This window comes from Callorhinus ursinus, unplaced genomic scaffold, assembly GCF_003265705.2.
Source record: "Callorhinus ursinus isolate GAN/ISIS: 27379988/994484 unplaced genomic scaffold, GSC_fseal_2.0 scaffold13, whole genome shotgun sequence".
Lineage (NCBI taxonomy): Eukaryota > Metazoa > Chordata > Mammalia > Carnivora > Otariidae > Callorhinus > Callorhinus ursinus.
Genome location: NW_027397075.1, coordinates 29,873,646 through 30,012,427, shown reverse-complemented (window position 1 = coordinate 30,012,427; position 138,782 = coordinate 29,873,646). Strand labels below are relative to the sequence as shown.

Sequence of the window (138,782 nt, the reverse complement as noted above, 5' to 3'; positions counted from 1 at the left end):
ATAGCACATACCCTCCCCAATGTCTATCACCCAACGTGCAGGTGTTTTCAATACCACCTCCCGTGTCAAGGCTACGGGGCGGGGGAGCAGCCTCTGGGAGGGGGAAAGGCAAGCACGAGCCACATTCTAAGTCCAAGGAGGGAGGGGAGGAGCCTCTGACTGCACCGGGTCCAGCTCCCAGGCAACCCGCGGTCACCTCTTGTGGATGAGCTCCCCCAGCCCCCACCCCTCGTGACCATTCTTACCGTCTCCCCAGCCCCCCACCCCCATTCCGTGAAGGGCCCTGAGCCGTCAGCAGGGGTTTCACGGCCGCGCGGCCTCCGGCCATTGGAGGCAGATTCCGCAGCCACAGCTCCCGCACACGCAAGAGAAATCACTGATTCAGACGATGATTCCCAAAAGCAGTGACACGTTTTTCTACAAGAGCCTCTGATCTGAATTGCTGATTTACAAGCCGGAGGTCGGATCATTCAGGGTGTTCCTTTGTGTCACGTGATTTAATAAAGCTGGCACATTAGCAGACTCATCAGATACACACACACAACTTTCTATTTGGATAACGTAGTCATTTCAGTGTTCAGTAAGGACAGGCTTGGTCCGCTAGTATTTAAGACTTGCTGGGTGAACTTTTTTTTCTTTTTTTTTTTTTACTTTTTTTCTTAAAGATTTTATTTATTTGAGAGAGAAAGAGCACGAGCAGGGGGAGTGGCAGAGGGAGAAGTATACTCCCCGTTGAGCAAGGAGCTGATGCCGGACTCGATCTCAGGACCCCAGGATCATGTGAGTTCAAGCCCCATATTGGGGGGGTGTAGAGATTAAAATCTTAAAAAAAAAAAAAAGAACTGGAAATAAAATACCACAAGGGTTAGTCTTTCTCACTTTTGCCCTCCTGGATTCTATTCTTAACCGGCTGTTTGACCTTAGGCAAGTCACTTAACTTCTCTGTTCCAGCATTGTCTCATAGAACTTTCTATGTTAGTCATGTTCTATATCTGCAACATTCAATATGGTGGTCACTAGCCCAATGAGCTACTAGGTATTTGAAATGTGGCCACCGCAACCGAGGAACTGAATTTTAATTTTAATGAATTTCAATTTAAGTAGCCACATGTGGCTAGTGGCTATCTTACTGAACAGTGTAGGTTTGTTTCATCATCTGATGGAGGAGGAGGTCATGAGTATATGCAGCACCCAGCTAGCAAGGACGGGCACTCCATGCCTGCTCCGCTCACCCCTGCCCCGTGCTGCTGCAAGGAAGCCGACCTCATCAAAGGCAGTCAGGTAGGGGGACCAGAGTACATTTTTAAGGGCAGGTTTGGAGAAAGGACACCCATAAGGACCTTATGAAGTGGATGAAATAAAAGCTAGCACTCAGGATATTTCCCATATGTGGATTTGAATGATCACATTTTTTTAAAGAGTTTTATTTTTAAAGATTTTATTTGACAGAGCACGAGCAGGGAGAGCAGGAGAAGCAGACTCCCTGCTGAGCAGTGAGCCTGATGCAGGGCTCGATCCCAGGACCCTGAGATCATGACCTGAGCCGAATGATCACATTTTTGATGCTTTCTAACTGCTCAGAAGAGCCTTGGAAATCCTTAGAAGTGCTTTGGGATGGGTGCAGAGCCTTGCACATGGGATCTGAGCAATAGACTTCTCTCCCACTCTGCACTTGGCCGCTTTTCAGGTTGGGTTTCTTCTGCTACAGAGTTTGAAACTCACTTAGATCTCCTAGAAGCACACCTTGGAAATACTGTCTGTGCATGTGAACCACAAACAGCCTGGCACCAGCAGATAGGATGCAGCTCAGTTAAACTAGTGCACAAGCCCATAAAACTGTAGTGTCCCAGGCTGAGTTCTGAAAATCCAAATATTTCATGGTTCTCTGGAGCTCAAATCTTTAAAGTCACAGATTCCTGCACTTTTCACTCATCCAGATTTAATAACATTGAAGCCTCATCTTTTTTTTTATTCGAATACAATTGACTATGTTCTATAGAACGACACAAATTAAAGATCAAATGTGGACGTATTTCAGAGACTTGACTTGAAAAACCAAAGACTGCTCTAAGTGCATTAGTGAGGCATAAACACCACTCAGCAGTGATCGTGAGAGAAGAAAAATAGGAAAGAACAAAGACATTCCAAGACAGTCTTCAAAGACACCCCCAACTTCTCTGGCGTGCTGTAAAAGCCTGCTTAGACTCTGTAGTCCTCCACGGGCGAAGGAGGAGGGGCGGGGGGTTCTGCAGGGCCGGCCACGCTAGCAGGGACTTGCTCCAAATCCAGAGTGGAGGGCATCTCCCTGGCTTCATCACTTTTCTTGGTAAATCTCTCTTCTCTAGGAGGAAAGGCACAGTGAATGTTTTTTAAATACACATAGGATTCTTTAAAAAAAAGAGAAAAGAAAAAAAGAAACCCTCAGATCCCAGCACCTAAAGAGAACCACTCAACATGTTGAAGGACATCCTTTCTGACTCCTCCTCCCAGGCTTACAGACCTATCAGCTGGCAAAAGGGAGATGGACTCTGCTCATGCTTCAATTGTCAGCTCTTCTCAGAGCTCAGCTGTCTCCGTGGGTCCAGCCCTACCAGTCCGCGCCCTGTAATTTCAGCTGAGCGCAGGCGCTCTCTCTCTCTCTCTCTCAAGATTTCATTTGCATTTCAGCTATTCTCTGGTCAGCCTTTTTTTTTTTTTTTAAATATTTTATTTCCTTATTTGGGGTTTGGAGGGGCAGAGGGCGAAGAGAGGGAGAATCCGAAGCAGACTCCCCGCTGAGCACAGAGCCCAATGCCGGGCTTGATCTCATGACCCTGAGATCATGACCTGAGCCGAAACTAGGAGTCACACGCTCAACCGACTGAGCCATCCAGGCACCCCCTGGCCAGTTCAGCCTTAAGTTCACTTTGCCTCTCCTTTCTGCCTAACTTACCCCTGTGCCCCCCCAACCCTGCAGACTATCCTACCCTTCTCTGGGGTCTACCAGGGTGTTCCCATCCCCCTCAGGACTGGGCTAACCCCGTCTTCAAGAGGAGAGGACTGGCCTGTCAAGCGCTGAAAGAGTCAGGAACCTGGAGCTGGAAACTTCTGACCTGCAGATTCGCAGCCACACCTGACGTTAAGCTTCTCAGCTGAAGAGGCTGAGATAGAAGGGGATTTCCCCGGGTCACGTGGCTAGTAAAAGGCAGACCTGGAATCCAGTCTCCGATCTCCTGACACAACTTCACCACTGCATCTCCCAGTCAGAGCTGACCCCTAACTTTGCTGAAGGGATAGGAGGTGCTGGGGAGGGGGGCTAGGGGAGGCTTCAGAGTTGTGGAATCTCTTCCTTCTTCAGCAGATGCTGCAGCAGAGTGACCACAGCCCCCCAGAGACAAGGCCCACTCTCACGAGATCAACCAGGGGTGTCAAATCTGCCATGTACCCGTGTCCGTGAAAGTTTGCAACATCCCATATCTATGACAAGACATTGTGCCTAAGGTGTTTTATCAATTCGCCAATGTCATACATCCCCCCAAACTCTAAGGTCAAGAAGCATTGTGAGTAATACTGGACGGAGGTCCATATTTCAAGTCAATTTTTATTTTTTGGCCAACTACATCAGTTTTAATAAAGTCATTATTCTTAAATTCATACTGTACCTGACAAAGAACTCAAACGAAAAGTGTCAGCTCTGCCAATTTTTGTTGCTTACTCACACTTGGCATTATTAGAATGATTTCAAGCCAGGTTTCTTGGCAGAAATTTCGTTAGGCTTCCTCTTTTGAGGGTTCCATTCATTGAGACTAGATAACATAACTTAACCAACACAAGAAGTAAATTGCAACATATTGGCATTTGCTGCAAGTGGAGTGAAGAAGCCCGCCACCACCCCCCCCCCCCCCCGGCTTCCTCCGGCTTGTAGCTCCCATCCCCCCACAGGAAAGCCTCGGACTTGACCCCTGAGCACCTAACACATAGCAAATGAGCTGCAGCTAACTGGACATCAATATCAGTAGAGCTCAGTTTTCATAGAAATCGGGAGTCCTAATCTTTTCTTTCTTCACCTTACGCTCCATCCCCCCACCCTGCGCCCCAAGTGAGCCAGAAAGCTCACAAGTACCTGGTGGCCATGGTGACTCTGCGCCTGGTCACCTCGGAAGCCAGGTCTCTGTAGGGCAGGTTATTGCCATTGACCGTGGGGCTCTTCTGAGCCATGGGCTTGCACTCAGAGGACTCAAGGAATTTGGGTTCACGGCAACTATGAATCTAAAATACAAGCACCAGTAAACAGACTTCAGGGGGCAGATGTGGGTCCGGCACAGCATGTCCGCTGTCCCGTTCTCAGTGGGGCCTCCCTACAGCCCCAGTCCCACCCCACACTCCCCCAGCCCCCACCGGTCAAAAGGCAGGTATTTCTTCAAAATCGAGGGCAGTTACCCTGGCCCCCCAGGGTAAAAGCTCAGGGCATGGAGGCCCAGAGAGGTGCCGGCTCTCTCCCCACGTCGCACAGCTGGGCCCTGTCCCGTATGGCTTCCCCCCAACAGGTGCTCCTCCCATGGAGCCCTCCCCGGCCCAGGTCTGTTTGGCATCTCTGACACGTGCGGGGCTTCCTTCCCAGAGTGCTTACCTTCTAAAGAGCAGAAAACTATGTGCTAATTGAACGTAATAATAATAAAAATAAAAAAAAGAACCCCTGTGCCAAGCTGAGGCTGACAGATGTGCCCGTGGGAGACACTGGGGGCTTGATGCTGACAACAAAGGTTATAGCAGCCACCCAGTTAGGGCCGGCTACCTTGGGGTGTCCTTTTCCGTTATCTTATTGGAGAACCACAGTAACTGTGCAAAGGAGGTTCTGGGACCCCCACTGAAGGAAAGGGGAAACTGAGCTGTGGAGGAATGGGGTAGCTTCCCTGGGGGCCCAGAGCTGGAATCTGAACCTAGGCCTGACTGGCTTCAAAGACTCCACTGCAGAGCCAAGCGACCTTCAAGTTCTGCCCCCGTGACCAGCCATCTCTAAGGAAGAGGCGAGGTGTCTCCGACCCTGGACCCCCAGCACACTCTCGAGGTGACCCTGTGGCATGAGCTCCCCAGCCTGATCTTGTGGCTGGAAAAGTTTGTTCTTAGGAGGACGCCCGATGGGTTTACCTTTCGATCCCCGCTCAGCTCAGTTTGGGGCCCCTTCCACACTTGAGCTCATGGTCTCGGGAAGAAATGCCCCCGCTATAGACTCTGGACCCACATGTCAGCTCTGCCACCTCCTCAGAGGAGGAAAAGACCAAAAATGCCACCACCGTCAGCTCCCGCTTCTTCTTTTATCCCCGTGGAGTCAGGCTTTCTCAGGAGCTGGCGTTAATGGGATTGATTTGCCCCTTGGAAGGTCGCAGCTGACACAAATTTTCCCCGCAGACGTGACCTCGATGAGGAATCCCCACAGATGTGGAGAGAAGATGGGTCTTGAGTGCAGAGCCGGGAAGGGCGACGAGGAAGATCCCACCTTAGACGCTGGTAAGTGTGACATCTAATGGCCACGGTTCCAAAGGTGAAGAATTCCCCAGGCACCCCCCTCCCAGCACCATCCTTGCTCCCGCCTTCCTGATGATTCACAGCACGTCTGCAGGGGGAGCAGGTGCTTCGGCTTTGGAACGGAAGGGACCGATTTCAAGACTCTCGCTTTTGAGCTGAGTGATCCTGGGTAAGTGACTTAACGTCTGTGAGCCTAGGTTTTCTTACCTGTAAAAGGGAAGTAACACTCTTTCCCCTAGGGCAGTAGTGACGGGTGAGAAAATATTTGCAAAAATCCCTCATTTTTACCTTTTTTTTCCATTTTAAAATGTTTAAATATCTGCCCCAGGATATATATAGATGACTAAATATATTTAGCCCCGGGATGAATATGAATCTGTGCGTATACATAGATTGCCCCTCATATAATGCCAGGAATGTAAGCCTTTTCCTCACAAATACACTTTTTGAAAGCGGGAGCTCCACTTTTCCCCTCCCCTCCTATCCCAGGGCCTGGCGGAGCATTGAGATCCTAGTGGGAGCCCAGCAATGACTTACCCTGAGTCAGAATCTGCGACAGTATTGTGTTCCCATCTGTTTCCTTCGGCCACATGACTACCCACGTCTCTAAACTGTGTAGGGTTTTCAAAGTGTAAACAAATGTGTGCATGGTGTTTGAATATGGCAGAAGCAACTATTGCACACCGACTCCAGAAGGGATGCAGTGACCATACTGATTTCTTAACACGGTCTGTTTTGTGTTTGTTTGTTGCTGTTTTGACACAGTGGCTTTGGGGAACGACATTTCAGCTTTAGATAGGAACGTGCGGGAAGTTTGAGGTGGTTCAGATACATCTAAAGCAATTTACCACAAAGAAACGCCATCTCTGCCTCCTACACTCGGTATCCTTTATGATAACCCACACATATCTAAGACACGTTTCTGAATCCCGACACCCAAACTCGAAGTTTCCAGTCCAGATGGGTAAGAAGCAGTTTGGCAGGAGGAGGGTCTTTCTTCACACTGACCACGACAGAACCCTATTGGAAGGGGTTTGCTGCTTGCAAAGTGTGGCATCAAAGTTTATAAGCTTAACAACCAGGTTGGTCCACTCACAAAACACATGGGTGGGTAAGATAAAATGAGAACATGTATTCTCTAGAAACAACAAATATACAACTACCAACATGATTATTAATTCGAAATTGGGGCAGCGAACCTTCTGCTAGGTAGCCCTCCACGTAGCAGAAGATGGACGCGAATCCACTCGGAGGAACAGGATGGGGGACCGTACTGGGCCTCATGGGAAGACGTGACCTGGAAAGTCTAGGGACTCCATTCCTTCGCCATCCCTACGACAACAGAAGCGTATGCCTCCAGCCCTCTACCGTGACTGTGACTCAGTCATGATCGCTGCGAACCTTACAAACCCGGGGTAGGACGTTTGTAGATCGTAGGAGCAGCAGCACTGACTAACGTGACATCTGAGTCCCCGCTGGGTGCTCAGCTCCCTGGCCCACTCCTAAATCTTCGCACTTGCTTGGCTGAGTGTCGACCCACGGCCCGCTCACCCCCTGCAGCTGTGGGTGGCTAGAGAGAAACAGCCTAGTGACTAGTCTCACTTTAGAGTCGTGACTGCAAACTTCAAGTGGGAGCTCATCCCAGGCCTAGGAACCTCTCATCTCAAACCTCAAACACTTCTTCCCAATCTTCATTCAGCGTGGAAAACTGAAGTGGTAAGAACCAGCAAAGCACATCTCCACGTATTCTTTGCCTCCTCTCCTGTGCCTACAGGTGAGCCGTTGGCCCTCTGAACCTTTTTTCCGAAGCTACCCTTGCACTCAGGCACCAGACCCCATCCTCCCTCACCCACTCAAGGTCTCTGCTCAGCAGTCCTCCCCTCCTGAACATCAACTTTCCCTCTCCGTTCCCACCAGTATACAGACATGTTATTTCTCCCATCTTAAAATCCCCTCTTGAACCCACTGTTTCCCACCACAAAACAAATAAGCAAAAATCTCTTGGAAAAAAGTTGTCTATATCCGCTGTCTCCAATTCCTTTCATGCTCCATCAAACCCACTCCAGTGGCATTGGAAACCATAGATCCCTCCCTCCTTCTTGAGACATTTCCTATCCTTGACTTTCCAGGACACCACGCTTCCCCTGCTCCAAGCTCACTGGTTACACCCTCAGTTCCTGTTGCTTGTTTCTTCTCATCTTCCTAGACTCTTAACATTAGAGCATCCTAGGCTCAGTCCTTGAATCTCTTCTGTTCTCTATGCCCATTTCCCTGTTAATCTCATTTAGTCGCATCATTTAAGTATCATCCATAGGATGATGACATCCGTCTGTTTCTACGATCCATATCTGTCCCCTGGACTCCAGACTAATACATTAACTGCCTACTTGGCATCCCCATTTAACTAATAACCATTTATGCGTGACATGTCCAAGATTGAACTCTAATCAACTCCTTCAAACGTGTCCCATTTGTCTTCCCCATTTCTTTTAATGGCAGCCCCATCCTTTCGGCTGTTTGAGCCTCAAACCTAGAAGTCATCTTTGTCTGTTCCCATGATGGCTCTGGGAAGCTGGGAGTAAGGGATCGCCCACATTAAATAAAGTAGAAATTCTAAAACAGATGGAAGAAGGGAACAAAAGGATCAGAGACATGGGCATTCTAGACTGGCTATCCTATAGAAGGGCAGAAAACTCACCAGCGGCGTATGCTCTGTGGGTGATGCTCACTTTACCAAAGGCACAAAGTAAGTACTGTACAAAAGGGTTCCCGCATCACTGGGAAGCTCAGGGGTGGCTGTCCTCTGGAGGCCAGGGCTGACAGTGTGAGATGCAATGATTGGAATTGCCCTCACAGAGCACCGAGCAAAATAGGTAATCAAATAAGAGGTCAGCTAGTAGTGTGCCATGCTCAGAAACAGGTGGATAAAATTACCATAGTGAGCAGCAAAATCCGAGCGGCAGCTGGGTGGTTTGATCCCCACAGAACTATAGAGGTGGTTAATAGAACACAGCCTTCCCAGGAATGGTGAACAGTCAACAAATATCGCTCAGTTTCTACAAGCAAATCAATGGTGGATACTTCTGGGTGCCTGGGTGGCTCAGTTGGTTAAGCGACTGCCTTCGGCTCAGGTCATGATCCTGGAGTCCTGGGATCGAGTCCCACATCAGGCTCCCTGCTCAGCAGGGAGTCTGCTTCTCCCTCTGACCCTCTTCCCTCTCGTGCTATCTCATTCTCTCTCTCAAATAAAGAAAATCTTTAAAAAAAATGGTGGATACTTCTAAAAGCAATGATCAATGGCAGCCACCTCAATAAAAAGTCACCATCTCTTTGTTCAGTTTCTGGACCTGGAACCCCACCGACTAATAGAAATCAGGGGGAGGAGAGACCCTGTAAAACCAAGGTAATGACTGCCAAGAGGGACCCAGGGCCATGTACTCAAGGAGCCATACACTGGGGACACATACTTTGAAGAATTCTGGACACAGGATTCAGCCTGATGCTGATATTGGAAGTGTCAGCATGGTCCCTCTGTTAGAGCTGGGGGCAAGAAAGAGTCCCGGTCCAGGTCTGACTCAGGGAGTCCATGGGACCCACGACTCGCCCAGGTGTTCCATCCATGTTTTGAGTATGCAGTTGGAATGGACACACTTGCAGGCTGGCAGTATTCTAACATGGGGCCTGAGGGAAGAGCCATCACCATGGGAAATGCTAAGTCGCCTCCTCCCAGCCACCAGAGTAAATATCTTGTGGCAAGGTGGGAACAGCCCTGACTGATGCTTTCCTTAGAAACCTGAAGGGTTCAGGAGTAGTGGTTCCTCGAACGTCCCCGTTTCATTTGACCCTCTGGCCTCTACAAAAACCCCCCTGAAGACCACGGCAGACTCAGCAGAGCTGTAGCCCCACACAATGGTGGCCGCCATGTCCAAAGGAATGTTTGTTAGAGCAGATTGATGTGGACCGACCCCATCAGTGAAGTTTTTAGGGATCCAGAGGTCTGGGGCATGCTGCTCCATTCCCTCCAAATTAAAGGATAGAATACTCTGCCTCCCACCTCTTGCCACTCTTCTTAGTGGAGCGTAATGACCGGGAGGGCTCTTTGGATTCTGAAGCAGCATATTCCGGACTTAGGAACCTACCGACTGAGGGACGCGTTAGCGTGCCAGCTCTGAGCAGGTTCTGGAGCAGGTGCAACCAGCGGGGCAAGTGGGGTCACAGCCACGTGGGCAACCCTAACTAGAAGGCCTGATGGTATTAAAGGTATTGGTGGGGAAACGAGCTGCTTGCTGTGCGCCGAGCTCCAGCAGCAGAATTACAAAGCAAGACCATCTGCAGTGGAGTTTTTTTTTTTTATTTAAGATTTTATTTATTTATTTGAGAGAGAGAATGAGAGAGAGAGAGAGAGCATGAGAGGGGGGAGGGTCAGAGGGAGAAGCAGACTCCCCGCCGAGCAGGGAGCCCGATGTGGGACTCGATCCCGGGACTCCAGGATCATGACCTGAGTCGAAGGCAGTCGCCCAACCAACTGAGCCACCCAGGTGCCCTGCAGTGGAGTTTTATACAAGGTTCCTGGGAGAAGCTGAGCCCCTGGCCTTAGGATAGGAAGTGACAACACGGCCAGAGCTGCCTGGCTTGAGCGGTTCTGTCAGCCCTTTAAAGTCCTGAGCTCTGACACAGTCCAGAACTGTGCTGACGTAGGGCCTGAGGGAGAAGCAGGTGGCCCAGGGCCCCACAGCTTCCACGAACATCACACCGGAACCTCTCCCTAAGCTGCCCGTGTGCGTGAAGGGCCCCTGACGGTCAGCTTAGAAGGAAAAAAACTCGGGTCTGGTTCTGTCATTTCAGTAGGTGGGTTTGAGCCCCGATTGCCTAGTTGTTGCTCTGCAGCCAGGGTGGCCCCAGACGACAGCGATGAGGGGAAACGGTCTCAACGGGCGCTTTCAGGCAACGCATCTGGTCACTTACTGAGGGGGTGGGGGGGGGAGAAGTGGCCCCAAGGGAGAATATAAACGGTAAGGGGTGTGGCTGGTTGGTCAGGAGCTTGGAAATAACATGACTGGAAAACCATCCCACACTTGGGTGACTGGAATTGGCACATTCTGAATATGGCTTTGCCTTTTCTGCCTGGACCTCAGCTGGTATCGGCGGAAAGCTTAGGGAGTGTGTTTCCACCCTGGTGGTATCTTGCGTGTCTTGGGACCAAAGAAGCTACATGACATCAGAAGAGACATGCGGTAGGCATGTAAACAGGGAGTGTGCTGTGTCTGTCTCACCCGGAACCCCCTAGAAGCTGCCAGCCTGCGGAGGTGCCAGGTTGGAGAGAATACTCTGCGAAGAGGGTGTGGCAGGAAGCTCCTAGGACTCCCTGATGATCCGGCCTCCTGCCATTCACGACCGTGTGTCATCTCCGCCCCTGAGTGTGCAGGGTTGACTGGCTCCTAAGAAAGAGAATATGGCAGAAATGATAGCTGTTTCTTCCAAGACAAAGTTACAGGAAGACTGTGATTTGTCTTGGGCGCTTCCTCACTGCCTGTTGGATTGATTGAAGCCAGTGGCCGTAACGTGAGGCTGCCCCGTGGGGAGGCCCAGTGATGAGGGGACGGAGGCCTACCAACAACTAAGAGTGATCTTGGAAAGGGATGGTCTCCCCATGAGCCCTAAAATGAGGCTGAGGGCTGTCAAGAGCTTTACGGCACTCATGAAAGACCTCGAGCCAGAGGTACCTAGCTGAACTGCACCTGCATTCCTGACCAACAGAGACAGTATTTGTCATTTGAGCTACTAAGTTTTGGGATAATTTGTTACACAGCATTGGGTAACAGCATGGATGGATTGCCCTTTTAGAGACCAAGGGTGGAGTTGAGTTTACCATCACTCCCAAGGACCCATTTGGCGAATTTGGGTTTTTCATCCCTGCAGCTCTGGGCTCTGTGGGTTTAGAAATTCTTGCTCTAAGAAGAGGAATACATCCACTAGCGACACAGGAACATACCCATTAAAGTTTTTTTTGTTTTGTTTTAAGATTTATTTATTTATTTAGAGAGCAGGAGCAAGGGGGAGAGGGAGAGAGAGAGAGAGAACATCTCAGGCAGACTTCGTGCTGAGTGTGGACCCTGACGCAAGGCTTGATCTCACGACCCTGAGACCATGACCTGAGCAGAAATCAAGAGTCAGACAACCGACTGAGTCCCCCAGGTGCCCCAGGAACATACCCATTATATAGCTTACAGTTACTTTGGGGTCACTTGGCAAGGAACAACAAGTAAGGAGGGAAGTTACCATTTGGCAGAGATACTGGACTCTAGTCATGAGGACATTGGACCTGGGAAGAATATGTCTGACTCTCAGACACATGGAGCTGGCCTGTTGTGGAAAGACCTGGTGGACACGGGCTCAGCCTCCCTCAGTGATTAGGACCTGGTTAAGCCATCCTGACTAGCAGAGGTGTGAGGTGACAGAGTAATCTAGAATGAGGAGAGAAGATGTCTCTTTTGGCCTAGAGACCAGCTGCAATGGCAGGGTCTATGTTTTGCACACTAATCTTCCTCCAGGAAGAAACCAGCCAGTCTGCAGCTCTTCCCAGCACTGCTTGTCTAGAACCGGTATGTGTGAGCGGTGAGAGGCTGCCTCACACTGGAGGCTGTGGTGCACAACATAGACCCTCTCTCTCCTGGACGGAGGCGCTCCGATCCCCAGCTACTGACAGTGTGGGCTCAAGCTAAGTCCCTTGTCCAGAATTGCCCTCAGCTGAAGAGAACGCCCCCTCCCTCCCAGGACTCGCTCCCTCCTCCCCAGCTCGGGGCAATAATCAGACAACGTGAAGGTGTAAGCCTGGCCCTCTTGTCTCAAGGACACAGAATGTCCTGTTTCCAGAGCATCTCACAGATCTCCACAGCCTTTGTTGCAACAGCATCTCCGTTCAATTCCTCCCGCTGCCCAATCCTCCTTTCCACTCCCTCGCAAATGGTGACCCCAGGGGCAGGCCCCAATAAACCCCTACGGCCCCTAAAACATGGTAGCAGCTGAACAAGCCTACAGTTACCCGTTTGGGTACTGTGCTGCCCCTAACCCATGTGCACAACCCGTAGGTACCAAGAACTGTGAGAGACGTGGCTTTGGGACGGCAGAGACCATCCAGGGCTGAGCTCGGGCCTGTGCAGGCGCCTTCGAATGGGAAGAGTTCAAACTGTCGAATTGGAAAAGATGTCAATGGTCTTTAACGGTTTCTTTTTGGTAGAGAACCACTTTTTGGGGGGTGAAATCCTGTGTGGGACCTCGGTACATCAGATGCAAGTGGAGAGGGAGTTTAAAGTTCTCTCCACCAGTGTGGCTTCTCTCCCCGGGGATACGTCCGAGGAACCAAGGATTCCCTCCGTATAATCTGAAGTGGGAAAGAGAAACCCTGACCTCACCCCATGTTTACAGAAGCTCTTTGGCTCTAGGAAATTCTAGCTTTCTGAAGAGCACAGGCACTCAATTAAGCTACATAGGTTTAACAAGGCAATAAAGTTTTTTTTTTTTTTTTTTGCAACCTATCGAACACCCGGCATTCTATTTAAACATATCTTATTTCACTTACTTCACTTCCTATGAGGAAGACAGAATCATTTCCATTTTAGAGCTGGGCAAACCGAGACAGAGAGTTGTGACTTTTATTAGTAAGTTCGAGTCCAGTGCTGCCCACAGCTCTGCCTCAAACTTTGACCATTAGATTGCCTGGACCAGACCCTGGCTCCTTTCCTGTGTGTCGCTGTGCAAGTTATCTATGCCTTATTCTTCTTCTTAAGATTTTTATTCAAGAGCGCCTGGGTGGCTCAGTTGGTTAAGCGACTGCCTTCGGCTCAGGTCATGATCCTGGAGTCCCGGGATCGAGTCCCGCATCGGGCTCCCTGCTCAGCGGGGTCTGCTTCTCCCTCTGACCCTCTTCCCTCTCGTGCTGTCTCTCACTCTCTCTCTCTCAAATAAATAAAATCTTTAAAAAAAAAGATTTTTATTCGAGTGAGAGAGAAAGCAAGCGAGGGGAGGATCAGAGGAAGAAGCAGACTCCCCGATGAGCCAGGGGCCTGATGTGGGTCTCGATCCCGGGACCCCAGGATCATGACCCGAGCCGAAGGCGGACTCTTAACTGACTGAGCCACCCAGGTGCCCCTCAACCTCATTCTTCTAATGCCCAAGTGAGACTGAAAATACCACCTATAAAGATGTTGGGAGGAGTCAGCTGCTCCATGTCAATTCGAACAGTGCTGGGCACACTGGCACCTTCTGAATTCAGTTTGCTATTTTTATGCAGACGTGGCAGGACTAAGAAGCTAGTTTTGGACATGTGGGACCAGAGATATTACCGTTACCACTGCTTTTTTCCTGTGACTTCTGGTCAAAGCATACTTGCGAAAAGCCTTTGTATTCGAGGAATGGATGGGAACCCAAGGAGCAGGGGCATGGTCTGGTGCTAATGGCCAGGCTGTCCCATCGACACCTAAACCACCAGGGAAGGAAGTACCACTCCCAACTTTTTCACTCTCTCTGGCTCTCTGACTAAACTGAGAGTTCCTCAGGATGGTGGAATCATGCTTTTTGGGGACCTAGTGAGGATGATGCCTACCACCTGTCAGGTGCTGCACCAATGCTTCTGGAATAAAAAGTACCATGTACTTTCCCCATGGGTAAGAATGGGGCTGCCTCACGTGGGAGGCCTACCTGGCACTCTGTGCTTCCTGATTACATCCCAAAGTACCTTTGGGACCAAGGTTAAAAAATTCAAGTACCTGAACGGCCCTGATTCTGGGCTGCTGGGGGGGTGGGGTGGTGAGCGACAAGGTGGGTAAAGTTCATGAGTTACTCCATTTTTCCCTGTGAGGCTTTAAGCTGGATATAAAGTCTGGTAACTTAGCTATTTAAGAGGAAAATTTGTAACATCCTTTTCTATCCCAGATTATAGAAATCCGATACCCAATCAACCCGCCCCCCACCGTGGGTAGCACTAGCAGCTTCTGTGGGGAGCATACCTTTACTCTTGGTGTGACACTCTTTTCAGCTTCTCATACTGAACAGTTTGACGGCAGCTCCCCCTTGGCACTGATAAACCTTCTTTATGTTAATACTTATATTTTGTACAAGCCAGTGAATCCCTTAGTCAAACAAATACTGAAAACTGCCTCAGTTGAAGTGTGTATACTTCCAGCTTGAAAACCATGGCCCTAAGTCAGTACCCCAGGTATCCTTCCATACCGAACGGCATGAAGTTAACGGACATCGAACACTTTCCCTCTTGGCAAATCTAAATCCGGAGGGCCAGAATCCATCTATCCCTCCTTTCTGCTCTACACGATCCCTGGACCTGAGACTGACTCATCTGGAAGCACAGGCCTGCTTAATGAAACTTCCCTGCTCTAATTCTCCACTGAACACTAATGCATTTGGGGGCTCCCTTTACATTTCAGATGAGGAAACCGTTGACTTTTTTTTTTTTTTGCTCAGAAATCAAGATGATGAAACTTTACAATCCTACTACTTATCAGCTGGTGTGTCAAGAGATGGTTAGAAACAAGCCAGATAAGCACTGTCTAAAGGCCTTTAGAAGATCTTAATCAGGGGCACCTGGGTGGCTCAGTCGTTAAGCATCTGCCTTCGGCTCAGGTCATGATCCCAGGGTCCCGGGATCGAGCCCCACATCGGGCTCCCTGTTCGGTGGGAAGCCTGCTTCTCCCTCTCCCACTCTCCCTGCTTGTGTTCCCTCTCTCACTGTGTCTCTGTCAAATAAATAAAATCTTAAAAAAAAAAAAGACCTTAATCATATTTAGAAATGTCAGCAATGTAGACAGATGGAGGGGAAAGGGAAGAAGATGGCTCAAGGCATCCAGAAAACAGGTCGTTATTAGTGATGAAGTCTGACCGACCTCAGGCCACTGCCTGCATCTCTGCCTCCTCCACCAGACTATGTTGAGCTAAGAAACGGACTTCTGTATTCCTGGCAACTGATGCGTAACTGATGCTTGACCCCTTGCCTAATGTTACCAGACTCTCACCTCTTGCTCAAACTCTCCAGTTCAGGTAAAATTTTCTTCTATGGTATCTTATTCCTCTGTTGAGGGAAATGTGTTTTTAAAAATAATTCTTACATTGGAATATGGAGTATGTTAGCAAGTCTTAAGCTTTAACCACTTGCTAGATTTCATACAGACTGATGCCCACAGCTAGTAGGCTGTTAAGTCTGTATTAATTGATTTCTACCAATTTCACTCTAAAAAATTGTCAAATTAGGTATGGGGGGAAAACTGGAAAACTGAGGAAAAGTATCTGTAAAAATTCAAAGGAATTCTGTATTTACCCTACGAAGAAGACTCTAGCAGGCATCTCAAGGAAAATGGCATAGACGTCATCAAAAGATTGAATGGAAAATCAACATACACCTAAAATCAAGGAATTAAGGCATTCATAATTTTCGATTTCCCAGTCCAGAAAGATGAGGGATTCTTTTATTTTTTAGGGTTTTATTTTTAAGTAATTTCTACACCCAGTGTGGGGCTTGAACTCACAACTCTTGAGATCAAGAGTCATATGCTCTATCAACTGAGCCAGCCAGGCGCCCCAGATCTGAGGGCTTCTACTTAAGAATCCAAGTGACACCAGGTCACAGAAGCTTCCATTTCTGTGGTAGGGTGAACATGACCTGCCAACCCATCGTACCCCAAGAAAGGCTGAAAATCAATAGCACTCTTGGCCTGAAATATGTTGCCACTGTCTTCTGGATTATTTCAGGAAAACCATATAGAGCACTACTTTGAGCACCAACAGCAGGCTCAGGCCTACACCTGAGGGTGTGAATGAAGACAGCACACAGGAGGAGGAAAAGGGCCGAGCAAATGATTCCTTTCAGCAACATACAAATGCCAAGATGGCCAGTGTGACATTAAGACATCATTGTCCAGTTCTTTTCTAGCTCATTTCATACACAGGTATCTTATGGCTGAAATTTCTTAATCACCTAAAAATACAATCAAATTGAGATGTTTTCCACAAACAGGTAGAAAAGAGATTGGAAAGGGCACGTGGAAATACTGAAGATGCCAACGAGCTGTGAGATCCGTTGGGCACCTGTGGGCAGGTGCAACGGAAACCTGATGGGCCTCTCAGGTTTTTTCTGCTAGGGCATATTCTGATTCTATCTTCTACATCTTGCCTCCAGCCAAGAAAGAGTATGTTGGAACTTTACTTTCTGTAATTTGTATTGTGAAAATAAGCAAATTAAATGCCTTTTCAAATTATCATTTCCCAGCCTGCTTCCCCCAATTATTCTTCCATCATAAAGCACAATTTATTAACTAAAGACAAAAGCATCGTCTTCTCTCTTACCAGAACAGTTCAAGGGGCAGAGAAACATTCAAAGGGTTAGTTGACTAGAGCTATTGCCACCGAATAACTGCAACATCTTTTGGGTTATCTAGTTGCATGCCAGAAACGCCAGAGGTAAGAACTGTAGGACCAAACTGTGGAGAAGCATTGACATAAATACCTTACTTTCATTGGATGCTTTTCTTTTTTTTTTTAAGGGGTGGTGGTGGTGGGAGACCCACTGTATGATCCTACCTAGCAAAGGGCCTAAGGTGTTCATGGTTTCAAGTTAACACAACCCACTGAACAGCACATACGTGGTTGCTTGCAAATGCAGAGTGCAAACTATATATTGGTTGCCCTAAAGTCCTAACATTTAGGAGGACTGAACTTAAGGATTAGAATATGAAAAACAGAGGCAACAGAAGTGACTTAGCAAGAAGGCAAATATGTGAAGTGGTGACTACAGCTCTTTTGGTACTGGTCTGTGATCCTAGCCTTATCCACCACACCAATGTAGAGCCTATTTTGAGAAAAAACCTTAAAACTGAAAAGCCTGGCCATCTAGGTATGGCTTAACAGTACCCGAGTGCTCTAAATGTTTAAGAATCCCAGCATCCGTGAGTAAAGAAGGTACACAAGTCATCAGTGACTGAATTACTAGTTTTCCTAAAGCTGGGTCTGGAAGCCTTGGGTTCTGGATATGGGATTTTAGGCAATTAAAATCCCTCAGCACTTTACTTTACAAAATGAGTAAATAATAAAGCAAATCATAGGCTGCTTATGTAAGTGATAATCTATGAATGTGCTAGGAAAAATACAAAAAATACAAAATTTAAGTACTGAGATCTCTTTTGGGCTCTTCAATTTCTGCCCTGAAGAACGATGAAACTATTTTCTACTTTCAGCACTTGGCATCATCCAGAAAGACTTCTCTCCTCCTCGACAGACTAGCTCTCAAGAGGAGTATGGCTACCCTGAGAACAGAGGCCCTATTATCCTCCATGACAACATTTACTTTGACTGAATAAACTTTATAGTTCTTAAAAGTCAGAATCAAGTCTTTGGGTGATAATCTTTTCCTTAGAGCATAATGTACTCTTGAACACTATTTTTGGTACATGACAGACCTTCTTGCTTCAGATTTTAGGAATGGATTAGAAGTTCCAAGATTCATTATTTAGAGAATACTTTATTAGTTTCTGTAATCAAACCCATGTAGATAAGACCTTACATATTTAATACAGTGCGTTACCCCTGTACAAATGGAAAAAATTATGTTTAACATTTCTAGACCAATATGGCTGTTAATTTCTGTACAATGCCAACCCAACACGGTACAACTGGGATACTTTTTCCAAAGTTGACAGCACAGCTAAAGTTTCCAAAAATTCAAATTATTTATATATATATGTATATGTATGTATATATATATATATATATATTTATTTATTTATATAAAAAGACCAATAGCAGTATGTTATGCATCAATAGCAGCAACAGCTTTTCCAGGTTCTGCAGTCATCTGAACAAAATTATAGAGACATCCAGCACACTCCATTAATAAAAAAGGGGGGGGAAAGGTAAAAAACAAAACAAAACCCCAGAAAACAGCAAAGTTCTGTTACTGTTGTGGCACCTGGCACCATTTTTTTATTAGCTTCTCAATCATCATCTGGAAAGAAAACATTCTAGAATAACGTCATTAAAAACAGCTCTGATAAAGCACGGTCACTATTACGTATCATAAAGCAGGTACAAGATATTTTACATTCACAGAGGTATGATACAGTACTGTCCTACATCTATAATCCTAGAGGATACAATTAAAAAGGCATTATTTGAGACTTGATTCTACTTTTCCAGCAGAGGGCCCAAAGGATGGTATGACACAGCTCTGGTAAAGAAATGCACCTTCTTCGATAGGATTTCCTCCATTAAGGGCATAGTTTTAGGTATTCACTGCTCTTGATGAACGTCAGTTAAAAACCGTTAAAAACAAACAAACAAAAGCCTATTGGATTCATACAAAGATGACGAGTGGAGGCAAGCCAGACTCAACCTAACTAGTATTTTACCCAATCTGTCATGTTTGAAGACATGACAACTCCGTGGAAGAAAGGAGATGCCAAGTAGCACTTCAAAGCTTCGGGCCACAACCAAAACACAGCATCATTTCAAACAGAAGTAGTAGTCAAACCCTGTCCATTTGGACATGTCCAAGGATGTGGACAGCATATTTCATCACCTGCTCACTCATCCAGGAAAAAGGGGGAATCAGTGACTGTACTTTGATTGTGTTCAACTCAATCACAATGTTACAAAAATAGCAAGCTGCCATAATAAAAAATAAGGCTCCTCTATCCAGCACCAGTTATCTTCAGTTCTTGACCACCAAGCCCACAAATGCTACAATCACATCCAAAGAACATAAGGGAGCAAAGAAACCACACCTGATCTATTAGCTGGAATCACCACTGTTTGGGCTCAGCTATTCCTCGGCAGGGTTATTTTCCTCATATTTCTGGTGTTTCATCTAACCATAAGGATTTCAGCTCTAAATGATATGCACTCAAGGAACGTGTGCACGTATTTGTATATAAATTCTGACTGAAGATGCACGGCCATCAACAGAGTGCGCATTATACAGTAGGTGCAAGCTGGCAAAGCCTCATTTTACTGCTGCAGCGGCTGTGTATCAGTGTAAATTGCTCCTGTGTCCCCTGCGCACCTCCCAGCTCTGCACAGGATAATGTCACAGACCACTTTACCCCTTTGGCTGCCGGCATTATCCGACCTCATTCTCCCTTGTGCCCCTCTCCCCTCCCCCAACCCCCTGCAATAAACCACAGCCTTTAAGATTTTGTTTCTTCCGTTTTGATCGCCTGAGGTTTGATTGGTCCAGTTCTAACAGGTTTGGTGGCTATGGTGGGTGCAGGGGGTGGCTTTTCTTCTACTTTTTCCTGACAGACACCAGGAGGGTCGGTCAGTGTTTCAGGAGGTTTACTTGAATCACTGTCCACTTTCGGGGCTTTGCCTCCTATCTGTTTGCTCTGTTGTTGTTCAGAGAAGAACCGCTGCGTGGACTGAAGAACCTCTGCTCTCTGCTTTGCCTTAAAAAATGAGAAACAACGACTGAGAACGTTGCAGCATTAGCAAAGCCTGTCTGTCCGTCCATCTCCGTTTACTCTTCACCAACCACAAATCCGTTTGCCCCACATGTTTGGCCCAAACCAAAAGTACCTCAATGATCTTTCAGCTTTTAATGGACAGATTTCTTCCTATCTTGGCAAATATTCCATGTGATTTTTTTTTTAAACATTTGAAAACAACAGGACCACCTCCCACCACGTTTTCAAAGTTTGCCCTCTTATAAAATAATAAGACAGAAATTGCCGTTGGTCTGTAACTTTTCCGGAACAAGACTTACTGATATCAAATTCTATTTAGGGAGGCTGCTTGCAAATTTGAAGACATATATGTAACACTTAAAACTTCTAGTCATCAATATGTGGTCTACAATAAAACGAAAAGGAAGCACTTATATTGTGGCATTACCAACACCTAGGACCAAATGTCTTGTGGCTGAGTCCTCTTCCCACAGCTCTCTTCTGCAGGGGAAGAGCATCAGAAATTAGTAACTACAACTTCACTTGATCACTAAGTTCTGATAGCTCCTACCACATTCTGAGCTGGTAAAATAACTTCCTACTTTTATTGACTATGCGCCCCAAAGAATATACTTACGTCAATCTGTAAATTATACCACTGTAACGTACACAATTAAAACTTAAGTTTCTGTACCTCTCGCATACAACAAGGAGCCCTTCATGTTCACTATATAAAGATCTAAAGCAATTTCAAGAATTTTTACCCCCCCCAATCCCATTATAAACTCTAATGTCATTTCCAACATGGGAAGGTAGGAAAATAAGTTCCAAGGAGACAAAACAACTGGAAACCATGGCCAAATGGTTTCCAAAGATTCCTACACATTTTTTAATAGTTATGAACAGATGGAAATCCTAGGCACACAGCCTTAATAAAAGATCACACTTAACAAGAGTTTCACTGCGGAGTAGTCTTTAAATTTGATTACTCAAGATGAGAAATGAGGGATATCAATGTAGAAAGAAACTACCTAGTCAACCGAATTTTCTAATAGGATGACAGTAAGCATTGTTTCTAGAGTAAAGCATTACTATGGACATTGCCTTGTTTAAAGGCAGCAAGTTTTTCTTTGTTCTAGTGTGACCCGATATATATATATATATGTGTGTGTGTGTGTATATACACATATACATAGTGACAAAATAGGCAAAATTACTAAGACATCTAAAGGCAAGTTCAAGTAAATACAGAGTCAATGGATTCAGCTGGCTGTACAGGCAGACAGGTAAGCTTTATGCTATAAAAACTGTCCCCACACAGACTCCTAAAGGCACTCTTCTGCATCAGCAAACCTCACATTTATCAGTGCCTTTTATTATGAAGGATCCCAAAGTGCTTTTTTCAGTTCTTCACCTACAACTGCACGATCTGTTGTGGAATACAGCCAACTCAGGTGGCAGGCAAAAAAAAAAAAAAAAAAAAAAAAAGGTATGGAAACAGTTTGAGAAAAAAACTGTACTTGCAGGACTCACGAAGGAAGGAAAATCAAGATAGGTAAAATCTCTTCTTACCCACTCCAAATTTTCACATAACCATGATTTATATCTTAAGTCTAAGGAGGGGGGAGGGATAAAAAAGAAAACAAAGGAAAAAAAAAAAAGGAAGAAAATGGGGAAGCTTATAATAATCCAAATTACTTTTTTGCTCTTCCAAAAAATGTAGCAGCTAAACTCAGATCTCCCTCAAATATTCATTTTATAAGCAATTCATTTTGCCAGAGTTTAAAATGTTAACTTGTTTGCTAACTACAGTTGCAAAAAAATGAAAACTAAAAAAACTTAAAAAAAAAATTAAAAAATTAAAAAAAAAAGAAAAAAGTGGGGGGAATAGGGGAAACCAAAAAGAAATAATAATTTAAAAAAAAGGAATGAATAAAAGTAGTTAGCTTGGTTAAATCAGCTAAGACAATGAATGCCTGGGTTTGTGGTTATGGGTCCAGAGGCATCTTAAGACATGGTTCAGAGACAGATTCTTGCTCTGTTGGCTGTTAACACTGTACTAACCTTCATGTCTTGTTCAGCCTTCAACGCAGCCTGGGCCTGATTACCTCTGACTCCAGATAGTGATCCACAAGGACCCCTGGCTACATGTGGCAAACGAGCATGGCTCATGAGGCCTGTGGTCAGCGGAGGAGGCATCTGACTGGCCAGTGCCATTGGCGGCCTCTGAACAGGCGCTGGGAAGGTGTTAGTATGTGGGGCTCTTACCAATGGAGGGACCAGGTTAGGCTGAGAGAGAATCTGAGTGAAAAAAACAAAACATACAACATTGAACTGTTAAAAAAAAAATTTTGCCAACTAGACCAGGTTGGCTTATCTCAGAGTAAATCTGTGCCCATTCTGCCAAGTGAAAGGAAGTGTAGGGATTTGTGCCATTCTATTACAGGGACCAAGAACAAACAGGCAATGCTTGGAGAATCTAACAGAAAAATTAGGCAAAGCATGCTATGGCACTGTAGTTGGTTCTAACAGCTACAAATTCTGAAGGGGAGGTAGAAAAGCTATTAATTAGGATAATCTTTTTAAAAAGATATAATTGCAGAAAAGGCACACACTTATACCAAACAATCTGAAGATAAATAAAAATAACATCAATTCAACAAACAAGTGTTTTCTCAGAAACCAATTCTCATTTGTGAGAGTTATGATCAATTTTAGTTAGTCTTTCCACTCGATCAGCGAAGGGAAGAGAAGCCAATATTTTTACACACATATTAGAACATCTTTTGGAAATTGTAACTCAACTACACATAGTTCTCTTAAAAACAAAACAAAAAAAACCCAACAACGACGACGACGACGACGACACAACAAAAAAAACTTTAAACCTAGAAAACTTTAAGCACTGGGACCCTTCTCTGAAAAGTCCACTTTTCAAAAAAGATAAAAGAAACAGGACTGAAATGACCAGAGCTGTGTGGGGAATCTCGAGTATTTCTCTTGTCTGCTTTAGAACTACACGGCCACTACCTTTACCTCACTAAAAGTTGCGGAGAATATATATGAATGTCATAAATGTACTGTTAAATAAGAAACTGTTTCTCATTAAGAACTATGTTTCTAAACTAGTTAGATGGCAAGATTATGAAATCAGATAATTAGCCAGATTAGCAATCATTTCCAAGTAAATAATACTCATTTCTCACTCGTATCTGCCCACCTGGGGTGCAAACTGTGTAGGAAATGGTTGTGTCATTCTCACAGTGGCAGGGGCTGACTGGAACTGCTTCTGATAGACAATGCTGTTCATTTTGCTGGACTGGCTGTTCGGACTTGTGGAAGTAGCCCTTGGAAAAAAGCCATCACTGGTCAGTACAGTAGTGCCAAATAAATAATGCTGTTAGATTTTTAGAGACATTGCTCTTGGAAGATTCTTCGTATGTGGTAGCTGATGAAAATTTACCAAGGTGAGTTACCAAACATTATGGTAGTGGAGAGACACTGGAGGGGCAGAGGTGAGAAAGATTACTAGCTAGATTTGCCCTGTATTTAAAAAAAAAAGTTCTTAAAAGTATGGTAAAACATACACATTCTTAATTTAATAGCTTAACATTTTAGATTAAACTATCAGAATATCTTGTGCTTACCACAGGCCTGGTGACATAGTAAATATCTAACAAACAAATTGTGTTTAGTTATTTGGAAATTCAAATGCCCATTTTACCGGAAGGGACTAGATGTTGGTGTGGTGCTTCTACCGCTGATTGGAGGTGTGCCTGGTTTTATATCAATGCCACTTCCAAAGGCTTTCAGTTCCATTTCAGACATCTGAGAAAAAACAGAACAGACTTAACATTTCTGGAATTCCATAAGCTAAAGAGGCAAAGAATCTTATTTATTTATTTATTTATTTGACAGGGAGAGAGACACAGCGAGAGAGGGAACACAAGTGAGAGAGAGGGAGAAGCAGGCTTCCCGCTGAGCAGAGAGCCCGATGCGGGGCTCAATACCAGGACCCTGGGATCATGACCTGAGCCGAAGGCAGACGCCACCCAGGTGCCCCAAGGCAAAAAATCTTAGTACAAAAATCCTGTAATTAAGTTTCAAATAACATGGAATTATCAAGGCCATATTTGTGGGTGAAAAGTCTTAAGAGATAGTGTAAACCTAATTCTTTCACAAAATTTGTGAATTCTTCGTTATCAGGTAAAAACCAGAGGAAGTCAAACACATCAGTAGATTTAAAAAGTAAAAAAAAAAAAAAAAAAAAAGGTACACTGGGGCTTGGGGTGCCTGGCTGGCTCAGTAGGTGGAGTGTGCAACTCTTGATCTTGGGGTTGTAAGTTCAAGTGCCACACTGGATGTAAAATTACTTTAAAAATAAAAAAAAAAAAATCTTAAAAAAAAAGCATATCAGGGTTTGAGATTTACTAGAGGGTGGTAAAAACTGATGCCTTTTTTTTTATAGATACACAGATGTACACATCTCAACATATAGCCTTAAATTCTCGAAGAAACTGTCAAATTTCTCTTCACTTACTTTTCCTGTGGTTGCAATCATGCTATGCTGTGTTCCAGCAGGGATTAATCCTCTGAAAGGCTGGCTTACTTGTGCAGGACGACTCAGGCTCTGGGCCTGGGCTTGTGGAGTGGTATGCTGTAATGGGGGCTGAAGAGTCTGAGGCAAAGCAATTAAAGGCTGCCCTGTAGATCCAAAATTAGGTAATGAAAGCTGGGATGCTGGTAAAGGTACTGTAACCTAGAAAATAAGCAAAAAGAAATTGCGGCAATTTACTTATACCTGTCATCTGTATGTCCCTATAACTATCTATACAACTCTTCAAAATCTTTTGAGTAACAGTTTAAACAGAATACTTCGATCTATTAATATATTTCACGTGTTATCTTTTGCTTAACTACCTCCATTCTTTTATTAAAGGTGCAACAATAAAACAGATTAGTAGTGCAGACACTATATATCATTATGAAGATCTTTGAATCCATGGTATGTGTCTAATAAACACATAATACAATGAAGTCATGGGATACAATTTAAGAAACAGTGTTGTTGCAATTTCCCAAACAGACATTTCTATACTGTTTTCAGGTCTGACTAAAATGAGTTTTAGGAGAAGAAAAATAACCTTTCAGTTTTCATACAAACGGTATTTAATTTGAATGTCAGTAAGGTAATAAATACATTTATGAATTTTCACCCCTAAAATAGCCACCAAAATTAGTTATAAGAAAATGACTAATGGTTTGCCTCTCTCCTTCAGTCCTCCACGAACTTTTAGACAGCAGATTTATGACACTGCTAGGAGATCGTGCATGTCTGTCATTTACACTCTGTCATACTCTGCCACACTGTTCTAAGTATTATATTAACCAGTGTGATGGTCTTTAGAGTCCTCCTTCCCCCGCTAGCATAGGTAAAGCACTTCTCACGCTTACACGTAACTGTATGTCCTGGACAATGGTTTTCGAACTTTTATATTCATGGAATCCTTTGTTAAAATAAATGATTACATGGAAACCAATTTAAAACAAAGAGCCAAAAAGCAGAAATGACTGGAGTGGGGCTGAGGAGAGAGGTGCTGTGGCACTGAGCAGGTTCCACCACCAGTGGACCCCATGGAATTCCTAGGACACCTCAGAGCAAAGTCTGAAAACCACTGTCCCATCTCCCCATCTTGGTTCTATTTAAATTGCCAAACAACAACAAACGCAGTAAATGTAATAATAATAATAATAATAATAATGAAGAAAATTGAGGAAATTTACCATGCCATAGTTTACCTGCTGGAGAGCACTTGGTGACTGGGCAGTGTTATAAAAATTTGTCTGACCAGGCTGTTGTACTTGTCCAGAATAAAGATTTGAAGCCTGGGTAAGATTTGCTCTAGCCTAGAAAAAATTGTGTAAGAAAACAGCATTAAGATGGAAAAATTTCCAATTCAGACATCAAGGGTGTGGCTTCAAAACAATCTCTAAGAATTTTAGTATTAGATAAAAAGACCTTCGTTTTTTCACTACATCTTTTAACATTTTTTCTTTAAAAACTGTTTTCTTAAATAATCTGCTGCACAGGAAGACGATGATAGTGCATGACTCTAGCCCCTGTGCTCCTGTCTTACCTGGAGGAGATGTGTATCAATTAGTTGGGAACCTCCTAGTCCCGATGCCTGACCCAGCTGATGTTCATACAATATAGGAATAGGCTGCGTATTTGAAGTTTGTTGAAAGGCAAGACCTGACTGTGCCTTTGCAAGTTCCTGGTGTTGGACAGCTGGAAAGTTGTGGATGGCGGTACCAGAAAGAACCACAGATGGCTGGGACAGACTGCTTTGCATAAAGGCTGGCTGAGATCTACACAGGCATTAAAAAGGAAAGACTTGTGTTAGTAGTCGATTCTATTTTGGAATCTGGAAATCCCTGGAATGAGTATCCCAAATGACCAAGTACTCTAATAAGCACAATTAAGAAAAGAGGGAATGCAGACTGTGTCTAAGGTACTTGTTTCATGATTTAGAGCCCCATACACAACAAAGTTCTAGGGAAAGGCTTGCTCTTCCCGAGAAACTAACAAGATTTTCTCCTCTTGAACAACGAGAATAATTCTCTTTTTCATGTGTTCACTAGCAAGCTCAGAACCAAATCTGTTTTTCTCTTTGGTATTAACATTTTATTCAAATTTACAGCACCAATAGCTGACTTTTATTATTTGTATTTCATTACTCCACTTATATATACACGTGTATGTGTGTGTGTTTTTAAAAAAGATTTTATTTGAGAGAGAGAGAAAGAGCTCAAGTGAGTGGGGAGAAGGGGAAAGGGAGAGGGAAAGAATCGCAAGCAGACTCTGCTGAGGGCGGAGTCTAATGCAGGGCTCCATCTCACCACCCTGAGATCATGACCTGAGCCGAAACCAAGGGTCAGACTCTTAACCAACTGAGCCACCCAGGCGCCCCATATGTTTCTTATAAGAAATCTCAAGACCTCTACAGAACGAAGCGGAGTAGTAGTTCACCATCAGTTCACCATCAGAAACCACAAAGTTTCTGTTTGTTCTTACTGAGGTATAATGGAGATTTAACACTGTATTAGTTTCAGGTTCACAACCTAATGACTCAATATTTGTATGTATTACGAAATGATCATCACAGTAAGTCTAGTTAACATCTGTCACCATACACAGTTACAAAAAAACTTGTTTTTGGTGAGGAGAACTTTTTTCAAGATCTACTTTCTCAGCAAATTTCCCGTTTTTGTTTTTAAGAGAGGGAGAGAGAGAATCCCAAGCAGGCTCCACAGCCAGCATGGAGCCCAAACGCAGGGCTTGATCTCACCACCCTGTGACCATGACCAGAGCGGAGGTTAAGAGTCGGATGCTTAACTGACTGAACCACCCAGGTGTCCCCCAGCAACTTTCAAATCACAACACAGTATTATGGTCAAAGGATATAAATTGCTAGTTGTAAGGTAAGTCATGGGGATGTAATGTACAGCATGGCTGACTATAGTTAATACTACTGTGGCATATTTAGATGGTTTTAAAAAAAACTACAATGCTGGAATCTAACTTCAGACTACGCTCCTACCTCTGGAATGGGGGCCTTCAAGCTATACTTTTAAAAATGCTAAGATAAAAACTAACTATATCAAAGTACTGGATTAAAGATAATATTATCAATAAATAACATCATTATGCTTTGTTAAAATTGACTTTTGTGGCAGAAACAAAAGCCATTAAGCAGGAGTGCTAGAATAGGGTCACAAGCAGTCTTTATGCCTACGTGTCAAATATAAATTGGGAAGCATATTGTTATAAACTACCGAGTCCTGGGGTGCCTGGGTGGTGCAGTCGATTAAGCGTCCAACTCTTGGATTCAGCTCAAGTTGTGATCTTGGTGTTCTGAGATAACAAAGCCTTGCATCAATCAGGCTTTGTGCTCAGTGTGGACGCTTTCTCCTCTACCCCTCCCCCAGTGTGCTCTCTCTTTAAAATAATGTTAAAAAAAAAAAGAAAGAAAGAAAGAAAGAAAAGAGAAGACAAACCCCACAACTACCCTGTCCTGGCAGAAGTTAAATTCAGGGATTCTGTATTAATAAACACTATGCTGATGAGGCTGCAAGAAAGAATAGCAGAATGATGTGGCAGGGATACAAACAATTGCTTTCAAAGTCTAAACCTGTGCCTTCCAATACACTTGTCATTAGTCACAACTACATATACAGCTTACATTATTTTTCTATGGAACAGGCCCGGTCTTAAGAAGTATATCTTCCAAGGCAATCATTAAAATGGGGATTACAAATACAAAATGTCAGTGCGCTGCTACTCCATCTCCCATGGCTATTGAAGATATTACTAATTAATCACCGAGCTCTTTTTTGCACAGCTGGAAAGTAGCCCCAAACTTTCCAACAATGTTGCAAGTAGCTAATACCAATTAAAAGGAGATTTCCTTAATCACAAAGCTAACTTACAGTGACTCTTTCAAAAACAACAGTTTCTTCTCTACTTGTCATCACTATCCCCACTGCCTTTGTTCCCTGCCTGGCACTCTCCACCCGGGCTCCTGCCTCCTATATGCTATTCTCTGCCAAGCCCCCACGCACATCCCAAGTCAGGGGCGGATTTACAGCTGCTGTGGCAAGGTGGCATGCAGCCTTTTAGGTCCCTTAGCAACTATTTCCTCTGATTTCCAATTGTTCTGGGACTGTTGTTCTCCTCGTCTTCAAGAATATTTAAGGTCTTGGGGTGCCTGGGTGGCTCAGGCGTTAAGCGTCTGCCTTCGGCTCAGGTCATGATCCTGGGGTCCTGGGATCGAGCCCCGTATTGGGCTCCCTGCTCGGCAGGAAACCTGCTTCTCCCTCTCCCACTCCCCCTGCTTGTGTTCCCTCTCTCGCTGTGTCTCTCTCTGTCAAATAAATAAATAAAATCTTTAAAAAAAAAAAAAAAAAGAAGAAGAAGAATATTTAAGGTCTCACTTTGTTCAATAAAGTCTTGACTGCAACTACCAGAAGCTAAGTTTCAGGACCTACAATCAACATGCTTAATTATTGAAAGGCATTTTATAAAAGGGTCATCCTAGCTTCTGGGGGAAAAGAAGGAGCAGTAGGGATACGGCAAGAAGGCTCAGCAGTTACAAAAGCACGTACCTATATGGCTGAAGTGAAGAAGTGAATAACTCTTGAGCCTGGGACGCAGCAGGCCCAGCACCCAGACTCAGCTGGGCTTGGTGCTGTCCTTGTAGCGGCGCATAAATGGGGATCGGGATCTGCTGAACTGAAGTTGGCTGCAATGCAATAAAAAACACATGAACACCACACACACAAATCACAGTATTTGGGAAAATAAAAATCTGAGATATGAAAAGAATACATATATATATAGATATATATCTATATAGATCTATATCAGCTTCCTTTTAAAACAAAACCAAATGTAAGCATCTAAATTTTCCTTTCAATTAATTATTTACTCTACAGTGTTAGCCATTAAGCTTTGGAAAATTTGGGGAAGTTTGAAAATTTAGCCAATACATATCAAGGTAATCATGGACTGTCCCATGTTGTCGATAGAAGATTTTAACTTCTAAGAGCCTTTATTTGTAGCCTAAGATATCTATTACACCATTAGCATGCCAAGAAACAAATACATGATGGAAGAAGTCTGTGGTTTACCTGAGAGAGACCTGGTTGGAAGCCTTGTTGTTGAGCCAAGGATGGTGGAGCCAAGCGTGCATGTTGGGTATTGAATAAATGACTTGTGTCCATATAGAAAGCAGGGATTTGAGCTATATAGACCATCAGGAGAAACAAGCAGTTTTAAGTGTCAAAGCTTCAGAATTTTCCAAATAGTAACTAAAAACCAAGTTTTGTAGCAGATTTCAAATTGAGTGAGCCCACTGAAACCTAATACAGCCAAGGAAAAACTAGAATGAAAAGACAGAAAACTTCTAGCAGACAGGTATATACAAATTAAAACAAAATTCTAGTACAGTTAACCCCTGAACATGGGTTTGAACTGCGTATTTTTCTTTTCAAATAATTCAGTGCAGTATTGTAATTTTCTCCTTCTTATGATTTTCTTAGCAACATTTCTTTTCTCTAGCTTACTTTATTGTAAGAATGCAAGGTATAATACATATAACATACAAAATATGTGTTAATGAACTGTTTATGTTATCAGTAAGGCTTCTGGTCAAAGGTAGGATATTTGTAGTTAAATCTGGAGGACTGAAAAGTTTTATGTGGATTTCTGACTGTGTAGGGTGTCGGCACCCCTAACCCTTGCATTGTTCAAGGGTCAATTGTACTTGTGAGGGTATGGAAAAACAGACACTCATACACTGCCAATGGGGTATTAACTAGTGAAATCGGACATGATCTACTCAAAGTGAAAATGAACCTACCGGTTTACCAGCAAATCTATTCTAATTTTATATCTAGTTACTAGAATTTAATAAAATATTTCAAAGGAACTGGTATTTAATAACTGAAAGAATTTGGTTTATATTCTTAACAGATTTCTATGTATTATATAAATTATTTTGTGATCTGCTCTTTTTACATAATAGTATGTTTTGGAGAACTTCCCGTATTATTTTTAATCTGTCACATTATAAACAATACTGCAATGAATGAACACTCTCCTATATATGTCTCTGATTAATAGGTAAATTTATCTATATGAGATTCCTATGAAAATTGTTACTACAGTTAAGTATGTACATATAAAATATTCCGATACTTTTCTAAAATTATGTCAATTTATATACTAACCAGCAATGCATTTTAAGACACTATTAATAAGACCTTTGACCCTTATAGAAACTGGGTATTATCAATCTTTCTAATATTTCCCACAAAGAAAGGCAAGAAATAGCCTCATTGTTCTTTTATTTTGAATTTAAATCATTAGTGAATTTGAATATTTTTCAAATATTTACTTACTTTTTAACTAAGATTAACATTGTGGTATTTAGTAGGGTAAGTTACCCCAGTATCCAACATACAGTTTTTTTCTTCTTTGCTAATCTTAGGTTTATTCTTCCCTATGAATTTTATTATTGATTTGTCAAGTTTCGGGTAATAAAGTTTTATAACTTGACTAGAATAACATGAAATGTGCAAGTTATTTTGCAAATTATTAGACACGAATCTAATATATATGTAACATACGTGTAAGAAAGAACTGCCAAGAGCCTCCCCAGAATACTTATCAAAGACATTAAATTCTATGATGAAACAAATCTGCAAAGCAGATCAAAAAATAGTTAAACTTGAGTGAACAAAAGTATGCCCGCAAACAATTCTTCTGACTCCCTTACGTGCCTGCCGCCCCCCCGCCCCCAGCTCTTACCTGCTGCCGACTGGGACACGTAGACCTGCGGGCTCTGCTGCTGCTGCTGGGCAATAAGGGAAGGCACGCAGCTCAACTGTGAGAAATGACCCGCCGACGGCAGGCTGCTCGTCTGTAACTGCTGGGGCTTCACTTTACAAATGTTAGGAGGATCTGATGTGCTTGTAGATTTTGTACTCAAAGAAGAGGTAGTGTATGTACCAGCTCCTATATGTGGGAGAGGGGAAAAGGCAGCGTATCGTAAAGTGCCATAGTGGTTCACTGTAAAAACAACTCAAGCACCCGCTGGACACTGGAAAATTCATGTTTATGCCCTGCATGTGCTTAAGTAACAATTACCAAATGTAAACAAGACTATAATATCTGGAAAAATATAGTACAATAGAAAAATGCAAAGAGAAGGAAGTTAAAAGATTAAACAAAATAAGGTGGCCAAGAGCCTATAGGATTGGCTATAGGCTCTTGAGGCTTAGTTTAGCCTCAAGCTAATAGTTTTTTAATCATCACAAAGAAAAGGATGGTCAAGAGCTTCATTCATTTACACAGGACAAAATGCTGCCCCTTAGGAATAATTAAGAATGTAGGGGTGCCTGGCTGGCTCAGTTGGAACAGCACCAATTCTTGATCTCAGGGTCACAAGTTCAAGCCCCACATTAGGTGTAGATATTAATAAAATAAAAAAAAAAAGTAAATGCACCTGGAAAGACCACAACTGCTCCTAAAAATTCATGTAAACAAAAGGTCAGATCTTTCTTCTTTCCAGCAGAATACCTTACAGGCAAATACCTTAAGGGTAATCTTAAGACCTTCATTCATTTATGAATAAATGAATACATATTTATTTATTTAAAGATTTTATTTATTTATTTGACAGAGAGAGAGAGAGAGAGACAGCGAGAGAGGGAACACAAGCAGGAGGAGTGGGGGAGGGAGGAGCAGGCTTCCCACTGAGCAGGGAGCCTGATGCGGGGCTCGATCCCAGTACTCTGGGATCATGACCCGAGCCAAAGGCAGATGCTCAATGGCTAAGCCACCCAGGCGCCCCTCATTTATGAATAAATATTTAAACATTTACTAAGGTCAGGCATAAACATAAGAACACGTAAGTGCTACACCTTAATAATCATTAAGGTGAAAGGGGCCTTTAGAGATCACAAATGCTCCTTAACAGCCATATAAACTTAAGGTTATACTTAGTCCTCACTCTGCCTGTATATATACCAGCAAAAAACAGGTATATAATAATACCTTAAAAAGAAAACAAACTATTAATAAATAAGTAGAATTATAAAACTTAAGATCTTGAAAGGTCAATTAGTTCTGTTGATCAGTGAGTGTTGATGACTCTAATACTGGAGTGAATGACAATATTGCTATCTGATTAAAAAGTGAGATGCAGTCACATCATTATTTTCAGACTTCAAATGATGTTTGATCTAAGAGAGGACCCAAGATCAAGGTACCTTTGTTCTTCCACTTGAGTCTCTACCAGTAGGATGACTGGGCAAGAAATATAAAAATTTATCCTAATTGAGGAGAGTGTGGGGAAACCAGACCTGGAAGAAAGAAGTATACTTGACCCTGGAACAATGCAGGTTTAAACCGTATGTGGGTCCACTTATACGCAGACTTTTTTCGATTAAATACAGTACAGTACTGTAAATGTATCTTCTGATTTTAATAACATTCTCCTTTCTCTAGCATATTTTATTATAAGAATACAGTTGTACGATACAATACCTGTAACATACAAAATATGTGTTAATCGGCTATTTATGTTATCAGTAAGGCTTATAGTCAATAGTAGGCTCTTAGTAGTTAATTTGGGGGAGTGATTTTTGGGTTTCTGACTGCATGTGTTGGTCGGCAAGTGTCAGTGCCTCTAACCCCTGTGTTGTTTAAGGGTCAACTGTGACGGAAAGGGAACCTTCCCAGTCCCTTTATTTCCTAATCTCTTCACCATACTGTATTCCTGGTTGCTTTATAGCCCCAACCCCTACCCACCCAAATGACTGGGGCCCCAGCTAGTAAGCATAATGAAGATGTCTTACAAATGGATAGTAGGGAATGCATTAAATGGTCTTAAGGAGGGAAGAGAAATAGAACATGCTCTTTGATTTGAATCTGTTTGTCTTAATACATACTTTTGATTCCACATAACATCAAAATAACTGTAGTACATCCCAAAGACCAATTCTTTTGGTACAGAATGCCAGAATAATGAATAAAAACAAAACAAAACAAAAAGACCCCCCAAAAAACCAGTAGAACAATCACTAAATGAGAACCAGTCAAAGAAAGTAAATTCTGTGCTGGATATATCTTTTATCTTTTGGAAAGCAGCTTTTGCTGCTTTGGAAACATTACCAGGAAAGCCTGAAAGGAAATTTCTGTTTTCAGTAGAAGAAACATGGTTATACATATGGTAAAAGGGTATACTTTCCTAGAGTCAAGCATTTCAGCATTTACATTCAACTGTAAAGCCCCCAAATGAAATATAGTTTAAGGAAAGGATTACGTGCTAGTGAAAAATTAAAGGAAGAAAAGCACTTTCTAACTTGGGGTGTTGATGGACTCTCCTTAAAAACAAGCAAAACAACCCCCCCTCCCCCCGGGCCAAAAAACCCAATATATACCACCTATTCAAATAACAAACTGGAAATTCTCTACCCCTACCTCTTCACCAGAAAATATATGTCATCCGAAAAGATTTAGGCCAACAGCTCCTTCAAATTAGATACAGACCACAAAAATTTACCACCTGTGTGATTCTGTATTATTTCTGAGTTGGACTAATTAGCTGTATATGAGTTAAAAAATAAAAATCAAAAGATGAATTTTATAGAAAAATGTAGGAGAACAAGATAAACTTTTCACCAATTACTTATTAATGCCTATAATGGGGGCAGGGGGGCATGACACGGAGGGCATGGGGGTGGGCAGAAGGTCCAGCAAGCAAAGTGTTTTAGTAAGCCATCAATAACTGTCAAACTAAAATTGGAAGAGGGGCTAAGAGAGGGGAGGGTAAGAATGGCAAGAAGAGTTTACAAAATAGCTGATAATCAGATCTTGTGCAGTCTTACATATTTTATAAATAATAAATCTGGGGGGATAGTAAACAGGAAAAGATCATAAGAAATTTTAAATAATTAAGACATTTAAAGGAAAGGTATAAAAATCTTCTACCTGATAGTGATGTTGTGGGAGTGACTGAAGCAACAGGAATCTGAGGCATGGATGCACTTGAGAATGAACTGTAATTGGCAGTGCTTGGTCCACCGGCACTACTGCTGACTCCACTTGCAATTGGAGGTGCTGTGGAAGTTACTGGAGATCCCTTCTCCCTCACATTTGGAGAATTCTCCCATGCCTTGCGTGCAGACTCCATCTATAATAAAATGGACATTTTTTTTAAAAGCAAAAAAAACCCACAAAAACAAAAACAAAAAACCCAAAAAACACTATGCTAACACAGAATACGCAAACATGTGTGTGTATATTTTTAAATCCCAAATATAATCTTTCAAAAAATGGCAAAAATAAAAGATTAAGACCCCTAAGGCTTTCAAACCTTTCACTTTCCCTTTATCTTTTGTTCCTTTACTCTAATTGGGAGGCAGTGGGCTGTAATTATGTCTCTAAGGAGAGCTTGTTGACAGCTTTGGCAAAGAAGTCAGCAAAATATAAAATCACGCTTCTGTACCATGTAAATACGAGTCCCTATCCCACTGGTGAATAAGGAAACAAATACCATGACCCTTTAGGACTGACCTAACGCTCTGATTCCAGTCAGAAAGGCACTTAAAGGCCCTCCATAAATACCCGCTCCTTCCATTCTTTCTCTGTAAGGCAGCGGGTTCTCAATGGCAGATGACAGGTACCTTTTGTTTGACTGTTTTATGTTCAGTGTCTTAAAAGGCCAAGTAACCAACCAGATAGGTTTTAGGCTTGGGTGCAGTAAAAATGTCTTGTTTTAGATCCAGACCTCATCAAGCATTTCAGATACTGACTGCTGCCATTTGTATTTGTGGCTACAGGTTGTAGCTGTAGTCTCTTAGTTTCTTAAAATGTAGAAACAGATTGGGGTGCCTGGGTAGCTCAGTCAGTTAAGCATCCAACTCTAGTTTTTGGCTCAAGTCATGATCTCAGGGTTGTAGGACTGAGCCCTCAGTCAGGCTCTGCGTTGGAAATTCTCCCTCTCCCTCTGCTCCTCACCCTGCCTGTGTGCCCCCTCTCTCTTTCTAAAATTAATAGAATCTTTTTAAAAAATGTAGAAACACATCTTATTTTATCTATCTAGACCAGTGCTATTCAACAAACATATAAATGCAAGTCATATGTATAATTTTAAATTTTCTAATAGCCACATTTAAAAAAATAAATATAAAGAGATAATACTAATTTTGATGACATGTTTTATTCAACCCAGTGTATCTACAATATAATTAAAACCTATAATCAACATAAAAATGGACATGTTTTAACTTTTTAAGTATTAACATTTCAGATTAGATAAGTATTAACATTTCAGATCCAGGGTATTTTATTTTACACTTACAGCCCATACTACAACTTGGATCAGCCACATTCAAGTGCTTAATAATGACACGTGGCTAGTGGATCCTAAACTGAGGGCACAGATGCAGGTCCTCAACAGGAAGGAAACAGATACATAGATTGTGAAGTCTTTACTACTAGTCAAAATACTGAGCTGAGGAAAAAATAAACAAACAAAAAACCCCACAAGGTAATCTACAAAATTCAGCTACCAAAAAATCAAGTAACAATTATTAATACCATAGTTAAGAAGCTGTCAGTCCTTGAAGTACCAACTTTAAAAATTTTAACCTTATTTTAACTGTAAGAATGATAAATCGTTATGTATCTTCCCTGCTTTCTTGTTAAAACACATTACTTATAATTTAACTTTTTCTTAGATGACTAACATCATCACTATAATACCAAAACATGGGACACTTTGTTTGCTTCAGTCTTCTCACAATCACCTTGATAGTTTCAAATGTGTTTTATTTTAAAACAAAAATCTCGAGAAGTAAAAATAAATAAATAATTTAAAAAAATTTAGAAGTTAGACAAAATGTAATTTGTACTGAGATTTTATGGTTTAGAGCAGTTTTATAGAGCACATAATGCCTTTTATACTAGTTTTGTTGTGTTGGAACACATAAATTACAGCTAATCAAACTTGTATAATATGAGGGCCACACACATGTGGCTTCATTTCATTTCTTCAGCAACAAAGAAATTTAGATTCTATTTTTGGAAATTCAAGGAAACAAGTACAATTATTTAATTATACTAATTTTCCCCTTGACAAATATGCTGTCAATAAAATCCATGTAATAAAACTCTTCTATACTTTATACATTACCCAAATAGAAATGTCAGAAGAAGTAGAAAAAACCAGAGAAAGTGTTAAGCTAATGAAATTTAATTTAAATTATTTCTTCTTGGAATATTAAAAACTTTTAAGTGAAAGGCAAGGTTGAATGGGTTCTCTGAAGAATTAACAACTGGCCTAAAGAATAATTTATGATCTTTTATTTGCTTATGTGAAACTGGACTAGCCTTGACTAGCATGTAGTCAAAACCACACAAAAGACACAGTACGAAACAGACTGAGATAGTCATTCCAGTGGGAAAACTATAAAGGCTGAGCAGGAACTGGCAGTAAAGAGTAAGGACTGGGCAACGATGGGGGCTGACACAAAGCAGAAATGGTTGTCTCATAAAATTTTACTTTTAAACTTCTAGAAATGAACACTGGCCAGCAAGGTTCCCCCTCTTGTGAAGACCATCAAAGATTCCCTGTCAACCAATAGAGCAGCATTAGGAAGTTCTGCTATAGAGGTTTGAGGTTAAATAGTTGCCCAGATTATAAAACCAAACAAACACCAAAAATGGGATAAATATATGTACTTTAAAAACATCTTCACTTAATTTCATGTCCCTTTTTTTAACCACTGACTAATCTGGAGATGAACAACTGACTTAAAATTCTCTCAAATAACTGTAAAAAAAGCATTAGTAACATAGCTCAGTATTATAAACACAATAGGAGATTAAAAAAAGGCTTATTTTTTGATATTAAAAAATGTCTATAATCTCTTTTGCCCTCTTTTTAAAAAATTATCCAACAAAAATCAAATCAAAATCACTTGTATTAATAAATTACCTCTTCATAAAATATTCTAATTATTACAGTGCATTCATTCACTTCACACAGTTTACAGGAAAGACAGAAAATCAGCAGTCTTACCGTTATGGGAACATAGGATATAAAAAAACAAAACAAAACCAAAAAAAACGCAACACACCAAGCCAGTTGGTTCTATACACAACTAATATACTCAAAAATCAAAGTCTCTATATAAACATGAAATATAAATGCTTTCCTGTATTTTTAAGACAAAATTCACAAGCATAATAGGCCTCCCTTTAAAGTGGTATTAGAAGTTAATAAAATTTTAAGGTATAATTTGGCATAACTCTATTTTCTCAGCTTAGTATTGCTGCTTACCATACAAAATGAATAAAAATACCAAAAGAGTATTTTTAACTTATGTACCCTAGCATGCATCAAGGACCTTTAGAGAAGGTTGTTGTACATACCTTGAAGGTGAGGCTGAAAGTAGTGGGAGGAGCTGAAGTTAGGCTGGAGCTCTGTTGTATAGTCTCCCTCTTAGGGAGGGGGAGGGTGTTGGGCAAGGGCACCTGAAAAGGAAGGCAACACATATCATAATTTAAGTCGGCTACAAAAGCCCCATTACAGATAATGCTAATGTACTCTTTCTTAGGGTGTTTATTTTTCTTCAGAGCCAAAAGGAGTATCTGATTAGAGATACATTGTGTTTGCATTAATTGATAATTCTGGACATCTAAGAGAAATACTATCTGCTTTTTTAATGCATATAATTACAGAAAAAGAATCTGTCCCAAATATAAGGTACATACTTGAAGGCAGTACCTCATGTATTTTAATGTGTACAACAGTCACCTGGGGATGTTATTAAAGTGCAGAGGCTGGTCAGTTGGTCTGGGGTAAGGCCTGAAATTGTGCACTTCAAATGCAGTGATGTTGCTGGTCAGTGGACCATACACTGTGTAGCAAAGCTCTAAGGAATATAATTTCCACCTTGAAGGGATCCATAGATGCTATGAGAAGCATTTAAAATGATACTGTAAACATTAAGAAATTAACTTCTATCCTGCAGTATAGTCATTTTTTTTTTAAAGATTTTATTTATGTATTTAACAGGGAGAGACACTGTGAGAGAGGGAACACAAGCAGGGGGAGTGGGAGAGGGAGAAGAAGGCTTCCTGCGGAGCAGGGAGCCCAACGAGGGGCTCGATCCCAGGACCCTGGGATCATGACCCGAGCCGAAGGCAGACGCTTAACGATTGAGCCACCCAGGCGCCCCTATAGTCAACATTCTTATAACTAGACTCAAGAATAAAAGTAAAATCGGGAGGAAAGTACGGAATATCACCACCACCCTGTTACATTAAACAAATTGCTTCACTATAGTTTTAACATGATTATGGTAAATATTTTTGGAAATGTGAAGATATTAGAAACTCATTAGCCATATCTCTTTTTTCCTTTAAGTCTCTGGATCTTGAAAATTTTATTATGTACTACCGTATGACTGATTTTAATGGTTCATTTATTCAGAGAAAATGACTGAGATACTTGGAGGTTTTAAGATAATCACTTTGTGGTACTATGGAGTATCTAACAGAGATTGATAATACTATGCACTACTTAATGGAGATGACTAAATATAAATCTTTAAAATAGCTGTGCCAGGAATAATCAAAAATACCACCTGCATTTAAATCTTTAAGACACTCAAGATTCAAAATGATTGTCGTTATTAGGTAACACTAAGCAATAAATAACCAGCTAAAAAATCCTGAAAAAGTAGATTAAGCTTTGATAAAGGGAGTCTTACCAAGAATAATTTTTTCAAAAGATAAAAGTTCTATGCATAAAATGGAACCCTCAACCACACTAAGGAGAAAGGAGCATTTCAAAAGGTCCTAAAATTTTTCCCATGCAGGACAGTTGTTTTTAACACATTAGGCAAGTTCAGAATCACCACCATACTCGGCAGAAAATGCAATACTGTGAAATCATTCCAAACTGATGACCATTTGTAATGCTCCCTGACCCAAAATGGATGTTTCTGTTTTCAAACATGCTCTGGATACACAGCTAAAAATCAAATGTAGACTGTTTGCTTAGATACAAGACTGGGTCTCTCCCCTTCAGTTGTCCTGCATGCACGAGTCGTATTACATTTTAATAAGATCACACAGAAAACCATTAAAACACTCAATATGGATATTTCCAGTGACATATAAGTGTTCTGAGAATAATCTTTCCTTCCTTACTCGTATTTCAGAAATCACATTTTTAGAGGGTAATCTGGCATGCTTTCTTGAAAAAGTGACATCTAAGAAATATACTCTATATTTTTTAAATGAGAAAAGACACAATTTAAGTAAAATTAAACTTTATTGACACATTATTGATTCCATATTTGGTAAATGACATAGTGCCACTGACAGGGAGTCTTTCTGTCCTTCCCAAATTTCCCATTACTTCTTAAAGGAAGTTAAATAAATGTAAGACTTCCTCCAAAAGGCCAGGGGAAAAGGATCTGGCACATCAAGTGAAGTTCTACTACATCAGAAAGCTGGAGAAATCATAGTAATTGGCTCCTACAAAGCTCTCCTGCCACAAAGAGAAAATGTGTGACACAGTCGCTTCTTTCTCTTTTCCTCAAGCTCTACAGCCCGACTATCGAAGTTGGATTAAATGATCCCTAATGCATCTTGCCTCTCTACAATTCTATACTTGATGCTAGAAAGAAGAATAGACAGCATAGGAAAAATACTGTAAGGCATACAATTTTTATTCTTAAAATGCCAGAGTTAAAACCCTTTGTGAGAAACCTTTAAATATATCTGTGAAGGAGATTTTTGATAAGAATGAGCCTTTGCTCATTATAGAGAGCTGTGTTTAAAAAAGAGAGCAGCTGACCAAATTTCTACCACACCTGCCCTCCGAAACAAGGGTCATACATGTGACTTCTAAAATGCTTTTCTACAGGGGGTTACCTAACTTGTCTGGGTTTACAATTTTTTCACCTGTCAGTCAATGAACTAGGCAAAATGATGGACTGTACTGCCTTAACGTAATCCTGAATTATAACATAGCTGTACTGGAAAACTACAGCCTAAAAATTTACATGACTTACTACCACTTTTTAACACAGCATTTAAGAGTTTCTGAAGTACTTACATAAACATTACAGCTCAAACTTCACTACAGGATTGTTGCTAAGGTACAGCAAAAAAAAAAAAAAAAAAAAAATTTCAAGTTTAAAAAGAAACCCCTGAATTCTTGGTAACACCCTGATTGCCTTTTTGTTTTGAGCGAGCTTTCACTGCATTGTAAAAAGGTTTAAGAACAAAATCACCAACCAAATAAATTACTGAACTTGCTGAATGTAGAAGGAAGAACAAAAATTCTTACCAGATCCAGGTTAACAGGATTAGTACTTATGAAACTGAGCCTAAGTTTTGACTATTTTTGCTAATTATTAGTGCTCCAAAATGCAAATTCACTACAACCCTTTCCCAGACAAGAATTAAACACTGGTCACACACTATGTATTAGATAACAATAGCCAGGTTCCTAACCACACTTTCCACATTTGAGGTTGATTACTTACATTATTAACCAAAGTATCCTCCATCTTTGCATTATTAGTAGCCACAGTGTTAGGCAGAGAAGAAGAAGGTGTAGTATAGTCTGTTACAGACTCCTGTGGAGTAGTAATAGAAAAAAAAATACGTTGTAGACTAAATTAATAACTCATTTTCTAATGGCAGCCTAACAGTTGTAAAGTTGTTTTGGAGGAAAGCAGGAGAGGAGAGCAGATCTTAAGACTCAAGTCACTCAAATCTTAAAGACTAATACTGTGATAAAACAAATGTGGACTCACCACGGAAGTGGTAACATTTCAACTATTGCCAGGTCCTGTACATTTTTTAAAAATGCATTTCTATATTACATGTCAACTATAATTCAACTAAAAAATTGTTAATAATTTAAATGCATGCACAGTACTAGGAAGTTGCCAACAGTACTATTTATTTCTGTGGGTTACTAAAAGAACTGTGTGGTTCTCATAATCTATAGCTTACTTTCAACTACTGATTATGTCAAGATTTTAGTTGTTGCAATTAGGTTTTAGGATAAACTTGTTTATCATCATGAACCTCTTCTTTAAATATGGTAGAGGTGGATCATAAGAGTTTTTATTTACATATACTGACTGTATAGCAATTAAGAGAGAAAAATATACAAATAACACAAAAGTTCCCACTTACCTTTCTTCCCAATATGTACCAGAGTGAACACAAAGTGGCAGATATAAATTTTGCTATTCCCACAAATGTGAGTCCATATAAGTCACTCTGTTTCCTGGCATCTTGCCTTAATAATTGTATTTTTAAAGATGGTTCCTAAATTCAAGTTAGTTATTTCCTCTGGTGCTCAACCAATGAAACAATGATCTATTCCAACTCGGAAGAAAACTGCCTATACTGGAGTTACTGAAAATTTAATGTGACTTAGTTCCTGACTTCAAAATCTTACTAGTGGGCAAGATAAGGTGCCACTGTAACTCCATTAACAAAATAAAAATCTAGAGCAATCCTTTAAAAGCCTGTAAACCCAGCAAAAAGCATTCTAATCTAATGTACTCATTTTTCACCTCAAACTACTCAACAGTCTAGAATTGAGATTTCCACATAAAGAAATAACTTACTGTAAGGAATTTCTTTAGATCACAAATGCATACGATGAAATAAAATATTCCCTGTAGAAATAATAACCCAGATGGTTTACAGAATTATATGCCTCAAGCCAAAATAAAAGAAAAAGAACAGAAAAAACAAGTATCATCACTGTTTTCCTCACTCATTTTCGACACGGTCTGCATCACCACCGCATGTTGCCTACCTTCACGTTAGCGCCGTATTCCGTGGACGACACGGAAATCATCGCTCCTATTTCAGTAGACATTTCCGCAACTGCTTTGGTTTCCTTTGTTGTCACAGGATCTGAACTTCTGACTGTAGCGGGGCTTGGTTTCTCTTGACCTTCTGGCTCCACCTGTTGGGCATCTTTTACTTTTCTATTTTTTAATGAACGTTCTTTTCCAATAGGACCTGGTTTATGTTCTTTATTTTCTAGTGGACTCAAATCTGGAAGCTAAAAATTCAATGTTTATGACAAAAGGGTATCATGATCAAAGACATTCACTGAAAACTAAATTCAATTTCACAACCATTACTAGATTCTCCCATTAAAGTGTTAGTGGCTTTCATACAGTTCTATCTGGAATATGAATTATAATTTACCTTCTGGGCTTTGATAGGGCCTGCCCGTGGCTGCTTCTGCCGTTGTTCTTTAGGTTCGGGTATCTTGTCAGTAGTTTTTTCCGAAAGTACAGGCACAATTTCATTTTCATTCCCATTTGAAGCTGGAGCACCAAACTGAATTGTGTCAATTCCAATTTCAACTCCACTTTCTTGACCATTCTTTGTTCCCTAGGAAGAGAATATTTTCAAACTTGCTTATCCAAGCAAACAGAGGTCAAATATGACCGAATGATGTATGTAGTAGCACATATTTCAAAAGTACAATGGAAGGAAGTTTGAAAGCGATCTATGTATTAACTGATATTGATCATGTTTTGAGAAACTTTCCTTTAGCCACTACCGATCTGTATTAAAAAGGAATAAAATGGAAACTAAGACTAAAGTTTTTATTTATTTATTTATTTTTGAAGATTTATTTATTTGAGAGAGACAGACCACGCGTGCATGGAAACAGGAGTGGGGGGAGCGGCCAAGGGAGAGGGAGAAGGAGAGACGCTGACTCTGAGCTGAGCATGGAGCCCAGTGAGGAGCTTGATCCCAGGACCCTGAGATCACCACCTGAGCCGAAATCAAGAATCAGATGCTCAACTGACTGAGCCACCAAGGCACCCAAGACTTAAGTTTTTAAAGTCCTGGCTTTAGGTGTCATGAGTTTTACTATGAGCAAATCATAGCCTCAAGTTATTTGCTCCTTTAAAACAAATGTAAAAGCAACAAACACACAAAGATAGCACCAGCAACAAATAAACAGATGAATGAGTGAGGGAAAGAAGAAAGACAGCAACACCAGTGTTACCCACTTTTAAAAAAGTATGCCTGGAAATAAAATGAAACAATGTCAAGTAAAATACTCTGTGATTGGTAATAAAGCGCACACACCTTAGGAATCCAATTAAACTGTTAATTTATGTGGAATCTTCTTTGTGCTAGGCACTGATCCAGAGAGACTCTAAGAATCTTAACTTGCAGAAGCTGCATTACAGTGAATGGAGAAAATGAACAACTAGAAAATCTGATGAGGGACATGCAAAAATCAAAATATGGTTAAGCCACTTTAGACTGGTAGACAGAAAAAGGTCCTGAGGAGGTCACACTGAAACTCAATGTAAAAGACAAAATCAGCGGGAAATGTTTCTGGCAGAGCAAACACCTAGTGTAAAGGTTAAGAATAAAAAAAAAAAAGGCTAGTGAGGCTGGAACATGGCAGGTATTAGGAGCAGTAGAAGATGAACAAATAGAAAGCTAGACAACACACGGTTTTATAAGCCAGAGATGTTTATAACAATTACTTAACATTTCCAGAAATAAATAGACAAAACTTGGGACAAAGTTCAACTTCAGGCTTTGGTCTTATAATTAAATCATTACTTCACATCAGTTTCAGCATCCCTGAACTCTGTGTATCAATTACTGCGTAAGGTTACTGTTAACATTTAACAGTGTTAACAATGTCAACATTATGAACAGGGCATGTCATTCAGATTTATTTATTTTTATTTTTTTAAGATTTTATTTATTCATTTGACAGAGAGGGACACAGTGAGAGAGGGAACACAAGCAGGGGGAGTGGGAGAGGGAGAAGCAGGCCTCCCGTGGAGCAGGGAGCCTGATGCGGGGCTCAATCCCAGGCCCCTGGGATCATGACCTGAGCCGAAGGCAGACACTTAACGACTGAGCCACCCAGGCGCCCCCAGATTTATTTTTAGTATCTGAACATTCTCTTTCAAATACAGGCAAACATTATTGATGTAATTTAGAATAAAAATCTGTTTGCTTTAGTCAATGCTGAAATTCTATAGTTAGTTCAGTATAAATGTAGTTAGTATTAGAAAAGTCAAACAGTAATCACTGAAATCTACTATGTACAGAAACAATGAAGAAGTTATAAATAATTTAATGAAATTCAAAAATAAATGGACAGTTAAGAGAACTATTAGAGAATGTTTTAGGAAAATATCATATCCTTTGAAACAAAAAAATGTGCACAAAATATATATAATACAAGAAAGGATAATAAAGCTTAGATCATATTATCAATCTTTGTGAGACTACTCAGTGTATCTAACATTCATAGCATTGAACAAAATAATCATTAAGAACTGTACTTCACTAGAGTAATTCAGGAAGTCCCATTAAGGAATACTTTCCATCCTTTGAAATAAATTAAAAGTGAAATACAACTTTGCTAGCTCAAAAGTTCACCACGAGGCAATATTCCAAAATCATGTGCAATGAACGTCCACCAAAAAAATCACATTTTATCCAGAAAACATAAAGAACACAAAGAGGATGAAGAAAGATGTGTGTGAAAAAAATGAGATACTACCAAAGTATCTTCCTCTTTCAACTGGCTGAAGGCAGATGTAAGCATTCTTTCAGTATTGCAAACCTGTAGTAGAACGTCCCCAAGAGAAATCTTGCAGCTTAGAGTGCTGAGAAATTATTCCTGCACTGAATGTCAATTTAAAAGACTGGGACCAGACGTTTTAATAAACTCATTAAATCCAGTGCACTCACCCAAAACAAAAGAAACAAACTTTCCACTTTGTCCTTCATATTAGCATGAAATATCTATGTAAGAAATGCTATGATTAATCCTAATGTCAATACCAACAGGCAGAAGAAAAATGATTAAATCGAGGATCCTAAATACTGAATGCAGTGATTCCATATTTCACTTGAGATCTCTGTAGAACTTTTAAAACAGATGATGAAGTCTTCTCCAGACCTAAGTCAAAAAGCTACAGTGGGCGTTGGGGCAGCAGGAAGACTTCTTTAAAGAAATCTTTAAATTTTTAAAAAATTGTACCTTTATTATCTATTGTCACATGTCTCTGCTCTCCCTTTAGAGCAAACCTACTTACTCTTAAGTTCTCTAAATGCACCTTTCCTCCCACTTTCTCTTAAATTCACTCTAACCAGGCTTCTGTACCTACTGCCCCACTGACACTGTTCTTGTCAAAATCACCAGTGACCACCATGTCATTAGCTCCAATTCTCAGGCCTAACTTATTTGACCACCCAGCAGCATCGGACACAATTTATCCCTCCTCCTTTCAACTCACCTTTCACTGAGATTTGAGGACACTTTCCATCCCCCACATCCCCGAGAGGGAAAACCTTAGGACTTAGCTTCTGATTCTCTTCTCTTTTCTAACCACTCTCAGAACTCATTCTCCCTTGGTGGTCTCATTCAACTCATTCATTTTAAGCACCATCTAATTAATGGCTGTGAAATTCAGGTCTCCAAACTAGATTATCTCCTGTGAACTCTAGACTCTTCCACCTCACAACCTACCCAACAGCTCCGCTTAGATGTGTAACAGACACCCTAAATCTAACATGCCCTAGACCAAACTCCCTTATATTTTCCCCCAATGTGGATCCCATGTTATAGCTTCCAATCACAACTGAGGCAACTCTATACCTCTTGTTGCTCAAGTCAAAAACTTTGGAGGTAAATCTCATTCTTTTTCACATACTATGTTTAATCCTTCAGTATCTGTCGGCTCTATCTTCAAATCTTCAAGTAGAAACGAACCATTCTTTATCATCATCAATGCCATTTCTCTGGTCTAAGTTACCATCATTTGATTTATGACAGCATCCTAACTTCTACTCTTTGCCCTTCACAGACTTGTCTTAACTACTCAAAATCATCTTCTAAGAAAAAGTCAGGTCCTGTTATTCTTTTGCTCAACACTATCTATTGTCTTCCTACATCTCCCCAAGGCCCAGTAGGGTCTGTCCTCTGTTATCTTTCTAGCTTCATCTGTTGTCTCTCCATCCCTTAACTTCACTAGAGCCATGCAGACCTCCCTGATCTTCCTCAAACACACCAGCCATGCCCCTCTCTGGGGGCTTTTGTATTTGCTATTCTCTGAACCAAGATTTCACTTTTCCTCAGAAATTTCAATAGCATGCTCTCTTATCACCTCTAAGTCTTTAACTCAAACGTCACCTAAGGGGCACATTTTGGCCAACCTATTTTAAATTGTCTCCAGATTCCTTGAGAAATTTCTTATGCACCTTCTGTACTTTGCTTTTCTCCTTAGCACTGATCACCATTTAACATACATCTGGTATATATTAGTGGTCCACTAGCTATCTACCACATACTATCTGGTATACATTAGTGGTCCCCCCTCCCCATTTACAATGGAAGCCCCCTGACTGCAGGGCTTTTTGTCCATTTTTATCACACTGTCTCCCTGTTTTGTAAGCCCATGGGTTAGAAAACTGCCTGGTATATTACACTCAAGGAATTTTTGTTCAATGAGTAAGTGAAAAACTGCTGACTTAAGTTGTCATTTACTAATACTGCACATTTGAGAAATTATGTTGAACCTCCTGTAAACTCTGCTTCTAGGTAATTATACTGCCTTATTATTTCAGGCTAAAGACATGGTAGAAAGTTGAAAAACTAGTAACTGCACTTATATCCTCTGTATAAAAGGACTTTTATTGAGACTTAATTTAAAAAATGCTAACCTTATTATGTCTAAAGGTGAGAAGCAGCCTATGAACATAGAGATCCAGCAGCAGTATCACTTGGGAACCCGTTAGAAACATACTCTGCCCTCAATCAGACCTAATGAGACAGAAACTCTGGGCACGAGTCTCAGCAATCTATTTTATTTTAATAAGCCGCCCAAGGTGATTGTGATGCCCATTCAAGTTTGGGAACTATGTTAAGGGAACTGCTACACTAACCCTGCTAAGGCCATTATTAAGTCTATTCCTACCTCTGATGAAGTAGCTGATCCAAACGATGTTAGCGGCTTATTCCACGCACTGACTGAAGGTGGCTGTGGTGGACTAATGGGACCTACTGAAAAAAAGAAGTCATGGGAAATGGAACCATTAAAATTCAGAGGATAATGATCCCTGATGTACTTTATCTTTTCTTTTAATGGCAGCTAGACAATAAAACAAAGATTTTCACAATACACGTAGAGATTTCAGCATACCAAAATAAATATAAGCTCCCCCCCAAACATTGTGTATTTTTTTAATCAACACAAAACCATGCCCATAAAATATGCCATTAAAATCGTAACACAAGAAACAAAGGTTTTAAGAAAGGAAGCTAAGAAAAAAATTACTATTACTGTTTCTTACTAAGAAAAAGGAGGTGGTTAGGAAAAAACATACTGAGTATACAAATAAAACTGAAAACAAACCCCAACATTCTCACGCCAGACCCCATCCTTCACTTCTCTGTTGAACTTACATTTCTTTGAAATGTCATTCAGCACAGCTGGTGGGGCCACCTTGTTATCCCATAATTCAGCTGTAAGTGTGCCATGTGACTGTGAGGTCTGGATGGACTTTCCTGTGGCTACATAATCTGTGCCATTAGGTGTCTGAGCTGAAGGCAGTCTAATTGAAGGTGGTGGCTGTTTTGAAGACTGTGTTGTAGTTTGTAGCGGACTCTGGACTGGTTTATGAGTCTGTCCCTGAGTCTGGGATGGTGCACTGGGGGCTGGAGTGGGGACTGGGACCAGTGCCGGGGCTGAAGCCGGGGCAGGGACTAGGGTAGGGGCTGGGGCTGGGGCAGCTGGGGCTGAGGCGGGGGCTACTGGGGCTGAGGTGGCTGGGGCTGGAGTTGAAGCTGAAGCTGGGGCTAGGGCTGAAGCAAGGATGGGAATTGAGGCTGAGGCAAGGATGGGGACAGAGGCTGGGGATGAAGCTGAGGCAAGGATGGGGGTTGGAGCTGGAGCTGAAGACGAAGAGACTGAGGCTGCAGCTGAGGTGGAGGGTGCAACTGGAGTTGAGGCTGAGGCTGGGAGTGGAGCTGAGGCTGAGGTTAGGACTGGAGCTGGGGCTGAGGCTGGAACTGGGACTGGGGTTGAGGCTGGACCTGGAACCGAGGCTGGAGCTGGAGCTGGAGCCTGTGCTTGCTGGGTCCCTGTAGCCTGTTTTTTGGCAAACCGTGGAGGAAGCTTAGAAGTCTGACTTCTTCCTTTCTCATTTGCATTCTTTTTGTTCCAGACCTAAAAAATTGGTAGGAACCATTTTTGTCAATAATGTAACTGAAAGTACAGTTCATGAACACAGTCTCTGACAAGATCTACTAATTTAGCTCCTTTACTTTTCAAAATAGGCACTCAACAGAGCAAAAACATCAAGGCTGCTAAGGAGATTTTAAATTATGAAAAGCAAAGATGCTAAAGGGGAAAAAAGACTTAAATGTATTATACATTCTTGATAAATGGTTCCACAATCTCTCTTCCCTAATTCTAAAATTCAAAAAATTAAGGAATTTTTCAATGAATTCATTTGGCAACAAAATCTGACAAAAAGCAATTTATCAACTTCACTCATGTTTACCACAGAAACATTAATCTGTGGGTGTTATGCTATATAGGATTTATGCACTATTTTTACCTTCCAAAATAAATGAGTAGACAAATCAATGAATGACTTCTAAAAATATCTAGTCCCATGCTCTATATTTGTTTGAACTTAGTATTACCGCTCATGTAAGATTTTTACAGTGTTTCTTTGTTTTTGAGGCTTCTCACCTGTTAGAGCTTGTTATCACTATGATCAATGTGTTTTACTTATTTTTATCCTGTGTCCGCATTTAGCATAATGGGTGTTTGGGTTGATTTAAATGGAATAACTAATCTTGATTCATTTTGTGTGTTTAAATGAACTAATTTAGATTATAATCAAAACCTTTATAGGTGAAGAATCTGCAATTTATTAGATCATGGCAGTTGTATTCATTAGATTTCCAAGATAACTTAAAATTAACTCTACCTCTGCCATGAAGTAAGATGGGATAAATAAGATGACCAGTACTGAAACATGAAATCTTTTTGATTTAAAGTGAATACGGTCTACACTCAGGCACATGGTGAGCTATTACAGTGACTATGTTCTATTTAAAATTCACCTCAATTCTGGGTAAAAAGCTTAAAGTTGTGAAAATCATTCTGAACACTTGAATAAATGCAGCCTTGACATTATAGATAGAAACCTTAACCACTTGTTAATACATTCTGCACAACAAATAACTAGCAACAAACGTAACACTCACCTGTATGATTTGTTCTTCCTTCTTTCGACGTTCTTCATCCTGTAAACGTTTTTGTTGTTTTTTGGAAACCACCTCAGTAAAACCGTCATCATTCAAATTTGACTGGGGGTCTTCCACTACTGTTACTTCAGGATGGTCGTCAATTATAACAACACCTATGGGTATGGGAAGATTTAAAATGATATATATTTTTTCAATCTTGAAAAGGTAAATAGAAATGTTTAGTCCAGTAGTGATTAAAAAAAAAAAAAAAAAAGACAAGACAAAAATCTAGTTCTTATAACTCACAGTATAACCTAATTCCCATACCACACAATGGCCATTTATTAGTAAGATTTGAAAAGAATGCAGAGACATACAAAAAGATTTCATAAACAAGCTTAAAGAAAGTCTTTTGACTTTCTGAAGTGCTCTGAATGATATACACCTTTTTTTCTTCATTAACATAGCAGTGATGTCTTGTAAAACAGTATCAAAAAACAAAACAAAACATCACTCAGTATCATCCTACTATCTTAGTCAAATTCCTTAACCTCTACTTTCCCAGCCTCAGATCTGTATTGTGCTATAAAGATCTGAACAGCACTTTATTTCATTTGCATGTAACCATTCTAAGAGGTGAATATTACTATTGTTCCCCCTTTTTAAGGATGAAATAAACTCTGAGAAGCCAATATGCTAAAGGTGAGCTGGTGAATAGTCAAGCCGGTCTTATGACTCTAAATGACTATTCTATGTAGACCATTTGTCTACAATATGTAGTTGTTAAAAAAAAAAAGAAAGAAAGAAAAATATGTGACAGTTCTATGTGAACGTAAAGTGGAAGAGATGTACATACGTCATAATAACCTAGCTGATGAATAACTCAAGATGTATCTTCAACTCACTGTCCAACTAACATATTCAGGCTATCTTCTTAAAATCATACATCCCAGTGAGTGAAAGAAATCTAGATCCCTTAAATTTAATATTTAAAAGAACTAAAATAGTTTAGGCAATGTGACTTATGGTTGCAGGTATAATGTTTCCAAAATAAATATAAGAAAAGGGTGAGGCAATTCAGATAAATTATTTTAATTTTGCAAATAATGTATGTTTTAATTGGTGAACACACAATAAAAATAGTTATTTGCTTGGGAATGATCCATATACATATAACTCAGGATGGTGATAACTTGTGAGGGATGGCAAGAGAGTATTATTAGGGAGTGGTTTACAGGGAATCCACCTGAAAACATTGCTCTTTGAATAGCTAAAAATGTGCATTTAGGAAAACAAATCATAAATATTAAAACTGGCTTCCACTCCTTTTTAAAAAAGATTTTATTTATTTATGAGAGAGCGAGCGTGCACGCGTGTGTGCGAGCAGGGGGAGGGGGGAGGGAGAGAGACACTGCACTGAGTATGGAGCCCCACAAGAGGTTTAATCTCAGGACCCTGAGATCATGATCTGAGCCAAAATCAAGAGTCAGATGCTTAACTGACTGAGCCAGCCAGGCGCCCCTGGCTTCCACTCTTTAAAAACCTATTACTGTTAGGGCGCCTGGGTGGCTCAGTTGGTTAAACGACTGCCTTCGGCTCAGGTCATGATCCTGGAGTCCCGGGATCGAGTCCCACATCGGGCTCCCTGCTCAGCAGGGAGTCTGCTTCTCCCTGACCCTCTTCCCTCTCATGCTCTCTCTCTCTCTCATTCTCTCTCAAATAAATAAAATCTTAAAAACAAAACAAAAAAACCAAAAAAACCTATTACTGTTATTCTGTTCTTTTCTTTTAAAAAAATACTTATTTAATTGACCTCTACACCCAATGTGAAGCTCAAACTGAAAACCCCAAGAGTTGCATGCTCCACCAACTGAGCTAGCCAGGCGCTCCGTGTTACTCTGTTTTTCTAACAAAAGCCTCATCGGTTCTGTTTCATCTATGATAGCTCTACATATGGCTTAAGGAGCAATGCTCATTTCAATGAAAGGTCAAACATTTCAATGGATGCCATGTACTCCATCACTTCACAGTGGTAATGAAACCTCTTCATATTTCTAAGTTCATCTCAGTCTTCCACTTTGACTAAAAAGTGTGTGTGTTTAAAGCTTTTCTTCATAGCCATGCCATCACCCACTATTCCAATTTTCTTCCAAAGAGCTTCTTTAGAATGTTTTGAAGTTAGTTTACCCAACTACACACAACATTTGTAGAAATTTGAATGATACTTTCTGTTCGTTTTCAACACCCTGGTCTTGCCTGGTGCTTCGTTAACATTTTGGGCTAAAAAGAAATTACTTAACGAGTATTAGGAAAACAACCTAAAGATGAGTAACTCATTTAATGAGTTTTTAAAATGTATACCTCAGTTTCCACTGTCAACTCAGAATTGTAAGGGAGTTCTTACCTTTTTTATGTCTTAATCCAATAATGTAATACTTTGGGAATTTCCTACCCCAAAAGTTCTTTCGAAGAAAGAACACTGGTAAACCGTTATTTGGAAAGACAAATCTGCCATGTTTTGTGGACTTTTTGTAATCTTCATTTGCCATTTTAGGAATGTGGGGTTTAGACTCTCCTTTCTTTATGGACCACCATTAAGACTGGCATCCAACCTTCCTATGGGTCTACTCTGTTCTCTAAATCAGGGCTTTCCAATTTCAGCACTATCAGCATTTTGAGGTGCTCATCCTGTGCACTCTAGGATGTTTAGCAGCATCCCTGGCCTATACCTACTAATATGTCAGTAGCACCCAGCCCCACGTTGTGACAATCAAAACTGTCTCCAGAGACTGCCCAATGTTGCCTGGGATACAAAATCACTCCTGTTGAGAACCACTGCTCTACATAATCTAATTAAAAACTCTTAAACATGCAATTAAGCTAAGATTATTTCTTTCCCATGTGAATCCTAAAATGGTATTCTAGAACAACAGTTCTCAACTATTTGTGTGCATCAGAATCACCTGGACAATTCTGTTAAAACACAGACTGCTCCAAGGGTTTCTGATTCAGTAGGTCTGAGGTAGGGGCCAAGATTCTGAATTTCTTACATATTTCTAGGTGATACTGACGGTCTGGGGACAACATGTTGAGAATGAAACAATAATGCCAAGGTCCTGGGCCCAAATCAAGTTTTGTATATTTAAATAACCATTAACAAGATGAAAATTCTCATCTTTATTTTTTAATACTGGAATAGTAGTACCTAACCTAACTTTCCCATTGATATGATCTGGCCTTAGTAAATCTCAATTTTACACAGTATTTCCAGCTTAAGTCTATCTGAATGAATGGGCAAACAGTGCATTTTTACATGTGTAAGTGCCTTCTCATAGATATTCCTTGTTAACTTCTTCAACAAATATTTTCTTATTGCATGTGTTACCCTTTGCATTTCATATCCTATTACTTCATGGCTTTCTGAAAGTATTTATCCAGAGCAACACTGTCTCCCACTCTATTATGCTCTATTTACCATATCTTAGATACCAATTTTGTCAAAGGTCTAAGTCTAAGGTTAACATTTCTTTCACAGAAGATAAAGCATACACTGAGATACACCTAAGCATCCTCTTAGTCTTCTACGCTTCCCTACACCTGTCTGGCAAGGTGGAGCAGTTAATTTTCTTTTTTATGAGGAATAGTGAAACCCTATAGATTATCTTTAACAAGGACTTTATCAAGCATTCAGGGCTGGGCTAAAAGTTGGTGTTATTTTAGTTCATTATATCAATTAGTGATTCATAATCAGCCTCTATCTAGACCTTGCAGGACCAATTCCTTCCCTCTTTAATGACTTCTTTATTATAATATCGACTCAAACGTAACATAATACATACATAAAAGGAATATAAGACATACTTGCATAATTGTTGAGATCGAACTGTGATAGTGCATCTACTTTTTCTTTGGGTTTTTTAGGGCCTGATTTGGGGTCCTCTCTTTTTTTCCCTGTGGAATCTTTGGTGTTCTTTTGTCCTGTACCATTAGGTGTTCCTTCCTGGTGGTGTGCAGAGCTGCCATTGACAGGATCAACAACAGCTGTGCCTGCAGACTGGTCATCAAATGGCCTACAAAACAATAATTCAAGTTACTATTACTTCCACATAATGGAACCGAAGAAAAATTACTGGCAATTTCTGAAGTTTGATCTAAGAAGAAATAGCAGTGGGACAGAAGACTCTAAAACCAATAAGCTTTAGGGACTTCTGTTGAGTACAACTTCACTAAGATTGAGTTTCCCAATAAAGGAGGTGGACTTTCTTTCCAGGAATTAAACTCCAAAATTCCAATTGTGCCCTGGAGGCTCTTATTGTGTCTGTTTGTCTGTCATGGTATAAATAAACTAATCAACATGGTTTGGAGCAGAAAATGCCTGTGATCCAAGCTAGTCCCAAGTATTTGTTACTGGATCTTTTCCACAACAGGGCAGCATATGAAAAATTTAAAAAGCATTCTGTTTATACTATGTGTATCAATCAGATACATAAACGTAAGCATACAAAAAACCATTAATATGGAAATAATTCACTTCACAAACCAATGTATTTCCAGAGTTTTTGTTTCCTATCAAATTTTATTCTTGGATTTTTTTAATTTATGAAAATATACCTTGGAAAATGGGTTTACAAATTCATTTTCATCTTAGCCGACAGTATCACTTGAGATAAGAGCTTACCAAGTGCTTGACACAAAGCATGAGCTCGAACATTTAAAGAATAAAATCATTTCTTCTAAATGGGACTCTTTCAAGACTCATTTCAATTACAACCAGTAACTGCTATTTCTGCAGGTTCGAAGCTGTTATCTACATGGCACAGGAGTCTTGCTAAGTTGTTGAGATCTACATTACATAAAACCAGAATCAACATTTCCTCGAGTGTTACTACTCAAAACCAGCATTTCATCACAGGCGGTAACTGCACTGTAACTACACACGCCATCCTAATTCTTTTGGCCTTCTGAAGAGAGGTTCAAATTCCGTGTTAAGACGGTACTCAGGAAACACAACTGGTCACATTATTTCCCTAAATTTTTTTCTAAGTTATCAGAAAGCCAAAATATTTTCGTTGATGGGTGTGGTAACCTGCAATGCTAAGTACACTGTAACTAACCAATGCAGATTAATATATTATCTGAATAAATTATCAGCTCAGGCTGCAAACCCAGGAATTTGATCAAAAACCAGGGCAAACCATAATAATAACTGTTTACTATACACCAGATATGTTATGTAGTCACAAATATATCCGTAATCTTCACCAAGTTTAAAAGTACCATTATTTCCTCCCTATTTTACTGGCAAGGAAGCAGAGTTTATATAGGCAGTAAGTACCAGAACCTATTAAAAATTAGGCAAATAAATGAAAGAATGAACAAAAACTAGGCATACTGCTACTGTAATTTTTCCTAATATTAAAGAAATTAATAATTTACCATAAACAACATTTTAATATTTAAAAGAACAGACCAAGCTTAGCACAGTTTCGAAAAATTGTTTTAAAATAAATCCAACAGTATTTATGTTACTGGTGGCCTGGGTGGCAGTTCTGGGCCACTACCTAGCTGGATCATTCCCTGTAGTGTGCAACTCACGAGGAAGATATAATTTATTCTTAAGGTTCAACATTCACTTCCTAGCAACCAGTACAGAGTGATAAAGCATATGGTTAAAACGTATTAAATCTCAGAGCACACCTATGAGCACCAGAGTTTTGCAAAGAGAAACCAAAAGAAAGGAGGGCTGCTCATCATTAATAAGATGACTTTCAAAAAAAAAAAAAGACTTACCAAAAGGAAGACACTGTACAGGTCCCTCCCTAGATGTACAGATATACATTTCTAGAAAAATGTAACTTAGGAGGCAAAGACTCCTGAGACCCATTAACTTCTCTTGTTCAAGCACCCTTAACTTTGAGAACAGACAAAAAAATTTAGGGGAAAACAATGTCTGGGTCCTCTATCTAGACTGGCTCCTTTGCTCAGTTCAACTTTCAGGTACGAATGCAATTATATCGAAAATAAAGTACTCACCCTCGCTTCCCACTTTTTGATGGTGGACCACTTCTCCTTTCATTTCTAGGACCTGAGAAATTCCTTCCGGATTTGGGTGGACCACTGTTGCCACGCCGATTCTGGCGATCTACGCCAGGCCTCTGGCTAGAAAAACTTCTCTTTGCTATTTCCCTTTTTGGAGGTAAAACATTCTCTCCGGCCTTTGTAACTGCTTGTGCATTCAAATCAGCATTTTTTTTTTCATCTCTCTCACGTCTCTCGTTGAAATCACTGCTTTCAGAAGCTGTTTCCCATTCTTCATTTGCCTGATCTGAAGAGTTCTGATTAGATAAGTCTGGCGTCTTATTCCCAGAAATATCCCCAGCAGGGTTAACCGGTTCTTGAACCACATTATTAACGGTGCCATTTGTGGGCACTGCCACCTCGTTGGTTTTGGAAGCGGCCTCCCTCTCTCTGAGACGTCTAAATCGAGGCGGCTTATCTTGCCTTGGTGGTCGGGTAGGACGTTGTCGTCGGGGCCTCTCTCTAGCTGGGTCAAATTTTCGCTCAAATTTTGGAGGTCGCTTATCTACTGGTATAGGAATAAATTGCTCATGTCTTCTTGGTGGCTCTCCATCGTCTGGCTTAGGAGCTTCTGCCTGCCTTGGGTTCCACTGATTGTCCCTGTAGGCAGGTCTTCGTAAGGTGGAAGGGCGCGATGGCCGGCCTCCAGGATCCCTTCCACCACGTCTGAATGTTCCCCCTCTGCCTCGCCGTGTAGGCTCTCCCTTAGGAAGGAAGCCTGGTTTAGATTTATCATCATCCCTCGCATAAGGTTTTTCTAGAGGTCTATTATCTATTCGGATGTGATTTTCAGGCTTGAAAGAAGACTGAGGCTTTATAGGTTTTTTGTTTTCAGACCTTTCCTCTCTTTTGGGAAGTTTACCTTTGCTTAAACTATCCTTATCACTTGCACTTTCATGAATTTCACTGTCTGTGTCAGTCTCTGAACCTCGCTGTCGTCTTCTTTTGGGAACAACTTCAAAATCAGAGCTCTCACTTCGTGTTTCACTTTCTTCTCGCTGTCGAAGAGGTCCTGAGGGCACATGCTCTGTCCGTGGCTTATTGTCTCTATACTGAGGATAGTCTCGAGTGTGCCCCCTCCCACCCCGGCCACGCCCTCCGTAAGAACCTCTATAGCTTCGGCCTCTGGAATAGTATTCACCCCGGCCTCGACCTCTGTATCCTTGATCTGGAAACCAATCTCTATCTCTAGCTTCTTTCCAATAGGTCCGAGGGGGTAAAGTGGATTCTTTTTTAACTGCTGGTCTTGAATCTGGTCGAGGCCTCTCTAAAACAAGATCTTTGCTACCCAGTTTCTCAGGTTGTTTTTCTTCTTTCACTGCTGGTGCTGTGACAGTTTGCTGGTTTACAGTTTTAGCCACAGGCTCTACCTCAACACTACTTAAAGGTTCCAAGGGCTTCTCAGCATCTTGAGGTGGCTTTTGAACCACAGTTGAAGTTTCTGTTGAAGGTAATTTCTCCAGTTCTGGTTGAGGTGGTGGTGGAACTGATTGCGGCTGAACCGGTGCTGCAGGTGGTGGGACTGGAGCAAGAGGATCTTTCTTTTCTGTCTTTTCAGGTTTTACAACTTTTTCAGTGACCTTTTCTCCCTTTTCCCCTTCCTTCTCCTTCCGCTGCTCACGCTCCTCTTTCATATCCCTAAGTATAGGTTTTTTAATGGGACCTGATCTTCTCACAGGCCTATCATTACCTTCTTCTCTTCTGTTGGAGCTTGGCCTTGGGCCCCAACGAGTTTCTGATTTAGATTTATACAGTTTTTCAGGTTTGGGTCCCTCAGAAGATCGTATAAAGCCATCCTTCTTTGGCTTTTCCTCTGTCCTTTCTACTGGGTCCTTTGAATCAGTGCATCTGCTGGTTACTTTAGGAATGCCTGCAGATGGGTCATTTCTTTGCTCCTCTGATTTTTGAGTATGGTTAGATCCATGGGAAACACTTCTTTTCCGGGCAGGCTGACTTTCTCCAGCTGACATCCGCTCTTCTTGAGGAGTGGATACAGTTTTTTGATCAGGTACATCAAAACAAGCAGACTGACTGTTTGTGTCAGTATGGTGAGATCTAATGTCTTCCACAGATCTGCTTAAAAACTTTTGTACTTCTGTCTCACTTGATTCTCTGACAAAGTCTGCTTTTGGATGAACCTCTAATTGACCGTGTTCTACAGGATAAGCAGCAGTAATCTGTTCCTGATCCACTGGGGCTTCAGGCCTAAAAAAATGAGAATTCAGAAGCATAACTACCAAGACAAACTCTTTCTCACAAGTGTAAAGCAAAATAATCCCTTTAATTACAAACCACAAATAGATCCTAATCATAAAAACCATTTAAAAAGGATTCTAATCTTTATATCTCCTTAAAAAGTTTAGTGCAGCAATATTCATAATAGCTGAGAGGTGGAAACAACCCTCAGTGTCCACTGACAGATGGATTAAATATGGTATATACATAAATACAATGTCCTTTTAGACATTAAAAAGAAAAAATACTGTTATATGCTACCAGATGGATGAGAATATTATACTATGTGAAATGAATAATCACAGGACAAATACTGTAGGATTCCACTTATATATATATATATATATATAATGTAATCGAACTCATCCAAGCATAAAGTAGAATGGTGATTGCCAGGGACTAGTAGGAATGGGAAAATTATTTGCTACTCAGTGGGTATAAAGTTTCAGTTATACAAGATGAAAAATTTCTAGAAATGTACTGTAAAACACCATGCTTATAACACTCAAAATTTCATTGACGGTAGATGCCACGTTATTTTTTCCCTACAATTACAAACAAATGAAATTCATTCCTTAAGATAAAAGGAAGTTTAGGCCATGGTGATGTGAATTTTTAATCCATCAAGACTAGTAATTCCCACCCATAATCAAAGAGTACACTAGAGTAGATCTATCTTCCCTGATGAATCAGGATTACAAAATACACTCCTTAAAAGGGCAGAAGTTCTAAGTTTATGGTTATAAATTACTACAGATCACCAACTGTCTGCTACTTCGAATTATCTCTCTAAATTAGTATTTGCCTTTACCTTGGCATTAGAAGACTTCCATGAGGTACTGATAATCAAATGTCTACCATTTCTCATTAGTGGAAAAATTGTATCATTGCTTTAAGCTAGACTACATGTCAAATAGTAGAAACCTGCCAATTTTACATACAACACTGAATTTCAGTATTTAATTCAGTGCACAGAACTAGGTGACAAAATGCCCCCATCAATACAGGAATGAGAGAAAAAGAAAGCATGTCCAAAAATGAAATGACATAAACTAAATGGGAGGAAATAAGACTTGTCACTCAGTCCTAAATCAGAATGATCTTCAGGGACACTGTAGTTTTCATTTTACCACCATATTCAATTTGTATTCATAATTTTTATAATTACCTTGCATCCTCAGGTTCTTCTGTTGCCTTGGGAGTAGTGGCCCGCTGAGGCTCTGTATGGGGATAGGGATCTGACCCCCACATTACACGAGGTTCAGGGAGGGAAACTGCATGATCTCTTGTAGATCGTGCTATATGCTCAAATGACTCAGAACTGTTTGGTGATCCTTCCATCTGTTCTCTTCTCATTAATGGCTTAGGAGGAATCATTCCTATACAAAAGGTGAGAAAAAGATGGGAAAAACAATCATTATACACATAAAGAATCTGGGTTATTAATTACTATTTGGAATTCTACACTTGAGCTAAAGAAATACTTTTTGCCAAGTGAGGAACTCAAGAAATGATCAATGAAAATTACACAAGTTTTTCTGTGAATACAATTTTTACTGTTGCTATTAAGTAGATTTAAGAGGGGGCGCCTGGGTGGCTCAGTTAAGCGTCTGCCTTTGGCTCTAGTCATGATCCCAGATCAAGCCCCACATCAAACTCCCTGCTCAGCAGGGAGCCTGCTTCTCCCTCTTCCCCTCTCCCTGCTCATGCTCTCTCTCTAAAATAAATAAATAAAATCTTAAAAAAAAATAGATTTAAGAATTAAGGAAGCAAAGCACACGAACAGCAGCCTATTTTTATTAAAAAAAAATTTTTTTTAAAGATTTTATTCATTTATTTGATAGAGACACAGCGAGAGAAGGAATACAAGCTGGGGGAGTGAGAGAGGGAGAGGCAGGGAGCCCGATGTGGGGCTCAATCAAATGACCCTGGGATTATGACCTGAGCCGAAGGCAGACGCTTAACGACTGAGCCACCCAGGCACCCTCAGCAGCCTATTTTCAAAGGAAAAAAAATGCAATGCCTATAAAAATCAATAACATGTATGATGCAATTATGCATGTTAAAAACATAATGAGGATTATACCAACAGTGATAGATTTCCAGAGAAAATATTTCCTACAGATTTTAATTAGTTGATCCATGCTATTAATTATGCCTCTTAAATTTTAAAACTGCAGTATAAATATTAAGACATGATTCTTGATATTTTTAACACCCCTAAATTTTCCTCTATACCATTTTGTTAGTGAATTATCTGGATTTATTCTGATTCCATACAACACTGATAATGCGATTGTTTTCAGCTAACTTATGTGAAAACGTCAAGTATTTGGCAGAGAAAATTGAAAAGCTGGAATATAGAATATATGGACAAAATTTAAATGCTTAAACACTTAAAAGAATGAAAACAATTTAGCAGATAACAAAGTATTTTCAGACTCAAAAAATTTTTAAATATTTACACAAAACAGAAAAAAACTAGTGTTTTGGTATTGTTACATGTATGATACAGTGTATGGCATTTAACTACTCTGTGCTGGAAGTTACAGAATTTTTTGGATTAAAAATCTACGCACTCTGGGGGCACCTAGGTGGCTCAGTCAGTTAAGCGTCTGACCCTTAATTTAGGCTCAGGTCATGATTTCAGGATTGTGAGACTGAGCCCCGCATCAGGTCCCCTGCTCAGTGGGGAGTCTGCTTGAGATTCTCTCTCCCTCACCCTCTGTCCCTCCCCAAGCCTGCGTGTGCACGCTCTCTCTCTCAAATAGATAAATCTTTTAAATAAAAATCATCTACGCACCCTGGGGTGCCTGGGTGGTGCAGTTGGTTAAGTGTCTGACTCCTGGTCTTAATCTCAGGGTCGTATATGTGCTGCCGAAGCGAGCACTTAATCTCAGGGTCGTGAGACTGAGCCCCATGTCAGACTCTGTGCTCACTGAGAAATCTGCTTGAGATGCTCTCTCCCTGTCCCTCTGCCCCTCCCATTCATGTGTGCTCACTTGCTGTCTAAAATAAATAAATAAAATCTTTAAAAATAAAAAATCTAAGGGCACCTGGGGGGCTCAGTCAGTTAAGCATCCAACTTCAGCTCAGGTCATGATCTCAGGGTCCTAGGATGGAGCCCTGCATTGGGGTGCCCGCTGAGTGGGGAGTCTGCTTGTCTTTCTCCCTCTCCCTCTACCCCTGCTCCCCACTTGTGCACACGCACTCTCTCTGTCAAATAAATAAATAAAATCTTAAAACAAATTATCTAGGCACCCTACTTGAGTTCTTACTAGATGATACATCTTAAAGGACTTAAGAGTGAAAATGGGAGGCAGGTGGTTGCACAACTGCAGTGAGCCATGAGACAACATCAGCTCCCACTCACCCGGATGAATGGGTGGAATATCCATAGCAGGTCTACCTGACATCATTCGGGGATCCATGTACGACTGCATCATGAGCCACCTTGGATCAAAACCCATAGAAGCCAAGTGCTGAGGGTGAGGCTGCATGGGCTGGTAGAGAGGTCTGTGTGGCGGAGGAGGGACGGCACCGCCGGACGGCTGCGACGGCACCGTCTGTGGAAGCACGCCTTGCTGCTGCTGCTGCTGCCACTGCTGCTGCTTCATCTGCTCCTGGAAAAGCAGGACCCCACACCCTGAGCTTTTTGTTCCACGTGATAAATCAGTATCACTCATATCAGAAAATAACAGGCTTTTCTGAATCCTTCAGGGAAAAGAATTCAAAAGATACTGAACAGTGAGAGATGGTAAGTCAAAAGAACAAAAAATAAGTCATGACATTTCGCCTTAAGAAATTACTCACTAATTATACTGCAGAAATAATACCCTAGAAAGGAAGACGGTGTCTACAAACGAGGCAGAGGGGAAAAAAATGACAGAAAGTTTATGGTAAAACCCATTATCAACAATCTTTTATTAAAAAGGGAAAGAATTTCAGGGAAAATTTTTGTGCTTTGTGTATTTTAGGTTTCATGTCAAACTACTTCTCAGACTACTGAACAAGAAACCTCGTTGATCACACATACATGATAAAATGTTTTACTGTTACCTGCTGTCTCTGAAATCGAGGTGGTAAAGACTTCTGAAACTGTTTAAAATAACCAGATAATACAGCAGGCCGAGGCTGAGCCCCCGATTCTGGCTCTGTTTCATGTGCCACTTGCATGGTCTCTTTTTCACTGCGACTGCTGTCTTGTCTGGTGAAAACTGCATCATCCTCTGTCAAAGAAAGGGTGAAAAATAGTGATATTCATTGATGACACTTATCAAATACATGATGTGTGCACTGGCAGGAAATTATTAGATTAATATATAAAAAAGGTTAATGAGGAAGAAAGTATCCATAACACTCCCAAAAAACTGTTCTGTACTCTAATACTGGTAGGTAGCCATCAATGAGGTTAACATTAAAGCAACAAAACCTTCGATTTTCTCAAAGCCAGGTTCTTAAGCTAGAGATCACAGGTCCAAATACTTTACCAAGCAAAAATTTGTATTTGATACTTTGTGATAATAAAACACTTCAAATACTACCTATTTGCTATCATTTCAATAACTATTAATCCTGTTAGTATTTACCTGTGTTTCACTAGGACTTATGTGAAAACACAAATGGCCTAAACATAACATACAACGTTAAGAGTTTGCTTTTTGATCAACAGACTACTATATATAGAGAAAACTAATGAATCAAAGTCTGACAACAGTGATCATCAGCTATCGTCAAACATATAAATTATTCTATGTAAAGAGTATCAAGAATGATACCAAAAAGAACTATACACTTATTTACTAACTAAATAACAATTTTTCATCCTAAAGAAAACCACAGCCATAGTCGTTCTAGAGAATATCATTTGTCACAATTACCAAGCCAAGCTTGTTATAAATTCTTTTTATTTTAAAGATTTTATTTGACAGAGACACAGCTAGAGAGGGAACACAAGCAGAGGGAGTGGGAGAGGGAGAAGCAGGCCTCCCGTGGATGATGAACTGTGGTTAGTATCAGTCAATTAGAGCTCTTAGCACAGTACCAGCTATGCACCCCCCCCACCTCACATTTTTTTTAGATATTTATTTATTTATGATAGACAGCATGCACACACGCACATGACTGGCAGGAGGGGCAGAGGGAGAGAATCCTCACGTAGATTCCCCGCTGAGCACAAAGCCATGAGATCATGACCTGAACTGAAACCAAGAGTTGGACACCTAACCAACTGAGCCACCCAGGCACACACCCCACCCCCCTCACATTTAAACCCACACTGGAGCAAGGAGAAGAAAGAATTCGCAAACTTGAAGATAGAACAATGGAAATTATTATGTCTGAGGAACAGAACAAAAAATAAACAGAGCTTAAGGCACCTATAGGACAAGATCAACAGACCAAACATACACACTGGGAGGAGTCTAGAAGCAGGAAAGAGACAAAGGGGCAGAGAGAATATTTGAAGAAAGAAATAATGGCCAAAAAGTCTCAAATTTGATGAAAGCATGAATATAACTCCTTAGAAGCTCTCCCAATTCCAAGAGTCCCAAACTGAGATACATTATAATCAAACTTTAAAAAGACAAAGAGTGAATCTTGAAAGCAGCAGGATATCACTAAGGAGTTTCAAGAAGTCAGTCACATACATATGTGACTTCTGATATAAATAAACCATCTTTGGTTTAATTCTAAAATTAAGAAAGAATATACAGGGGATTCTCAATAAAACTAACAGATTTCTCATCAGAAACACGGGAGGCTAGAAGGCATCTTGAAGTATTAAAAGAAAAAAAAAAACTATCAACCAAGACTCCTATATCTGGCAAAACTGTTCTTCAAAAATGAGGAAGAAATTGAAATATTCCCAGATAAAAGCTATGAAAGAGTTCTTTACCACTAGACCCGCCAAATGCTCAAGGGATTCCTGTAGGGTAAAATGAAAGGTTAGCACACAGTAAATCAAAACTGCATGACAAAATAACGATCTCAATAAAGGTAAATACATGGGCAATTATAAAAGGCAGTAGTATGTGTAACTCTGTCCATGTGATTTATGAAATGAATACTTTTTTTTTTACATAAAGCAATTAGTCTAAAAGCTCACATTATATTTTGGCTTGTAACTCCACACTGTTTTCCACATGATTTAAGAAACTAATGCACTGGGGCACCTGGGTGGTCATGATCCTGGAGTCCCAGGATCAAATCTGATGTCCGACTCCCTGCTCAGCAGGGAGTCTGCTTCTCCCTCTGACCCTCCCCCTCTCGTGCTCTCTCTCTAATAGATAAAATCTAAAATAATAAAAAATTTAAAAAAGAAACTAATGCATTTAAAATAATTATTAGTTTGTTTCTGGGGATACAAAGTTAAAGATGTAATTCTGTGACAACAACCAAAAGGAATACAAATGGAACTGATAAAGGAAAAGGAATGAATCTTTGTATATTATTAAACTGGTATAAATTCAGTGTTATAACTTTTGTATGTTTATGTAATCCCCATGGTAAAAACAAAGAAGGTAGCTACAAAATATAGCAAAAGGAAATGAGAAAAGAATTTAGATGTTCCAATACAAAAAAATCAACTAAACACAAAAGACAGTAATGCAGGAAATGAGGGGCAAAAATGGATATAAAGCATATAAAAGCCAAATACCAAATTGTGAGAAATAAGTCCCTTCCAATCAATACTTATTTTAAATGGATTTAACTGGAAACACAAGATCCAACTATATGTTATCTCTAAGAAACTTAAGATCCAGAGACACAAACAGACTGAAAATGAAAAAATGAACATAGATATTCCATAGCAATAGTAACCGAGAGAGCAAGGTGGCTATGCTAATACCAGACAAGACTGGCTATGAATTGAAAGTTTTACAAGACAAAGGACATTATATACTAATAAAAGGTTCAATGCAGCAAGATATAGCCATTATAAATACTTACACATATTTCATATATGTGTCTAATAACAGACCATGAAAATATATAAAGCAAAATACTGAGAGAGTTGAAGGGACAGAATATTGTACATTTACAGTTGGACACTTCAATACCTTACTCTGAATATTGGATAGAATAGCCAGACAGAAGGTAAGTGAGGAAACAAAGGACTAAATACAAAACCAACTAGATCTAAAAGACCTACAAAACACTCTATCCAACAACAGCCATCACATTCTTCTCATATGCACAAAGGACATTTTCCAAGACAGACTGTATGTTAGGCCACAATATCAAAGGTCAATAGATTTAAAACGGTAAATCTCCTATCAAGTATTTTCTCTGACCACAGGGGGATGAAGTTAAAAATCAAAAAGAGAAGCAAAACAGGAAAATTCATAAATCCGTGGAAATTAAACAACAGTCTTAATCAACTAAGGTATCAAAGAATAAATGGCAAGGGAAATTAGAAAATAGTTGAGAACAATGAAAACAAAAACACAACATACCAAAATTTATAGGATGCAGCAAAAGTGGTGCAAAGGGGGCAAATTTATAACTATAAATTTTTTTCTTTTTAGTGTTACAACGTAAGGGAAAAGAATAAGAACAAAGTAAACCCAAGGTTACCAGAAGAAAGGCAATAAAGATCAACACAGAGATCCACAAAATAGAGAATAGCAAAACAGAAAAAAATTAATGCAGCCAAAAGGGGATTCTTTGAAGGTGCTTGGGTGGCTCAGTTGTTGGAGTCTGCCTTTGGCTCAGGTCATGATCCCAGGGTCCTGGGATCGAGCCCTGCATTGGGATCCCTGCTTGGTGGGAAGCCTGCTTCTCCCTCTCCCTCTGCCCTTGCTTGTGTTCCCTCTCTCGCTGTGTCTCTGTCAAATAAATAAATAAAACCTTAAAAATAAATAAATAAATAAAAGGGGGATTCTCTGAAAAGATCAACAAAATAGACAAACCTTTAACTAGGCAGGTCAACTAAGAAAAAAAGAGAGAAGACTCAAACTACTAAAATCAGAATAGAAACTGGGACATTACTACCAATTCTACAGAAATAAAAAGGATTATGAGAGTATTATGGATAACTATATACCAACAAATAAGACAAGATGAAATGAACAAATTCCTACAAACATAAACTTTGTAGTAAGTTTTTAAATACAGACGTGTGAGTCCTCCAGCTTTGTTATTTTATTTCAAGATGGTTTTAGCTATTCTGGGTCCCTTGAGATTTAGGGTTTTCTACACATAAGATCATATCATCTGCTCACATTACCTGCATCTCTAGTATACTAATAATGAATGATCTGAAAAGGAAATTACAAAAACAATTCCATTTACAATAGCATCAAAAAAACCAAAATACTTAAGAATTTTTTTTTAGGTTTTTATTTAAGTATTCTCTACACCCAACATGTGACCTGAACTCATGAAATCAAGAGCTGCGCACACCCCTGACTGAACCAGCCAGGTACCCCTAAAATGCTTAAGAATTAACCAAGGAGGTGAAAGCCTTCTACAATGAAAACTACAAAATATCACTGAAATAAATTAAAGACATAAATAAATGGAAACACATCCCATGCTCACAGACTGCAAGACTTAATATTGATAACATTAATACTACCAAAAGCAAGCTACAGTTATGCAATCCCTAGCAAAATTTCAATGGTGTTCTTTACAGAAATAGAAATACTCATCCTAAAATTTACATGTACTCTCAGGGGGACCCAAACAGCCAAAACCATCATGAAAAAAAGTAACAAAGATGGAGGACTCACATATCCGGATTTAAAAGCATACAACAAAGCTGCAGTAATACAAACAGTGACACTAACATAAAGTCAGACAGGGCAATGGAATAGAATCAAGACCCCAAAATAAACCATCACATACATGGCTGAATGATTTCAGAAGAGGCTGCTAAGATCATTCAATGGGGGAAAGAACAGTCTTTCCAACAATGGTTTTGGGAAAACTGAATATCCATGTGCAAAAGAATGAAGCTGGACCCTTACCTAACACAATGTACAAAACTTAACTCAAAATACGTCAAAGATGTAAATGTAAGGCATAAACCTATAAAACTCTTAAAAGAAAACAGAACAAAAGCTTCATTATATTAGATTTGGCCATGACACCAAAGGCAGAAGCAATAAAAAAATAGATGGATTTCATGAAAATTTAAAGTTTTGTGCATGAAAAGATTATCCAGAGTGAAAAGGCAACCTATCTAAAGAGAGGCAGATCATATTATCTGGTAGGGGATTAACATCTAGAATGTACAGCCAACTCCTAAAACTTAACAACAATCTGTTTAAAAAACGGACAAAGGACTTGGGCATTTCTCCAAAGATTCACAAATGGCCAATAAACACATGAAAAGATAATACTCAACACATCATTAATCATTGGCAAAGCGCACATCAAAAGTACAGTGAAATACCACCTCACACTTATTAGGAAGTCTACTATCAAAAAAACCCTCAGAAAATAACAGATGTTGGTGAGGATGTGGAGAAATTAGAACCCTTGTGCATTGTTCATGGGAATGCAAAATGGTACAGCTGCTGTGAAAAACAGTATGGTGGTTCCTCAAAAAAATCAAAAACAGAATTACCATATGATGGAGCAATTCCATTTCTGAGTATGTAATCAAAAGAAATGAATATTTGTACACTCACATTCACAGCAGCATTATTCAAAATAGGTAAAATATGGAATCAATCCAAGTGCCCATGAACAGATAAACAGACAAGCAAAATGTGGTTTTAGATATAGATTATTAGCCTTAAAAAGGAAGAAAATTCTGCAATATGCTACAATATGGAAGAATCTTGGAAGATAATATACTAAGTGAAACAAGCCAGTCACAAAAAGACAAATACTGTATGAGGCACTGTGAACAGTCAAAATCAGAGACAGAAATTAGAACAGTGGTTGCCAGGGGCTGAGGAGAGGGGAGAACACAGAACTATTGTTTAATAGGTAGAGTTTCAGTTTTATAAGACGGAAAGAGTTCTGGAGATGGATGGTGGTGGTAACTGTACAAATTATGAATGTATTTAATACCATTAAACTGTATACCTAAAAATAGTTAAGATGCTAAATTTTATGTTACATATATTTCACCATAATAAAAAAATTACGGAAAAAAGAGTATTAAAGTATCCAATAAAATTCAGCTTCTATTTAAAAAAAAAACTCAATTGGGATGCCTGGGTAGCTCAGCTGGTTAAGCGTCTGACTCCTGAGTTTGTCTCAGGTCACAACCTCAAGGTCCTGGGATCCAGCACCGAGTTGGGCTCTGCTTGAGATTCTCTCTCCCTCTGCCCCTCCCCCTGCTAACAAATGTGCGTACCCATGCTCGCTCTCTAAATAAATAAAATCAATCTTAAAAAAAAAAAACCACCTCAATCATTTTTATCTGGATTATATACATACATATATTAAAAATACACAAACATCCACACCAGAAGTACTATGAACCCTCTTTATAAGAACAAACAAGACTCTCATACCTTTATTACAGCTGGTTTCACTTTCTGGTTTCTCTACCATAGGCTCTAAAGTTGGTTCTTTGTGTTCAATTTTTTCCTCCACTTTTTCCCTTTCTTTCTTCTCCAACTCACATTCCTTTTCCTGTTCCTTGATCTTTTGCAGTTCTTTTTCCTTTTCCTGCTGTCGTTCTAGTTCTTTTTCTTTTTCTTGCTTTCTTTCCTTTTCCAGTTCTCTCTGTTTTTCCTGCTCTCTCTCCAGTTCTTTCTCCTTCTCCTGTTGCCTCTCCCTTTCTTTTTCCCTCTCCTTCTCTCGCTCCCGTTCTTGTTCTCTTTCAAGTTCTTTCTCACGCTCCCGTTCTTTTTCTCGCTCCCTTTCTCTAATCTCCTCTGGAGAGGGTTGTTTGTCCACAATGCCAAGCTTTTCATCCAATCGTTTCAGTTTCTCTGCACATGCTGCCTTCCTTTGTTCTTCCATTCTTCGCTCTTCCTCTTCACGCCGTTTCCGAGCGCGTTCCACTGCTGCAGAAAGTTCTGACTGCTGTCTTCTTCTTTGCTTCCATATTTCATCTTCATCTGGTACTTGCTGCTTCGGGGGGAAAGGGCCTGGTCTTCCAGGTACTGCCTGCCGGTCTGGAGGAGGATGCTGAAACATTATGATAAATTACCAGATGAATATGACAAATCTATTTCCACACTTGATCTTAGCCAAATCATAGACATGAAGAGGGAAGAAAAAACGCCACAAAATGTCACAAATGTTTCTGATAAAACATACATGTTAAAATACAAACAAGTACCAACATGGGGAAAATATTAAATTTAGATAATTCCCCAAGACCAGAACAATTAATCTAGGCCATGTACCTATTTATTGTGGCAGACATTATCACACATACAGAATTTGTTGAATGAAATTAGAAGCTGTCACAACATGAATTTCAAAATCTAAATTTAGACATGAAGGAAATTTAGAATGTGAGTGCTTTTTGGAGCTGCAACTGTCAGAGATGGAATGCCTAAAGAGGGAGAGAAGTCCATAAAGATGCAGAACAGTGTCATGTGAGCCCTGAGAAGACAAAGGTGCAGTTACAGGGAAAAAACAGCCAGCCAGAGCTGCTAAGTGAAGAAGTTGGAGACACTACTATTGCCGACACTTCCGAGGAGGAGAAATTCCTAGAAATCAGCCTGTGTAGACAGAGTTCTCGAGCTGGGAACTGGAAGATCCAAAATGCATGCTTAGAACCCACCCACAGTGGAATGTGGGATATCACTTGAGAGACTGAGTTTTAATGACCTACTTTTTAATTGATATGTTCTAAAACAACTACAATCACTGCCAGCAACTACGCAAAACAAGCAGAATAACGAGAGCACCTAAAGGGCTGAGATGTTAAGGAACTAAAAAGAACATTTAAAAATACTGATTTTAATAGCTAGTAGGGTGAAGAAATCTCAAAAGCCATATAACCAGTCGGAATCCTTACAAATGAGAAAATAATGGTATGATGAAAACACTGGACTAAATATAAAAAATATATATATATGATCCAGACTCTACCATTTACTAACAGTGCTGTCTTAGGCAAACCACTTTATCTGCCAGCACCCCTAACCCCAAACAACCACTGGTCTGCCTCTGGCAACAGAGAGTAGTTTTACCTTTCCTAGTTTCATATATATGGATACATCAAGTTATATTTTCTTTTGTATCTGGCTTCTCCTGCTCAGGATAATAGTTTGGAGGTGGCCATCCATCATTTGTTCCATTCTATCGCTGGACAGTAGTATTCTATCACAGGCACATCGTTTCACTTGTGGATGGACACATGGACTGCTTCTAATTTTTTTAATTATGAATAAACAGTTATGGACATTCATGCCTAAGTCTTTGTGTAAATGCATGTGTTTTCATTTCTCTTGGATAAATACTTAGGAGTGGAACTGCCGAGTCCTGTGTTAAGTGTATTTTTCACTTTATTAAGACACTGCCAAACTGTTTTCCAAAGTGGTTACAAGGTTTTACAGCCCCACCAGTAATTTATGAGGGTGCTAGCTGCTTTATATCCCCACCATATTTGGTGTCACCAGCCCTTTAAATTTTGGATGTGTAACAAAATCTCACTGTGGTTTTAACTTGCATTTCCGTGGTGTTTAAGATACTGAACATCTTTTCTTGTGCTTACTGGCCATTTATATATCTCATTTTGTGAAGTGAATGTTCAAATCATTTTGGACTACTTGTCTTATTATTAGTTATAAGGGTCTTTTGTTTGTTCTTTTTTTTTCCTAAGATTTTATTTATTCATTCATGAGAGACAAAGAGGTAGGCAGAGCAGGGAGCCCAAGGCGAGACTCAATCCCAGGACTCTGGGGATCACAACCTGAGCCAAAGGCAGATGCTTAACCGACTGAGCCACCAGGCACCCCTGTTTGTACTTCTTTTAAAAAATATATTCCAGGGACGCCTGGGTGGGTCAGTTAAGTGTCTGCCTTTGGCTCAGGTGATGATACCAGGGTCCTGGGATTGAGCCCTGCATGGGGCTCCTTGCTCAGCAGGGAGTCTTGCTTCTCCCTCTGCCTGCCGCTCCCCCTGCTTGTGCTCGCTCGCTCTCTGATAAATAAATAAATAAAATCTTTAAAAAGAAATAAATACTTTCCTAAAAAATATATATATATTCTGGTACATGTTCTGGTCAGATTAGTAATATTTTTTATGTACATATTTTTTCATTGCCTCAGAGATGTTTTTAAAACTCCAACTGACAGATTTTTTTTTCTAATTCACACCTTTTGTGAATTATCCAAGATCATCTTTGTTGACCCAAGTTTAAAGATTTTTTTCTCCACTTTCTTCCACATGTTTAGTTTTAGCCTGTATGTATATAAAAATACCATAAAGAGCATTCAGTTGTTAAAAGGAAAACGACTGGTGGAGATGGTGGTGATGGTTGTGGTGTGTATGCCCGTCACAGTAGGGTGATTAGGGAAGCCCTCTAAAGTGGTAACACCTGAGCAAAGAATTTGATTATAAGGATCTCTGGAAAACATTCCTCTAGTTAAGAGGAAACAGCAAATAAAATATGTTTTATTTGCTGCAATAAAGCTTGTGTGGCAAGAACAAAGAGAAAACTAGATAAAATGAGGAGAGTAGACTGAGACCTTAAAGACCACTGGAAGGACCTGAATAGGACAAGACTGATCTACTATAGGAGAATTTAGGATGGAGGTGGCAGGTAAGCAGAGCAAGAGTGGGAAATAAGACCTATTAGGAACCTACTGTGATAGTTGAAGTGAAGTATAACGGGTGGTAGGCAATTACTCGGTATAGGAATATATCCCGAAGGTAGGGGTGACATAATTTGCTGATAGATTAGGGTGGATGTATGATAAAGAGGGAAGAGTTATGAGTGACTTCTAGGTTTTACCCTGAGCAAATGGGTAAATGATAATGCCATTACATAAGATGGGAAGACAAGGGAAGAAGCAGGGCCACGTGTGTCACGTGTACGGGGGGGAGGATATTGTTATGGTTTGGACATATCTTATCAGAAATCCAAGTGGAGATGCTTAATTGATCACTAAATACATGACTCTTGAAGTTAGCGTAGAACTTTAAGGGCTACAGATAACATATATTTAAGTACCATAAGCACATTTATGAAATCTTCCAAGGAAAGGATACAGTCAGAAAAAGGAATAAGAACACAACCCTTAACCCTCCAACACCCAGGGGCACCTGGGTGGCTTAGTTAAGCGTCTGACTCTTGATTTTGGCTCAGGTCATGATTTCAATGTTGTGGGATCAAGTCCCGAGTCGGGCTCCACATTCAGTGGGGAGTCTGCTCGGGATTCTCGTTCCCCCCCTCTCTGCCCCTCCCCCTTCCTGTGTGTGTGCGTGCGTGCGCTCCCCCCCCCATAAAGGCCCACAAAAAATACAAATTGAAGAAGAGAACACAGTAAGTGTGATGTCTTAAAAGTAAAAAAAATGGTCTTTTAGGAAGGATGGAAAGATTAGCTATGTCAACCGCTACTGAAATTAAGTAAAATGAAGACAACAGAACTGAATTTGGCAAGACGGAAACCATTACTGATCTTCATAATAATAGTTTCAAAGGCATAGTGGTAATATTCGTGTAACCGTAAAGGGTTATTGAGAGAGAAAGTGAAGACAGTAAGTGCAAATAGCTCACTAAAACAATTTTGCCATGAAGGAGAACAGAGAAATAGGGTGGAAACTATAGGGGGATGGAGGGTAGTGAGAGTTAAAGAAGGGTTGATTTTTTTAAAAAGTTTAAGATGGGAGATAATATTACCGATAAGTGATAGAAGGTGGGAGCAAAGGAACAGTAAGAAGGGTTGCCCTTAGCAGCAAAGATAGGAAGAAGTCAGAATAAGAAGGGCACTGAAATGGGAAAAACAGTTGCTTCTCATTTTCTTAGAGAAATTAGGAGCATGCCTATCAACTGAGAACGAAGAGGAGAAAAAAGAGGAAGATATGCAAAGAACTAACAAGGTAATAACCCTAGTTGTTTCATAAAAGTTGTAAGAAACATACAGAAATCTTTCCATTAAAGAAATAAAATCAAATAATACATACAGACCACAAAGAAGCATTTAACATTTACCTGCTGTGCAAGCAATTTTGGAGGTGGTGGCAGGTGTGAAGATGGTCCACGTTCCTATAATAAAGATAAGGAATATTACAAAATAACCAGATAAAAGATATCTACTGGAAATATTACTGAACGTAAACTTTCTTCAGTGGCACTACAAGATGGCAAACAGTAAACCATCTTCATCCTTTTCTCTTTTTTAATAAAAGTACACCACTCACTGCATGATAACATTATATTCTATAAAATCACTCTGCCATTTTAATAAGATTAGAATCTCAAATGGACTTTGCAAAAAGTAGAATTTTAGTGTATAAATTCTGAAATTCTACCACAGGTAATTTGGCAGTGGAGAAGTACGCCTTTAATTTGGAATTTTATTTACATAAGCCCTATTCTTTTTCTGCATTTTTTCCTAATGGCAAACTAAATGTATGAGATTTATCTAAAGAAATGAAACATCTAAAACATATTGGAATCAAATACAATACATTCTCACTTGCTACACTTCACAACACTATTCACTTGCTAATACAATGTCACACACACACACACAAATCAAAGCATCAAGATATGGTATATGATATTCCTTTATTCTTTCATGGGAAAGGATTATCACTCCCCATGTCAAGCCAGTAAATTTAAGTCACATAAAACATGAATTTTATTAAAAAAAAAAAACTTGAAAAATCCTTTTTCGAGTTCACAAATTTATTCTCCAATGACTAATCAATGCCTTAAGAACAAAATTCAAACTTCCTTGTATAACATACATTTAACAACTGGTTATTATGCAGCTGTCTTAACTCCTCTCCTCTATCAAACTACTGGAGACTTCTAGAATGTGCCATGCTTTCTCGTGCTTCTCTACTCTGAACATGTTCCCACTGCTTGAAATTTCTCTCTTCCCTTTGTTTACTGGCTAATTCCCACTTCAAGTACCAAGTCTTTTGCAAAACCTTTTCCGGAGAATGCTCTAAGAACTCATTATGTGCGCTCTGTCACACCATTTATCACACTGTCTCGCAAATGATATTTGATGTCTTTTCATTTTACAGAGACCGTTAGCTATCTACCTTTTATCTCCTTGAAGGGACCAGTTCCTCCATCTGTTTTGTATGAATTCAACAAATATATGCTGAGTACACTATGAGTCAAGTGGACTCTCTGGATGACAGCCCTTTTTAATTCCCAGCTTGCAATGCAGTTTCTTGGAAGTAGGATCAAGTGTATCTGTTTACCTACATTATTTCCTTTAACAATGTTCTTCAAAATGACTCACACTTAATAGATTTCTCTACTCCTTATGTGTGATTTCCCTACTCACTGTATTATTTCACATATGAATACTGACTAGAATTTACAAAGAACTCAGTAAACCATAAAGCACTTAGCAATGTTTGGAAAAAGTTTAAACCTCCACTTTAATAGGACCAAACAGTTACAAGACAGAAAAAAGGTGAAACTTTAGTTTCTAGTTGTTAATTTTAGCTACTGTATTGACAGTTCCTATTAATAATGCAATAAAATTATGGTTTAGATGTACAACTATTCAAGACAAAAGATACAGTTTCCTTTTCCTAATTCTTCTTTCAATTTTATGATTACAAGATTAATTCAACCAAGGTACAGGTAGTGAAAACGATCTTAAGTCCAACAAACCTGATTAAATGGAGGTCCCTTCCCATAGGGACCTTTTGATACTGATGGCTGGGCAGGTATCTGAGAAGATGACTTCGTGTTGCAAGCTTCATCTGCTTCTTTTCGGTTTTCAGTGTTTTCAGAAGCTTTTGAACCTTGATCCTCACTAAGCAATCAAAATCCAGGTGAAATAAGAAAGTAAAGTGGACAGACTACACCTAAGTAAAAGCATTTTGTCTATAAAGATTATTTCTCTATAGTTTTAGTGGGTGGAGTGGGAATATATCAAGAAATGAGATGGTCTTGTGACCAATGGTGCTATTCATTCATTCATTCATTCAGTAAATATATGCCATATGTCTATAATGTGTTAGGACCTAGGTTTGGCTAAGCTATCATCACAAGGTGTAGAGTGCAGTAGAGTAGCTGTCAAATATGGACACTCAATCTTGACATACAACTTCACAAAGGAATATATCCCAACCATTTGATTGACCCCCACCCAAAAAGTCTCATCTAAGTGCAACCAAGTAATATTATAATTAATACCTGTATTCTTATTCTGACTTAATGAAAAGACAGAAGTCAAACTATAGTATTTTTTAAAATCACAAGTGCCAGGCATCTCAGAACTGATCATGAAACAGCAGTATATTACAATGCCATGGCTAGAAACTCTACCAATTCTACCAAAACTTCTAACAACTAATTGCATGTGCATGCAAGCTCCTTGTATTTTAAGAGCCCAATTTTTATGGTATATAATCCATATATTTCTGACTCTGATGTCCCTATATTAGAGATGAAAAGCTCCCATTTTTCAAACTTTAATGTTGCTTGCTCAAGTTTAAAAAAGCAGCTATAGTAATTCAAGTAATTTTTCTCCAATTTTGTAAATATGTAATATGCAAGTAACAAGTTTGAAATAGTCTCTGATATTGTCTTTCAAAATATCACCAATTAGGGCGCCTGGGTGGCTCAGTTGGTTGAGCGACTGCCTTTGGCTCGGATCATGATCCTGGAGTCCCAGAATCGAGTCCTGAATCGGGATCCCTGCTCAGCGGGGAGTCTGCTTCTCCCTCTGACCCTATCCCCTCTCATGTGCTCTCTCTCTCTCGTTCTCTCTCTCAAATAAATAAAATCTTTAAAAAAAAAACATCACCAATTAGGGGCACCTGTGTGGCTCAGTCATTAAGCGTCTGCCTTCAGCTCAGGTCATGATCCCTGGGTCCTGGGAATGAGCCCCACATTGGGCTCCCTGCTCAGCGAGAAGCCTGCTTCTCCCTTTCCCACTCCCCCTGCTTGTGTTCCCTCTCTTGCTGTGTCTCTCTCTGATAAATAAATAAAATTAAAAAAAAAAAAATCACCAATTAGATGGCCAGGATCTAAACATCTTTTTTAAAATATGTATTTTCTTTAGAAGCATCAAACTTTAATTCCTTGACTAGCTGTACTTTAAATTTGGCTTATTAGTCAACTTCCCACTCAGTAAGTTCTTGGAGTAGAATATAGAAATTCTATAAAAAAGGAACAAATGACTATTAATGAAACCTCTCTGCATAAATGGATAATGTTATATCAATGAATTCATAGTATTACTCGTGGAAGTTGTTCCAATAGCTTACCTGCTGTTTTCTTTAGGACTACTACTTCCTTGCTCATCATCATCACTGAAATTCAGCTGTTCTGTATAATCTACTTCCATCTGAGCACCTAGTAAATTAAGGAAAATTCAGACTGACTGTTTAAAAACATCCAAAAACTAAAAACAATTAATTTTGCCTCTTACCTGCCCAACCTTCATCAGCTTCAGCATCTAGGTTATCAAATTTATCAAGCTCCTTTAGTTCTGAAGCACTAAGGATGGAGGGGCGTTCAGGCTCAGAGGCCCATGAAGGAGGTGGACCCCTTCCTCGAAGGCTTCTAATGAACAAGAGGTTAGGAGGGGAAAAGATACAAAGTTTTAATGATTCTAAATTATGTAAATATTAAAAGACTGGAATTTAGTTCATTTCAATTCAACATTAGTATTGTCTGATGTACAAAATATTCTGCACCTGACATGTGTATGAAGAAATTCTAATGAGGAGAATGTTCGAGTCTCACATTAAACAAAAAAAAAAAAAAGAAAAGAAAATGGGGCGTCATTAACATCATGGAAGGAAGAAAGGATAAACAACTGTCATGCCATGATTTTCAGTTTTCAGAATCTTAACGTCAATTTAAAGTTTTAGAAGAATAAAGTATTGTTCTATCTTATAAAAGTCAATTATTTGTTCATGGCAACTGTACTCTGAGGTCAAAATAATGAATCAATCATCACAATCCATTCAACCTCCAGAAAATCTTAATGAGCATATGTGCCCTCGTGCCTTGGCAACTTTTATCATTTAATAGTCTTACTTGTTTGTTTCAGATAAAGAAGGTGGAAACCTCATGGGACCATGAAGAGGAGGATACGCCATCCTCGGATACTGTTGAAACATCTGAATGAAGAAAACAAAATTGGTAAATTCTGCAACCAAGTTATGTATATATATAAAAGAGATCACCCTAACTAAACCTCAATTTATAGAAAGAAAGATTATAATAAACCATTCTATAAATAATTGGTGTATCAGCTGGTATAAATCATCATTCACCCTCAATAACAAGCCATCTGTTAAAGACTACTGCATCTAGCAAGACTTTACAAACATGGATAATAACTAGGACACATCCTAGAAAGAACTTCTGCTATCGCATTAACAAAATCACATGATTATGTACCAACATGAAAAACCTAAAAAGACAACATGCATGCACCCCAGGGACCTGCAGAGCCCTAAGTTCAAATACCTGAAAGGAAATAATGTGACACTTCATCATAATGCAATAGATTAACTGAAGGCAGATTTGTTGGTAAAGAGAAATTCAGTTTATTTTAAAGATTTTAGTTTATTTATCTGACAGAGAGAGAGAAAGCAAGACAGGGAACGCAAACGGGGAGTGGGAGAACCAGGCTTCCCGCCAAGCAGGGAGCCAGATGCAGGGCTCAATCCCAGGACCCTGGGATCATGACCTGAGCCGAAGGCAGACGCCTAACAACTGAGCCTCTCAGGTGCCCCGAGAAATTCAGTTTAGATAAAAGTATGGTCCATAATCCAGGGGAGTGAGGAAGATAGTGGGTATGGGAGATTTCCCAGGGGTTGGAAATAGGTGGATTCTGATTCAAGCTAATATACAGATCATTATCATAAGCTGAGGTACAAGGATGTTGCTCTCTATGGGAACTTGGATTTGAGAAGTGAAGTTTAGGAGAAGTTAGAGTATGAAGACAACACCGCCAAGAGAAGGGAACAAATGTCAAAAGATGTGCTTCTAGCTATTTGCTTATAACCAGGTCAAAATACAAGAAGGAAAAGAAAAGAAAAGAAAAAATAAAGAAAAAGAAGGAAAGAGGGGGGAAAAAGAAAGGAGAGAGGGTGGGAGGGAGTGAGAAGGGAAGGAAGGCAGGCAAGAAAGAAAAGACTGTATTACCTTAAACACGTAATTTACATCCTGAAATAGATTAGCTTTTCTTTTAAAAAAAAAAAAAAACCAAAACCTGTTAGGTAAAGAAATTACTCTGTACTTGAAGAAAGGCTGTTTATATGATCATTCCATCTAAAGATGCATTTCTAAGTAGGGTTAGAGCAAGTTAATTTTAAGTTAAGCAGCAGCTGAAGCTCAGATGGAGAAGCTTTTAGTCTGGCGAATGCTGAGAATTTTTGGTTACATCATCCTGTACTGAAAGTTAGCAAAAACACAGTTGGAGGCAAATGTGCACAGGTAAAGTTTCATTAGATCCCTCTTCTGCTGATTAGTCAGACATAGAGATTAATTTGATGTATTAAATGCTTAAAATTTAGGAATTTGCCACAAAATAAGTGTAGAAACAGTCTTTAAATTCTCCATATATAGTGATGGTTTTAAAAACATCCGCAAATCAATCAACGTGATATAATACATTAACAAAAGAAAGAACAAGAATCATGTGATCCTCTCAATAGATGCAGAAAAAGCATTTGACAAAGTACAGCATCCTTTCTTCATCAAAACTCGTCAGAGTATAGGGATAGAGGGTACATACCTCAATATCATAAAAGCCATCTATGAAAAACCTACAGCAAATATCATTCTCAATGGGGAAAAGCTGAGAGCTTTTCCCCTAAGGTCAGGAACGCGGCAGGGATGTCCACTATCACCACTGCTATTCAACATAGTATTAGAAGTCCTAGCCACAGCAATCAGACAAGAAGAAGAAATCAAAAGCATCCAAATCGGCAAAGAGGAAGTCAAACTCTCACTCTTTGCAGATGATATGATACTGTATGTGGAAAACCCAAAAGACTCCACCCAAAAACTGCTAGAACTCATACAGGAATTCAGTAAAGTAGCAGGATATAAAATCAATGCACAGAAATCAGTGGCATTCCTATACACCAACAACAAGACAGAAGAGAGACAAATCGAGGAGTCGATCCCATTTACAATTGCACCCAAAACCATAAGATACCTAGGAATAAATCTAACCAAAGAGGCAAAGGATCTGTACTCAGAAAACTATAAAATACTCATGAAAGAAATTGCAGAAGACACAAAGAAATGGAAAAACGTTCCATGCTCATGGATTGGGAGAACCAACATTTTGAAGATGTCAATGCTACCTAGAGCAATCTACACATTCAATGCAATCCCCATCAAAATACCATCCACTTTTTTCAAAGAAATTGAACAAAGAATCCTAAAATTTGTATGGAACCAGAAGAGACCCTGAATAGCCAGAGGAATATTGAAAAAGAAAAGCAAAGCTGGCGGCATCACAATTCCGGACTTCCAGGTCTATTACAAAGCTGTCATCATCAAGACAGTATGGTACTGGCACAAAAACAGACACATAGATCAATGGAACAGAATCGAGAGCCCAGAAATGGACCCTCAACTCTATGGTCAACTTATCTTTGACAAAGCAGGAAAGAATGTCCAATGGGAAAAAGACAGTCTCTTCAACAAATGGTGTTGGGAAAATTGGACAGCCACATGCAGAAGAATGAAACTGGACCATTTCCTTACACCACACACAAAAATAGACTCCAAATGGTTGAAAGACCTAAACGTGAGACAGGAGTCCATCAAAATTCTAAAGGAGAACACAGGCAGCAACCTCTTCGACCTCAGCCACAGCAACTTCTTCCTAGAAACATCGCCAAAGGCAAGGGAAGCAAGGGCAAAAATGAACTATTGGGATTTCACCAAGATAAAAAGCTTTTGCACAGCAAAAGAAACAGTCCACAAAACCAAAAGACAACCGACAGAATGGGAGAAGATCTTTGCAAATGACATATCAGATAAAGGGCGAGTATCCAAAATCTATAAAGAACTTATTAAACTCAAAACCCAAAGAACAAATAATCCAATCAAGAAATGGGCAGAAGACATGAACAGACATTTTTCCAAAGAAGACATCCAAATGGCCAAGAGACACATGAAAAAGTGCTCCACATCGCTCGGCATCAGGGAAATCCAAATCAAAACCTCAATGAGATACCACCTCACACCAGTCAGAATGGCTAAAGTTAACAAGTCAGGGAACGACAGATGTTGGCGGGGATGTGGAGAAAGGGGAACCCTCCTACACTGTTGGTGGGAATGCAAGCTGGTGCAACCCCTCTGGAAAACAGTATGGAGTTTCCTCAAACAGTTGAAAATAGAGTTACCACACGATCCAGCAATTGCACTACTGGGTATTTACCACAAAGATACAAATGTAGGGATCCGAAGGGGTACGTGCACCCCAATGTTTATAGCAGCAATGTCCACAATAGCCAAACTATGGAAAGAGCCAAGATGTCCACCGGCAGATGAATGGATAAAGAAGATGTGGTATATATACACAATGGAATATTATGCAGCCATCAAAAGGAATGAGATCTTGCCATTTGCAACGACATGGATGGAACTGGAGGGTGTTATGCTGAGTGAAATAAGTCAATCAGAGAAAGACATGTATCATATGACCTCACTGATACGAGGAATTCTTAATCTCAGGAAACAAACTGAGTGTTGCTGGAGTGGTGGGGGGTGGGAGGGATGGGGTGGCTGGGTGATAGACATTGGGGAGGGTATGTGCTATGGTGAGTGCTGTGAATTGTGCAAGACTGTTGAATCACAGATCTGTACTTCTGAAACAAATAATGCAACATATGTTAAGAAAAAAGAAAAAGAAGAAGATAGCAGGAAGGGAAGAATGAAGGGGAGTAAGTCGGAGGGGGAGACGAACCAGGAGAGACGATGGACTTTGAAAAACAAACCGAGGGTTCTAGAGGGGAGGAGGGTAGGGGGATGGGTTAGCCTGGTGATGGGTATTAAAGAGGGCACATTCTGCATGGAGCACTGGGTGTTGTGCACAAGCAATGAATCATGGAACTCTACATCAAAAACTGATGATGTAATGTATGATGATTAACATAACAATAAAAAATTTGTTTTTGTTAGTGGAACTATAAAATGATTGATGAAACTGGAAAAAAGCCTGCTTGGTCTCCCCTTTTAAAACTTTCCCTTCAACCATCCCAAACCCCAGGCCTGAAAATTCAGGGGTCTTTGGAAGAACAATTTGGAAACTATTAGGAGACAAGCAGTTTGGTGTAAATAATTTTTCAATAATTTTTCTTATATGCTTATATGACTGATTTTTATCATGCTCCTAAATTAAAAATATATATATTTTTAATTATTTATTTCCCTCCTCTCCCCTAGAATAATTAAATACAAAGAAAATATGAAAAAATATGGATATTTAGTGCCTGAATACTTAGGAATTAAGTCATAATAAAAATAAGTATAAGAACCAGACCCTTACTCTCTTTGAGATTAATGGTCTCCTGAAAAATGTTAATTTATTTACTTGGGCACATGTAGTTTACCCTATCATTTCACAGAAGGCTGACAGCAAACAAAGGTTTGAGGGCACCAAATCTACCTATTAATTTACAGAAATATATGGGTCATAAATATATATTAAACTACAAAAATAGAATCAGCAAAATCCAGACTATGAAAAACTCCACAGGATAACAAATAAATAACAAGCTCCCCCCCCCAAAAAAGAGAGAGTGAGGGAGATGGAGGGAAAGAAGTAACCAAAGGCAACAGGATTCCTAAGAAAAATATCAATCTCAAATATTTGGATCCTAATCATGAGAAAACCAGAGAAATCGGGATACTGACTTGATGTTTTTAAAAACTTTTTTTAGGGGCGCCTGGGTGGCACAGTCCGTCGCATGTATGACTCTTGGTTTCGGCTCAGGTTGTGATCTCAGGGTCATGAGATCGAGCCCATGCCAGGCTCTGCACTCAGGGCAGAGTCTGCTTAAGACTCCCCCTCCTCGGGCGCCTGGGTGGCTCAGTTGGTTAAGCGACTGCCTTCGGCTCAGGTCATGATCCTGGAGTCCCGCGATCGAGTCCCACATCTTCTCCCTCTGACCCTCTTTCCTCTCGTGCTCTCTCTCTCTCATTCTCTCTCAAATAAATAAAATCTTAAAAAAAAAAAAAAGACTCCCCTTCCTCCTCTCTCTGTCCAACCCATAAATAAATCAATCTTTTTAAAAAAAATTTTTTTTTTTTTAGATAAAAAAGCAAAACTTTCCTTTTAGGTGTGATAATGCCATGGTGGATTTTTCTCCTAGTTTTTATGTTTTAAAATACAACCTAAAACATATATGGATGAAACGATGTATCTAAAATGTTGCTTCAGTAACTGGAGGTGGTGGGAAATAGCTGAACCAAGACTAACCACAAGTTGATTAACTACTGAAGATGGGTGGTAGATATAGAAGAAGGGGGGGGCTCACTGTACTATTATTTCTGTTTTTGCATATGTTCAAAATATTCCATAATGAGAAATTAAAAAGAATGTAAAAGGTATGTTTACCAATAAAAACTTTAAAGCTAAAGCACATATTAACCTTTTTTGTGCCATGAACAACCCCCCTTGGCAGTCTGGTCAATCCTATGAAATCTCTTCTCATAGAAATGTTTTAAATACATAACCTAAAACACAGAGTACTACAAAAGAAAACAATTATGCTAAAATTTTGTTAACACAGTATTGAAAAAGCGAATTTATGATATGGTAATGTATGTGCTTTCATTAAATAACAAGTGGGGCTACCCATGGGTCTAATAACTACTTTGAAGTATTACTGAGTATATTTTGCCATATCCACAATATGATAGGAAATGAAAATAAATACGATCCCTATTAATGATAAAAACTAGGGTACTCCTGATACTTCTGTGATTTATTTCCTGCATCCATAATCAAGGAAAATGCTAATTTTTAGTTAGATGTTAATGCAAATAAAGACCTAAACTTTTCCCCATTCTAATTCTCTCCATGGAACCCAGAGCAAAAACCTCTTATTTAACAACTTGCCTCTTTAACAATACTTACATAAGGAGGCATCATAGCTCTGTACTGGGAAGCAAGAGCAGGCTGCTGTCCATTCAGTTTAGCCTGTGGAGGACCACAAGCTATCCTCTTTTCCACCACTTTGAGGATATCATTTTGTTCTGATGTTCCAGCCGTGCTTTCATCCTGGCCAGAGAGCTTTTCATCTTGGTCAGATGTCAAAGGTGATCCAGCAGACTTACCACCATCTCTCCAACAAGCAACATCTGGTATGGAGAGAGGTAAGAAATTCAATTAAAACAAAGAAACAGGGTGCCTGTGGCTCAGTCGTTAAGCGTCTGCCTTCGGCTCAGGTCATGATCCCGGGGTCCTGGGATCGAGCCCCACATCGGGCTCCCTGCTCCGCGGGAAGCCTGCTTCTCCCTCTCCCACTCCCCCTGCTTGTGTTCCCACTCTTGCTGTCTCTCTCTCTGTCAAATAAATAAATATTAAAAAATAAATAAATAAAACAAAGAAACAGCTCCACAGAATTTAGAATTGAAATTAAAAAGGGGGAGGGGCATAAGAAAAAAGCTGAAAATGGAATACAGTGAAATCAAACTAGGCACATTAACACAATTCAACAGAGTAACAAAACACAGTGAAGGAGTAGTGAAAATCTAATCTATGTCCTACTGCTTTCAAAGTGTTTAGGATATCAAGAACAGTGGCTTCCAAAGCAGAGCAAACGTACCACAGAGGGTACCACCAAAAGCAAATACTGGGGTTGGGGAAGAAAATATTAGAACTTCTCTATCGAGGGGTGGCTCAATCGTTAAGCGTCTGCTTTTGGCTCAGGTCGTGATCCCAGGGTCCTGGGATCGAGCCCTGCCTTGGGCTCCCTGCTCCGTGGGAAGCCTGCTTCTCCCTCTCCCACTCCCCCTGCTTGTGTTCCCTCTCTTGTTGTCTCTCTCCGTGTCAAATAAATAAAAAATAAAATCTTAAAAAAAAAAAAAACTTTTCTATTGAGCTTTACCATTATTTGTTATAGAGATTAAAGTCACTGTTATACCTGGAGGTGTCCTGAGGGAAGAGGGTTGGGAGTCCTGTGGTGACAGTAATGCCCTTATCTGTTTTCAGGCTACTATGGCTAGTTACATGTGCCCAAGGGGGCAAATTTAGTGACTATAGTATCTGGTAAAACTACACTCAGTAAAATAGGTAAATGATTTTATAAGGATATCTCTTTGGTAGGTAGCCTCTAAGATGACACAAAATGGGTTTCTACCTCCTGGTATTCACACCCTGTACCAGGATTGGTTTGTGTTACCTACAGAATAAAGCAGCAGTGATGATGTGTCTCTTATGGGGTTAAGTTATAAAAGACTGGGCTTCCATCCTGAGTGGGAGTAGTCCTGTCACTCTTTACTTTATCTGGGGAAGCAATGCTGTGAGCAGCCCAGACACAAAAGAGCTACCACGAGTGAGCCTGGAACAGTAGCCCTGTCAAGTCAGCATTAGATGACATACTGCAAGGTTGTTGAGAGAGTTCCTGTGCCACAACTCCTAGCTAAGCAGCTCAAAGATTCTTTGACCCTTGGATACTGTGTGAAATCATTAAGTCTAGTTCAGTTGTTGTTTTAAGCTGCCAAATCTGCTCTGCAGGAACAGATAACTGGTGAAAATCAACTGAACAAGAAAATAATAGAGGGGTGCCTGGCTGGCTCAGTGGGTACAGCATGGAACTCCTGATCTCAGGGTTGTAAGCTCAAGCCCCATGTTGAGTGTAGAAGTTACTTAAAATTAAAAATAAAAAAATCTTAAAAAAATAAAGAAAATACAGCTGACAATCTATTTCTAATATAAATACATCAACTATGTAACAATTAAAAATAAAAATAAGAAAAGATGATTTACCCAGACAAGAAATGAGCCATAAGTATAAAATGTATTAGGTTATCAGAAATACAGATTTGTAACCATCACCGAAAAGAGAAATCTCCCATGTATACAAGATCCTTTCAGATATTTGGTAAAGACAATAGAAAACTAATATAATTAATAAATAAGACACTTAATCTCAAGGATTTTATATTTCTATTTTTAGCTCTTCCTTTATGTCCATAATACAAGTATTTCTTACTATCCAAATTTATTTGGTTCTTTGGTGTGAGTTCAGAAAGCACAGGATCACTGAATGTTAACAGAGTAGCAGATAAATCGATATGATTTACAAATAAATATTTGCATATTAGAGGGGTTGGTTCCAAATTTTTACTACTGTAAAAATGACCAATATTAATGTGCAAAGAACTCACCCAGGAATCTTGTTAAAATGCAGATTTCTAATTTAGTGGGTTGGGTGTGAGGCCCAAGATGTACATTTCCAACATGTTCTTTTATTTTATTATTTTTTTAAAGATTTTATTTATTTATTTGAGAGAGAGATTAGAATGAGAGAGAGAGAGCACGAGAGAGAAGAGGGTCAGAGGGAGAAGCAGACTCCCTGCCGAACAGGGATCCCGCCCGATGCGGGACTTGATCCCGGGACTCCAGGATCACGACCTGAGCCGAAGGCAGTCAACTGAGCCACTCAGGCACCCCAACATGTTCTCTAAGTTATACCAATGCTGTGCATGTGAAAACCACACCAGAATGACAGCAGTTACTCTGTCTTTTCAAAGGAGGTAAGTTACACATACAATAATATTGGGTGGGTTATGTTACAAAATAAAATACAAATACGATCTCATTCACTATTTCTATGAAATAAAAAGTATTCTTACTTGGTGGGCGTAAACTGGGTCCAGGTCCATAATTGTCATCACTTGTTTCTTTTTCTTTTTTTTCCTGATCCCCAGCTGCCTGCAGGCTGGGAAATTCTTGCTGAAAATGACTATTCACCTGGATTCCTACAGATTTTTTTTAAAACATTAAATGTAATTTTTATACTGAAGATAATGAAAAAACCCTCCCACGATAGAGGACTCTGCTTTTCTGATAAATTATTCCATATATATATATAATTCTATATATATAATTATTCCACTGTTTGTATCCATAAAACTTTAACATTTATTTAGAATTAGAATCCCTTGGAAAGTTAATGAACAGCCATGAGGAGATAAAAATCTAAGAAAGGAATCTGCCAGACATTGTTCAGGACTCATTAAAGATAAGGAAAATGAGAATTTCACTCCTGTTTTTCTTTTACAATAACTCCTTACATTTTTCAAAAAGTCAAACTCTTTTGCTAATAACTCTAAGAACCAAACAGTATTACTGAAACAATATATGAATCAACACTGCAAGTATCACAATGAGGCTAAAATGCCTTCACTAAATTTATCACTGAGATACTGACTGCACCTCATTAGTCACCCATTCACCCATCTACCTACCTACTTGCCTATTATTTATATCCTTCTATTAAATTAAAAGATCTGATTTTATTAACTTGAGGGCATAGATAGGGCGTAGATTTTCTATACAATGTTTTATAGACCTGTTTTGCAAGTGGAAAATTTAAATTCTGCTAGGGAGTCCATCATTCCTTAGGTGGGTAGTATTACAGCTACCATGCTTTATAGCTACTGTCTAGCTCTTCTCTACCATGGAAATCCTGAGTAGCACATGTTTGAAATAGAAGAGGTTAGGGAGCACAGATGGTGATAAATATAGCTTCTAGCCATTTATACAGTATCTGGGTACTTTTATGCCCCAAAGAGCAGAAGGTACAAAGTTTTTTCTGGTCATGTAGGGTGAAGATAAAAACAATGTGGGAGAGTATCTTAAAGACTCCTTTTTAAATCCCTATCATTGGCTCATACATGGATCTTGGCACTGAAACTTAACTACCCCAACAGTTGAAAGAAAGACCGTTTTTTAGGACCTGAGTATATCCTTGACAACGTTTTCTGCCCCTGTCAAAATCCACCCCTTATCTCCTGCATGGCTGTTCAGTAACTATCAAACCTAGCAAGTTTCCCCAGCTTATGTCCACTTACCATCTCCTTGCCCACCTTGCTTGTTACTGGCCCAAGATTTGGGAGCAGGTGCTACTTCTGGGGGAGCTGCAACCCCAGGTTTTGGCTGTGCTGGTGGAACTTCTGGTGTTCTTAAAAAAAATATGAATCCATTATTTCACATATTGTATGTTCAAATAAAATAAAAATGAATATCGTAGTTAAGGTAAATTTGTGTATAACTGTTTTGGCTACATATTTACTCATAGATGCATCTCTCAAACGCTTTTCCTCTGCAACATTCCTTTAAATAAAGTATAGCTCTTTTCATCCCCTTTCATTTCTTCCTTTTAATAACCCAAGGAGAAGATAGCTTTACTTGTTTTTCATTTTGTAAAAAAGAAAAAAAGAAACACTCATTATTGAGTATAGCTACCAAAATCTATTTTAAAGAAGTAAACATTTATATATAATTAGAAATAACATTGTAGGTATACATACTGTCTGGACTGGTGGACTTAGCCAGGGCTAAAGCTAAGGAAACTCTCCATCTGACAGTCAACAGGTTCACCACTGTACTTATTACTGTTATTCAAAGAGGTAACAGCAACTTGCCTGATACCTCCCCAAGAGTAAAAGGTGTTTTGTTTTGTTTTGTTTTTGGAGGGGTGGGGTTGGGGGGGAGGGGCAGAGAGAGAATCTTAAGCAGGCTCCATGCCTAGTGCAGAGCCTGATGCAGGGCTCGATCTCAGAACCCTGAGATCATGATTTGAGCCAAAGTCAAGAGTTGGACACTTAAATGACTGAGCCACCCAGGTGCCCGAGTAAAAGGTGTTTTAAAAGAATCTACAGTTTTAGTCAATCTTTGTAATGAGTTAATGCTTGAAAATGAAAAAGGTAGTAGTTAAGAGACTTAAGAGAGGCAATATATTTCTGGTACACTCAGACCTTGTAACTGGCTTGCTACTACAAAATAAATCTACAACAACTAAGAAACAGAGAACAATGTCTTTGACAAGTTTTATCCAAGTAAAGTCAAATTTACTATATAAAGCTCCCCAAATAGGAGTACAGAAATTTGATAACAGATACAGGCAAAAAGCATCAAGTACCTAATTACTTGTATTATTTTTCTAAATTACCACTACTTCACTTGGTCATTCAAGAAATTAAGAGCTTTGCATAATCCCTGAAATACAGAATGCTAAATATATGCTGAATGATTAAAAGGGACATTATTAATTCTATCGTAGCCTGCTTGCTAATTCTTTATTCATTTAAATAGTATTACTTGAGCACTTAAAATGTGCATCAGGTATAGTTTCAGTGAACCAGGCAGACAGAAATTCTTAGCATCATGGAAATTATTTAATAGAATCAACTCTTAATTATATTAGAAAGTGAATGCCTGATATGGTGGGGGTTCGAGGGAGTCTGACACAGTACATAAGAAAAGCTGTGATTAGCAATTCCGTCATCTGTTCTACCTTGACACATGGAAATACTGCCACTAAACCTACTCACACACAAAAAAAATTCATCAAAAGGTGACTATGTAAATGACTTCAAATGGCCTGAGATACCTAACATACATAGTTCAACGTCTAGCACAGAGAACAAACGCAAACAGAAGTTCCCTACAGGGTGCCTGGCTGGCTCAGTCACTGCAGCATGCAACTCTTGATCTCGAGGTTGTGGGTTTGAGCCCCACACTGGGTGTGGAGATTACTTAAAAATAAAATCTTAAAAAAAAAAAGTTCCCTACAAAGAAATAGTTTCATTTTTTAGTTGACTTTGACTCACTTTTCTTCTTCATGCTGCTCTTGTTTGGATGCCCATCCAGTGCCATCTTTAGGTACAATGTTCACATTAGGGTCATTGCCTTTGTTTTCTGCTTTGAGACTTGGGAGGTTAGCAGGTGGAGGCATACGCCGTGAAATACCAACTTTTCCAAGACTCTGTAATCCATGTCGAGCTGCAACTAAAGATCAATAACATCAACTTTCTTTGAACATCTATTTTATTGCTCAATTTATTCTTAAAACAATATAGAAAGACAACAGGTGTCAATGGAATCTTGAACTATTATTTCCTTTTATCTTAAAATAAGAATTTTAAAACTAAGCCACACACCTGCAACAATAATCCAATATAGAAATTATATTAACCTATCAAGCCACTGAAAAGATGACTTAAACATTCTAACAATCCTATATACTATGAAAAGGAAAACACAGGCGATTAAGTGGTTTTGTAATCTTTAAAGAAATCTATTTTAAACTCAAAATTTAGTATATTAGAGAATAAATACGTGAACTTTACATTCATAATGAACACTGCTAATATACCATACATGGTCCAGGTTTCACCTTTCACTATAAATAGTGGGCCCAAGGTATCAAAAAAAAAACAAAACATCCCAGGACTCTCTTCCATAACTAGAAGCAGGAGTAAGTACCCACTACTGTATATTCCTATGCCTACCAATCTCATTGACCAAGTCTCCGTTTGGAGCCACATAGTTCTACTTTCTGCTGACAACAAACAGGAAAAAAGAGACATATTTTAAAACATTTATCAATTTTTAGGGCCCCTGAAAATGGTGGCTCAGTTGGTTAAGCATCTGCCTCTATGCCTTCATCTCAGGTCACGATCCTGGAGTCTCCAGATGGAGCCCCACAGGCTCTGCGCTCAGCAGGGAGCCTGCTTCTCCCTCTCCTCTGTGCCCCTCCCGGCTCATGCTCCTGCTAGCTCTCTCTCTAATAAAATCCTTTTAAAAAAATTATAAACTTTCTACTGTAAGACATTTAATTCATCCCCTGAAAAATGAGTACACACATAAAAGGCTCAATGTACATAGGGTTGCATAAATATGGGTTTATCCTAGCTCCTAATAGCAATAGCTCCAGAGTACCAATCATAGCAATAAAACAAAACCATGAAAATCATAAAAATATGCCACTTGATTTTACTCACCTGTGGTTTTCTGAGTTTCTAAAGATTTACCCTTGTAAGTATTAAATAAACTGAGTGTTGCATACTTTTTCCCATCCTTTGCTTTTGTGCTCTGGCCTGACTTCTCCGACATTTCGGTGGAAACTCATCGAGTCCAAACCCTCCTGTCACACCCCTTCAAACCTTTAAGACACACATAAGAAAGACAAATGAGGAAAATTTTAGCATAAAGAAACTCTCAGTAGGGGCGCCTGGGTGGCTCCATTGGTTGAGTGTCTGCCTTTGACTCAGGTCATGATACCAGGGTCCTGGGACTGAGTTCCATGTCAGGATCCCTTGCTCAGTAGAGAGTCTGCCTCTCCCTCTCCCTGTCCCCCCCTGCTCGTGCTCGCTCTCTCAAATAAATAAAATCTTAAAAAAAAAAAAAAAAACTCTCAGTAAATTCAAATGTCCCCCAAAATTCTGAAAAATAAAAAGTGATGAAATCCATCTTCGGTAACTCGTATCAATAATAATGTCATACTTGTTTAATACTGTCAAATTTGAAGAACGAACACACAACAAAATCAATCAAACTAAATTGCCCTGCGTTCAGTGAACATATTAGTTACTTATGGTTTGTAACTGCTTAACTGTTATCACAGAGAATAAGAATTTTAATCCAGAGGCGCCTGGCTGGCTCAGTCAGTAGAGCATGCTACCCTTGATCTGCTCAAAATTGTGTGTTCAAGCCCCACACTGCCTGTGGAGTCTACTTAAAAAAAAAAAAAAGGAATTTTAACCCATACTGAAACGAATAGGTCAAATACAGTAAATCTATGGAGACTGTCTATTTAACAAATACTATTCAATTTAACAGGCTTGAGATAACAGGCATCAATCAGTTTCTGCATATGGAATGCAAATATGATAGGAGGATTAACATCATTCCTCCATTAATTATATGCTTCTGTTTTCAGGCAGTATATGCTTTCATATGCTTATAAGTCACTCTTGTTTTTATGTTTTACAGTACTACTATACCAGGAAAAAATATAAATCAAGTACACATAACTGTAATATAAATGAGTCAAATGATAATTCCATCAAAAGACAAGGACAGGGGTGCCTGGGTGGCTCAGCTGGTTGAACGGCTACCTTCGGCTCGGGTCAGGATCCCAGGGTCCTGGGATCGAGCCCCACGGTGGGGCTCAATGCTCAGTGGAGAGCCTGCTTCTCCTTCTCCCTCTGCCTGCCTCTCTGCCTACTTGTGCTCTCTCTCTGTCAAATAAATAAATAAAATCTTAAAAAAAAAAAGACAAGGACAAACTATCCCTTAATGTACCTAACCGAACTGCTATAAAAGAATATGCATTTTTAGGGCGCCTGGGTGGCTCAGTCATTAAGCGTCTGCCTTCGGCTCAGGTCATGATCCCGGGATCCTGGGATCGAGTCCCACATCAGGCTCCCTGCTCTGCAGGAAGCCTGCTTCTCCCTCTCCCACTCCCTCTGCTTGTGTTTCTGCTCTCGCTATGTCTCTGTCAAATAAATAAATAAAATCTTTAAAAAAAAATAATATGCATTTTTAAAAACAAAGAATTTGTGGGGCGCCTGGGTGGCTCAGTCCTTAAGCGTCTGCCTTCGGCTCAGGTCGTGATCCCAGGGTCCTGGGATGGAGCCCTGCATTGGGCTCCCTGCTCTGCAAGAAGCCTGCTTCTCCCTCTTCTACTCCCCCTGCCTGTGTTCCCTCTCTCGCTGTGTCTCTCTCTGTCAAATAAATAAATAAAATCTTAAAAAAAAAAAGTTTGTAGCCATAAGCAGTAAGACTACAGAAATCAGAAAAACCAATTCCACTATAATGGTTTTGCCAGTTAGTGTGAGCACTTTTAGTTTAAAGTACAACTTATACTAGCAATTAAAAGTATGAAATCCTTAGGAGTACATCCGACAAAAAATGTGCAAGATTAGTATATTAAAAACCATAGAACATTAAAGACCTAGATACATGATGCTATGCCCTGTGCGTGGGTCAAAAGACCCAATATGTAAGATTGTGATTCCTTGCCAAATTGATCTATAGATTCAAATCAATTCCAAACAAAATCACAGAAGGAATTTCTGGGGGAGAGGGTGGTAGAATTTTCAAACTGGTTCTAAAATTTATTAAAAAATAGACAGGACCTAGAATAACCAAAAGAACTTTAAAAATAATAAAGTTCGGGGTATCCGGGTGGCTCAGTTGGTTAACTGTCTGCCTTTGGCTCAGGTCATGATCCCAGGGTCTTGGGATCAGGGATCGAGCCCGGAGTTGGACTCCCTGCTCAGGAGGGAGCCTGCTTCTCTCTCTTCTCCCCGCCCCCTGCTCTCTCTCACTATTTTTTCTTTAAAGATTTTATTTATTTATTTGAGAGAGAGAGAATGAGAGATAGAGAGCACGAGAGGGAAGAAGGTCAGAGGGAGAAGCAGACTCCCCGCTGAGCAGGGAGCCCGATGTGGGACTCGATCCCGGGACTCCAGGATTATGACCTGAGCCGAAGGCAGTCGCTTAACCAACTGAGCCACCCAGGCGCCCTGCTCTCTCTCACTATTTCTGTTGCTATCTCTGTCTTTCTCTGTCAAATAAACAAAATCTTAAAAAATTAAATTAAAAAGAATAAAGCTGGAGGACCAAGGTCACCTGATTTCATGATCTGTTAAGCAGCCATGAACACCGTGTGGTATTGGCCTAAAAAAAGACTGATCAATGAAACATAATAGAGTATAGAAATACAAATATATACAGGCATCTGATTTTTACAAATGCAAAGAAAATTCAGTGAATAAGGGACAGTTTTCTTAACAAATGGTGCTGAAGCAATTAGGCATATATAACATAAAAAAATGAATTCTGATTCATAACTTCTACCATATACAAAACAACTCAAAATGGACTATAGCAAAGGGTACAAACTTGAAATTAGAAGACGTGTATGTTCTGGAGATCTAATGCACAGCATTATGATTAGAGTCAAAATACTCTCTTGTATACATCAAAGATGATGAGACAAGATCTTAAATGTTCTCACTACACACAAAAAATAACTGATGTGATGGGAGTATCGGCTAATGTTACAGCAGTAATTATTCTGCAATATGTAAGTGCATGAAATCAACATGTATACCTCAAACTTACACAATGCTATATGTTAGTCATATCTCAATTTTGTTTTAAGAAGGAGCATAGACAAAATGTAAAAACTAGAGAAAAGGAGAAAATCTTTGCAACCTTGGGTTAAATAAAGAATTCTTTGACAGCACAGTAGAATCTGCTCTCAGGGGTCTTACTTTCTAATGTGGAGATTCAAAATATAGGTAAATAGGATTATTTCAGATGGTGACATATGCTATGAATGAAACTAAACAGGACAATATGAGGAAAAAAAGTGTAATAATTTTAGATTAGTTGATCACTAAAGGCCTCTCTAAGGGAAAGGCTTCTGATTTGGATCTATTGGGGGAAGGAGTCAGCTTCAAGGCTGACTTGAAGCAAGGCTGACGAAAAAGCAAATGCAAAGGCCCTAAAGTCCTGACATGCTTATCATGTTCAAAAACATAAAAGCTAGTGAAGTCGAAGTTAGTAAGAAAGGGAGAGTTGAAAGGGAAAGAAAAGGTTGGATGAGAAGGCCTATTAGAATTTTAAATTTTATCTTTAAAGCAATGCGATTCTGAGCATTCATTTTGAGCAGAGACATGACTTTGGTTTTTAAAAACAACCTGGCTACAATGTAGAGAAGGGACTGTAGGGGGCCCAAAGGTGGAACATGGAAACATCATAGACTACAGAAGCCTAGGCACAACATGATGTAGCTGTGGTTGAAAAATAGAGACTAGGTAGAGGAGGCCAGGAAAGAGGAAACAAGGACAATTTTGGTCTTGAGCTTGAAAAGCAAGACATGAAGTAAGTGAGGAAGTCTAGATTTAGGGACGATGGGGCAGAAGGCGAGGCAAGAGTTCTGTCTTAAACATGTTTAGTTTGAGATCTTTATAAAAACAAGCAGAGATTTGTACAGAAAGATGCTCAAGACAATGTTAAAAAGTATGTATGATTTTTAAATAATATATGTTAAGTACTGAAAAATACAATATATATGCCAAGTATGAAAGTCTACAAAACCATATTAGAAATTAGCTGCAGCAGCTATACACCTGATTGTAAGCAACTTGACTCTCTCTGTTATACATACTGCAATATCTAAACAGTAAATGCACTTTGGTCTTGTAACAGAAAAGAAAAAAATTGCAAATGTTTTTTTTTTTTTTTAAAATTTTGGGATAGTTTCTTTTTTTTTTTAGTTTTTTTTTTTTTTTTTATTCATGAGAGACAGAGGAGGAGAGAGAGAGAGGGAGAGAGAGAGAGGGAGAAGCAGAGGGAGAAGCAGGCTCCCAAGGAGGAGGGAGCCCGATGTGGGACTCGATCCCAGGACCCCGGGATCATGACCTGAGCCGAAGGCAGACGCTCAACCATCTGAGCCACCCAGGCGCCCAAAAATTGCAAATGTTTTTAAGAGCAATGACTTGAAAAGGAAAAAAAATTAGTTTCAAGACCAGAAGATGAAAAAATGCGAATGATTAAAATAATTTAAAAATCTATCCTCAATGGTGTAACACATTATCTAAAATATGCAAGAATAATAACAAAGACTATAGGTAAACAAAAAGTAGTTGATGGGTGTGGGTTCATCTGACTTCTTACCTGCCTTGTGGTTTATGCAAATAAAAATGGGAGAAAATAACAAAAAGATGCATATAACTACTGTGTGTTAAGTGATATTCATCGAGCATAACACAACTGTCATTAATGCTCCTTACACCATCAAAGGTACTTGCAAGTATGGTAACATCTCTTCCTTTTGAGCACTGGCATAAGAACCTAACTCACATCCGTAAGATTCCAAGGGATAACATACCTTCTGTGTGTTTGTCCTTAGATACTAAAACCTTAAATAATGAAACCAATGTCCTCTTAAAGCCTGCTGGAGGATTTAGTAAATTCTCTGAAATACAATTTCCCAAAGCAATCCTCTACAGGTTACACAGAAATAAACCTGGTATTGCCTCCTCACTGCTACAATGACAAATATTCATTCAACAAGATACAACAAACGTGTTGAGAATAAGCTGCCAAACCCTATCTTAGATGTTAAGATCTATAATGGAAAGATAGATGGGGCCCCTGCCTTCATGGAAGTTTTAACAATAAGTAAATAAAAATACAAGAATAAAAAAAACTCAGCTGGGTAAAGGGACAGCAAAGAGGGGAAAGAGATTGGATACAATGGCAAAGGTCTGAAAGATCTCTCTGAAAAGATGACACGAGGGAAGAAAAATCAATCAGTAGTTCTCAACAACAGGCTGCAGACTTATCCCGGAAGGTTTTTAAAGATACTATAGTCCCTGTGCCAGACCAATTAAATCAGAATTTCTCAGACTGGGTCTGGCTCCTCAGGTGTCTCTTAAGTACAGGCATTACCTCATTTTATTGTGCTTTGCAGATACGGTGTTTTTTACAAATGGAAGGTCTGGGGCAACCCTGCATCAAATGAGCGAGTCTGTCAGCACTATTTTTCCCACAGCATTTGCTTACTTCACGTCTGTATCACATTTTGGTAATTCCCATATTTCGAACTTTTTCATTATTATTTTATTTGTTATTGGTGATCTGTGATCAGTGATCCCTGAGGTTACTTTTATCCTTGTTTTGGGGCACCACAAACTAAGACAGTGAACTTAACTGATAAATGTTGGGTGTGTTCTGACCGCCCACCAACCAGCTGTTCCCCGGAACACAATATTGAAATTAGGCCAATTAATAACCCTACAAGGGTCTGTGTTAAAGTGAAAGGAAAATTCTCATGTCTCTCCACTTTAAATTAAAAGCTAGAAATGATTAAGTTCAGTGAGAAAGGGATAGGCCAAAAGCTAGGCCCCTGGCACCAAAGTTAGCCAAGTTGTAAATTCAAAAGAAAAGTTGTTTTTTTTTTTTTAAAGACTTTATTTATTTATTTGACAGAGAGAGACACAGAGAGAGGGAACACAAGCAGGGGGAGTGGGAGAGGGAGAAGCAGGCCTCCCGCTGAGCAGGGAGCCCCATACGGGGCCTGATCCCAGGCTAACCCTGGGATCATGACCTGAGCCGAAGGCAGACGCTAACAACTGAGCCACCCAGGTGCCCCGAAATAAAAGTTGTTAAATAAAGTCAAAAGTGCTACTCCAGTGGACACAGGAATGAAAGTGCAACACCTTTACCACTGACATGGAGAAAAGTTTCAGTGATTCCGATCAAACAGCCACGTTCCCTTAGGCCAAAACCCAATCCTGAGTGAGGCCCTAACTCTATTCAATTCTATGAAGACTGAGAGAGGTGAGGAAACTAAAGAGAAACTTGAAACTGGAAGAGGTTGGTTAATGAGGTTAAAGGAGAGAAGCCAACTTTGTAACATACAAGTGCAAGCTGAAGCAAGTGCTGATGTAGAAGCTGCAACAAATAATCCGGTCAGTAACCATCAACATGGAAGCAAAATCTTACACTGCAAAAAGATTACAATTCTGAAAGCTAGGATGATGGCTAGCATTTTTAGCAATAAAGTAAATTTTAATTAAGGCATATACATTGCTGGGGCACCTGGGTGGCTCAGTCAGTTAAGCATCGGACTCTTGGTTTCAGCTCAGGTCATGATCTCAGGGTCCTAGGATCAAGCCCCATGCTGGGCTCCAAGCTCAGGGTGGACTCTGCTTGAGATTCTCTCTCTCCCTCCCTGTCTGCCACTCCTGCTCATGCTGTCTCTCTCTCTCTTTAAAATAATTAAGTAAAATCTTAAAAAAAAAACATATACAAAAGATATTAAAAAACATAATGCTATTGCACAATTAATACACTACAATATAGCACAAACATACTTTTCATATGCACTGGGAAACCAAAAAAATTTCATTCCATTGCCTTTATTGAAATATTTGCTTTATTACACTGGTTTGGAACTGAACCCTCAATATCTCCAATGTATGCCACTATAACCATAGTTGAGAACCACTGGGGGGGGACCCAATATTGATCTGGGATAAAAGGGTTCAGGTGTAAAGGTCATGGGGAGAGGCAGGAGAGGAAGTCAGAGTAGGCAGAAGTCTAGTAGGCTAGGCTAAGGAGTACTGCCCAGTTTATTCTAAATGCCATGAAGGGCCACTGAAGAAAATTAATTAAAAAAATCTCAGTTGCTGAAGAAAGGTATGGCTGCAGGGGCGCCTGAGTGGCTCAGGTGGTTAGGCGACTGCCTTCGGCTCAGGTCATGATCCTGGAGTCCCGGGATCGAGTCCCGCATTGGGCTCCCTGCTCGGCGGGGAGTCTGCTTCTCCCTCTGACCCTCCCCCCCTCATGCTCTATCTCATTCTCTCTCTCAAATAAATAAATAAAATCTTTTAAAAAAAAAAAGGTATGGCTGCATTCTGCAGATCCACATCTTAAGTAATAAAATGGTACAATTTACACAATTAGTAATTTAAAAATCCTTGATAAGCTCAACAGGGGCATTTCTTTTCAACTTGTCAGATTCTGATTTCAAAAAATGTACCGGCACAGTCACAGAAGAACAAAGGATCTCTATCCTCTACTTGTATCACTTTTAATTTTAAAAAGCTTTTTGGGGGCGCATGGGTTGCTCAGTCAGTTAAGCATCTGCCTTCTGCTCAGGTCATGATCGCAGGGTGCTGGGATCCAGGAAGCGTGCTTCTCCCTCTCCCTCTGCCGTTCCCCCTGCTGTGCTCTCTGTCAAATAAGTATTAAAAAAAAAAAAAAAGCTTGGGGCACCTGGGTGGCTCAGTCGGTTAAGCATCTGCCCTCAGCTCAGGTCATGATCCCAGGGTCCTGGGATCAAACCCCGCATTGGGCTCTCTGCTCAGCAGGGAGCCTGCTTCTCCCTCTGCCCGCTGGTGCTCTCTTTCTCTGTCAAATAAATAAATAAAATCTTTTTTTTTAAAGCTTTTTGTTATTTGCATGCTATTAAGAATATATATTTTTTTACATTACTGTCCTGCTTACTATGTACCTAAAAATCTGAATCATTAGGGTCTGAAGGTCAGTCTACAAAAAGAGCCTACTGAATAATAAATACACCCCCTTTAAGGGAAGAGAAAGTAATCATATTTCTGTGACCCTGAGCAATGACAGTAAGAAACTAGCATTCTTCGTAGAAATTTGATATACCAAAACATGAGCATCTGCATTTTCCAGATTTGAGCAATGAATATATGTTACCTTGTAACAATTTTTTTTTGGGCGGGGGAGTGTTAAGATGAAAGAAGAAATCAAGAAGGAAAAAAGGCAGTATTTTAAAAGCAAACAATTTCCAAAAGGTCTAGGGGAAATTTGGAAGACAGCGGTTTGTCATAATATAAATATCAACCTTTCAAAATGAAAGGATGACACTCAACAGTGGTTACAAAAGGATGGTTTTCATGAAGGACAGCTATCATAGATTAAAAATTTTTTAAAAATCTGTAAAGGGTTTCCACATCAAGACAAAATAAACTATGATCTCTAAAATTCCTTCAGTCTCAAAAATTGTAAGATTCTATGGTTACTCACCATTACAAAAGTATTTAAAAATACTCAATATGAAAAACATTATTTTTAGTGATATTTAAAATCTAGTATCTCTGAAAAAAAAAGAACACACTTTCACAAATTGCCAATCTGCTCAATTCAATAAATGACAATTATCTTTCTGGCCACCATGGGTTTCTAAGTATCCAAGCTCTGTTTACCTTTCTTTCCTCATTAATCTTATGTGAGAATTTAGTTCTTCTGGAAAATGAAATACAATGTCCCGGGGCGCCCGGGCGGCTCAGTCATTGAGCGTCTGCCTTCGGCTCAGGTCATGATCCCAGGGTCCTGGGATCGGGCCCCACATCAGGTTCCCTGCTCTGCGGGAGGCCTGCTTCTCCCTCTCCCACTCCCCCTGCTTGTGTTCCCTCTCTCGCTGTGTCTCTGTCAGAAAATAAATAAAATCTTAAAAAAAAAAAGAAATACAATGTCCCACTGATTTAAATAGTAAACATTAAAAAGAACCTGCAACCAGATGAGCATACTATATGCACTGAACAAATAAAGCATCTCTAGTAAGTAATAAGTAATAGTCAAGTATCAATACGAATATAAAAAGCAAACAGATTCTGTGTAAACCATATTCTTTGGTTTCTGTGACTCTCTGACAGCTTTTTTTCTATCCCTCTACCTAAACGTTAACGTGCTTTTGCCATCTCTCTTTACCAGCTCCCTCTATGTGCTTTCTTCCTTGGCCATCTCATCTATTGTTCACTAAGGATAATTCTCAAAACTTTCCTTCAAACTACAATCTTTAGACATACATTTTTAATTGTCTATAGTACAAAATGTCTCCACTGAAATCTCTGGATAGAACTACAAACTCAAAATGTTTGATTCCCCTACTGGCTCATACAAATGTTTATCCAGCGCCTACTATATTATCAGGCACTCCTAGGAACAAATGAAAAAGACATGCTGTCCTCATCAACTGAGTGGAGATAACAGGAAATGTGAGAAGGCTGGAAAAGGTTCGCAAAGAACTGGGAGGAAAGAGACAACCAGGCAAACGAGGCATTGACAATCAGTGCTGACACCCCAGTAAAAGCTGGAGACCAGTGATATAAAGTATTCCCAAGGCTGTCCAGTTTGAAGACTCTCATTAATGCCCAGCAGCACAATCAGGAGTGGGGAGTGGTGGGAAGCACACAGCAGCTGGAATGATAAGGAATTAGGCTGTGCCATACATGTGTAAAGAAAAGCAAGGCAAAAGAAGATATTGCCAGGAAAATGGTTAGAATAACATTTCATGGAAGTCTAAGCCAGAGAGTAAAGCAGGAGAAGGTGGAAGAGAACAAGGAAGACAGCAGAAGGAACTGCCAATTTTAATATGATTGTATAAAAGCTCCACCAATAGCAATTATTAAATGCTTACTGAGTCAAGCTTACTATGGATTGCTTTGTTCATTTAATAAAAACAACAGAGGGGCGCCTGGGTGGCTCACTCAGTTAAGTGTCTGCCTTAGGCTCAGGTCATGATCTCAGGGTCCTGGGATCGAGCCCCGCACTGCATTGAGCTCCCTGCTCAGCAGGGAGTCTGCTTCTCCCTCTCCTCCCCACTCGTGCTGTCGCTATCTCTTTCTCTCCCTGCTTGTGTTCTCTCACTCTCGCTCTCTCTCAAATAAATAAATAAATAAAAATCGTTAAAAAAATAAATAAAATAAATAGAAACAACAGGAGAAAATGTACTATCTGAGTGAGAAAACTGGAGGCACAGGAGCTTGCGATTTGAAGTGAAGGTTTCAGGTGATGAGAGGGGTTTAGAACATCAGACATTAAAAGTCAAGCACACATTGTATATGTGACTGAGTGTGCATAGATACACATACCCACAAAGAGTGATAAATATGGTAAACTACTAACAATCAGGGAATAGGGATGAAGGAATACAAGAATTTTTCATACTATTCTTATAATTTTTCTGTGAGATTAAGATTATTCCAAAAGAAAAAGTTTAAAATGGGCGCCTAGCTGGCGCATGTGACTCTTGGTCTTGGGGTCATGAGTTTGAGCCCTGCAGTGGCCGTGGAGCCTACTTAAAATAAAAATTAAAAAAAAAGTTATAAACAAAAAGCTCACCTGCTTTCCCAAACACGTTCTTCTCCCCAACTTCACCATAACCACCTTTCCTGACCTCTAGATTTTTTTAAAATTTATTTAAGTAATCTCTACAGCCAACATGGGGCTTGAATTCATTACCCCTAAGATCAAGAGTTGCATGCTCTTCCGACTGGAGCCAGCCAGGCACCCCTCTCTGACCTCTAGATTTAAAACCTTGAATGATGCTCCATATTTATGTCTCCCACTTCTAACACGAAGAGGGATGTAAGTTCTATACGCTCTAATGTAGTGATGTCTCTTGAAACCATTTAAAAAAAATCTGAACTCTATAATGTAAAAATATCAGCTTGGGAATAAGAGTTCAAAGCCCAAGTCACCAAAATTTACCAATGAAGAAACAACTTTAGACAAGTAAAAATAACTTGCCCCAAACTCATATAGCCATGAAGAGATACGGCCAAGATTAAATCCAGACTTGATGGCAAAGCCAGTGCCCAGATAACCTCACCATAGGAAAATCAGAATTTAATTTTCATTATAAAAGAGATAAACATCAAATCTTTAAAATGTAATAATAAACGTGATTTTAGGCTAAGAGGTTCTAAGATTCAAGTTTTTATTTTCAAAACTTACTGTATTACAATACAGAATAAAATATCAAGAATAAAAAATTATAGTGACAAAATACAGGAAAAATGTATTCCATCTGTTGTAGAAATATGTAGAAATGGAAAAAATCTAAGACTCAATGCACTAAAGACTGTTAAAAAAAAAGGGGGGGTAGCTATGTACAGAATTGTTTCCCCTCTCAAAATTCATATGTTGAAGTCCTAACTCCCAACTTGACAGATGGTATTTGGAGATAGGTCCTTTGGGAGATAATTAGGTTTAGCTGAGGTAATAAGGGTGGGGCCTCATAATGGGGTTAGTGCTCTTTTAAGAGAAGACACCACAGGTCTCTCCCAACCACACAAAGACACACAGCTAGCAAGCCAGGAAGACCTCACCAGAACCTGATTATGTGGGCACCCTGATCTTGGTTTTCCAGCCTCCAGAGCTGTGATAAATTCATGTTAAGCCACCTAGTCTATGGTAGGTTTTTTTTTTTTTTAAGATTTTTATTGATTTATTTGAGAGAGAGAAGGAGCCAGGGTGAGGGGGAGAGGGAAAAGCAGACACCCTGCTGAGGAGGGAGCCCACTCATGCATGACCTGAGCTGAAGTCAGACACTCAACCAACTGAGCCACCCAGGTGCCCCTATGGTATTTTCTCATGGCAGCTGGAGTTGGTTAAGGACGGGGAGACTGATGAGTTAACTTCAGAAAACATTTAGTCTATCAAATTTTAAACTAAATTTTCCATTTAAAATGAAAAGGTCTTGCTTTGGGTAAGAGACTGAACTGGTCAACTTCTAAGTTCATTTCGATCTCCAATTGTTATAATCAGTATTTCTAAAGTTAGAGTGACATCAAATATTTTTTAAGATCACATTTGCTGCTGTAATAGAAAAGCTAAGAATACCACCATATGTTGAGTGCCTCTACTACAAATAGCACTACAGCAAAAGCATTAAAAATTGTCATTTTTAAAAACAAAGTGTAATATAAATAAATCTGTTGGAATTCTAATCAGAATGGAAGAAGGGCTCAGGCTGTTCTTAGAAACTGAAACATGTGAATTAAGTTTCTGGGGCAGAATGCCTTAACAATCAGAACAAGAAACGTAGTTATCAAACCTTCTGTACCATAAATTACTGTTCTAGCAAAGTAACAAACCTGTGTATCTACCATTTACTAGATGAGGTGATTGCCACATTATTCTTTTTGACAACTTACAGTATTTTTAAACTGTTCGTATCACACCATTACTTTTCTTCAAACTGATTTAAATACCAGCTCTAACATTTGTAGCTAGGTGTTTTTATAGCATAATTGTGGCATATGCATATTATGGCATAAGCACGTCCCTAGTCATTAAATATAATTCTGAATTTTTATTTCCTCATCTGTGGGCTCTATCTTCTAGTCTATTATGAGATTTAATTAACAAAGTGTATAAAACTCTTAAAACAGTGTCTGCATTTAATAAAAGCTTAACAAATGGTAATAATGTTTTCAAAACTTAAATATTACAAATAAAAACCAAAGCATAAAAGTTTCTTCATTAACTTTTTTGCAAGGCAAGTATGTTAGATGTGACAGGAGGAAAACAGAAGCATTCTCTTTCAAGACGCTCAATTGACATTATGAACTCTCCTAAAACTTTCACATAACTAATCTGCTGCCTTTAAGGGTTGTGATTTCAAGTTTAAATTTGTAAGTGTAGAGAACTGGTTAGCATCCCTCTCTGCCAAGCAACTGGCTCTGTTCCTCTATCATTAAAATGTCTTAATATTTAAATAAAATATTTAAAATAAAATATTTAAAATATAAAATAAAATATTTAAAATAAAAATACTCCAATTATGAGTGCTTTAATGTGAATGGAATGGTCAATTGATTATAGGAAGCTCCTTTTTAAAATGTACTATTTCTCAATGGTTCATCTTCAACATACGTGGCTTAATTTCCTTCACTTATATAAAAGTACTCATGCTGAACTGATTTAAAAAAAAAAAAGTCTGTCTTGAGACATGTAAGCTACCCATCTCTCTTTTTGCTACTTTCTACTTTCATTCTCGCCATGTTTCCAGTTTGTCATATATAAAACAATATTTGTTATGTTGTTTATTATTACTTTTTTTTTTCTTTTAGTAATCTCTATACCCAACATGAGGCTCCAACTCACGACCCTGAGATCAAGAGTTGCATGCTCTTCTGACTGAACCAGCCAGGCACCCTATTCCTGACTTTTTAATCCTTATTCAACAGTTCTTTCTCTGCCTCCAAAATGTGAGATATTTCATCTTTCTACATTCTGTATCCTAATTTTGATGCGAGTTACATGAATCTACACATATTAAAACTCATAGAATTGTACACCAAAAGCTCCAATTTTTCTTTATCTAAATTTCAAAAACTATACAGAAATATAACCAATCTCTACTTCTTTCAAAAGCCTCATTCAATAACACCTTTCTATCTGTTCCATTTTCCTGACCTCCAGAAGTTAATTCTATACCTCTTATGTTGTGCTTCTTTAGTTAAGATCTACATATATGGTCTGTTTCCTAGTTACCAGAAATACTGAATAAGCTACAATATTCATCTTTAAAATGCATTGGATAGGGACGCCTGGGTGGCACAGTTGGTTAAGCCTCTGATTCTTGGTTTCAGCTCAGGTTGTAATCTCTAGGGTGGTTGAGATGGAGCCCTGTATTGGGCTCCGCACTCAGCCCAGAGTCTACTTGAGATTCTCTCTCGCTCTGCCCCTTCTGCTTGTGCGTGCCTGCTCGCTCACTCTCTCTCTCTCTGAAATAAACAAATCTTTAAAATAAAATACACTGGATAAAGTCAGTGTGTACTTGCCCAACTACTTAACCCACTTTAGTAAAAAGTACTAAGCTTTGTTCCTTGGTGACCATTTCTCCAGTCTCCCAACTGTTTTTGGTTTTGTTCTAAATTATCCTTAATATATCTCTTTGGGAGTCTTTGAGAGGCGCTCCACAGGGCCTTTGTGCAAATAGAAAAACATACCCTTCTGGGAAGATACAGGTAATCCTCTGGGTGAGGTGCTGATGCACTGGGGAAAAGGGGGGAAATGAAGGCACAATTACCCCCTGGGAGGCCTAGCCAGAGAATAGGACTCTCTGCAAGCAGAGCATGGAGTAGGTTTCAGTCCTTGTTGCCTCCTTCACCCCCACACATTTGTGCAATATACAAACTGTACAGTCATACACAGCAGCCCTACACTTTCAGATTATTCATTAGTAAAGAGGAAAGGATGATCAAGTATTAACGTCTCTAGCCACCCATACTCCAATCACACGTGCATCCATCTCTTATCTTGTAAACTCAAGATTTATTTGGAGGGGATCTTCCAACATCATAGAGAACCACCCTCACTTTGTCTTTAACTTTCTACTTTTCATAGTTCTCTTTTCTGTTTTAAATATGGTCAAGGCTCATGTAATATCAAAGAATATTAAATTCAAAACATACACAGAAACATATTTAATGTGATCTTTGCAACAATCCTGAGATAGGGGAAATGGGTATTTTCCTTATTTCACAGATGAATAAACAGATTTCCCCTGCTATCGGAAAGCAAAGTATTCCTCTGAAACCTTTTGTAAGCTGAAATGGTTACAGCAAAGAAACAATTACCATTAATTTATATGGAAAACTTTTTGTGCTGTCCCCAGACCCAAGAAATAACCTCTCTTAGGCTTTTCTGACACCTTAGGACACGTCTTGCTAACAAAATCACAAAATAGATCATGATAAAGCACAAACTAGATGCTGAGTGTAGTTCCAGGGGAAGGAGCTTGGTGGCACAACTCTTGCTGCTCAGGGTGCGCCCTGCCTCTATAATGGCTGACTGCTAAATTTCCGTTTTGCCTTTTTCCGTAAAAACAAAAATCGTCTTCAGAATTTTTAGTTAGAAAAAGCAAATAATAATGTACGTCCTTCATAAAAACAAAGTGGGGTAGTGCGAACCTTCAAAAAGCAGGGAATACCTGTATCTAAAATTTGAAGAAGCCATGTCATTTACCCCCAAAGTTAACAGTAGGCACAAAAGACAAAACTTAGGTGACAAAAGGTTTAAACCTAGGTTTTTACACTCGTAGTCCAGGGCTCATACTGAGTATTCAAGTCACCTAAAAATCAAGAAGTCTCACTACTTATTCCTCCCTGCTTAACCTTCCACCCTTATTACTTGACCTAAATTCTTTTAGGGTCACCAAGGATCTCTCAGCCAAATCCAAAGGCCACTTCTCTTACATCTTTCTGAACTCTGCTACATTTGGTGTAATACTCCTATTTTTTAGATTATTCTCTTCCATCCTGATTTCTGTAGTTGACTTCCTTCTTCACTTATTCATTGTTGCTCTCCTTCTCTTGCCATAAATTGTCTAAGATATCCTGCTAAATTTCTGTCTAAACAAATACCTTCACTTTGCAGTTTATCATGGAAATGGTTGCCCCGAGTATGTAGGTAAGGCTCTACATTACAGCTCATCTCCTGCAATGCTGCCATTGCCTGTGATGAATCTATTCCATTCCAGGCTTCCATCACTTCTGGCCTTCATCAATTCCAACTGTTGCCTGATCCTATCTAGCATTCATTTCTCATAGCATTTATGTCCTAAAGCGTGAAATACAAAAGACTACTGATGACATATTAGATGATTTTAAGTGGTCCATAGAAGCATATTTAAAATTATGTTTATTCTGAAACACACTGAAGGAAAAAAACCGTAACAGCAAATAATTATGTATGTTTTCTTTGAAATTCACTTAATTAAAAGACGGTAAGTTGAATTAAAGAAAAAATATTAAGACAAATGATTTGAAGATTTAAAAAGTCATGACTTGTCCTAAGTTTGGGCAATACTGGCCACTGGGAAGTCCATGTAGGGTGGAACTTAAGCACTACAGTTAGGCTCTGGGTCAATGATTCGAATCCCATATACTAGCTAAGTAAATCTAGAAGAATTACCTAAACCTCTTTAAATCCCAGTTTTCTAGCTGTGTAACAGGGATAAAATAATCCACCGTCTAGGTGTATTGTATAGACCGAAAAAGATAAGCCACAAAATTATCTTTGCTCAGTGCCTGGCATGGAAAGTGGTCAACAAATATTAATAATTGCAATTATTCATGCCCTCTCTTGGCCATCATGCCCTCACTTGTAATCAATTAGTCACGTGATCTAGACTATAGACAATTTTCATTTATGGATTTTCTGCCCCAAACTTCCCTTATCTGCTTTTATGTCTTTATTTTTATCTTCTGGTATAAATCCAAAGATCACATGATAACTTTTAACATTCATCTTTAAAACTGTAAGCATCTTGGCAATGGGAACCAAAAGCCATACATATTCCTGATTCACTAGGCCTTATGAAATTAAAAGAATCTTTAATATCTGTTGAATAAATCTAAGAATTAGAAAGGAAAATCTGCTGCAAATAAATCTCACAATGGATAGTACATAAACACAAACTGTCTGAAAGCATCTGATACTATTCTAATGTGTAAATAAGGGGGAGGGGGATGACAAGGTATTCCTTTGCTCCACTAAGATATCCGTCAGTTTAATCTTAGCTGTGGGTCTCTTCTGTTTCCCACTCTCATACATTCAATAATAAAATCTAGGTATATACCAACCACTGTATAAGGTGATGAAGATCTGGAAACAATTTAGTAAAGGAAAACAGACTAGTACTGGAACACAGATAAAAAGAAAATTACTAGATAATATAGTATGTAAGTAATATCCAAGTGTTTTTTATACTGTATGTGCTCCACAAATCCTTATACTGTATGTGCTCCACAAATCCTGACTATACCCCATCCTCCTCCAACGTAGAGCACCTAGCAGCACCACACAGGGCTGACATTACATCACATTAACAGTAATAACCTAACTGCTACCTTGTTTTCAGGTATATGCTAACCATATATAAGTTTTTGTCTACCATCCAGACCACTGTTGAAATTCACTAATAGCCCCTGTTTCATCTGATTTGCCAGCAAACATGCACATACACAGGCCCTAAAACATGACTGGCATTCTGTTAATCTACAGCAAAATGACTACAAATATAACTGGCAAAAACATCAGGTTATATTTAGCCTTTCTGGGGATTGGGAAAAATATACAATAGGAAATGTACTGAAGTTACCCTCTCTAGAGAATTCTTTTACCACAAAGATGTCCTGATTGATGCATCAAAGGCTTTATTATTGAGGAATTTAAAATGTTATGACTCAGGAAACTAACATTAATTCTCAAGCTTCTAAGTAACAGTTAACAATGATGAAGATAAACTATCACCGTGTTACCTTTTCATAAGTTGATAAATCTCACTTTACTGAAAGTGTATTAGTCATAACTCAGACACAACTCTTGGATCTCCTTCACTGTAAGAACAGGGTTCTGTACCAATTTGTTTTTTATCAATTTTATCAATATCATTTTGTCAGTAATCAATCCTTGTCTTACACAAATATGGCATAAACAGCATCTGAAACAGAAGTTACTCAACTGGCTTACAAGTTGAAGCAGTGTTTGGATGAAGGGCAAGAGGAAACCACTTGCAGGGAGGGGAAAATATATTAATCTTCAAAGACATTTTACCAATAAAGGTGGTGGGGTGGTGTAAGGGTAGTGGGGAGATGGGCTGGAATGAGTCAGAACTTCTGTATTTTCAGCTGTGCTCAAAATACTGAGCCCAGGGTTACTGACTGTAGAGCAGGAAATCTTTTTTTTTTTTTTTTAAAGATTTTATTTATTTATTTGAGAGAGAGAGAGAGAGAGAATGAGAGGTAGAGAGCATGAGAGGGAAGAGGGTCAGAGGGAGAAGCACACTCCCTGCTGAGCAGGGAGCCCGATATGGGACTTGATCCCAGGACCCTGGGATCATGACCTGAGCCGAAGGCAGTCGCTTAACCAACTGAGCCACCCAGGCACCCAGGAAGAAATCTTTAAGAAACAAAATCTAGTGTGTGGTGTAAAAAGAAAGAAAGAAAAACTATTTAAACTCCCACAGAATATATACTCCTCTCTAAGAATAAACAGATTACTCACTGCTTGGGAGAGTACTTTCTTCTATCAATATTCTGCCAATTCACTATTAGTTGGCCTTTTACTATGTACTAAGCACAGTAATAAGCCCTTTACACACATTATCTTTATTAATACTACAGCAAACTTTGGAGGGAAGTACTATTATTATTATCACCTCCATTTTACAGATGAGGAAATATTTTATCAATAATAGAGGCCAGATCTCAAAATTTAAAAATTGTATGCCGTACTATACATTTAAGAGTTTTAACCAACTGGCCTTTAAATAGAAAAAGATAGAAAAACTAGCTTCTATCCTATCCCCAAAGTAGTTATAACTATTTTTTACACCTTGCAACACTTTCACCACTGTATGCAACTATGTTTCTATACTGAAATCAAATGAAAGAAAAAACTAGGTTAAGAATGCTGCATCTTTAGTTACTACAGTTCCTAAAATTACAAGGACCAGGAAGGCAGTTTGATGGCCCAGAGCATCCTTTGGATTTAGACAGTTTGGGCTTGAATCTCTACAGCAGTGACCTTGGTGAAATTAATATCGTAGATTTCATTTCCTCATCTGTAAAATGGGATGATGATGATAACAACATCTCCCTCAAGGAAAGATCATATATGTAAAGGGCTTATTACTATGCTCAGTACAAGTAAAACATCAACTAATGGTGGAGGGAAAACAGCCACATATACATGCTCACCAAACCAAAATATAAAAGTAAAAAGCCTAGATTCTCACAAGTCCATTATGGAAGAAGAAAATTACTATTTGACTACATGCTCAAGATAAAATCCAAATTCAACCTATTCCTAATTTTTTAGGGGATCAATGCATTTGAGGTGGGCCAGAAACGATGCTGCAGTGCATCTGTGACACACACCTAAAAATGGCTCCACTCAGAGCAGCATCTTAATCACCAACAGAGGAGGTTAAATCTACTTTCAACAAATGCTGGAGTTAGACTTGGTGGGCGCTTAAGTATCATTCTATCGTTTTTATTTGCAGGAAGGAGTAAGTTATCAGGCACTTAATCAAGAATCGTGATGCTTCTGGTGCATTCCAAATGAAAATCTTACAGCACAGCTGCCTACCGTACAATTAATTCCAAGTACCCTAGCAAGGCATGAATCTATGAACCTAGGCTGAAGATCGGTCAATGCAGAAATTTGGGTAGCAAACATCAGGCATGTTGGAAACCTCAAAAAAACAAAAACAAAAAAACCACCAAACCTCAAACCAAGTCAAAACAAATATGCATCCCTTTAAAGGAACTAGACGCATTCCTCTCGGGCAAAAGAACAATTTATCAGTGTTCCCATTGGTCCCCATGCCCTTTTCTTCAAGTCCTAAAGCGGGGCCTTTACCGTAACACCAATAATATTAACGCTATCTCAAAGAGAGAGAGCTGCAGAGTGGGATTCACTACGTAAGGTTAAGGGATGGCGAGGCCTAGGGTATGAAATGACTAAACCCTCCTCTGGAGTTGGGGCAGCACGTCCCTAGCGGAAGTAGGGTTGGTCCAGATTCCCCCCAAGAGCCTCCCACGGAGCCAGGTCTTTAACCCGGTCTCTCTCAGACACTGCTCACTTCAAATTCCACCCTCACTACACACGGAAAAGTAGGCAGTCAAGGCCCTCTGATGAGCCCTTGAGTTGTCTGGGGGACGCATCCCACACATTAGAAAAAAAGACCGCGCGCCCGCCTATCCCAAGGATGGAAACTCCCTTCTTTAGCCGGCAAGGCGAGTAATCCCCCCCGCAGGGCCTGAGCTTGGGACTGGGTGGGAGAAAGAGACCAACGGGTCCGGAACTCCCGCTGCAGACCACATGGGGCGGGTCTGACTCCGGTTTCCCGCTCCCCGACCAGGAGGCCGAGACTTCCCCCAGACACGGACATCATGGGAACCAAAAAAAAAGAGGGGGGTGGCTAGACCCAAGGCCGCCTCCAAGCGGCTTCCCAGTATCTGCCAGCCAGGGTCGGGGTGCGCTTCCACGCCCCAGGCCGCCCCACGCCAGCCGTCCCCGATGGGGCCCGCTTTGATCACAGCCCCTACGCCCTCGCTTTCCTTACCGGCCAGGGCGAGTGTCAAGCGGAGTGGGTCTGCGCACTTCGAGAGTCTCCGCCGGGCTCTGATCGAGGAAAGGGGAAGGGGAGGTTGGGGGTAGGGGGTGGCTGGAAGGGCCACCGGACTGGGAAAGCCGAAGCTGCGGATGGACAAACCGCCAAAGCACTTTCGCCGCTTCCCGAGAGGGAGAGAGCAAGCGAGAAAAAGAAGCAAGATGGCGGCTAGCCAGCCCCTACGTACTACGTCATGCCGCGGCGTACGTATGGCAAATCTCCGCAAGACCGCCCTCCGGCGCAGAGACGGCCAGATCACGTGTAGCCTCCGTGGCGGCCCAACCCCGGCGGCAGGCGACGGTGCCTCCTGCTGGAAGGAGGGAGTTCCTGCAGTCGAAATTCCCGCTGCCGGGGTAAGATTTTGCCTGAGTTCTCTCCAGGAACTTTGAGGAGACGGCGACTGTAGGTTGATTTGCCTCAGGAGAGTGAGCACTCCTGCATGTGGTGGATGCGTGTGTGAATTGGTTCAACCAACAGTTTGGCACTATGTATCAACATTACGCTATACATAATCTTTAACCTTGTCATTTGACGGTATCTTGATATTTTCCAGAAATGTGAATATAATATTCATAATACCAAAACCAGTCCATTGGTAAAGGTAGATAAATGCATTATGATACATCCACCTAATGGACTATTCTGAACCCATTAAATTCAGATTAATACTTAATGATCAGGGAAATGCTTATGCCATAATGTGCTTATGCCATAACTATGCTATAAAAACACCCACATATGTGCATATTCTTAGAAAAGACTAAAAAAATGTACTCTGCATGTTAATAATGGTAATGTTAACAATAGTTTTTCTTAGGGGCGCCTCAGTCGTTAAGCGTCTGCCTTGGGCTCAGGTCATGATCCCAGGGCCCTGGGATCCAGCCCTCGCATCAGGCTCCAGCCCCCCCTAGGGCGCATGAGGCTCCCTGCTCTGAGGGAGGCCTGCTTCTCCCTCTCCCACTCCCCCTGCTTGGGTTCCCTCTCTCGCTGTGTCTCTCTGTCAAATGAGTAAATAAAATCTTAAAAAACAAACAGTTTTCTTATGGCAATCAGATTTTAAAAATATTTTATGCATGCCTTTCTATAATTTCCTGATTTTTATAATCAGAAATCACTTTTAAGGTGTAATGAAGTTTGTGAGTCATAAAATTGTTATGACACACAAATGATAAATGTGTGCATACAGTGTATATACTGTGTGTGTAACTATATATGGTACTTGTTTAGGTTTCATAAAGAATTACATATTCTTTAGGTTTTATTTATTTTTAAAGATTTTATTTATTTATTTACTTACTTGACAGGAAGAGGGAGAGAGAGAGCACAAGCAGGGGGAGTGGGAGAAGCAGGCAGAGGGAAAGGGAGAAGCAGGTTCTACTAGGGGCTCTACTCCCTACAGCTCCACTGGGGGGAGGCTCCGCTGGGGGCGGGGCTCCACTGGGGGCTCTATCCCAGGACCCTGGGATCATGACCTGAGCCAAAGGCAGATGCTTAACCGACTGAGCCACCCAGGTGCCCCTAAAATATTTTAAAAATTACAAAAATTATTCTTCCATAAAAAAATAACAACTACTTCTCACCAAATATGTACCGAACGCCTCCTGTCTGTGCTAGGTAATGGGAATATAAAGGTGATGAACAATTAAGACCTTGGTCTAGTGATACAGATCCAATAATAGGTTTGGATATGTGCAATGAAGGAAACAAACAGGATATCAAGATAAAAAATAACCAGGGAGAAGAACAGGAGGAATTTACTTTAGAAAAATGTGGTCACTGAGTACCTTTCTGAGAAGGGTCCATTTAAACTGGAACCTAAATAATAATAAGCAGTACAAAGAGTACGTAATAATACGAAGAGTAGCTGGAAAGTGCTCTGGACCAAGTGAACTGCAGTTGCAAATGCCCTGATGTGGGAAAGAGATTGGAATGTTGTAGGAACTAGGGGAGGAGTATGCCTGGAACTTAGTTAAAAGAGAGAATGACACAAGATTATGCTAGAAGCAAAGATGAGGGCTGGATTCAGAGGGGCCTTGGAAACCAGATTAGGGAGTTCAGAATGTCATCTAGGTGCAATGAAAAGTTTTTGGAAGATTTTAAGATGAGGAACCACATGATCTGATGTTTTACATTTTAAGATTACTGGGAGTAGGGCGCCTGGGTGGCTCAGTCATTAGGCGTCAGCCTTCAGCTCAGGTCATGGTCCCAGGGTCCTGGGATGGAGCCCCGCATCGGGCTCCCTGCTCCGCGGGAAGCCTGCTTCTCCCTCTCCCACTCCCCCTGCTTGTGTTCCTCCTTTTGCTGTCTCTCTGTGTGTCAAATAAATAATTGAAGAGGGGCTCCTGGATGGCTCAGTCTTTAAAAAAAAGGGGGGGGCACCTGGGTGGCTCAGATGCTTAAGCGTCTGCCTTGGGCTCAGGTCATGATCCCAGAGTACTGGGATCGAGTCCTGCATCGGGCTCCCTGCTCCTTGGGAGCCTGCTTCTCCCTCTGCCTCTCTCTCTCTCTCTCATGAATAAATAAATAAAATCTTTAAAAAAAAAATAACTGGGAGTGAAGAGTGTGAAAAATAGATTGTGGGGAGGCAAGAAAGGAAACCAGCCGCCCTGCTAGGCAGTGATGAACTAATTACAACGGTGAAGAATGACAGTGGCCTGGACTAAAATGGAGGCATGGAGATGGAGAGAAGTAGACAGGTTTGGCATATATTTTGGAGCCAAAATACACTTGCTTGTGGGACATGATGGCTTCTAAATGTGGGAGAAGAAGAAAATCAATTACAACAGATTTATGGCTTGAGCAACAGGGTGAATGGCAGCAACGTTTATAGAGATTATGGTGTTGGAAGAGGGAAGGACAATCATTTGGTTGGTGGAGCAATATTAAAAAGAAAAATTACGGAAAATTAAATTTTGGACATGTTAAATTTGAGATGTTCATGTAATGTCTAACTGTAGATCACGTATGCAGTTGACATACCTGTCTAGAGCTCAGAGGAGAAGTCAGAGCTGGAGAGAGAGATTTGAGTCTCATAGATTTGGGTTTCAGACTTCTACACACACATTCCATAGACATGTGTTTAAAGTGGTGGAAGCAGATGAGATCACTTAGGGAGAGAGTAGGAAAAGAAGAAAAAAATGGCTAGTCTTAACAGCAACAATATGTAAAGATTAGGTGGAAGTGGAGAACATAGCAAAGAACAAAGAAGCCAGAGAACTGGGAAGCCTGAAGACGATGATGTCACAGAAGGCATGAGAGGAGAGAATTACAAGATGGCATGAGCACTCAGATATGTTAAATGCTGCTGAGTGGTCAAGTCATCTGAAGAAGGAGCCAAAAGTGTCCATTGTGTTTGGCAACATGGAGGTTACTAGTATCTTTTACAAGAAGTTTTGGTGGAGTAACGACGTCAGAAAGTCGTATGATGGTGAGTTGGAAAGGAAATAGATGTTGAGAAAGTGGAGATTATGGACAGTCAAGTTATTTCCAGAACTTGAATTTTGCCAAGACAGAAAAACAAGGTAGCTGGAAGGAATGTGGAGTAAAGAGAGACATTTTTAAATATTGGAGACAGTAGATGATGTTTGTATGATGATGGGAATAATCCAGAAGGAGGTGAGGAACAATTATGTAGAAGAGAGAGGGAACCCTAAGGAAGGGAGGTCCATGAGAAGGTGTGAAGGTGTGGATTCAGGGCACCGATGGAGGAATTACCTTTGAAAGAGAAAGTAGGTGCAGCCGTAGGGAATATTGATGATTTGATGTTGGAAACAAAAGGGAAGTCCCATTGATGGCTTCTGTTTTCTCAGTGAAGTAGGGAGCAAGGAAATTTGCTGAGAGGGCTTGGCTTGTGGGAGTTTGAGGGGAAGATTCAAAAGTAAAAGAGTGAAAAATTAAGCCTAGTGTGAGGAACAGAGTAGGATTGGCATGCTCTGCTGAAAGCACTTTTGATGTTTGTGATGTTGGATGTAAAATATGTCATTCAGTTTATTTATACGATTTCTCCAGCAGTGTACAGCATTTTGATACAGCTATGGAGAATATAGATATATTCATCCATGCTGGGATTTACCAGGCAAGTACAATGTAGGGAAGTGAGGGTATCTATAAGTAAGGGACTGTAATGATGATAATATTGAGTTTGAGCATATGGTAGATGTGTGGTAGATGGAAACTTGTGTCCACTTTATGAATTACATATGGTATATTTTAAATTCAAGGATTCCCTGCCATCTCTCCTGGTCTGAGCTGTATTTCCCACCAATCTGGTCAAGGATTGTCACTGCAGCAATGTTAGAATAAATAAAATAATAAACAGAGGTAAGTTCACAAGCACACACCAACCCCCCCCCCCATTGGTATCAGTGGTCTTTTGAAATGGAAAAGCTTGGCTGATATAGGGTCATTGCCAGGGGAAGGCCTACTGACTGTCCCCAAGAGGACAGGGAAGCCTTACCTTGGTGAATTTTTCCTAACCCTCTAGGATCTGGCCTAGAATGTTTTAGCCTCAGAAGTACCTTTCTTTGGCAACATAAAACACCTCCAGCAATCAGATGAATTTATATTAGCCAATATATATCATGAGAATGATATATATAACCAGAATATTAATTTATTAATTTTCCATTTATATACCTGAATATTAATTTATTAATTTTCAGTTTATATACCTGAAGACTCAAGACTGCAAAGCCAGTGTATTTACTACACAGACAAACCTACTGAAGGCTGCTTGCTGAGCACAGATTCAGAACGAGTAGGGTTATGTGTATAGATTGTTCTTGATTCATCTCTCTCCATGACAGGATGATGTTGTCCCAAAGATGGAAACACTCAATTTCCAATGGTTGCAACTTTCTACATTGATCTCCAGTACAGTAGGGACATCCTGCCATGCTATTGATTTGAGCTTCTTCTCTCCTTGACAGCACTCAGATGGGCACTGAAGTGCTCCTGTATGCTCCTTTCTCTGTTTCCATGGCTACCCAAACCTCTTAGCAAACTTGTTTCAATAAAAATCAAGTTACAGTCAGGTCAGGCCAGTTTGTGTTTTAAAGGTGACTTTGCTTACTTCTGGTCTTATCCATTGTGTATAATCTTAAAGTTTAGCTCTCAGAGAGCAGTCTTATTTCCCTTATTTCCAATATCTTGGGGAAAATCTCTAGGTATTGGTCCAATGTCCAGAGCCAAATAATATTCTTTTAAAATTTACTTTGTTTTGTATTATTCGCACCTCTCCTAACACCCCTTCAGCATAGGCAAATTTGTCATAATGGAAATGTTCTCATAACAGAGTGAATGAAAGCTTGTCATTCAATTTCCAGTTCTGCTTTTTCTAAAATTTAATTTTAGGGTTACATTATCAAATTGCCAATTGGTGATATACAATCAGGCAAACTGTTTCTTACTGAAAACAAATTGATACTCCAAATAATATGACCGATTTTCTTTGTGATTGCCTAGTCTTATTTGCTAATGGTTTTTTGTTTTGTTTTGTTTTGAGAGAGTGTACATGTGCATGAGTGGGGGTGGGGCAAAGGGAGAGGGAGGGAGAGAATCTTAAGCTTGCTCTACACTGAGCGCAAAGCCTGACATGGAGCTCAATTTCACAACCCTGAGACCATGACCTGATCCAAAATCAAGAGTCGGATGCTTAACTGACTGAGCCACCCAGGCGCCCCTTATTTGGCTTTAAGTTTCTACCCTTCTCATTAGGACTGATTCTATAAACCTAGAGGCACTGAAGATTTATGAGATATTAGGTAAAAGATAAAAGAATCAATGGCCATATCATGCTTTATTAGTAGTGTATCTTTTTTTAAATTTTTTTATTAACGTGCTGTATTACTTGTTTCAGAGGTACAGGTCTGTGATTCCTCAGTCTTACACAATTCACAGCGCTCACCATAGTACCTACCCTCCCCAATGTCCATCAAGTAGTAGTGTTTCTTTTTTTTTTTTAAGATTTTATTTATTTGACAGAGAGAGACACAGCGAGAGAGGGAACGCAAGGCAGGGGGAGTGGGAGAGGGAGAAGCAGGCCTCCTGTGGAGCAGGGAGCCTGATGCGGGGACTCGATCCCAGGATCCCGGGATCATGACCTGAGCCGAAGGCAGACGCTTAACGACTGAGCCATCAAGCGCACCAGTAGTAAGTAGTGTTTCTTAAAGGTTTATGTGCACAGGACAATTTTGGTCTCTTTTCACCAATAGTCCAGCAAATCATATTTAGTAAAACTGTGAAACATTATAAGCCCGATGTAATGAAAATCATAATACCCAAATACTGTATGAAAATGTAATCTAATTTTTTTAACTTCAACGGATATTGAACTTTGCTAATAAAGAAAAATATTGCCAGGGCCTCAAAAAAATTACCTTTGTCAAGCTGTAAGAGGTTACATACTACATACATGTAAGAGGTTACATACATACATTTATATGTCACATGTAAAATATTACATTATATAAAGTGGAATAAATATCTTTGTTCTTATCAGTCTATTATGAACTGGCTTAGCAAATCTTTCTTATATGGAATAAAAAATACAATCTGGTTAAAAGTGTTACTCGTTTATCACAAGTCCTATGTTAGTGAAATCTCAGTTAACTGGGATTTCCTGTCCACCCAAAATTTCTCCAGATTTTTCTTAGCTAAGCTAAGTAACTAAATTCTTGGAGCAGTGGACCCAAGTCAAGACGGTATAGTATTGTTGATGAACAGAGAACGATATTTGGGAGCATGGGGAAGCAGGGAGGGAAGAGATAGGAGATAGGAGAAAATGGTACAACACAGACTTGCCAGGTTCACGGCTTTGCCTTAGGCTGGAATTTCACCAGAGTCAGGAAGTGAGTAATGATAAAGGGCAAGAATCTAGAGACCGAAGGGAAAGAGGGTGGGTCTAGGGAATGTAGAGCGGAAAAGGTTAAAAAGGAAACTAGCCAGGAGGTAATTGAAGGTACTGAATAGGGGATATCTTAACTTGTTAGCCCAGAAAATAGAAATCTGACATATTCCTAATGGATATACAGTGCTCAATAATTACCTCTAAAATTGTAACACTGGCTTTTGCCTGTAGCATTTCTCAAAGTATAAGGCACTTTTTTTTCCCTCCCTGACCAATTGTATATACAATGTATAAATGGAACCACCCCAGTTTCATTTTTTATTTCATCTTTTATTGTTCCATAGTAATTAAGAGAAGGAAGGTTGATAGTACATTTCTTTGTTAGCACTGGGACTAAGTATTTGTTTTATTTTTAACTGAAGTGTAGTTCACATACAATATTGTATTAGTTTCAGGTGTACAAAAAGTGATTCGGCATTTATATCCATTACAAAATGCTCGCCTTGATAAGTGTAGTTACTCCTTGTCACCATATAAAGTTAATACAATATTATTTTCTATATTCCATATACTGTCCTTTTCATCCCTGTGATTTACTTATTTTATAACTGGAAGTTTATACCTCTTAATCCCCTTCATGTATTTTACCCATCCCCCTACCATCAGTTTGTTCTATTTATGAGTCTGTTTCTGGTTGTCTGTTTTGTTGATTCCACATATAAGTGAAACATGTGGTATTTGTCTTTCTGTGTCTGCCTTATTTCATTTAGCATAGTGCCCCCTAGGTCCATCCATGTCATCAGGAATGGCAAGGTTTTGTTCTTTCTTATGGCCAAGTAGTATTCCATTATTTATATATGTATGTATACACATGCACACACATACACACACCCCCATCATCTTTATCCATTCATCTATCCGTGAACACTTAGATTGCTTCCATATCTTGGCTATTGTAAGTAATTCTGTAATTTCAGCCTTCCTATAGAAAAGAGAATTTCATGGGCGCCTGGGTGGCTCAGTTGGTTAAGCAACCGCCTTCGGCTCAGGTCATGATCCTGGAGGCCCGGGATCGAGTCCCGCATCAGGCTCCCTGCTCGGCGAGGAGCCTGCTTCTCCCTCTGACCCTCTCCCCTCTCATGTACTCTCTCTCTCATTCTCGCTCTCTCATTCTCGCTCTCTCATTCTCGCTCTCTCAAATAAATAAATCTTTAAAAAAAAAAAATTTAAAAAAAAAGAAAAAAAAAGAAAAGAGAATTTCATGTGTTACAAAGTATCAGCAGCCCATGCCTAGTTCAGGTTTTGTTTCTTTGCATTCTCCATTCTTTCTGCTGGGTTTACTTAAACAGTTATTTCGGAATTTCTTTGAGTTGCTGAGCGTCTCTGAGGATTGTTTCACATGGGAATTCATAGTACAATAGTCCAGGGATTGGGCCACTGTTAACCTTATAGGGCACAGTCTTAATAGGAAGAAAAGAGAAAAGGGATAGTGACTGAACAAATTGAGAAAAAACTTCTCAAAGTATTTAACAGCCTGGGTAAATTGCAGTGAAATGAACCTCTCTTCATTTCAATATTCAATATTACCTATATGAAATTTTTAATTGGAAAGTCTTAATCATTGTAATGATTAATAAAATTGTGCTACCTTTTAGGCTACATGTAACCAGGCCACTTGTCCAACTTTGAGAAGATGCTGGTAGGGTAGGTGATCAGTCCCAGTTTGCATGAGACTGTCATGGTTTTAGTACTGAAGGTCCCATGGCGCCGGAAACCTCTCAGTCTGGGGCAAAATAGGACAGTTGGTCACCCTCTGCTGACTACAAGGAAGTGGAGGCATGGATCTTGGTTCCAAGCTACTTCCACATTCAACTTTCCTTTGGGTCCCTATTATCTCCCTGAGAAGATATCCTTGCTGGAAACCACTAACAGGAAAAGAGCCTTGTCTGATGCCACAGAAGATTCTTTTAATCCTGGGGGTTAGCCAAGCTGCAGACAACTAAGAAGTTAGTCCCCAAGAGCCCCCTGGCATCAAGTGGACACATCATTGTTGTGGTGCTCACCCAGTTGTCATTGCTGCATTAACTCCTTCTATCCTGTTCCAGCTGCCAATTATCAAACGCTTACTGGGAGCCAGCAGGGTGCTAAGTCCTTCACACACATCATTTTACATGGCAAACTGCGATACAGATTATAAAACTGAGGTTCCAAGACGTTAAATGGCTTGCTTCGAGAACTCATAATGCCAATCGGTATAGAGCTTGTTGCTGTTTGGACTGAGGTATAACTTCAAACAAATTTGATGCCTTCATCCACTCTGCAATCTCCAGGTTGCCTGGAAAACTTACCTGTACACTCTCTCTGACCTTTGGTTCCAGGTCTGTATCTCTTCATCACTTGCTCTATGACCTGGAGGTATGGTGGTGACTGATGCTGTTGATGAGACCAGGTTCTTTCTCTGTCCACAGAGCATTGTACCCCATGACCTGCGCTGGTGGAATCTCCCTCTTTTCAGTGACAGAAGGTGCTTTCAAGTGATTCTTTAAGAACAACAACACCAAAAAAATAAGCATGAACAAATACTATCCATTGGTAAAAAAGCAATAACAAAAGCAAGAAATCCTGTTGCTTGAAATCATTAAGTAATAGATCATTAGTAATTTGGTCTATCTGATACAATTTAAAACACTACACTAGATTACTGATTTAGAAAGTGAGCTAATTCCTTAGTCACTGTTCTTAAAATTCCAGTTGAATTGACAATTCAGCAATGCATTAATTATTTATCCAATTTTAATGAGTGTTATGAAATGAGATAATGGGAAAGCATTTAAGCTTACATAGAACCGTGCAAATATAAATTCTAATTATTACTGTGGCATTTTGAGCTTTACCTAAGGCCAAAGGATAAGAGAAAATTTTGGTCTCAAGATTATTATTATTATTTATTCAGCACCCAAACTTGCAAAAGGTAAGCTTTTTCCAGGAACAGTGGAGAAAAATGTCTTTAATGAAGAGCAGCTGTTGCATCTTCTCTAGCAGTGTGACTTTTAAGCCGATCAGCCAGCACATGGTACTAGCTGAGGGTTTCATGGCTTCAGTAGGAAGAAGAGCACTGTTAACAAATCATAACTATTATCATCTTGTATTAGAAAAAAATTTTGGGGGGCACCTGAGTGGCTCAGTCAGTTAAACATCTGCCTTCAGCTCAGGTCATGATCCCAGGGTCCTGGGGTCGAGCCCCACATCGGGCTCCCTGCTCTGCAAGGAGCCTGCTTCTCCCTCTTCCTCTGCCTCCCGCTCCCCTTGCTTGTGCTTGCTCGCTCTCTCTCTGTCAAATAAATAAATAAAATATTAAAAAAAAGAAAAAGGAAAAAAATTTTCTCAAATCACCTAAGAAGCAATTTGGCTTTAAAGAATTGGCATAAATCTTAGAAGTAAGCATTACAGAGAAATTTTAAGATTTTATTTTATTTATTTTTTTATTTTTTTATTTTTTTAAAGATTTATTTATTTATTTTGAGAGAGTGAGAATGAAAGAGAGAGAGAGAGAGAGTACATGAGAGGGGGGAGGGTTAGAGGGAGAAGCAGGCTCCTCGCTGAGCAGGGAGCCCGATGTGGGACTCGATCCCGAGACTCCAGGATCATGACCTGAGCCGAAGGCAGTCGCTTAACCAACTGAGCCACCCAGGCGCCCAAGATTTTATTTTTAAGTAATCTCTACACCAACTCATGAGACTGTCATGGTTTTAGTACTGAAGGTCCCATGGCACCGGAAACCTCTCAGTCTGGGGCAAAATAGGACAGTTGGTCACCCTCTGCTGACTACAAGGAAGTGGAGGCATGGATCTTGGTTCCAAGATCAGTCACCACCATACCTCCAGGTCATAGAGCAAGTGATGAACTCATAACCCCGAGATCCAGACTCACATGCTCTACGCACTGAGCCAGCCAGGTGCCTCTGCATAGAAATTCATTAGGTCACAGAAGTGACCTCATGACAGGGAGGAGTTCACCTTTTTCAAGTGGATCACAGAAAATAAATGGAATGGGAATTCTTAATGTATTACTCAAATTGCATATTTGCTATTTGTAAGCATCATGTCATATATTATAAATTTGTATTATTTGCTTTTATTTTTAATATAGAACATTTAACTTAATGTATGCTATGCTTGATTTACTCTTTTCCTTCAACAAATACTCATTAAGAACTTATATCAGCTATTGTGCCAGTCACGGAGGGCATAAAAATGAGCAAGACATTCTAAACGCCTGTTCTCAGAGAACTTATAGTCAAGTGAGATGGGAGGAATAAGGTAAAAAAAAAATTATAAGCAATTATGACTAAAGGTGGTAAATACTCTGACAAGGCAATTAAAATGTACCATGGGAGTCCAAAGGAAAAGCAAGCAACCCAGATTTGCAGAGAAGAGTGATCAGGGAAGATGAACCCAAACATTTTACAGGAATTAGCTACATGCTTGTGTATGTGTGTGTTATGAGTGAGTTAGTGTGTGTCTGTGATGGGAAAAGTATGGCAGCATGTGGTAGGACAATTATTGGGACGAGAGGGGCAGTTGGCTTACATATAGGGAAGGGTGAAGAATGTTCCAGGCAGAGGGAATATCAAATGGAAAGACCCCCAAAGCCAAAGGGAACATGGCATGTTTGAGGATTTTGAAGTATCTCAGCAGCTCTGTTTAGAAAGTAAAAGAAGTAGGAGCAAAAAAGCAAACTTGCAGAGGTAAGCCGAAACCAGTATGCAAAGAGTAATGAGTTTGGATTTTACCCCAGGGGCAAGAGGAGCTTTTGAATGGGTTTAAACTGGGATGTCATGTAATGTAGGTAAAATCTGTGATCTTTATTGACATCACATATGAAATACAGCTTAATGTATATTATTCCTTAGTCATTTCCCCCCCAATAATTATTTTTGTTAAAGATTTTAATTATTTTAGAGAGAGAGAGAGAGAGAGAGAGACAGAGTGTGAGTGGGTTGGGGAGCAGAGGGAGAAGGAGAAAATCTCAAGCAGGCTCCTTGCTAAGTGCAGAGCCCAACATGGGGCTGGATCCTATGACCCTCCATGACCCTGAGATCATGAACTGTGCTGAAATCAAGAGTTGGTTGTTTAACTGACTGAGCCACCCAGGCGCGCCCTACCCCCAACAATGATTAATTCAGCATGTAGGGTGTAGCAGGTACTGTGCTAGTTGCTGGGGATCCAAATGGCTAATGGTTGAAACATTTATTTAGCTAAAATGTAGAGAATGATTTACCTGGGCCCAGGAGCATCTGTTTTAGAAGGCTGTAATGGTAACCCAAGGACTACTCATAGAAGGGTTTGATTCCAGCAGTATGGAGGAAGGAAGGTAAGGCAGAGGCCATTTCCTCAGGTTGTTTTTATTTCCATAGAAACCTAATCATTATCATCTTAAGAAATTGGGGAATTTTTCTCCCAATGGTGTGATTTTAGAAGGCAAGCCCTCTAAAACCCCTTTGTATGCATCAAATTCAGAATTTTATTAACAATCTAGTATAGTATTTGCAGCTGGTGCCTTCATAATCTGTAAAGGTGTTAGCAATCTGAGAAATAAGTGTCCTGTGTCCCAGGGAGAGGGCTATCAGCTGTGGAGGACCCTGAACTATGCTGCCCAGACCTCCCTTCAGAAAAGAATGACTTATTTTACCAGCTCCTGGGAGTGCTGGCTGCCCTCAGATATGAACCCTCTTTGGGGATTGCCTCTTCTAAAGAAAGCTGCCTTGCGCAAGGTTCCTGCTCCTTCCAGAGGCATCCACCTTCTGATGTCTGATTGGTGTGAGGGTGTAGCAGTCTGGCTCTCTCATTTTCATCTTATCTGAGGAACAATTCTGAGGGGACATCTCAGTTCCAGAACTCCACATAGGATATGTTGAGACTTCCTTGGGACTGTATGTAGATCAGCTTCTCAGTCTGTCTAATTCTACTTCCTTCTCTCTCTTCGATTGGTACTGATCCCCAAAGCAGTCTAGTTAAAATTCTGCCTACTAATTTCTGTCTATTCTCCAGGGAACGCAACCTGCTCTACCCAGCTTGTTCAAGCCAGAAATCTGGAAAATCCCCTAGATCCTTGTCTCTCCTTTATCCCCAAACACCCTCCATATCCAATCAATCACCAAATCTTTATATCTCTCCATTCCAGTTGCAACCATCATAATTCAATTCACCCTCATCTGTTATGCAAGTAAACTATTTCAGTAGTTGCTAATTTGTTTTCCTATCCTTACCTTTGTCTGGGTCAAAATGACTTACTTTTAAAATAATACAATAGGGGCGTCTGGGTGGCTCAGTCATTAAGCGTCTGCCTGCGGCTCAAGTCATGGTCCCAGGGTCCTGTGTTTGAGCCCTGCATCGGGCTCCCGGCTCTGCGGGAAGCCTGCTTCTCCCTCTCCCACTCCCCCTGCCTCTGTTCCCTCTCTCACCGTCTCTCTCTCTCTCTGTCAAATAAATAAACAAAATCTTTAAAAAAAAATACAATATGCTGGATTGATTGATTGACTTATATTAAAGATTTTGGTTTTTTTGAGAGAGGGAGAAGCAGACTCCCGGCTGAGCAGGAACCCCCCCCCCCCAAGGGGCTGATCCGAGGACCTCGGGATCATGACCTGAGCTGAAGACGATGCTTAATGGACTGAGCCACCCAGACCCCCCTCTGCTGTATATATTTAAAGTGTACAAGTTCAAGTGGCACCGGTGGCGGTCACTAGCTCAGGTTCCGGGGCTGCAGCCCACCCGCATGGTGGGCTCCTGTGCACCAGCCCCTCTGTGCCTCCGCCAGCATGCCAGTGCTGGTGATGAACACCAATGTTTCCAGCACCTCCGTGCCGGCCGGGCTCCTTTCCAAAGTGACTTCGCAGCTGGTGCAGGCCACAGACAAGCCGGCCCGGGACATCGTGGGTCCCTGGCCAGCTCATGGCCTTCAGGGCTGGAGGGAGAAGCGCGCTCTGCAGTCTGCTCCGCATGGGCAAGATCTGTGCGCAGAACGGCTCCTCAAGCTGCCGTGCGGCCTCCTGGGCGGTCGCGGGCACGGCAGCCTGGATAGGATCCTCACCAACTCCTGAGACACCAACGTGGTCAGCGTGGGCGGGCACGGCTCCACTTTGGCCTGAGGGCCCCGACCCGAACGCACCAGACCGTGCCGCACCGCACTATTGGGCCTGCTCTGCCCCCCCCGGAGACCTCCACCGGGGTTCGGGGCAAATAAAGGGTTTGGAGGCTGAGAAAAAACAATTGTGTACAGGTAAATAAATTTTGACCTATGTGTATACCTGTGAAACTATTACCGCAACCAAGATAATAAACATATCCACCGCTAATTTTACTATTTTTTAAATTACAAAAGCTGTGCAAGCTAGTTGGAAATGCCTAGAGAAGCAGTAAGAATGTGGAAACAGAAATTCTCTTTACCCTCCCTTGGAGTAATCTTTTAAAAATTTGAATCCTGGGCACCTGGGTGGCTCAGCCCGTTAAACGTCTGCCTTCAGCTCAGGTCACGGTCCCAGGGTCCTGGGATCGAGCCCCGCATCGGGCTCACCCCGCCGCGGAAACCTGCTTCTCCCTCTCCCACTCCCCCTGCTTGTGTTCCCTCCCTCGCTGTGTCTCTCCCTGTCAAATAAATAAATCTTAAAAAAAAAATTAAAAGAAAATTGAATCCTAACAAGTTTTTTCCTTGTCTTAAATGCCTTTAATTGCTTCAATTGCTTTTATTATTTATTTATTCATTCACTCATTTATTTATTTTTGGATCCAAAGTCTGTTTATTGCAATAGCCTTGCTTTTCTTCTTGTAGGCTGGTTGAGGACGGTGGAGCAGCCCCCAGGCCAAACTACCATTGGTGCTTGGCTGAAGACTGTGGTGATTTTGTAGCAACCTGGCCAGTCATGTCCGAGAAGTGGGAGCTGGGGCTCTGCACCTGGCGCTTCCTCGTGTGCTTCCCCTTATGGGGCGGATGTTGGAGGTCCTTTTTGTGGGGCATGTTCTCATGGGGAGGTGGAAACTGCTGGAAAGGCAATTGCTTTTGAATAAAGACAAAAATCTTTACCTGAAGGCTTGGTCTCATCCCCCACCCACCTTTCCAGCTTCCTCTGGCAGGCCTCACAGAAAAAACTCCTGAAGGATTGTTAAGATTACCGATTCTTGGGGTGTCTGGCTGGCTCAGTCAGTAGAACATGCAACTCTTGCTTTCAAAGTCATGAGTTCAAGCCCCATGTTGGGCATGGAGCCAACTTAGAAAAAACCAAACAGATTCTTGTGACTCACTTATTGGAGTTTCTGATAAAGACCTGGGATTTTGGGGCACCTGGGTGGCTCAATTGGTTAAGCGGCTGCCTTCGGCTGAGGTCATGATCCCGGGGTCCTGGGATGGAGCCCCACATCAGGCTCCCTGCTTGGCGGAGAGCCTGCTTCTCCCTCTCCTTCTGCCTGCCTCTCTGCCTACTTGTGCTCTCTCTCTCTCTGTCAAGTAAATACATAAAATCTTTAAAAAAAAAATCTGGGATTTTCCTGGGGACTTGTGTTTTAAAAAACTCATCATGTTATACTGATGCACTGTTCTGGGAAAGCAAACATACTGAAGGCACTGTTTCTATTCACAAAGAAGATTGGGTGAGGGGTGCTGCTGGGTGGCTCAGTTGGTTAGCATCTTCCTTCTGCTCAGGTCATGATCCTGGGGTTTTGGGATCGAGGCTCATATCAGGCTCCCTGCTCAGCAGGGAGTCTGCTTGTTCCTCTCCCTCTGCCTCTCACCCCTGCTTGTGCTCTCTCTCTTGCTCTGCTCTCTCTCAAATAAATAAAATCTTAAAAGCAAGCAAACAAACAAAACCCACAGAAGATTGGGTGAGGGACATAGTTAACAAGGAAAACTTAATCAAGTTGTATTGTTACCAATCTATCATAGCTGCTAACTCAAGAAATGAACAGGTGAAAAAAAAAAAGAAAAGAAACGAACAGGTGAGCCCTGGCATGCTTCGGGACCAACTGCTCCATCCCCCCAAATCCCGAGGGGACTGGACAAACCGAAAGCATAATTGCTGGCTGGGTTTACCAACACTGTTGCTGAACAAACTCGGATAAACTCATCATAAGGGAAGCCAGTAGCTCAAGAGATGAGGGTTTGGAAAAGAGAATGGGAGAAATTCATTTCAGCAGGGGGAAGTTGCAAGGCTCAAGCCTCAATAACTGCGGGCAAGATGGAATCTAGAGTTTGACAGAGAGAGGTTCCGGGGGGTACGTGTAAGAGAGCAGAGCAGAGAGCACGTGGTCATAGGTGGGGGTCACTGTCAGGGAAGGGGATGTGTGGGGTGTGGTCTACTAAACATTCCATTGCTATCAGGGCTTTTCTAGTCTGGCGGTTGGAATGTTCTTTTCCTTGCAAAACATCTTCGTCAATGCCTCAAGAAAGTGCGATAAGAAATAAGCACAATGGGTTTTAGTTAGAGCATGAGTTAAGCAGTCTAGTCTATTTCTGGTTTTAACTGTTGGGGTCTATACCTGAGGAAGACAGCTCACTGACAATGTTTCAGGATTTCTTTTCCTTTAGTGCCCACGGTTCTTGGTTGTGCCGCTTCAAGAATGAAGAGGTAGACCAGAGTGGTGGGTAGCAAAACAAAGTAAATTGAGTGATAGTACAAAGCTCCCAAGGAGGGAGGGGACCTGAGAGGGTTGCCACTGGAGTTTCTAAGTCTAGGGGCTCTTTTGCGGAACTATCTTAAGCAACCAGGGTGTGCTAAGGCATGCCAATTAGGGCTTTGATCATGTATCTGTCTACCTATTAGGTTAATGTTTACATGCCGATGGTCTTCTTGGGCTGACATCTGGGGATTTATGTCTTAACTGCCTCAGCTTGTGATAGTGACATGGAACTATCTTAAGCAACTAAGATGTGCCAATCAGGGCTTTGATCATGTATCCATCTACCTATTAGGTTAATGTTTACATGTTGATGGTCTTGTCTAAGCTGCAAAACAGGATGTTAGTGCTGTTTTGTCTTAGCTGGTCCTGACTCCATGTTTTCTCATTGGGGACCCTGGCCTGACAACATAACTGTCCAACTAACTCCTAACAACAACATCAATTTTTTTTATTGGTTTGATTTTGTCTCTGGGTAAGATGAATTTATTTGCCCATACCATCCCTCCTGCAATATAGCTGAAGTCTTCACGGAAAGGGTCAAGTGACATTGTTTTATTCATGTTACCATTGTTGGGAGTGAAGATGTGCTGGTAGAAGAATATGTGGGCTGATAGAATGTGCCAATATACAAGCTGGTAGGTAACTAGAAGCATACATGATAAAATAAACTCTATTTAGGTCTAGTGAATTCCAGGCCTGGAAAAGATGAAATAGAATTGTCTGAAGAGGGACGACATCCTTACCAAGCAGGCTATCTATCCAGAAGAATCAGCACTTCACTGATGTGTAAGTATATTTATCAGTGCCCCTCTATTAATATCTAGAAAATGCCCCTGTTACCAAAAATGCACCCATAGTCACCCATACTGTGGCCTGTCTTCTGGCTCCCCTCAAAGTTGGGAATGGGAGTGAAGTAGGGGTGCTGGATGTCTTCACCCACACAAACACAAATTCAGCATGAGCCGTGAGTAGGAGTGTATTGATTTGGGACAGCAGAAAATGTGCTGAGTGCAGAGCAAAGGCACCTGTCAGAAAAAGCATTTCTCCTACTCAGTTCCAGGATGTGGATGAATACTATCTATTTTTTTTTTTTTTTAGATTTTATTTATTTGACAGAGAGAGACACAGCAAGAGACGGAACACAAGCAGGGGGGTGGGGGAGGGAGAAGCAGGCTTCCCGTGGAACAGGGAGCCCGATGCGGGGCTCCATCCCAGGACCCTGGGATCAAGACCTGAGCTGAAGGCAGATGCCACCCAGGCGTCCTGAATACATATCTATTGCATTTTACATATTGGGAATTTAATAGTTGCTATATTAGAAAAGTTTGGTTCCAACATTAAAACCAATCAAATATTACTGAGTACCTGTTGTGTATGGAAGGGCTTTTCTAAACATTCCAACAGAAGAAAAACACTGGTGCTTTGACTCTCAGTTTACTCAGAGCCAAACATTTTACAAGCTATCTCAAAATGCCTGTTATTACTGTCTGCTTTGAGCATGGAGGTATTAAGAAGAGAACCATAGGCCCAAGGTGGAGTCACCTGCCCTCAGGACAGCAAACCAAGACTTAATTGCAGTTTCAAACTCTCCAGGGGTAGAATTTAAGACAATCAACCTGGAATTTTTATGGTCAACACCACCGAGGTAACCTCTCCATCCTTCACCCCCCAAATGAAGATGGGTGATCTGCATAATAAGACCCCTGCACTTCCCCTTAAGGGAAGATGAACTGACCTGAACAGATATTTTTGTTTTGCTAATAATGTTTTGCCCCACCTTCCTTCCTATAAAAACCTTTCTGTACAACTCTTTGGAGCTCTCCACTAGTTGCTAGGTGAGATGATACCTACGCTTGAACTGCTTAGCAAAACCAATTTCGTCTTAGAATTTACTTGTTGAATTTTATTTTTTTAACAGAGTGTAATGTGGCCTGTCACCTAATTGCCATTTATTTATTTTTGTGTGTGTGAATTTTGTATTTCTAGCAGTGAGTCTTTCGAGGGTGTTTTGTACCACCTCGGTGTGGCAGATGATTGAGTCATAAGATAGACTATTAACATAGCACTTTCTAAGTGACTAAGTAAGCACTGCATCCAAGGTCATGGACATAGGCTCTGACAATCACCCTACTTTAGCTTGGAATTTATCTTCTAAATTTAAAATTTTCCGTAATTGACCTAAAAATGATTTTTCCCACCTGAAAAAAAGTATGATTAAATAAACTAAATTGATGTTGAATTAAAATACCAGGAAGAAATGGATAACTAAAAATAACAGGATATGATTAATGGTTTTGATTCATAGCCTATTTTTATCCTCTTGGAATCTGAGAATCCAGATTTGTATTTGCAGAGCAATACAAGAAAAAATGAGATTGAAATCTTAAATTTTGAAATTCTCTTCTTTTTAATCAACTTTATTGAAAGACTGTCACTTGAGAATTTGATCTTAATAAGTTAATGCTCTCAGAGTTATTTCTCTTGGACTAGATGTTAGCCTCTATAAGAATTCATTGTTAATTTTACAGGGTGTGATAATGTTATTATGGTTATGTTGTTTAAAAATCCTCATCTCAGGACGCCTGGGTGGCTCAGTTGGTTAAGTGTCTGCCTTCGGCTTGGGTCATGATCCCAGGCCCCTGGGATGGAGTCCCAAGTTGGGCTCCTTGCTCAGTGGGGAGACTGCTTCTCCTTCTCCCTCTGCTGTTTGCCTGCTTTTGCTGTGTCTCTCAAATAAATAAAGTCTTCAGAAAAAAATCCTTATCCCTTAGAGATATATATAGAATATGTGTAGGTAAAATGATATAACGCCTTGGTTTCACTTTAAAAATATTCCAGCCAAGGTGTGCCTGGATGGCTCAGTTGCTAGAACAAGCCCCATGTTGGGCGTGGAGCTTACTTAAAAAAAACCTTAAAAATATTCCAGCCAAACAAAACAAAGCAAGAAAAAGATGGGGAAATACACAGGTAATAAGAATGGCAGAAACTGCACCCCAATGTTTATAGCAGCAATGTCCACAATAGTCAAACTATGGAAAGAGCCCAGATGTCCATCAACAGATGAATGGAAAAAGAAGATATTCCATACAATGGAACATTACTCAGCCATCGAAAAAAGTGAAATCTTGCCATTTGCAACTACGTGGTTGGAACTAGAGGGTATTATGCTAATAGAAATAAGTCAGTCAGAGAAAGACAATTATGATCTCCCTCATATGTGGAATTTAAGAAACAAAACAGGGGGGACACCTGGGTGGCTCGGTTGGTTGAGTGTCTGCCTTCCGCTCAGGTCATGATCCCAGGGTCCTGGGATCAAGTCCCACGTAGGGCTCCTTGCTCAGCAGAGAGCCTGCTTCTCCGTCTGCCTGCCCCTCCCCCTTGTGCTCTCTCTCTCTCTCTCTCTGTCTCTGACAAATAAATAAAATCTTAAAAAACAAAACAAAACAAAACAGGGGCACCTTGGTGGCTCAGTCATTTGGGCATCTGCCTTCAGCTTGGGTCATGATTCCTGGGTCCTGGGATGGAGTCCCACACTAGGCTCCTTGCTCAGTGGGGAGCCTGCTTCTCCCTCTGCCTCTGCCTACTTGAGCTCTCTGTCTCTGTGTCAAGTCAATAAATAAAATCTTAAACAAAACAAAATAAAACAGGGGATCAAAGGGGAAAGGAGGGAAAAATAAAACAAGATGAAATCAGAGAGGTGACAAACCGTAAGAGACTCTTAACCATAGGGAACAAACTAAGGGTTGCTGGAGGGGAGAGGGGTGGGGGGATGGGGTAACTGGGTGATGGACATTAAGGAGGGAACATGATGTAATGAGCACTGGGTATTATATTAGACTGATGAATCACTGAACTCTACCTCTGAAGCTGATGATACACTATATGTTAATTAACTGAATTTAAATAATAAAAAATTCATAATAAAAATTAAAAATATAAAAGAAAGGAAAAAAATAGAATGGCAGAATGTTCCTCACACCTGTCAAAATGGTTAAAATCAACAACACAAGAAACAACAGGTGTTGACAACAATATGGAGAAAAAGGAACTCTCATGCACTGTTGGTAGGAATTCAAACTGGTGCAGCCACACTGGAAAACAGTATGGAGTTTCCTCAAAAAGTTAAAAATAGAACTACCCTACAGTCTAGCAATTGCACTACTGGGTATTTACCCGAAGAATACAAAACCACATATTCAAAGAGATACAGGCACCCCTATGTTTATAGCAGCATTATTTACAATAGGCAAGATATGGAAGAAGCCAAAGCATCCACTGATAGATGAATGGATAAAGAAGAAGTTATATATATAAAACTTTATATATATATTTATATAAAATAGAATATATAATGGATTATTACTCAGCCATAAAAAATGAAATCTTGCCATTTGCAAGGACATGGATGGAACTAGAGAGGATAATGCTAAGTGAAATAAGTCAGTCAGAGAAAGACAAATACCATATGATTTCACTCATATGTGGAATTTAAGAAACAACAAATGAGCAAAGGGAAAAAAAGACAAACCAAGAAATAGACTCTTAATTATAGAGAATAAACTGATGGTTACCAGAGGGGAGGTGGGTGGAGGGATAAGTTAAATAGGTGATGGGGATTAAGGAGTGCACTTGCAGAAATGAGCACCAGGTGTTGTATGGAGTTGTTGAATCAGTGTACTGTACACCTGAAAATAATACTGTATGTTAACTAACTGGAATTAAAATTAAAAACTTAAAAAGAATGGCAGAATGCTGATAGTTGTGTCAAGTGGGTGATAGATATATGGGGGTTCATTATGTTCTTTCCATGCATTAAAAAAAATCCTCAATAAGTTCTTTTTTTTAAGATTTTATTTATTTATTTGAGAGAGAGAATGAGAAAGAGAGAGAGCATGAGAGGGGGGAGAGTCAGAGGGAGAAGCAGACTCCCCGCTGAGCAGGGAGCCCGATGCGGGACTCGATTATGGGACTCCAGGATCATGACCTGAGCCGAAGGCAGTCGCTTAACCAACTGAGCCACCCAGGCACCCCTCAATAGTAAGTTCTTAAAAAGGTTTTTTTCAGTAACACACTCTACATTATATTTTTGTTTTGCTTTCTTTTAGCAATCTTTTTATTTTTGGCAAAACTACCACATCCAGAATGTAAACATAACAAGAATGGCCCTTCCCATTCTTTGTTCAGAAATACAGTTTAGCACCCATTTAATGAATAACCTATGCTTGGTGCAGTTGCTGCTTGAGGCAAAGGGATTTGAAAGGAACACATGATCTAGTCACCAGAAGAAAGTCACATTTCTGATCTTCAGTTTCCTTATTGGAAAATGAGCAAACAAAACTGGATGATTTTAGTAATCCCCTTCCGGTTCTATGTGTCTTTGAGTCTGGCTTCTTGAGAATAAGAACTGTAATGATCTTTTGATTGAGATGGGATAAAACAATTAGACTTTTAAATACATGTACATAGGTGACTTCAGACCAGATGTCTGTTCCTTCTTGTGATAACAGGACATTCGTCATGGCATTCCCTTCCCTGTCAACTATCTTTTACTTTCTCTCCTGGTGTTGGTTTCTTTCCAAGAATAATCTGGCATTTTTAGGCAAATAGTTGTATGGAAGAACCTACCCTTCTAAAAGTTATGATATTCTATGATAACATATTAATAAACATTTTTGGTAATTTAACTCAGCCTGTTTTTTTTTTTTTTAAATGAGAGTTAATGCATTTTCAAATTTAATGTGGTAATTTTCCTTACCTATAAGGAGTAAGTGAAATCAGAAACACACTTAACAGGACAAGCCAAGTGCGATTTGATACTCAGTTATTAGGACATTGGGAAGACTTAAAATTTCAATTTTGACATACCATAAAAAGAGCAAATACCAGGTGGTTCTGAAGAAATGAATTTAAAGTAAATGTAGCTATTTAAAAAATGTGTTTAGCAGAAACATGAGAAAAATGTGTTTACAGAGTTGAATGTTGCTGTGGAGAATTCAGAAGTTAAATATACATATATATATTTATAAATATATGTATATATTTATAACAGAAAAAGATAAACGACCTCCCACAAAACCATCTTTTCTTTGAAGCTTTTTGCACTAAATCAGAACTGTTACATCTTTGTATTCTTTGGTTGATTTTTGTTGGCATTGTTAATTATATATGACAAATACTTTTTTTAAAAGATTTCATTTATTTATTTAACAGAGAGAGAGAGAGAGAGGGAGAGAGAGAACACAAGCAGGGGGAGTGGGAGAGGGAGAAGCAGGCTTCCCGCTGAGCAGGGAGTCTGATGGGGGGCTCGATCCCAGGACCCTGGGATCATGACCTGAGCCGAAGGCAAACGCTTAACGACTGAGCCACCCAGGGGCCCCAAATACTTTTTTTTTTTTTTAAGTGGGCTTCACATCCAGCATGGAGCCCAACACAGTGCTTGAATTCTGAGATCAAAACCTGAGCTGAGATCAAGAGTCAGATGCTTAACAAACTGAGCCACCCAGGCGCCCCTGTAACAAATCCCGTCCAAATAGTATTTTACTGAAGGAGGCTTAGAGATATATTTTGCAGCCAATGCAAATCTCTTTTTCGCAATCTCTTCTTGGGAACTGGGAGTATACACGGCAACTATATGCCTTAGTTAACTTTTTTATTGGCAAGGAGGTGGGGCTAGGTTTACAGGAACAAACCATAGGTAAGTTGGAAACTTGCACTTTTCTTCTGACAAATGAAAGAAAATGCCTGTTTTTTACCCCCAGCCCCTTCCGTCATTCTTCCTCCCTTTCTTCCACAAACATGTATTGAGCTCTTTCTATGTGTGAATTTTTAGGGATTTAGGGAAGTGGGGATGGGGATATGGAAGAGAGGAGAATGCCATCAAGAAAGTCATGAATTCTAGGACAGAACCATACACCGCTGCCTTACCAAGCCATGACTCAGAGCTCTGATTCTCTCCTAAGCTCTGGAATTGCATTTCCAATTTTTAGTTTGATTTTTTTCTAGCTATCATTTGCTAACAATTACTGTTGAGTCACGCATTCTTTCTTTAAACTGTCTTAAGAAACCCTTATAAGACAGATACTCTGCCCACTTTGCAATAAGGAGATACAGATTTATTTATTTATTTAGTTAGTTATTTTTAAAGATTTTATTTATTTATTTGATAGAAAGAGAGATAGCAAGAGCAGGAACACAAGCAGGGGGAGTGGCAGGCAGGGACAGAGGGAGAAGCAGGCTCCCTGCCAAGCAAGGAGCCCAATGTGGGGCTCAATCCCAGGACCCTGGGATCACAACCCGAGCCAAAGGCAGATGCTTAACTGACTGAGCCACCCAGGCGTCCCTTATTTATTTTTAAAGATTTTATTTATTCATTAGAGAGAGAGAGAGAGAGTGAGTGCATGAGGCGGGGGAGGGGCAGAGGGAGAAACAGACTCCCCACTGAGCAGGGAGCCTGATGAAGGGCTAGATCCCAGGATCCTGGGATCACAACCTGAGCCAAGGGCAGATGCCCAACAGACTGAGCCACCCAGGCACCCCTGAATATAGATTTTTATTTTTGAATATAGATTTTTAGATGAAAGCTCCCAGTTATTAAATGATGTTTTTGAGTTATGCACACATTTTTAAAAAATGTGAGGGCCAAACAAAGCATGTCTACAAGCACCTCAACCTTAACACCTCTGTAACTGTATTCATCTTTTCCCTTCAAACCTGCTCACATTCCTGCCCATATCGCAGTAGGGTCATCTCTAGCCACAGAATGTGTGGGGTTCAAAACTGAAGGTGTTTCTCCTTTCTCCCCTTCATCCCAAATTCCCAACCCCAGAATTATCTCTCAAATCTGATACTCCTCTACCCACCCTCCCCCCGCTACTGTCTTCGGTCAAGTTCTTATTTCTATTTGCACTATAGCACTACCTCTTACCTGGTATCCTTACTTCCCAGCTTTCTCCTCTGCAAAACTGCTGGTTAAATTAAAAAAAAATTGCCCCCAAATCAATGGAGAGAAAGGACATACTTTTAAAAAGATAAGTTGGGGAAAATTGGGTCGCTGTATGGAGAAAATTAAAACTGGATCTCCACCTAACACCACATGGGAGAGTGGATTCTGGATGGGTTAAGGATCTAAATGTAAAAGGTAAAATGACAAAATAATAGAAGAACACATAGGAGAATATCTTTGTGATTTTGGTTCAGGGAGGACTTCTTAAACAAAATAAAGCAAAAGACTTAAATGTAGGGGAAAAAATGGACAAATGTGATTGTATTAAAACTGAGTATTTCTGTAAATGTTAACAGATGAAATAATAAGAAAAGGTGTTTATAATATGTAAACCAACCTAAGGGTTAATATATAGAATACTTGAAGGTACTTCTGCAAAAGACAGCAACCCCAATGGGGAAAAAAATGGACTAAAGATTAAAAATATGGTCCAAAGAAGTTTCTAGCGGAGGAAACCTGAAGAACTAATAAGCATATGAAGAGAAGCTCCTCACTGGTGATCAAAGAAATGCAGATAAAAACAGCAATGAAATCTCAGTTTATACCGATGAGACTAGTACATATTAGAAAGTGTAGGTGGGGGCGAGGGAATTCAGTTACCCTCCTGCATTACTGGTGAAAATATAAAGTAGTGCAGCTGTTTAGGATGGCAACCTAGCACAATTTAATCAAATTAAGTATATGCATGCCCTGTGAACAGTAATTCTGGTCCTGAGTATATATCCCAAAGGAATTGTTATACAGATGTGTAATGAGACACATAGAGATGTTTAGTGAAGTTTTTTTTTTTGTCATATGGTAGTGAGGAGCTGTGTCATCTGGGTGTTCATCAGTGGGAGAGTGGATAGTAAAATGTTATGGATGTATACCACGTGTACAATATAGCAATTACAATAAACATAGATTATATATATGCACTGCCATATGGATACATTTTAAAATCATAATGTTTAGTAAAAAAAGAAGTAAAAGAGAATGAGTTATGTGACACACTGCCATTTATGTTAATTAAAAATACAGACATACTTTTATATGATAAAGGGTTAGTATCCAAAATATATAAAGAACTTATGCAACTCAACACCAATAACCCCACAAATAATCTAATTAAAAATGGGCAGAAGAGGGGCTCCTGGGTGGCTCAGTCGTTAAGGGTCTGCCTTTGGCTCAGGTCATGTTCCTGGGGCCCTGGGATGGAGCCCCACATCGGGCTCCCTGCTCTGCAGGAAGCCTGCTTCTCCTTCTCCCACTCCCCCTGCTTGTGTTCCCTCTCTTGCTGTGTCTCTCTCTGTCAAATAAATAAAATCTTAAAAAAAAAAAAGGGCAGAAGAGGGGTGCCTGGGTGGCTCAGTCAGTTAAGCGTCTGACTCTTGATTTCAGCTCAGGTCATGATCTCAGGTTTGTGAGACCTGGATCAGGTTCTGCAGTGAGTGTGGAGTCTGCTGAAGATTCTCTCTCCCTCTCCCTCTGCTCCTCTCTCTCTCTCTCTCTAGTTAAAAAAATGTGGGTAGAAGACATGAACAGACATTTCTCTAAAGAAGACATACAGATGGCCAAAGTCAGGAAAATGCAAATCAAAACCACAATGAGATAGCACCTCACACCTGTCAGAAGGGCTAAAATAAAAAACACAAGAAATAACAAGTGTTGTCAAGGATGTAGAGAAAAGGGAACCCTCATACACCGTTGATGAGAATGTCAGTTGGTACAGACACTGTGGAAAAGAGTATGCAAGTTCCTCAAAAAATTAAAAATAGAAATACCATGTGATTCAGTAATTCTGCTATTGGGGTATTTACCCAAAGAAAACAAAAATGTTAACTTGAAAAGATGTATGCACCCCTATGTCCATTGCAGCATTATTTATGATAGTCAAATTATGGAAGGCAGCCCAAGTGTCCATTGATAGATGAATGGATAAAGAAGTTGTGGTATGTACATACAATGGAATATCACTCAGCCATAAAAAAAAAATGAAATTTTGCCATTTGCAACATGGCTAGATCTAGAAAGTATAATGTTAAATGAAATAAGTCAGAGAAAGACAAATACTATATGATTTCACTCACGTGGAATTTAAGAAACAAAACAAATAAAGAAAAAAGAGACAAACCAAAACACAGATTCTTAACTATAGAGAACAGACCGATGGTTACCAGAGGGGAAATGGGTAGGCGGATGCGTGAAATAGATGAAGGGGATTAAGAACATACTTATCACAATGAGCACTGAATAATGTATAGAATTGTTGACTCACTATATTTTACACCTGAAACTAAATAACACTGTATGTTAACTATACCATAATTAAAATAATAAAAGACATGCACATTTTGTAAGAACACACACAAACAGGAACATAAATACAAAAATGAAAATATTGAATGTTATGGAACCTGGGTGGCTCAGTCGGTTAAGTGTCTTCCTTTGACTCAGGTCATGATCTCAGGGTCCTGGGATGGAGCCCAGCATCGGGCTCCCTGCTGAGCAGGGAGTCTGGTTCTCCCTCTTCCTCTGCTCCTCCCCCCTGCTCATGCTCTCTCTCTCTCTCTCAAATAAATAAAGTAAAATAAAAATCTTAAAAAAAAAGAAAAGAAAATATCATTAAATGTTAAATGATTGCATATAGTAGGAGTTAAGGGGATTGAGATAGAATATGAGGATAAAAAGAGAATAAGAGGCGGAGGAGTAGGAGACCTAGATTTCGTCTGGTCTCAGGAATTCAGCTCAATAGGGATCAAACCATTCTGAACACCTACGAACTCAACAGGAGACCGAAGAAGAGAGTAGCAAAAACTCTCTGAACAGAAAAGTGACCACTTTCTGGAAGGTAGGACGTGCGGAGAAGTGAATCCGAGGCGATATTCGGGAGGATAGACGGAGGGGGAGGGGCCTCCGCCGGCCGCTTCTGGCAAGTGATAGAGCCGCAGAGCACAAAATCGGACCTTTTACAAGTTGGCTCCGTGGAGGGACGTCGCTGCAGTGGCTAAGCGGGGGGTGGAATCCTCCTGGGACAGTGTGGTCTCAGGACCCTTGGGGTCACAGAGAGACCGGGGGTGCCTGAGTGCGCCAGAGCTCCCAGGTATCAGAGCGGGGAAGCCGGCTGCAGAGACGGAGCAGAGTCGCGGGCTCTCAGCTCGGGGTTGCCATAAACGGTGATCCGCGGCCCATTCGCGGCACAGCTCCTCCAGCAGGGACCCAGCAGGCGGCAGATCCGGGGAGACTCCCCTTCCTTCCCGGGGAGGAGCGGTGCGGGAACGCACTGCAGGGATCTGCTGGGTTTGGAGACTCCGTGCGGGGTCGGGTACCAGAGATAGCAACGCTCGGTCACAGGCCGGGTGAGCACGGAGTGCGGCCAGAGACCGGGGACACGGGAGTGACTGCTTTTCTCTGGGGGCACACTGAGGAGCGGGGCCCCGAGTTCTCGGCTCCTCCGGGTGGAGATTGGGAGGCCACCATTTCTGCCCTGGTCCTCCAAGGCTGTACGGAGAGCTTGCAGGGAACAAAAGCTCCTGAGAGCAAACCGGAGCAGCTTCCTTAGCCCGGACCCACAAGGGCGGGGCAATTCCGCCTCCGGCAAAGACATTTGGAAACCAC

General features: G+C 40.2%; 2 protein-coding genes and 1 long non-coding RNA gene across 16 annotated transcripts; 1 reads left to right on the top strand and 2 right to left on the bottom strand.

Annotated features, from left to right (window-relative positions):
• Positions 1 to 2,199: 2,199 nt before the first annotated feature.
• Positions 2,200 to 4,197, bottom strand: MYOCOS (myocilin opposite strand). Its single transcript, XM_073900269.1, has 2 exons — positions 4,103 to 4,197; positions 2,200 to 2,341 (listed from the first exon to the last, which is right to left on the bottom strand). The coding sequence occupies exons 1-2, from the start codon at positions 4,195 to 4,197 to the stop codon at positions 2,200 to 2,202; spliced, it is 237 nt and encodes a 78-aa protein (XP_073756370.1).
• Positions 4,198 to 18,000: 13,803 nt separating this feature from the next.
• On the bottom strand, positions 18,001 to 110,796 carry PRRC2C (proline rich coiled-coil 2C). 14 transcript variants are annotated; one of them, XM_025877437.2, is made up of 36 exons: positions 110,618 to 110,796; positions 90,204 to 90,365; positions 89,031 to 89,208; positions 87,270 to 87,379; positions 86,049 to 86,174; positions 83,326 to 83,549; positions 77,253 to 77,335; positions 76,639 to 76,772; positions 76,475 to 76,562; positions 74,871 to 75,015; positions 73,221 to 73,274; positions 68,617 to 69,238; positions 62,201 to 62,370; positions 61,515 to 61,764; positions 59,310 to 59,520; positions 55,862 to 58,111; positions 53,690 to 53,898; positions 49,847 to 50,001; positions 48,032 to 48,794; positions 47,544 to 47,629; positions 42,778 to 42,966; positions 42,377 to 42,628; positions 41,082 to 41,174; positions 37,951 to 38,052; positions 34,504 to 34,705; positions 31,318 to 31,524; positions 29,637 to 29,749; positions 29,112 to 29,248; positions 26,084 to 26,315; positions 25,731 to 25,853; positions 24,487 to 24,705; positions 23,671 to 23,774; positions 23,167 to 23,293; positions 22,011 to 22,247; positions 20,395 to 20,447; positions 19,742 to 19,949 (listed from the first exon to the last, which is right to left on the bottom strand). In XM_025877437.2, the coding sequence occupies exons 2-36, from the start codon at positions 90,313 to 90,315 to the stop codon at positions 19,877 to 19,879; spliced, it is 8,433 nt and encodes a 2,810-aa protein (XP_025733222.1). In that variant the 5' UTR covers positions 90,316 to 90,365; positions 110,618 to 110,796; the 3' UTR covers positions 19,742 to 19,876. The 14 variants fall into 14 exon arrangements, 12 of the variants coding, with proteins under 12 accessions (XP_073756116.1, XP_025733217.1, XP_025733219.1 ...); XR_003209508.2 differs by having other exon boundaries at positions 19,811 to 19,949; positions 20,267 to 20,447; XM_073900015.1 differs by lacking the exon at positions 20,395 to 20,447 and having other exon boundaries at positions 18,001 to 19,949; positions 47,544 to 47,626.
• Positions 110,797 to 113,935: 3,139 nt separating this feature from the next.
• Positions 113,936 to 115,697, top strand: LOC141374007 (uncharacterized). The gene is made up of 3 exons (XR_012380536.1): positions 113,936 to 114,092; positions 114,886 to 114,985; positions 115,471 to 115,697. It is a non-coding gene; the product is annotated as an uncharacterized lncRNA (long non-coding RNA).
• Positions 115,698 to 138,782: the final 23,085 nt, after the last annotated feature.

Coding starts and splice junctions, on each gene's coding strand:
- MYOCOS (XM_073900269.1), bottom strand. CDS start 4,197: ATGGCTCAGAAGAGCCCCACGGTCAATGGCAATAACCTGCCCTACAGA. Junction 2,342..4,102: donor AGAGTCACCATGGCCACCAG/GTACTTGTGAGC, acceptor CTTTCCTCCTAG/AGAAGAGAGATTTACCAAGA.
- PRRC2C (XM_025877432.2), bottom strand. CDS start 90,315: ATGTCGGAGAAGTCAGGCCAGAGCACAAAAGCAAAGGATGGGAAAAAG. Junction 58,112..59,309: donor GAAGAACCTGAGGATGCAAG/GTAATTATAAAA, acceptor TCATTTTTTTAG/GCCTGAAGCCCCAGTGGATC. Junction 26,316..29,111: donor TCTTCACTTCAGCCATATAG/GTACGTGCTTTT, acceptor ATGCCTGTGTAG/ATCTCAGCCAGCCTTTATGC.